This window comes from Haematobia irritans, chromosome 1, assembly GCF_050003625.1.
Source record: "Haematobia irritans isolate KBUSLIRL chromosome 1, ASM5000362v1, whole genome shotgun sequence".
NCBI classification, from domain to species: Eukaryota; Metazoa; Arthropoda; class Insecta; order Diptera; family Muscidae; genus Haematobia; species Haematobia irritans.
Genome location: NC_134397.1, coordinates 82,411,891 through 82,556,069, shown reverse-complemented (window position 1 = coordinate 82,556,069; position 144,179 = coordinate 82,411,891). Strand labels below are relative to the sequence as shown.

At 34.3% G+C, this 144,179-nt stretch overlaps 1 protein-coding gene across 1 annotated transcript; it reads left to right on the top strand.

The window, feature by feature from the left end:
* Positions 1-28,382: 28,382 nt before the first annotated feature.
* Positions 28,383-93,703, top strand: LOC142226967 (uncharacterized). The gene is made up of 11 exons (XM_075297249.1): positions 28,383-28,452; positions 28,888-29,016; positions 37,691-37,983; positions 56,503-56,722; positions 69,031-69,180; positions 71,312-71,455; positions 87,308-87,616; positions 88,030-88,188; positions 88,237-88,343; positions 88,612-88,888; positions 93,154-93,703. The coding sequence occupies exons 1-11, from the start codon at positions 28,383-28,385 to the stop codon at positions 93,564-93,566; spliced, it is 2,271 nt and encodes a 756-aa protein (XP_075153364.1). The 3' UTR covers positions 93,567-93,703.
* Positions 93,704-144,179: the final 50,476 nt, after the last annotated feature.

Sequence of the window (144,179 nt, the reverse complement as noted above, 5' to 3'; positions counted from 1 at the left end):
ACGTTAAGAGGTGATGCAAATTCAGTGCAGCCGCTGTTGAAATGGTACACATCCTTCTTATGACAAGTCCATGTTAAACTTGTCGCTTTTATGCCAACTTTCGAGCACTTCCAGATACCAAAAAAAAAAAAAAAACATTGTCACAACATCTTTGACAACGCTTTTTTGCTGGGACTACAATTTTTTGTAAATTTTTTTGTAGTTCCTGCTTTGGCTCAGAGTAGCGCTACTTATATATGAGATCGGGGATTTTCCCCTCGTTTTGGACATCGATCACTGAAGTCAGCAAAATTGATTGGAAGAACTGGAACTGCAAATATTTCTAATAAATAGACCATGGGACATTATATTCATTTTATTCAAGTTTTTTTTTTCATTATTATTATGTTTAAATATTGTTGTGAATTTTTTTTTAATCGTATGCCTGTTAGTGACATGTTAACAAATCTCAAGGGATTTTAATCAAAAACCATTGTGACTCTCAACATTTTATGAAACAAAGAGCTCATTTTTTCTATCCTAATTGGAAACGCACATAAACACCACCAGTTTGATTTTTTCCAATTGATTTATATGTAGAATACATCAAAATAGTTCAACAAAATAATAATAAAAAAAAAACTTTAATTGTCTCTACAAAATATACAAAGTCATAGTCATACACAATGGTATCACTGATTGCTAATGGGAAAGACATAATAGTCAATCAATAGAGACTGGTTCAATACGAAATAATATTATCAAATAGGGATGCCATTCTTTATAGATAAAAGAACCTGAATTTAAATCAGAGGTTATTTTCAAATTTCTTGGAAAAGCAAAATTAGTTCTTTATTCTTTTCATTTAACAAATGCTAAATTTTTGTATGTACATCTTCAGGGAACGAGAGCTGCAATTCCCATTCGATTTTTCCGAAATTGGAAATCCAGAGGTATTTTAGGTACATATATATACAACTTTTAATACGTCCATAATGAATGTCGATCGTTTGGTGGCGTTAATTACGATATTTTTTCCGAAAGTTGCAATAAACCGAACGCCATCCGAAAATACATAAATTGTGTGCGTTATTACAATTTTGATTATAGAATTTTTCATCGAGGGGTAATTCAAAATAAAAGAAATACTTGGAGCCAGCAACGCGGATTGGGCCCAGCTAGTGAAATAAATAACTTTGAGTTTTCAAAATTGTGACAGATACTTAAAAAAAAAAAAATGTTTTCTTAACTTCACAAAAAAAAAAAAAAACAAGTATATACGGCCGTAAGTTCGGCCCGGCCGAAGCTTATGTACCCTCCGCCATGGATTGCGCAGAAACTTCTACTGAAGCCGATGGCAAGGTATCTTAAATCTACCTAACACCGTAATATATACCACATAGTCCATACGTGGTACATATTAAACTAAAAAAGGCCGATTAAATACGTATATAATTAAGTTTAAGGTTTCTATAGAAATAAAATTTTGACAAAATAAAATTTTGACAACATTTAATATAGAAGTAAAATTTTGACAAAATTTTCTATAGAAATAAAATGTTGACAAAATTTTCTATAGAATTAAATTTTGACAAAATTTTCTATAGAAATAAAATTTTGAAAAATTTTCTATAGAAATAAACTTTTGACAAAATTTTCTATAGAAATAAAATTTTGACAAATTTTCTATAGAAATAAAATTTTGACAAAATTTTGTATAGAAATAACAAATTGGCAATGTTTTCTATAAAAATTGAATTTTGGTAGATTATTTTTGGCTTGAGTGGCAACCATGATTATGAACCGATATGGACCAATTTTTGTGTGATTGGGGATCGGCTATATATAACTATAGACCGATATGGATCAATTTTGGCATGGTTATTAGCGGCCTTATACTAACACCACGTTGCAAATTTCAACCGGATCCGATGAATTTTGCTCCTGCAAGAGGCTCCGGAGACCAAATCTGGGTAACGGTTTATATGGGGGCTATATATAATTATGGACCGATATGGACCAATTCTTGCGTGTTTGTTAGAGACCACATTCTTAGACCATGTTCCAAATTTCAACCGGATCGGATGAATTTTGCTCCTGCAAGAGGCTCCGGAGGTCAAATCTGGGGATCGATTTATATGGGGACTATATATATATATAATTATGGACCGATATGGAGAAATCCTTGCATGGTTGTTAGAGACCATATACTAACACGACGTACCAAATTTCAATCGGATCGGATGAATTTTGCTCCTCTAAGAGGCTCCGGAGGTCAAATCTGGGGATCGGTAATTATGGGCCGATGTGGACCAATTTTTGCATGGTCATTAGAGAACATATACTAACACCATGTACCAAATTTCAGCCGGATCGGATGAAATTTGCTTCTTTTAGAGGCTCCGCAAGCCAACTCGGGGGATCGGTTTATATGGGGGCTATATGTATTTATGGACCGATATGGACCAATTTCTGCATGGTTGTTAGAGACCATATATTAACACTATGTACCAAATTTCAGCCGGATCGGATGAAATTTGCTTCTCTTAGAGCAATCGCATGCCAAATTTGGGGGTCCGTTTATATGGGGGCTATACGTAAAAGTGGACCGATATGGACCGATAAAACTCAACTACAAACAATTATGTTTGCAATAACAAAGTTTATTTTAGCATTAGTTTAATATGGACTTTTTTCAATACAGGCACAGAAACATGTCACAATTCACTCATGTGTTAGCAATAGAAAAATTGCTTTAAACGATTGTTCCTGAAGAACCTAATAATTTATATTATTTGCTATTGTTAATTCTCAACAATGAAATACAGCTACGAAGTCGAAACTCCTGGACAACAGTTATTCATTCAATTTCCCCAGCATGTTCAATTTATGTTACAAATATATTAAGCAAATATTGTTCGCCGGAATTTAGCACAAATTGTATTGCCAATAAATAAAATAAATCCGAAAAATTGTTCAACCTTATCGGACTTTGCACCCATTTTTATTATTTTTCTATTTTGTTTTTTTTTTTTTTTTTTTTTTGTTGCTCTGGACAAGCCAATCCAATTTCACTCAGTTTATTAGATTTTCATTTCGAAATAAATTAGATTACACTCTCTGACCATATATGGCCCATTCGTTGGTTGCCTAGGATACGTGCGTATCCACATACGCCATTGGCAATACAAATTAAACAAAAAAATCATCATCACCATCCATTGAAATATAAAACTAATAAATTGTTATTATCACTTGGACAAAGTGGAATGGGTGTCATCGAGGGCCCTCCACTATACGCTTCAATATCAGTTTATCATTATCATCATTAAAAGTTTGCTCATTAAGGACGAACAACAAATTGCTATGAAAAGGATAACGAACATTGCTTTGTTTATTGTTTTGCACTGCTGATGTTTGGGCAATCAGTATAAAGCCATTGGCTAAGAAAAAAAATGACAGATTCTCATGACACTGGTTATAGTATAAAGTTGCTGCAATAAAAAAATGATTGGGACCACCCTGCGGGTGCTCCAATCACAATCGGAAGCATATATCTAATGGTTTTATTACTATTACCACTTTACCATTACCATTCTTTCAAGTTGTTATGGAGAACATAAGCGGATGGAAAATGGAACATTGTACTCATGTAGTTTTGTACGATAAAATATAATATTAAATTGAGGACATCATTTTAACAACGCCAGAGAGGCTAACGAAAATGTTCCGAAATTGATATTGGAAATTTAATTCGTTATAAAATACATTTATTTTGCTAAACTAGATAAATAGAGTATAACGGCACAACCATATGACTGCCGCCATGGGGCAGATAGGAAGCCGGATCTTTCCCTAACCGTACCTATAAAATACGTTTATATTGATATAAGACTGTAATTAGCAATGACGTCAAGCATAGCAAAGGATATGCGACTGTAAATCAACTAATCAGAAATAATAGCATTTGGGAGAAATAATTTGTATCTGTGACGATAAAACTGCTATTTTTATATATACACTGAACAAATATTCACTTAATACGAAAGACAATGCTATCCAATTTTGAGGAGGATTTAAATTACTTACTCTAAAGTCGTTTTTCATTTCATTTCGTTTCCTTTTTAAATTAGGGGCCTTTCTCGTTGTGAAATATCTCTAAAAATCGACCTAATAAAATAGTTTTTTTTTTGATTTATTTGATTTTCATTAAATTTAAATTCAAAAATGTAATTAAAGGAGGCTGTCTGTTTGCCATTTTTTTTGTGATCAAATGATAGGCAATATATCGAAAAAAAAGAAAAGTAAGTGAGTAAATTTTACTTAAATTGTGTCTGGTAGTACTTCATATAGCGTTAAAAACATTTTAACATTTTAACAATTTTTAATTGCAATTGTTTTTTTTCCAAAATATGAATGTTTAATAAACAACAGAAAAAAGTTTATTATTTAAACTTAATAAAAATTATTAACTTATGTGAATCATGTTGCAATTATTAAAATATTTTATCTATAAATTTCTGATACATTTTCTTTCATTCGTTGCCTTTTTCTGGGTGTAAGAACTCCTTCTTGTAGTTGATTACATAACCACTGCTGTAACAATTTTTCAATCGTAAATGAAGGACACGCTTAATGTCGGGCCTGTAGAAAAAATGTATATTGAAGACCAATCTAAATTATGGTTATTTCACAAGAAGAATTTTGTGTTGATTTGATAAAAAAAAAAACAAAAACAAGTAATGAAAGTCTAAAGTCGGGCGGGGCCGACTATATTATACCCTGCACCACTTTGTAGATCTAAATTTTCGATACCATATCACATCCGTCAAAAGTGTTGGGTGCTATATATAAAGGTTTGTCCCAAATACATACATTTAAATATCACTCGATTTGGACAGAATTTTATAGAAGTTTAGGAAAATTAGAGTCATTTTTACAACTTTTCGACTAAGCAGTGGCGATTTAACAAGGAAAATGTTGGTATTTTGACCATTTTTTTCGAAATCAGAAATACATATATATGGGAGCTATATCTAAATCTGCACCGATGTCATCCAAATTTGGCACGCATAGCTACAATGCTAATTCTACTCCCTATGCAAAATTTCAATTAAATCGGAGTTAAAAATTGGCCTCTGTGGTCATATGAGTGTAAATCGGCCGAAAGCTATATATGGGAGATATATCCAAATCTGAACCGATTTCAACCAAATTTGGCACGCATAGTTACAATGCTAATTCTACTCCCTATGCAAAATTTCAATTAAATCGGAGTTAAAAATTGGCCTCTGTGGTCATATGAGTGTAAATCGGGCGAAAGCTATATATGGGAGCTATATCTAAATCTGAACCGATTTGGCTGATATTTTGCAAGTTTGTCGAAACTCATAAAATATTCGGATGTATTTGAGGAAGATCGGTTGATATATACGCTAATTATGACCAGATTGGTGAAAAATATATATGGCAGCTATATCTAAATCTGAACCGATTTTTTCCAAAATCAATAGGGATCGTCTTTGAGCCGAAACAGGACCATATACCAAATTTTAGGACAATCGGACTAAAACTGCGAGCTGTACTTTGCACACAAAAATACACCAACATACAGACAGACGGACAGACAGACGGACATCGCTAAATCGACTCAGAATTTAATTCTAAGCCGATCCGTATACTAAAAGGTTGGTCTATGATTACTCCTTCTTGGCGTTACATACAAATGCACAAACTTATTATACCCTGTACCACAGTTGTGGTGAATGGTATAACAAGTGGGTAAAGTTGAAAATCGGGCGGGGCCGACTATATAATACCCTAAACCACTCCTACTGAATAATAAACATTGTTTGGGGTATCATTGGTATAGGTTTGGGGAAAAACATCGCAATCTGAATAGAAATTTCTGATATTAGGAGCCATTGTTTAGTTTGAACACGCAGAGAAGGAATATGATCTCCCCAACCATGTTTCAAGAGCACAATGAAACTCTTTCACTGAAAACATGTAACATGTTTGTCGAAACCATGTTATTTTCTCGGAAATAATATATCTGAAAGCATGTTATGTGTGACGAGAAAAAGCATGTTATGTGCAGAGATGGTCTGTATCAAACATTTTTAGGTTTTGCGACTGTCGCAAAGTTGTAAACGTCGTAAATGTAGAAAAAGTAACAAAAGTCGCAAAATATTTTAGTCGCGTCAGCTAGGCAGCGAATTCGATGATATCCAAGACGATGGTATGTGCGAAGAAGTTTCAATTCTTAGGAATGTTCACAATTTTCGGTTTTAGTACCCACATTTTCCCTATTGCCTTTTGCACGAGTACAGGGTAACCGTGGATTTTCTCGTCCTTTCTTAGCTTTAAGTTCAGTCTCCTGTCCAATATAACCCCAAGGTATTTTGCACACTCACCAACGGGAATTTCGATACCACCTAGACTTGACCATGGGAAAACTTTCACAATTTTCTGCAGAAACTCACTGCAAATGCTGTCAAACTAAATTAAAACAAGTATATACAGCAGTAAGTTCGGCCGGGCCGAATCTTAAATACCCACCACCATGAACCAAATATTAGGATTTCCTTTGAAATTTGAGGAGGGCTTGAGGACTTCAGGACACTTCCCGAAGATACATTTAAAGATTTCACCTATGAGGACTATATCAGATTCTGGATTTATAAGAACCATTTTTGTTTGAGTTTTATAGGAATCATTAAAGTCTCTTGTAAGTGTGCAAGAAAATTATAAAATAACGTCTTGATTTGAAATTTTAAATCTGTAGATTTTCACCCGAAAAATAAAATCTGGAAATTTTACATTGAGTTTCAAGCAATTTTCATGATCAGTGCGCCTTCCATACTCACAAGAAGTGAAATTGGTCTATATGGAGGCATTACCAAATGGACCGATAAAAACTTAATCCGATACACGTTTTTGTGAGCCTTAAATACGAGAATATTTACAATTTCAGGCAAATCGGATAAAAACTACGGTTTCTAGAAACCTAAGGAGTTAAATCGGGAAATCGTTCTTATGGGGGCTATACTAAAATACCGACCGATACTAACCGTTTTCGGCACACCTCTTTATGGCCCAAAAATACCTCTAGATTTCCAATTTCAGGCAAATTGGATCAAAACTACGGTTTCTATAAGCCCAAGAAGTAAAATCGGGAGGTCGGTTTATATGGGGGCTATACCAAAACATGGACCGACACTCACCATTTTTGGCACACCTCTTCAAGGTCCCAAAATACCTCTAGATTTTCAATTTCGCGCAAATTGGATGAAAACTACGGTTTCTATAAGCGAAAGACCCCAAATCGGGAGGTCGGTTTGTATGGGGGCTATACCAAAACATGGACCGACACTCACCATTTTTAGCACACCTCTTCAAGGTCCCAAAATATCTCTAGATTTTCAATTTCGCGCAAATTGGATGAAAACTACGGTTTCTATAAGCGAAAGACCCCAAATCGGGAGGTCGGTTTATATGGGGGCTATACCAAAACATGGCCCGATATAGCCCATCTTCGAACTTGACCTGCGCGCAGACAAAAGACGATTCTGTGCCAAATTTCAGGACGATAGCTCCATTATTGAATGCTGTAGCGTGATTACAACAGACAGCCAGACAGACAGACAGACTGACAGACGGACATGCTTATATCTTAGAATTTCTCCCTGATCAAGAATATATATACTTTATATAGTCGGAAATCGATATTTCGATGCGTTACAATTGGAATGACAAACTTATTATACCCCGTCACCATTCTATGGTGGTGGGTATAACAAGTAAGTAAAGTAGAAAGTCGGGCGGGGCCGACTATATCATACCCTAAACCACCCTTACTGAATTAGTAATCATAAGCATTTGTGGGGTAACATTGGTATAGGTCTGGGAGATAAACCGCAGTTGCATATTTAAGAAAATTAAGGGGTACATGTCTATGGGTGCTTTGTGTCAATCTGACTATAGCTCATAGTCAATGTTGCCAGGGAAAATGTTCGGTTTACCCTAAAAGGACAAAAAAAGTTCCCTACTTTCCCATACATTCCCAAACAATTTTCCCTACTATATTTTAATAATTTAAAATTATTATAATTTAATTAATTATAATTTAAAAAATTTTACAAAACAAAAATGGTTCTAAGTACTTTATTATCTTAAAACATGAATTTGCAACGTATATAACTTAGAATATAAATTTGTATTACCACCACGGTTGCCACAGTTGGTAGAACTCTACCCAAATTAGTAATCTTTTTTGTTAAATCTCTATAAAAATAAAATTTTGGAAAAAGTTTCTATAAACAAATTTTTGTGAGAAATTTTTCTATAGAAATAAAATTTTGTCAATAAATTCACAATGTAAAACTTATTACACATTGTGTTGAGTGAAAATGTCCTACATTGTGGCTCTACGTCCCTAAGACGCTAAATGTTAGAAAAACCCTACATATAGGGAATTTCCCCTACTTCTAGCAACACTGGCAGTATTGATATTGCACCTACGGAGTTAGTATGCCACTAATATTGAGCCCATTATTAAATAAAAAGAGAAAATCGTTAAATTAGTGTGGGTAATAAATACAAATTTGTAAAAATCGAGCAATATTCTTATGTAAGAGCTACAAGTACGTATAAGTACGATCGGCTAGTACATCAAAATTTGAAATTTGAGTAACATTGGTTAATAAATAAGAGTACCATGACCAACTTTTGGGAAAATGGAGCGATACATATATATGGAAGCTATATCTAAATCTGAACCAATTGGCATAATATTTTGCGGGTTTGATTAATACCACAAAAGGTTACCTTGTGCAAGATTTGAGTAAGATCGTTTAAGAAATGAGGCCTGTATGGTCAAACATAAGGTTATTAGGGGCGAATTTTTCAAAATCGGGTGATACATATATGGGAGCTATATCTACATCTGAACCGATTTCGATGAAATTTTGCACATATAGTTAGTACTGTAGAGGACTGGATCAAGCCAACTTTTAGTAAGATCGGTTAATAAATAAGGGTTCTATGGCCAAATTTGGGATAATCAGGCTATACATATATGTATGTATATATATATATATAAATATATATATATATATATATATATATATATATATATATATATATATATATATATATATATATATATATATATATATATATATATATATATATATATATATATATATATATATATATATATATATATATATATATATATATATATATATATATATATATATATATATATATATATATATATATATATATATATATATATATATATATATAATATATATATATATATATATATATATATATATATATATATATATATATATATATATATATATATATAGATAGATATATATATATATATATATATATATATATATATATATATATATATATATATATATATATATATATATGTATATATATATATATATATATATATATATATTATATATATATATATATATATATATATATATATATATATATATATATATATATATATATATATATATATATATATATATATATATATATATATATATATATATATATATATATATATATATATATATATATTATATATATATATATATATATATATATATATATATATATATATATATATATATATATATATATATATATATATATATATATATATATATATATATATATATATATATATATATATATATATATATATATATATATATATATATATATATATATATATATATATATATATATATATATATATATATATATATATATATATATATATATATATATATATATATATATATATATATATATGGGAGCTATATCTAAATCTGAACCGTTTTCGATGATTTTTTGCACATATAGTTAGTGCTATAGAAGACTACATTTAGCCAAATTTGGGTAAGATCGGTTGATAAATAAGGGTTTTATGGCCACATTTAGAAAAATAGGGCGGTACATATATATGGGAGCTATAGCTAAATCGGAACCGATTTCAATGATTTTTTGCAGACTTGAAGGGCGATGGAAAAGATTACCTTTTGCCAAATTTGGTGACGATGCGTTTGAAAAAACGCGCAACGTGACCCCATTTGTCGAAATCGGGCGATACATATATATGGGAGCTATATCTAAATTTGATCCGATTTCTTTCAAATTCAACATCGTTCGTCCTTGTGCCCAAAAAACTCCCTGTACCAAATTTCATCAAAATCGGTTAATAATTGCGACCGGAATCCTGTGAACAACAAATACATGGACAGACGGACGGACGGACACTAAGCGCTAGATCGACTCAGGAGGTGATTCTGAGTCGATCGGTATATATTTTATGGGGTCTAAAATCAATATTTCTGGTAGGCACATTTTTTGGCCGATCAAACTTATTATACCCTGACCACTATGTGGTTTAGGGTATAAAAATACAATTTTAAATAAAACAAGTATATACGGCCGCAAGTTCGGCCAGGCCGAATCTTATGTACCCACCACCATGGATTGCGTAGAAACTTCTACAAAAGACTGTCATCCACAATCGAATTACTTGGGTTGTGGTATCTTAAAACTTCTTAACATCGTTTTCTAAATTGTGATTTAGTCCATACATGGTATATATTAGACAAAAAAGTTATGTATAGTTAAGTCTACAAATAATTACGAATCGATATGGACTTTTTGTACGCAGAGAGCCAGAATTGAAATATGGGGGTCGTTTATATGGGGGCTATATACAATTATGAACTTGATATGGACCAATTTTTGTGTGATTGGGGATCGATTTATCTGAGGGCCATATATAACTATAGACCGATATGGACCTAGTTAGGCATGGTTGTTAACGACCATATACTAGCACAATGTACCAAATTTCAACTCACTCGGATGAAATTTGCTCCTCCAAAAGGTTCCAAAACCAAATCTCGGGATCGGTTTATACGGGGCTATGTACGATTATGGAGTGATATGGTCCACTTTTGGCATGGTTGTTAAATATCATATACTACCACCACGTACCAAATTTCAAGCAGATCGGATGAATTTTGCTTCTCCAAAAGGCACCGCAGGTCAAATCTGGGGATCGGTTTATATGGAAGCTACATATAATTATGGACTGATAGGAACCAATTCCTGCATGGTTGTTGGATACCATATACTAACATCACGTATCAAATTTCAACCGAATGGGAAGAATTTTGCTCTTCCAAGGGGCTCTGGAGGTCAAATCTTGGGATCGGTTTATATGGGGCCTATATATAATTATGGACCGATATCGACCAATTTTTGCATGGGAGTTTGAGGCCATATATTAACACCACGTACCAAATTTCAACTGAATCAGATGAATTTTGGTCTTCCAAGAGGTTCCGGAGGTCAAATATGGTGATCGGTTTATATGGGGGCTATATATAATTATGAACCGATGTGGACCAATTTTTGCATGGTTGTTAGAGACTATATACTAACACCATGTACCAAATTTCAACCGGATCGGATGAAATTTGCTTCTCTTAGAGGCCTCTCAAGCCAAATCGGGGGATCGGTTTATATGGGGGCTATATATAATTATGGACCGATATGGACCAATTTTTGCATGGTTGTTAGAGACCACATACTGACACCATGTACCAAATTTCAGCCGGATCGGATGAAATTTGCTTCTCTTAGGGGCCTCGCAAGCCGAATCGGGGGATCGGTTTATATAGGGGCTATATATAATTATGGACCGATGTGGACCAATTTTTGCATGGTTGTTAGAGACCATATACTAACACCATGTACCAAATTTCAACCGGATCGGATGAAATTTGCTTCTCTTAGAGGCCTCTCAAGCCAAATCGGGGGATCGGTTTATATGGGGGCTATATATAATTATGGACCGATATGGACCAATTTTTGCATGGTTGTTAGAGACCACATACTGACACCATGTACCAAATTTCAGCCGGATCGGATGAAATTTGCTTCTCTTAGGGGCCTCGCAAGCCAAATCGGGGGATCGGTTTATATGGGGTCTATATATAATTATGGACCGATGTGGACCAGTTTTTGCATGGTTGTTAGAGACCATATACTAACACCATGTACCAAATTTCAGCCGGATCGGATGAAATTTGCTTCTCTTAGAGGCCTCGCAAGCCAAATTTGGGGGTCCGTTTATATGGGGGCTATACGTAAAAGTGGACCGATATGGCCCATTTGCAATACCATCCGACCTACATCAATAACAACTACTTGTGCCAAGTTTCAAGCCGATAGCTTGTTTCGTTCGGAAGTTAGCGTGATTTCAACAGACGGACGGACGGACGGACGGACGGACGGACGGACATGCTCAGATCGACTCAGAATTTCACCACGACCCAGAATATATATACTTTATGGGGTCTTAGAGCAATATTTCGATGTGTTACAAACGGAATGACAAAGTTAATATACCCCCCATCCTATGGTGGTGGGTATAATAAAGTTTATAATCTTTGCTTCAACAATTTTTTTCGTTTAGGACACAAATTTTGTAAATTTGCGTCCCTCCGTTAAAGTCGCATGTCTTTGAACTAAGGCTAATTTTTCTTAAATTAAAGAAACATATTTTTGTTTTAAAGAAATTGTCCTTAAATGAACTGAAATATTGATATTTTAGATTTAAGATAAAAACGCTTTAAATATATAGTCAGCTGTTTTACTTCAACTGTTTTACTTGAATACAAATTTTGAATTGAAATTGTATTGAATTGTTGAGTTATGTTAAATGCGAAAAACGTGGAAAACCCGTTAGGGTTGTGTTTATGATAGTAGCTAAGGAAGAGGCGCGTGAACGTAGCAATGTCCAAACGATAGAAAGAAGAAGGCACGCGATGCCATTAACCCACTTGAGTTGCCTGAATCTTTGTAACTACATACTTGTACATGAAGCGATTTTTACTTAGTTAATGGGATACGTTTTTAAGGTTTCACAAATATTATATACGCCCACATCCCATTGCAACGCAATTCATTTGGATTACAGCCCACTAGAAGGTGGCTACTCAAAAGAGCACACACACAAAAATTTTTTTTCTGATTCAATCACGAAATTAATTGATCCAATTAATTTTTAATTGAAATGTCTTCAATCACAGAAATGATAGTGTCAATTAAAAAATTAATTGAAGGTCAATTAAAAAGTTAATTGATCCAATTAAAAAATTAATTGATACTATTATTTTTGTGATTGATTTTTGTTTCAATTAAAAAATTTGTTGAAGCATTTAAATTTTAAATTGAATAGTTTTTAAAACTCAATCAAAATTTTAATTGGAAAAATTTTCGTGAATTTTTTTTTGTGTGCAGGAAAAGATCGAGACGTATCTGTTGCCCTGTGTAACCTGAGAAAAGTTTTTAAAGAAATCGTAAACATATTTGAAGAATATCTCCAAGTGTCCAACGCGCATATATTTCATCAAAACGGATGATGACGAACATTACCCTTTCATTTTGACAACGTCCGTTTATGATTGTGAAACGCAATTTTTTTTATATTAGTGTACAGATCTGTGACCATGAGGTGAGGACTCGGTAGTTGAATGCATCCAATCCTGATGCATCCACTACTCTTTTATTTTGTTTGCTTTTTATTTGTTGATTTTAACCTGAAATTACAGAGATATGATGAATTTTGGTTACAACTCCCTTGTTTGGGGGAATTATTCCCAAAAAATGTCATCGTTCCCTTTTTATTGTCATTTGTGTTACCAATTTTCCCCAAGGAAAAAAATTCCCTATTTCGAAGTTGGTTTAGACTAAGGGTAAAGGGAAAAGAGAAAAACTTCCCGGGGAGATTTTGTTTAGAATAGGGGAACAGGGAATAGGGATAAAATCCCTGGGAGTTGTTATTCAGAATTGGGACATGAGTTCCCATACTACACAACTTGTGTAGAGATATTTGAGTATTCTGTTATAGAGGTCTAAGTTCTCCATCGTTTTTAACCAAAAACTCAAATTTGGTCAATTAAGGGCAAGCTAAGGCAATACGCTCTTCAATTTTTTCTCTGCCTCAATCTGTCAACCTTTCCAATTTCTCTGGCCTTTTGCCATCGTCATTATTTCTTTTTCAACATCGAAAGAAAATATTCGTTTAATTCTTTATCATGAATTAAATAAGGGAACTCATGAATAAAAACCAAAAAACCACGATAAAATCTGTGTCACTTCGACTTCAGATGAAAAGATTTTTTCTTTTCTTTTTTCTTTTCAGCAATCATAAAAGTTAAATAATTCGAATGATAAAAAAAACATGAATTCCAACTGAAATACTTGCGCGTACGTGTACACTACACTACACATATACAAATACAAATGTTCAATTGTGTGTGTGTGTAAGTATGACCCATTGACAGAATCAGTGTTTTATTTATTTTTCAAATCCCTTTCCATCACTAGAATAAGGAAATTTGGATTCAATGGAAAACTCAGGCAGACATAGAAACACATAACTAAGCTCACACACATACACACACATCCATACAGCTATCATTCTCCGAGAGAAATTTCATTGCGACGACTGCTGTCCTGAGTTTTTATTTTCGATTCTATTTCAAACACTGAGATGCTTCGATACACAGAGGCATGGGATGCTATAACAATTCAGATGTACATAAATTATATTGTATCATTATGGCGCTTATTTATAATTGACAGTAAAAAAACAAAATCATAAAATATGAATGGTCACTAAGCCTGGAAATAAAAAAAAAATTCAATGGTAAATGGGTACAATTGGGAAAAATGAAAATAGACATTTGTGCGATTTGTATATCCACACATTCGATTTGTGTTATTTTTTTGGGGGGGTTTCCATTCAAGCTGTCATTTTCACAAGCATTGCTTTGATGCCATGAGAATTCCTTTTGGAAGTTAAGCTAAAACAAGCTTTCAAACGGGATATTTAAAATCTAATGTTTACACATGAATTTTTTACGTCGCAGAAATCGTAAAACAACCATAAAAATGAAATAAAAATCCATTGGATATAAGCTTTGTATCCGGACGTAAAGGAAATATTTGACGGTAAAACATTTTAGAAAGATTCTGTGGTCAGAGACTTAAATTATAAATATAAAGATTATATTAACATTATTGTTTCCTTACAGAAATTTAATAGTTTGTTAAAAACCCTGTTGTTACTGTTGCCTGTGTTATGTTAGTCGTAGATCCTGCAATATTTATGGACTAACAATAATTGACTGAGCCGGTCTAATCCTACTATATGGTCATAAAAATGTGTCCATCAGAAATATTGGTTGTACACTGAAAAAAGTGAACCCTTCATGAAGTGAAATATAGGTTAATTAAAAAAAAAAAATAAAATGTAGGTTAATTTTTAAAAAATTTTAACCATTGTTGTTGTTTTTTGATTTCAGCCTAAAACCATGCATTGACTAAACTACAAGTGTAGCTTAACCAACAGAGGAAAAGAATGTGTGTCACATTGATTTGGGCAAAGCCCTATAGACTGCAAGATGGTTGGATAGACGCACGTTTCGGAATTACCACATTCCTCATCAGCATCATCTACTTGCAGCAAAACTATCAACCAATTATCAGAATAAATTCAGGCAGTTCATTAAACACAACAATGAACCACACTTGAACCTTCCGAAAAAAGGTTTTGAATGATAGCCGGCTTATGCCGAAATAAATTCGCACAAACATATCTCTTTTCCTTTGCCACCGTCAAATAATCGATATGAGTACTGTTGGCTGGGTTTATTTTGAGCGTGCTTCCTCTTTTTTCATTCGTTTTGTTTTATTGTTTTATTTGTTTTGTAGCTCCTCTGTTGGTAAACGAAAAAATTTTTACTTAATAATTTAAGAACAGACTGCAAAATCATTTTTCTGTGATGACATAAGTTAATATATTATATTTACGTATGTATACAATTAATTTGACTCACCAAATATATACATGTTTTGAGGGAATTAGATTAATATTTAATTTTAATTTTATATGTTTACTACTAATATTAATATTTTTGTTAAAAATTCTTATTATTTCAACTATTGTTATTTTTAATATTTTCATTATTGTGACACATTTTATTTTTAACTAACTTTTGTATACAGTACTATTTATAAGTTCATACTTTTTGTACTGATATGGATCAATAAAGAAAGAAAGAAAGAAAGTATAAGTAAATATTTTTCGAAAAATTTAAGATAATTTATTAGACATAATTAATTTTTGACTTCTTATTTTCGCACATGATAATTTTGCTTAGAATAGAAGACACATTTCTCTGAAGTAAAGTTTTTTTTCTTTGCCAAAAGTCGATCAACTTTTTAATGAAGTCGTTTAGTCCTTATAGTTAAGCGATTTTACTTAAAAATGGGTATCTTAACATGAAAAAATATTCCATTGACTAAGGTCAACATAGCTTTAATAATTCTGAAAAATTCTTTAAAATTAATGAAATAGTCTAAGCTGACTTTTTGCATCTTCACTACAAAGCAAAAAAGCGTTCAAAATGTACTTTATTTTAGAGACGTTTTTACTTGAAACATAGTATTATTCCTAATTGAAGTCGAGTCTGAATTTGACAATTCACATCGTCGTGATCACGTTTTTAGAGAACTTTCATAGCACATGAGGAAACAAGTAGAAAAAACGGATATATTAAAATTTTCTTCCTAGAATCAAGTGTGCAAATCTTAAATGTAAAAGAAAATTGCGTCTTAAATAGATCCTTGCTTCAATTCTCTGCTTCTTTGGCTTGGAATCAATACCAAAATCATTAGTGTAAAGACAAAATCTTTGAAACCGGGCATGCTTTTTTATCAGTGTAGATCGAGGGAAAAATATTGGAATTCAAAATTGCAAGACTGCCTTTAGCGCCATACGAAGTTGAAGATAAACACATTTGTGCTCAAATGTACAAACTATTTTGTGGGAAATATGAATTTAGCAAATCTTTATGTTGCACACTGAAAAAAATAGTGTCCTGAGGCCAAAGATTTCATGTCTTTAAAATAAGAATCCGAATCTTGCTTAGTATAGAAGAAGCATATGCATGTGCAAAAGTCGATACACTTATCAATGAAGTCGTTTTATTCTTACACCCTCAAAAAAAATCGCTTCTTTAACATATGTTCCAAACATATTTTGCAGGAAGCACATATATTATTGGATACTGCCGAAACATTAATACGTTTGGTTTATGTGAACATATTATATGTTTGGGAGCATTTTGAGCCCAAAAATATTATATGCTTGGAAGAATTTTTCCCAAAGACGATTGTGCTCATTCCCTAACATACTCGTAATTTTTACTTCCACGAAATATATTTGTTCTTGGCACCTTTTTCTGTAATACAAATAATGTTGAAGAAATTATTCACTTTTATAAATTTTTTAAATTTTACCTTTCGCCTGCACGGAGAATCGAACCGAGGTCCATACAGTTTGTAAGCCAACACACTATCCACTGGGCTACGTAGCTGTTATAGTCACCATTAGATAATTATCGTTATAAGTTACATTTATATAGCATAGATTGTAGCGCCCACGAGCCCATGCAAACATAACATTATTTAACAGAAACATACATTTGTTTGCCACGTGGAGCAGTGGTTAGCATGTCTGCCTTGCATGCAAAGGGTCGTGGGTTCAATCCCTGCTCCGACCGAACACTATTTTTGTTTTTTTTTTTATTTACACATGTATATTTATACTATATTAAATTTGTATAATGAAACTTCGAAATGTGGGTTATTAAAGATTTATAGTCTGTAACAGTGCTTGATGTAAACGAATTTGACTGATTTTGGATAAAATATTATTTTTTATTGCAATAATTACAATTTTGTAACAAAAAACTGGTTTTGGTTCAAAAATTTAAAATTTGGAAGGAATTCAAAAGCTCTAACAAAAGAAGAACGTGGAGTCGAGTATAAACATACATAAATAATTTTATAATATAAACATAAATTTATTTAGGCGTAAACAGTTTTTTACTAGCATTTAACACCATCGCTCTAAAATGCCTTTTATTTTTTTTTTAATAATTCATTTTAGAGAAAATAAACTTTTTAAATTGTTTTATCTGCAAAACTCGAAACATATGCTCTTTGTTTTTCAAATGCTGTTTTTTTTTCAAATGTCTATTCTCTTTACTCCGAATACTCATTCTAATATTCAAATTAAATAATATTTAGACCTTAGCATATCAAATTTTTGACGTTATCATAAAACAGTTTTCCGAAACAACATACAAGCGGTTTCACAGAAATTGTTCTCTTTTGATGTGTTATGTTTATATCTTTCGTCAACTCTCCCGGTTTCCATCTCTATTTCTTTCTCTATACTCTCTCTGTCGCTTTGACTAAAATATCACAACATATGAATGTTTAGTCGAAATTTGTAAATTTATATATGTTTGCATTCACACATATGATTTTTATGAAACATTCATGCCGCAAACATATTATATTCTAACATATTAACATAGATGTCCCAAACATTTAGTGTTAGTTTAGGAACATTACATGTTTGCACTTAAATATATTGTGTTTTAAAATTGTGCCCAAAACACATTTTGTTTATATCGGAACATATGAAAAACATATTTTTCTAAGAGTGTATAGTTAAGTGATTCGACCAAAAATTGCGTATCCTATAATGAAAGAAAATTTTGTTTGACTAACCCCCATTTTCATGAAGCTCCGTTATTGTTCCGTTAACTAACGAACTTTTAAACCGTATTATGTAAATAACTCTCATCTTGCCTATATATTCCATATGCCAGTTAAGAACTCAACTGCCGAAGATTTTTCAGTTACAGTTAATCGGAGAGAAGATATTTAGAATTTACTTCCTATTAACGCCTAACGGAGCTACATGAAAATGGTGGTAAGAACCAAGTTGTTCTAATAATTCTGAAAAATTCTTCAAAATTAATTAAATTTGTTGACTTTTTGCATATTGACAACAAAGCAAAAATGCTTTTAAAAAAAGGAGATTTTTTTCAACACCTTATTTTAAAGACTTTTTTACTTGAAACACAGCATAACTTATACTTGTAGCCGAATCCGAATTTGAAATTTTAAGTTGTCGTTTACATGATTTTTAAGGACTCTAATAACACATGAAGAAAAAAAAGCTGAAAAAACGAACAAATTAACGAACGAATTAAGTACGCAAAACTCAAACTTAAAAGAGAACTGTGTCTAAAATTTGTCCTTACTTCAATTCTCTGCTTCTTTGGCTCGGAATAAGTACCAAACAAACCTCTGCAACGTATACACAAGCGAATACTTCAAGCACACGCCACACAATTCGAGTAGTAACTTCAGTGTCCATTTCTCAAACGAGTGAAATAGAAACCTTGCACATTGTGAACCAAAACAAATAGAACCCAGTAAAGCAAGCACCCAACAATGTTTTGAAGTATTCGAATGTAATCGGAATTCCAAATCCATTCCTTTTATAATTTCCATTTCTGTGTAGATGAAGTTATATCGTTTTCTCAACTATAAGAGTATGCTACACACATACACACCATCCCTATTTTGTTTATTGTTGGCACATACAATAAAAAGCACAGACCCGCTCACAGCCTGCATTCATTGACTTCTGCCAATCAACTGATCGACGATTGTGTTTGTCTCTTGTTTTATAGTTACTTCGTGTCTCATACGAAGTTTCGTTGTTGCTAAAGCAAAGTATTCTATCTTCACTAAAAATGTTTTGATTTACTCGTATCGTGACGATTACTTCAAAACCAAAATATTGAAAAGAATTGTAAAACGATTCCTTTTGAATGTGATGGCTCTGCAATGCTTGAAACCGTAATCGCTTTACAGTGGTTTTGTTTTATTCATTAATCGAAGTATTCGTGGAGTGTATTGCCTTCACTAGAACATCGATTACTTCGAATAGGCTTGTGCAGGCCTTTGGTACCAAAATCATTAGTGTAAAGACAAAATCGTTGTAACCAGACATGTTTTCTTTTTTAGTGCAATTTTGCATAATTTTCTTAAAATGATTTGGAAGTTCTTACAAAGGCACAACTTTAAAAGCACTTCCAGAAGATGCACTCCCAATGATGTTCTTTATTTTAACTTCCCAGGAAGTTCTTTTAATTCAATTTTTTATAACATGTTTTTTTCATACTATTAATGGGTAATTTTAACTTTTTTTTATTGAAATGGAGGACTTCCATCATATGATAAGCCCATGTTAAATTCATCGCTTCTGCGCCAATTATGCACCACTTCCGGATCGAAAAAGAATATTTTCATTACTTTTTTGGCGACGCTTTTTTGCTGGGTTACTATAGAAATAAAATCTTGACAAAATTTTGTATAGTAATAAAATTTTGACAAAATTTTCTATAGTAATGACATTTTGGCAAAATTTTCTGTAGTAATAAAAATTTGACAAAATTTTCTATTGAAATAAAATTTTGGTACATTATTTTTGGGGATCGGCAATATGTAACTACAGACCGATATGGACCGATTTTGGCATGGTTGTTAGCGGCCATATACTAGCGCAATGTACCAATTTTCACCACGTACCAAATTTCAACCGGATCAGGTGAATTTTGCTCTTCCAAGGGGCTCCGGAGTTCAAATCTGGTGATCGGTTTATATGGGGGCTACATATAATTATGGACCGATATGGACCAATTCCTGCACGGTTGTTAGAGACCAAATACTAACACCACGTACCAGATTTCAAACGAATCGGATGAATTTTGCTCATCCACGAGGATCCGGAGGTCTATTCTGGGGAACGGTTTATATGGGGGATCTATATAATTATGGGCCGATATCAGCCAATTTTTGCATGGTTGTTCGCGACCATATACTAACACCATGCACCAAATTTCAACCGGAGCGGATGAATTTTGCTCCTCTTAGAGGCTCCGCATATATGGGGGCTATACGTAAAAGTAGTCCGCCCATCCTATGGTGGAGGGTATAAAAATGTAAAATACTTAGCAATTATAAGCGACTTTTTTGTGACACTTTTTTAAGAATTCGACTTCTTTGCGACTTTTTCAAAATAAATAATATAAATAAGTTTATTTTAGTTCACGGAAATTATGGTTTATTTTTCTTTTTATTTACTTTTCAGAAAAATAAAACGTGCGAATGAAGCATACCATTTTACAAAATTCGAACTACGCACATAGCTGTTCACGATTTCCTATTTTTTGTTTTAATAAAATATTTAATTTAACAAGAAAAAAATTTGTACAATTACACTAGATTTTCATTCCGAATGAATTCACTTAGGTTAGGTTAGGTGGCAGCCCGATGCGTCAGGCTCACTTAGACTGTTCGGTCCATTGTGATACCACACTGGTGAACTTCTCTCTGAGTTCACTTGTTTGAGTATTGCTCCATGATTTTGTTCAAATTTGTAACTAGAGTAGACTCTGTAAACCAAACACAATAATTTTTTCCTCCTATATAAGGATAATTTGCAATTTTCGATTCGATGTTTAAAAGTTTGCTTGGAGAAAAAATATAGGATTTTTACGATTTTACAACCACTTTCTGTACTGATTTTGGGTTTTAATCCGTTTAAAATGTTAATTGTGTCAATACATTTTTAGCTATTTTGTCCGTCCACGTGTCCATTAAATTTCTAAACCAATTCAACAATGTTAACTAAATAATATTATGTGAGAGCACAAAACAACCCCAATGGCTGGGGATATATCAATCTAAATGAGACAGGGAAACCTATGGTATATCTTTTTTTCCATCTAACAAAACCTTACTTCCATATCCCTATTTCGACACCACACCATTCTAAAATCAAAAAGTTAATTCAAGATTGAATGAAATTCTTTTAGAATTCCATTTTCATTGTCAGTATTGTTTTCCAATCTACGGTAGTATGATCGATTGGATTTATTTTCGAGAATTTCTAAGAATATTCATATTTTCCTAAACCTTTGCAAAATGGCTATGCATTCTGTGAAAGTAGGCATAACAAGGTATGTGCCGTATGTATAAACAGATTTCAACTGACGTAACAGTAATAAAAAATAACAACATTTCAAGTTGTGCTATGTTGCAGTAAATAAAGTGAATTTTAATTAAGCTCAACACCTCATTTATTTTTGTGTAACGGGTGGCGAATGAATAATTTTAATAGACGTTAAGTATGCGCCCCATAGGCGTGTTGGAAACAATTTTACAACCATCAAAGTGGAATGTATTGCTATTAGAGTTTTTTGTGGGATATTTTTCACAGTATTTTGTATAAAATATTACCACAAAAATTTGTTTTTAATACGTTTAGGTTGATTTTGTCGTAACAGGGAGGAATATAAAAAATAATTTAATATCATTATATTCAACATTTAGTAATGGGCCATATTCTAACGGGAACTCAACTTGTCTAAAGAAAGGTCTATTGTCGTGAGTTATGATCGTGATATTTTTATCGCGATCATAACTAACTTATTCTTTGCAACAGTAGGTCATTTTACCTTTAAGAAACTACGTAGGAATAATTGCCTAATTTCAAAATATATTGGTAACTGTCGCAAGGAAGTTTTCATGTAGCATATGTAATTTAATTAAATATTATTTAAATTTAAATATAGATGATTGCGCAGATCTTCACATAATATTGACAGAAGACGTATACTTTTATTACCATTTCTCCGGTTTTCAAGTTTGTATCCGAAATAGGAATTTTTAATTTTAATTGGTTAATTGTACATTAGATAGGGTCACGGCCTAAAGGAAAAAAAGTTGATGCGGTCACCCCCCCAGTTTTGTGGCATATTCGAAGACAATTTCAGAACACCAAAACTTTTTTTCCGTGCACCCTACGACCCCCCGAAATACAATTTATTGTGCTGTGTCGTCATTTGAAGTCCGATAGAAAAGAAACGCATATCGTTGTTCGTGATTGATCAGGGGCTATATTTCGTGCATTGGTCATTTTTGACTCCGACGTCAAATTTGATTTTTAATTTTTTTATTTCGCTTCGTATACCCCTACGATGCCCATTTCTGATAACCATTATAAAGATCTTAACAAAATATGAAACTTTTGCTTTTGAAGTATTTACTTGTATTCATAAACAAAAAAGTTACAGAGATTTTAAAAAGTCAACAGGTCACCCTACACACCACCAAATAGTTTTTGCTGTGTTGTCATGAAATTAATTTATAAGGCATTTAGAACACAAAACATGTTTATCTGTAAATTTCTAACGGTACCTTTGTATACATACTCGTTGTTTGCACTACGGTATTTTCTGCGTTATGCAAAGTGCATGTGTTTTTGCTAGAACAATTTGAGAGCCTACTGTTTTAAAATTCTAACAATCACTTTCGCTACATGATTTTTTAAGTCTGCATTGGTCATTTTTGACTCCGACGTCAAATTTGATTTTTAATTTTTTTATTTCGCTTCGTATACCCCTATGATGCCCATTTCTACTAGGGATAATCACTTTTTGAAATCTCTGTAACTTTTTTGTTTATGAATATAAGTAAATACTTCAAAAGCAAAAGTTTCATATTTTGTTAAGATCTTTATAATGGTTATCAAAAATGGAAGCGAAATAAAAAAAAATAAAAATCAAATTTGACGTCGGTGTCAAAAATGACCAATACACGAAATATAGCCCCTGATCAATCACGAATAACGATATGCGTTTCTTTTCGATCGGACTTCAAACGACGACACAGCACAATAAATTGTATTTCGGGGGGTCGTAGGGTCCACGGAAAAAAAGAGTTTTGGTGTTCTGAAATTGTCTTCGAATATGCTACAAAACTGGGGGGTGACCGCATCAACTTTTTTTCGTGACCCTATCTATTGTACATACATTGGATATCCAATGTACTCGTAAGCACAGTGTTCTTTTGATATACATGATCATTCTATACTAGATAGTTTGCCCTATCCACCCTTCTACACAACAAACAAACATTACGAGGGGGGTTCGGAAACTTTTTAGCCTATCAATGAAAGAGAATAGTTAGTTTTTCAAAATTATTTTTATTTTTCAATATAATCTCCTGAAACTTCAATACACGTAGTCCAACGCTTTTCTAGCAATTCTATCCCTTGATTAAAATAGTTTTCCTCAAGGTCTTCAAAATAGTGGGTTACAACTGTAATTGCATCTTCATTTGAGGTAAAACGATTGTCAGCAAGGAATTTTATTATATTTTGGAACAAGTAAAGTCACTGGGAGCTAAATCAGGAGAATATGGTGGGTGGGTAAGCAACTCGTACTTTAATTCGTTAATTTTAGCCATTGTTAAAACACACTTGTGCGCTGGTGCCTTATCTTGATGAAAAATAATTTTTTTTTAGCTATAATAAATTTTCCAATAAAAATATGAAAAAAGCGTGTTATAAAGAAATTGATTCAAATGAACTTCCTGTGCAGTTAAAATAAAGAACATCTTTGGGAGAGCATTTTTGGATGTTATTTTAAAGTTGTGCCTTGAGGAGAACTTCCAAATTTTTTTGCTGGGTAAGAAATTAGACCGTTTTAAGAGAAGATTTAAATTTTTGACATTTAATTTCGCAAAAAGAATAGGAAATCAATAAGAAAGCAAAAAAGAAAAAAATCATCCCCGCTGGGATTTGATCCTGTGCCGTTTGACTTTTTCACTTCCATGGAAGTTCTTTTGAGAAGGTTTTTTTACGAAAATTTTTATTTTTTTTTCTGATTTTTAATAAAAAAAAAAATAAAATAAAATAAAAATGATGTATAACATAAAAAAATAATTTGTTTGGAAAAATATTTATAAAAAATTGCCGCAGGTGAAATTTGAACCCGCATTCTTTATTTTTCCATTCGTAACAATAAAGAACATCTCAGGAAGTAGTAAGAATGTCATGCCGTGATGCCATATTAGGTTCATAAAACAAACATTTGAATAGACGTTTTGATGCATGGTATTCAATGGCGTTGGCAGCTGAGTGTGTAACAGAACGCCATACTGTTATGGTGCCAACAGACTCAGGTTCAACCCCCGGTGGAAGCGAAGAAGTTTTTCAACTTGTAAAAATAACTGATCAAAATAAAAAGTAAAATTGAAAAAAAAAAAAATATTTTTTTTTAATTCCTTCATCCAATTAAAATTCCAAAGCATAACTTCTAATGCAATGCAAAGGATCTAACCTATGATAAGCCCATATAAAATTCATTGGAGATGATCCAAGTTTGCACTACTGCCGGATCACAAATTGGCGATCCAAACTACTTTTTTGGAAGCTCTTCTTGCTGTTTTTTTTTATAAAATGGGAAGAAGGGTATTGAAGCCGCTCATGAAATTCGCATTCGTTACCGTGAAGATGCTGTATCAGTTCTGAAAATTGATAAAAGTATACCTCATTGTGTTTAACGATATGTCGAAATAGTCAGTGAGTTTATGGAGAAGATGGGTGAGAACTATCATAAAGGCAGCATTGCCAAGAGACTAAGCCTGTATCGTAAAACGGGTTTAAGCCGTTTGAGAAAGACTGGTTACAAAATGAAATTCGATATTTGGGTATTATATGAATTGTCTACGAAAAATGTTATGGACCCAATTAACATTGGAGATTCGTTCCTGAATGACATCGAACTTTTTCTGAAGTGATTGGATGAGTGTTTGGTGGGTTTGCAAGGGACTCATTCTTTATGACCTGCTCCAGTCCTAAAAAAAACGGCCATAACGGATAAACAGAAACGATTTCGTTTCAATCGGACGCAGCGTCGATAACACAGTGAAAACTGATAGAGCTTCGCGGAGAAGACTGATGTATCCATCATATAGCCCTGATCTTGCATCGTATGAATACCATTTCGGTCAATGCAGAACTAACTCCCTTATTGGAAACAAGTATATACGCACGTAAGTTTGGCCAGGCCGAATTATGTACCCTCCACCATTGATTGCATAGAAACTTGTACTAAACACTGTCATCCACAATCGAATTACTTGGGTTGCGGTAACGATTGCCGATGGCAAGGTATCTAAAAACTTCTTAACACCGTCTTCTCAATTGTAAGTAAGTCCATACGGGATATATAGTAAACAATAAAAAGCCGATTAAATACGTATATAATTCAGTTCGACAAAAATTTTCTATAGAAATAAAATTTTGACAAAATTTTCTATAGAAATAAAATTTTGACAAAATTTTCTATAGCAATAAAATTTTGACAAAATTTTCTATAGTAATAAAATTTTGACAACATTTTCTATAGTAATAAAATTTTGACAAACTTTTCTATAGAAATAAAAATTTGGTAGATTATTTTTGGGGATCGACTATATAAAACTATAGACCGATATGGACCAATTTTGGCATGGTTGTTAGAGGCCATATACTAGCGCAATGTACCAAATTGATCGGGTGAATTGTGCTCTTCCAAGAGCTCCGGAGGTCAAATCTGGGGATCGGTTTAAATGGGGTTTATATATAATTAAGATGGGTCGGACCAAGTTTTGAATGGTTGTTGTGGACCATATACTAACACCACGTAACAAATTTCAATCGGATCGGGGGAATTTTGCTCTTCCAAGGGGCTCCGGAGTTCATATCTAAGGATCGGTTTATATGGGGGCTACATATAATTATGGACCGATATGGACCAATTCCTGCATGGTTGTCAACCGAATCGGATGAATTTTGCTCATTCACGAGGCCCCGCAGGTCAAATCTTGGGATCGGTTTATATGGGGCTACATATATTTATGGACCGATGTGGACTAATTTTTCCATGGTTTTTAGAGACCATATACTAACACCATGTACCAAATTTCAGGCGGATCGGATGAAATTTGCTTCTCTTAGAGGCTCCGCAAGCCAAATCGGGGGATCGGTCTATATGGGGGCTATATATATTTATGGACCGATGTAGACCAATTTTTCCGTGGTTGTTGGAGTCCATATACTAACACCATGTACCAAATTTAGGGCGGATCAGATGAAATTTGCTTCTCTTAGAGGCTCCGCAAGCCAAATCGGGTGATCGGTTTATATGGGGGCTATATATAGTTATGGACCGATATGGACCAATTTTTGCATGGTTGCTAGAGACCATATACTTACAGTATGTACCAAATTTCAGCTAGATCGGATGCTACTCTTAGAGGCCCCGCAAGCCAAATCTGGAGGTCCGTTTATATGGGGGCTATATGTAAAAGTGGTCCGATATGGACCATTTGCAATACCATCCGACCTACATCAATAGCAACTAATTATGTCAGATTTCAAGTCGATAGCTTGTTTCGTTGGGAAGTTAGCGTGATTTCAACAGACGGACGGACGGATATGCTTAGATCGACTCAGAACATACTTTATCGGGTCTTAGAGCAATATTTCGATGTGTTACAAACGGAATGACAAAGTTAATATACCCCCCATCCAATGGTGGAGGGTATAAAAAAGGTAGGTTTCAAGAGATGCCTTTGAAATGTCTCTAGTGACAAAAGGTGATCGACCAAAATGAAATGAAATTGAATTATAATTACGAAAAGACTTTAGCGACTACCCAATGTAATCTTGAATTCTTATGTACACACTGTCAATTTTGATAATTTACTAACGAAAATGTTATTTTACAGAATTATCTCACTTATCCCAGTTTATCTTTCAAGCCATTTTTCAAACCAAATAAAATAAATGTTTAGTCAAAATAAAAACTTTGTAGAATTTTTCATTCAACGCGTACATGCTAGCATGTACATCCGAAAATTTACTTTATCCATTTTTCTTCACCACCAGCATAATGGACTTCAATTATAAGAATATTGCCAACAGGAAGCTTCTAAGAAGCTTCAAATAATGATATAAATGAACTAATTTTTTGTTTCTTTCGCTCTCCCTCTTTTTCTATCTTTTCATGTGACTTTGGTGGTTATTGCTGCACTTTCAATTCATGGATGTATGCGTTTGGGTGATGAAATGTGGCCATCCCTCACTAATTACATCATTTGTCACTCCAAATGCATTGACGTTGATGCTTACTTCCGTGTGCCTCTAAAACTTGGTGATGATAATGATGATGACGACGATGACGCTGACGCTGCCATTACGAAAAACTCAAACACCCTCTGTCTTTGGGTGGCATGCATGGGTGCTGTAATGATGCATGCAATGAAATAATCTGAAAATTGCGTTTCCCTGCGTTTCAACGCCTTTGGAACGATGCAATGCCAAAACAAATGGCTTTTATCCTGCTGCCTCTGCCACATTAACATGCTCGCTGACAACACTACTGATGCTGATTGGATCCTGATGTTGGCTTGCCAACAACTTAATAATGCTGCTGGCCTGGTAATGCTGCTACCCCCTGTCGCCTATGTGGATGATGGTGATTACACCAAATGGGTGTCATAAACAAACAATGCATTTTTCCATCGTTCCATCACCGTCACCGTCACCACCATCACCAACCCCAAACTATCAACACACACGTAAATCATATATTCGGTATGTTTATTGGCTGTGGGTGTTGAACGTTGAATAAATAATGTCAACGTTACTGCACCTGGGATATGGGGCTTTTACAAACTCTTCTCTCATTTGTATTCACCGACTTTGACCTGATTTGTGTACGTTTTTTTGTTGCCTGTGGCAATATTATTCCCTCAATGATGATAATGATGGAAAATATTGGCCAACCTTGTTGATTTTACACCACCCTGCGGCCCCACTTGGATGACACGCACACACACACACCTGTAACCAACACCGTATCTACTCATCACACATTGACATTGCACACAAACTAACATCATCCTTAACGGACAACATGACATGGATTCATCCGAAATTCACGGCCGACGCAAACGTCGTAAACACATCGCCTCAACCGGATGTAACGTGACGTGACGCACGTCAAACAACAGCCCTGCTGTCAGCCACACTGCGCACATATCAGAAGGCAGCCTGTGACACAGATCAAGTAGTAATTGCATGTCCACGCGGCACAAGCATATCGATTGAGTTTGCACAGTATAATAAATTTATAGCCAAAGGTAAGTCACAGTGTCAGCAGATGTAAGGTAGGCTCTACGTATGTAATGTCCATATTGATACTTATAATGGCTAAAGTGTATTAAGTCGCAACATCAATATTTTTGCACTACAAATGAGATAATCGGTGAATATTTGGGAAATTTCTTTACCAGCCCAACAATTTTGCCACTAGCTTTAATATCTGCAAATGTGAATATTTATTTTTAGTCGTAGTAGCATTTAAGGCTTTTAGTAATTTTTAAATGACTGACCTTAAACTGTCTTAGCCCACTGTGGAATTAAGGCATCAACAATGTCTGTCATTCACACATCCTATTAAACACATATGTCCAAGTAATATATCCTTGTAATAATGTAAATAATCCAATTTCCTTTCGGTAATCGAAGATCCTTTTTCCCACACACACACAGACACTCGAATGTGTCACGTCCAATATAAATAATGCGGGGGGAAAACAACAAAGATTTCTTGCCCTTAAAATACTAATGCAATATTTGCTTAGCATGGAAGACGCATTTCCCTGCTTTAAAGTTTTTCTTGTCCGCAAGTCTATACACTTTTCAATAAATTCTTTATAGTTGATTAGGGAATGGGTATTTTTACATAAAAGAAAATTCTATTGAAGTGATGTCAACTTGCCCTTAAAAAATCTGGAACACATCTCCAATTTTATTGAAATCGGTCTGAAATGCCGATGACTATAACGCTAAAAAGTATTAAAGACATTTTTAACTTGAAACAAACTTTTTATCAAACATAAAATTACTTTGTCAGACTTTGCACTATATTGCACGCATGCCCATTGTGCATTACCAGCTCTTCATTTCTGGCTTCGAAAGAAATCTATACATACAGAAAAAATATCACCAACATTTTTAAAATCAAATTTTAATTGAATTAAAAAAAATATATATATTTAATTAAAAATTTAAAAACAAATAATTTAGTTTAAACCACAATCAATCACAAAAATTAATTGTATTAGTTAATATTTTAATTGGATCAATTAATTTTTTTGTTGACTTTGGTCATTTATACTATCATTTCTGTGATTAAGGAAATTTCAATTAAAAATTAATTGGATCAATTAATTTCGTGAGTAAGGACAAACAATTTTTTTTCTGTGTAAGCGCCAGTGATTTTTATTGACGAAACTATCCAAAAATTACGATTTTTCTGTAGTTTTAAATTTAGTTGCTGCAATTTTATAACAAAATCAATTCGCCCATTGTGCAATAGCCAGTCTTCGAAAGCATCTTAGAAATACCGATTTTATCAAAAATTACTTTATCACAACTTAAAATACAGCGAACTCAGGCCCACAGTACAATACCTGCTTTACATGTTTTGGTAAAGAATAAAGGTTTATATTTGGATATTAGTATTGGGGAATACTGCACTGAAAAAAATGCTGTCATGAATGCAACTTTTGCTTAGCATAAAAGACGCATTTCGCTGATATAAAGTTTTTTTCCTCGTCCAAATGTCGATAACATTTTCAATGAAGTCGTTTTGTGCTTATAGCTTAGTGCTTCGATTAAAAATGGGTGTCTACTTGTAGTCGAGTCTGAATTTCGAAATTTAAATAGGTTTTAAAATAACTTTGAAAAAAAGCAGAATAACGAATAAATTCAATTTTGTTTCCTAGCACGCAAAACTCAAATTTAAGAAGTATATACGGCCGTAAGTTCGGCCAGGACGAATCTTATGTACCCTCCACCATGGATTGCGTAGAAACTTCTGCGAAAGACTGTCATCCACAATCGAATTACTTGGGTTGCGGTATCTAAAAACTTCTTAACATCGTTTTCTAAATTGTGAGTTAGTCCATATGATTATGGACTGATATGGACCACTTTTGGCATGGTTCTTGTGGTAATACTTACCGATGGCAAGGTATCTTAACACTTCTTAACATCGCTTTCTAAATTGTGAGTTAGTCCATACGTGGTATAACATATATTCGACAAAAAACTTATGTATAAGTAAGTCTAAAAATAATTACGAATCGATATGGACTTTTGCGCGGTACGTGGAGAGCCAAAATTGAAATATGGGGGTCGCTTATATGGGGGCTACAATTATGAACGTGAATTGGACCAAATTTTGTGTGATTGGGATCGATTTATCTGAGGGCTATATATAACTATAGACCAATATGGACCTAGTTAGGCAAGGTTGTTAACGGCCATATACTAGCACAATGTACCAAATTTCAACTGACTCGAATGAAATTTGCTCCTCCAAGAGGCTCCAAAACCAAATATCGGAATCGGTTTATATGGGTGCTATATGTAATTATGAACTGATATGGACCAATACCTGCATGGTTATTAGAGATCATATACTAACACCACGTACTAAATTTCAGTCAGATCAGATGAATTTTGCTTTTTGCCACCGGAGGTCAAATCTGGGGATGGGTTTATATTGGGGCTATATATAATTATGGACTGATATGAACCAATTCCTGCATGGTTGTTGGAAACCATATACTAACATCACGTACCAAATTTCAACCCAATCGGATGAATTTTGCTCTTCCAAGGGGCTCCGGAGGTCAAATCTAGGGATGGGTTTATATGGGGGCTATATATAATTATGGACCGACGTGGACCAATTTTTGCATAGTTATTAGAGACCATATACTAACACCATGTACCAAATTTCAGGCTGATCGGATGACATTTGCTTCTCTTAAAGGCTCCGCAAGCCAAATCGGGAGATCGGTTTATATGGGGGCTATAAATAATTATTGACCGATGTGGACCAATTATCGCATAGATGTTAGAGACCATATTCTAACACCACGTACCAAATTTCAGCCGGATTTGATGAAATTTTTTTCTCTTAGAGGCTCCGCAAGCCAAATATGGGGATCGGTTTATATGGGGGCTATATATAATTATGGACCGATGTGGACCAATTTTCGCATGGTTGTTAAAGACCATATACTAACAGCATGTACCAAATTTCAGGCTGATCGGATGACATTTGCTTCTCTTAAAGGCTCCGCAAGCCAAATCGGGGGATCGGTTTATATGGGGGCTATATATAATTATGGGCCAATGTCGACCAATTTCTTCGTGGTTGTTTGAGACCATATACAAACACCATCCACCAAATTTCAGCCGCATCGGATGAAATTTGATTCTCTTAGAGGGTCTGCAAGCCAAATTTGGGGGTCCGTTTATATGGGGGCTATACGTTAAAGTGGACCGATATGGCCCATTTGCAAGACCATCCGACCTACATCAACAACAACTATTTGTGCCAAGTTTCAAGTCTATAGCTTGTTTCGTTCGGAAGTTAGTGTGATTTCAACAGGCGGACGGACGGACGGACATGCTCAGATCGACTCAGAACTTCACCACGACCCAGAATATATATACTTTATTGGGTCTTAGAACAATATTTCGATGTGTTACAAACGGAGTGACAAAGTTAATATACCCCCATCCTATGGTGGAGGGTATAAAAAGGAGTTGTGTCTTAAAAGTATCCTTCAAGTCTCCGATTTTTTAGCTCGGAGTCAATACAAAAATCGTTAGTGTAAAGACAAAATATTTAGAATCGGAAAAGCTTTTTTCAGTGTGCATGTACTCAGTTTTCGTTTTCGAAGGCATCATAGAAATTTACATTTTTCTTAATTATTGAAATTTAGTTGCCGCAATTTGTAATACCGTTCAAATGCGCCCACTGTTCAATACCAGATCTACATTATCTATCATTTGGTGAAAATCTCTGATCTATTACTTTATTTTTCCATATTTGGTCCGGGAGATGACCTCCCCATTGCCCGACTTTTTTAAAGTACAGTGAAATCTCTGAAATTCTCTGATTTATTTAACATTTACAGAGAACATGCGGTGAGGTTATGAAATTAATATGGGGTACCTGATTTTTTTTAATATTTGGACGGGGAGAGGGACCACGCCTTGGCCGACGTATTGAAAACAGGACCAAAATTATCTGATTTGCTTGAAATTTTCAAGAAAGGTTGACAAAGATCCGTTACTTTATTTTTCGATATTTGGTCGGGAAAGGGAACGTCCCCTTTGCCCGACTTTTTACAATAAGAAACTAAAATTCTCCGACTTACGGGAAATTTACGGAGAACCTGGGGGAGGTTATGAAATTTATAAGGTGTACCTGGTAGTTTAATATTTGGTCGGGGAAAAATAAAAGGGTGCAGGGAGCCCTACTTTTTCCTTAAGAACATGCAGTGAAACAATTAAACTTTTCCAATTTATTGATTACCTGATTTTGTGATATATGGGGCTCTGCTTTGGGAAAATTGGGCTAATGATTTGTGTGAAATTTTCAGATTTACTTGAAATATTCAGGGGAGGTGAAGGGTGCTATCCACTTCTGTATTTTGTGATGATTAATCGGGGAAAGTGACGTCCCCGTAAAAAGTAGAGAAAATCTAACCTTCTCCGATTTATTTGAAACATACAGGGAACGTGGGAGAATATGATTAAATTAACACATGGTGTATGATTTTTCGATATTTGGTTGGATAAGGTGAATAATGGATAATATGAACTTCGTCAATTTACTTGGAATTTGTACGGGTCGTTAGGTAGCTTGTGAAATAAATATAGCGTATGTGATTTTCCGATATCTGGTCGGGGAGGAGCGAATTTACCCTTTTGTCCGTGAAAATTTGTGAAAATTTAAATTAACAGTCAACGTGAGAGATGCTTCATTTTCCGGTATATGTTTGGGAAAGGCATGTACTCCGTGACCAACATTTTTAAGTACTTTTACTTTTTCTGGTTTAATGGTGCGTAATTTTTCGGTATGTTGCAGAGAAGAATACCTACCCTTAACAAAACCCTCTTGAAATACATAGGACATGTAGAGGATGGTCGAGTGACTTGAATCCAGTACATTTTTTTAAATGGTGAAAGGGAACGACATCTCCTCAATTTGTGGGCCTGACTTCTCCTGCCCCTTCTCATTAAAAGAGTTCAAATATTTTCGAATTTGTTTTCAGCTCAAAGGATATTATTGGCTAGGTTATCCCAAAATGTCCCTAAATATATGCTTTGGAAAGTGTAGCGAACCGGGCGGGTTACGCTAGTACACCGAAAGAATTATCTTCGTAAAAAGAACGAAAATTTTAATAAAAGTACGACGTTTGTCATTGTTTTGCAATCAAAGAAACTTTTCATTAAAAGTACGAAATATTTCGTACAATTTTGCTATTTTTATAAAAATGTTTCGTAATTTTTATGAAAAGCTTTCTTACTTTTTTTAAATGTTCGAACTTTTAGAAAAAAAAATATAGTTCAAATGCATTTGTTTGTAGTAACAAGTTTGAAAAATGTCATCACTACTTTACATCTTACGTTTTTGAATAATTTTTAGTTTTATTGCTTCACTTTTATTCATAGCATGCTATCACCCAAATGAGTAGTAGCATAGACATGCACTAAAAAGTGAATAAAGGAATACACACAAGCACATTATCAAAGACAATTTAATGTCGCGAACGGAAATTTTACAACTTCAATGAAACTTCTTCGTTATTTTAAAAATGTGTTTCGTACTTTTATGAAAAAACTTTACGGCGGAATGTTTCGTAATATATTCATAAATTCGTAAAAACATCTTTACAAAAATCATGAAATTTGAAGAAAGTTTCGTTAAAAGTACGAACGTTTTACGAATAAAAGTTAATGTAGAACTTTTCGAAGACGTATTTATATTCGTAAAATGTTCTTCGTAAAATTTACGAAAATGAATGAAAATTTCGTTGTTAATGTTAATGAAGAAAATAAACGAAGAAAATTCTTTCGGTGTATATAATAAAAATTCAAGATAAAGTGTACAAAATGTTTGTTTAACAAGCGTATACTTACACCATGTACCAAATTTCAGCCGGATCGGATGAAATTTTCTTCTCTTAGAGGCTCCGTAAGCGAAATCGGGGTATCGGTTTATATGGGGGCTATATATAATTATGAACCGATGTGGACCAACCGATGTGGACATGGTTGTTAGAGATCATATGCTGACACCATGTACCAAATTTCAGCAGGATCGGATGAAGTTAGCGTGATTTCAACATACGGACGGGCGGACATGCTCAGATCGACTCTGAATTTCACCACGACCCAGAATTTATATTCTTTATGCGGTCTTAGAGCAATTTTTCGATGTGTTACAAACAGAATGACAAAGGTAATATACCCCCATCCTATGGTGGAGGGTATAAAAAAACATAATCCAATTTAATGAAATCGTACATATAAAGACCAAACTATCATGTATTTTAAAACAAATTCTAATGTACACATTATTATGACGCATATGCCTAATTTGGGCAAAACAATATATCATTCCAGATCTTATTGAAATTTCCCTCTCTCTCCTGTCCCGATTTTGATTCATATCGGTTCAGATTTAAATATAGTTATCATATGTAAGATACTCCAAAAATGTTGCCATAGAATCCAAGAAAAAAATTTAAATTTTTGAATCATGTTACGGATATTTTTATACCCTCCATCATAGGATGGAGGTATATTAACTTTGCCATTCCGTTTGTAACACATCGAAATATTGCTCTAAGACCCCATAAAGTATATATATTCTGGGTCGTGGTGAAATTCTGACTCGATCTAAGCATGTCCGTCCGTCCGTCTGTTGAAATCACGCTAACTTCCGAACGAAACAAGCTATCGGCTTGAAACTAGGCACATGTAGTTGTTATCGATGTAGGTCGGATGGTATTGAAAATGGGCCATATCGGTCCACTTTTACGTATAGCCCCCATATAAAAGGACCCTCAGATTTGGCTTGTGGAGCCTCTAACAGAAGCATATTTCATCCGATCCAGCTGAAATTTGGTACATGGTGTTGGTATATGGTCTCTAACAGCTATGCAAAAATTGGTCCACATCGGTACATAATTATATATAGCCCCCATATACACCGATCCCCAGATTTGGCTTGCGGAGCCTAAAAGAGAAGCAAATTTCATCCGATCCGGCTGAAATTTGGTACATGGTGTTAGTACATGGTCTCTAACAACCATGCAAAAATTGGTCCACATCGGTCTATAATTATATATAGCCCCCATATAAACCGATCCACAGATTTGGCTTGAGGAGCCTCTAAGAGAAGCATATTTCATCCGATCCGGCTGAAATTTGGTACATGGTGTTGGTATATGGTCTCTAACAATCATTCAAAAATTGGTCCACATCGGTCCATAATTATATAGCCCCCATATAAACCGATCCCCAGATTTGGTTTGCGGAGCCTCAAAGAGAAGCAAATTTCATCCGATCCGGCTGAAATTCGGTACATGATGTTGGTATATGGTCTCGAACAGCCATGCAAAAATTGGTCCACATCGGTATATAATTATATAGCCCCCCATATAAACCGATCCCCAGATTTGGCTTGCGAAGTCTCCAAGAGAAGCAAATTTCATCCAATCCGGTTGTAATTTGGAACATGGTGTTAGTATATGATCTTTAACAAGCGTGCCAGAATTGGTCCATATCGGTCCATAATTATATATAGCCCCCATATAAAACGTTCTCCAGATTTGACCTCCGGAGCCTCTTGGAGGAGCAAAATTCATCCGATCCGGTGCAAATTAGGAATGTGGTGTTAGTATATGGTCGCTTACAACCATACCAAAATTGGTCCAATCACACAAAAATTGGTCCATATCGGTTCATAATCATGGTTGCCACTAGAGCCAAAAATAGTCTACCAAAATTTTATTTCTATTGAAAATTTTGTCAAAATTTTATTTCTATAGAAAATTTTGTCAAAATTTTATTTCTAGAGAAAATTTTGTTAAAATTTTATTCGGTTCATAATTATCGTTGCCACTCGAGCCAAAAATAATCTACCAAGATTTTATTTCTATAGAAAATTTTTTCAAAAGTTTATTTCTATAGAAAATTTTGTTAAAATTTTATTTCTGTAGAAATTTTTGTCAAAATTTTCTTTCTATAGAAAATTTTGTCAAAATTTTTATTTCTATAGAAAACTTTGTGAAAATTTTATTTCTATAGAAAATTTTGTTAAAATTTTATTTCTGTAGAAAATTTTGTCAAAATTTTATGTCTACTTTGTCAAACCGAATTATATACGTATTGGATCGATCTTTTTTGATTTAATATATACCACGTATGGACTTACATACAATTTAGAAGATGATGTTAGGAGGTTTTAAGATACCTTGCCATCGGCAAGCGTTACCGCAACTTAAGTAATTCGATTGTGGATGGCAGTGTTTAGAAGAAGTTTCTACGCAGTCCATGATGGAGGGTACATAAGCTTCGGCCTGGCCGAACTTACGGCCGTATATATTAGTTTATGTTTATTTTGATTTATATTGAGTATACCAATATATTAATATTTCAATTTAATCTTATTATATTTGGTTTAATTTTATTTAAATAAAATAAAAAAAAAACTTAAAAAGTGAATGATTATATATAATTTAGTTTAGTGCAGGATATATATTTGTATTATACTAAAATCTCAATTGCAGACCATTCTTATAAACGAACATTCTATCAATCAGACCCCAAACACAATGATATTTCGATTTAGAAAATAAAGAAATATTTATCTATGTATGAATTTCATATTTTCTAATAATTCTATCCCGTTTCTATTTTTCGGAATTTCAATAGATGGAATTAGCATAGAAGAATTATGTCCTTCAAATTCTGAAGGAACAACAGAGAACCGTGCCAAAGCCAAGCATTTACTACGAGGTTCAACATTTGGTTCTCCCACACAAAAGGTGCCCGCAAATCGTTATGTAAATGGTGCCCATTTATCTGAGTTGGCCAGTACGAGTGGTTCCACAGCCTCCATTGGCTATTCCACAACTGCGGACGAGGATGCGACAGCAGGCACAACAACCACTGCTGACAATGATGACAATATACCGGAGAACTGTATGTGGCCGAATGCATTGCAGGTAAGTGATGTACCCCAGTTATGGACATGTGTACAACATGCTCCAGTTATAAGGACTCCCATTCATTCATTCATTCGCACATTAACAAGACAAACGTGTACGACCACATCAACGCACATGGGACTAGCTGACGCCATGACATTTACATTCATCGCCGAACAACATCGTCGCTGTCTCCCATCAATAAACAATCAGAAAACATTTTGAGTCCTGCGCCTGTCATTCGAAATTATCGTAACACAATTTAAATCCTTTTCATTTCTGTTCAATATGTAAATCGAATTGTTCAGCAACACAATGTACGACAAAGCCATGCGGTGTGGAGTGGGTGGCAATGTGTGGCAGTAGGGTTGACATGTGAGACAGACAGGTATTATAAATTCCGATGTTTACAAAATCTCATACAAAACCAATATATTTCCGATTGGATGGAATTTAATACAATGTACGACCCTCAACAGAAGCTGTCATTAACACAAAAAAGCTTCCATGCAGTTAAATGGGTAGTTGTTTGGGGGGGAGAAAATGCCAAGTTCGAGTAAATGATTAGATGACTGACTAAATCCCAGAACGATTTGTTCGTAGCATTTAATTGATTAGGGATTGAGAACAGTCGACATCGACATGGTTTTTGAACAGGAATTTTAATGTTTGTTGTGCCATATTAGAAATAAGGAAAGTTTATATTGACTTAGTTTCGGCATTTGAAAACAACAAAAAGCCATTCGGGAAATAAGCTGCCCCGCTGAACGAATACGTTTATTTGTTCGAAGAACTTTGGTATTAGTTAAAAGGTTTGCGTGGACGGTCAAACACACTAATCCATCAAACATTAAAAACTTTATCCAGTTTGGTTTGCATCCTCTTAGTAATAGTGACGAAATGGCGAGGATAGTGTAGAATGACACTCGGACTCGTGACCAATAATTTTTTTCTAACCAATAATTTTTTTCATATTTATTAATGCCTTCCACACGGACGAAAAAGACTGTTTGGATGTAAAAATTATATGTTTAGAACTCAAATTTTGTAACACAATATTTTTAAGTGCAAGCATATAATGTTCAAAAACTAACATAACATGTTTGGCACATATAAGTTAATATGTTAGAACATATTATGTTTGTAAATATAATATGCTTAGATGCAAACATATATTAATTTAGGAATAGCCTATAAGCTTATATGTGTTTAGAAAGAGAGACCTAGAGAGTATGTTGCAAGTAAAATCATTAAAATTTTTTCTACCAGTGTATGCCGTAAGGTGAAACATTATATGTTTGAACAATACAAACAATATTTTGTTTGGGCTAATCCTGAAAATATATATGCTTGAAGCAAAATGTGTTTGGGGTATATGTTACAGAAGCGATTATTTTTGAGGTTGTATCTAAATTCGATATTTACATTATTCTTATTGTTAGTTTTTTTTTTTACTTGACCAATAATACGTTCATCCTGAACTTCATATGGTGCTACAAGTAATTTATGTAAAAATGGGTTTTCTTGAATTTGTCGAAAAATGTGTACTTATTTTTGTGACGTACGCTTTTTTTTAAACAGTTTAGTTAATTTTTTTAAAAGTAACCAAAGTTTTCTAAAATTAATTAAAATGTCCCTTCCTGAGGGTTTCAATATTGATTGTTGTGAAATGAGAGGATCTCAAGCCCGTTAAAACTCTGGTGGAGCTTTATCATATATTAAAATCACTGTATACTCATACGAGGTGACCGATATGTAATGCACTAATTTAAAGACCTATATTTTTTCATTTTTGTTTTTATTTTTTATTGTTCAAAAACAAAATAACATTCAATTTTACAAACAGTTTAGATTTGTTCGAATTTGCTACTATTGGCACGTATTATGACTTTCAAATGCTCGACATAGCCATCATATGCTGCATGAAAGTGACTCTGCGTAGTTTTATGAAATTTCAGGCAAAACGCCGTCTTAAAGTGTCGTCACTCTGTTATGTTTTTGTACCAACCTTACTCTCCAAAACTCGCAGGCGTAAGAGTCCAACGGACTAAGATTTTGATATTTCGGTCACCTTTGTGCGGTACAAATGAAGATAGGAACTTCCTCTTTAAGTAATTCTTGGCTGATGAGTGCTGAGTGCAATGGTGATAAATTCTGTTCGAATGTCCATGCTCTACGACCGAAATGTGTTTCTGTCCAGGGCATAAATATTGTCGTTAGAACATTTTCCCAATAATACTCCGCCTTTATTTTTACCCTACGATCGATGAAACGAGCGAAGCTTGAATTCTACAGCCTAATCGAAGGAGTACATTTTCAGCTGAAATTTTTATACCTTCCACCATAGGATGGGGGTATATTAACCTTGTCATTCCGTTTGTAACACATCGAAATATTGCTCTAAGACCCCATAAAGTATATATATTCTTGGTCGTGGTGAAATTCTGAGTCGATCTAAGCATAGTCGATCCCCATATAAAAGCACCCTCTGATTTGGCTAGCGGAGCCTCTAAGATCTGGCTGAAATTTGGTACATGCTGTAAGTATATGGTCTCTAACAAACATGCCAAAATTGATCCATATCGGCCCATAATTATATATAGCCCCCATATAAACCGATCCCCAGGTTTGGCTTGCGGAGCCTCTAAGAGAAGCAAATTTCATCCATCCGGTTGAAATTTGGTACATGGTGTAAGTATGTTATATGGTCTCGAACAGCCATGCATTAATTGATCCATATCGGTCCATAATTATATATAGGCCCCATATAAATCGATCCCAAAATTTGACCTCCCGAGCCTCTTGGATGAGAAAATTCATCCGATCCGGTTGAGCCATATCGGTTTACTTTTACATATAGCCCCCATATAAACCGATCCCCATATTTGACCTCCTCCAAGAGGCGCAAAATTCATACGATCCGGTTGAAATTTGGTAGATTGCGCTAGTATATGGCCAATAACAACCATGCCAAAATTGGTCCATATCGATCTATAGTTATATATAGCTCCAGATAAACTGATCCCCAATCACAGCAAAATCATGATTGACATTCGAGCCAAAAAGAATCTACCAACATTTTATTGCCAAAGAAAATTTTGTCAAAATTTCATAGAAAATTTTGTCAAAATTTCATTTCTATGGAAAATTTTGTCAAAAATTTATTCCTGTAGAAAATTTTGTCAAAATTTTAGTTCTATAGAAAATTTCGTCAAAATTTTATTTCTATAGAAAATTTTGTCAGAATTTTATTTCTGACATCGTGTTCATAATTGTATATAGCCCCCATATAAAGCGACCCCTATGTTTCAATTCCGGCTCTATAATTACCGCACAAAAGTTCATATCAGTTCGTAATTATTTCTTCCCTATATATACCGGTCAAGAACTGATATATAAATTCTTTTGTTTGTAATATATATCCCGCATGGTCTAACTTACAATTTAGAAGATGATATTAAGAAGTTTTCATATGCCTTGCGCCGGCCGCAACCCAAGTAATTCAATTGTGGTTGACCGTCTTTAGTAGAAGTTTCTACGCAATCCATGGTGGAGGGTACATAAGATTCGGCCTGGGCGAACTTACGGCCGTATATACTTGTTATCAATTCAAACCCATTAAGTGAAACCTCTCAAAAAAGTTGACACCCGCGGTCGTCTAAACCTTGTTCAGTTCCTAGTTTTTATCCAATTTGCCTGAAATTTTAAAACTAGAGTATTTTATGACCATAAAGAGGTGTACCAAAAATGGTGAGTATCGGTCCATGTTTTTGGTATAGCCCCCATATAGAGCGATCTCCCGTAGTTTTTATCCAATTTGCCTGCAATTGAAAATCTAGAGGTACTTGAGGACCATCAAAAGGTGTGCCGAAAATGGTCCGTATCGTTCCATGTTTTGGTATAGCCCTCATATTGACCGATCTCCCGATTTTACATCTTGGGTTTATAGAATCCGTAGTTTATATACAATTTGCCTGAAATTGGAAATTTATAGGTATTTTATTACCATAAAGAGGTGTGCCACAAATGGTGAGTATCGGTCCATGTTTTAGTATAGCCCCCATATAGACCGGAATCCCGAGCTTCGGGCTTCTAGAATCCGAAGTTTTTATGCAATTTGCCTGAAATTGGAAATCTAGTGGTATTTTCGGGCCATAAAGAGGTGTGCCGAAAACGGTAAGTATCGGTCCATATTTTAGTATAGCCCCCAAAAGAACGATCTCCCGATTTAACTCCTTGGGTTTCTAGAAACCGTAGTTTTTATCCGATTTGCCTGAAATTGTAAATATTCTGGTATTTTAGGCTCACAAAAACGTGTATCGGATTACGTTTTTATCGGTCCATCGGTCCCCTCCATATAGACCGACTTCACTTCTTGAGGGTATAGAAGGCGCACTGATCATGAAAATTGCTTGAAACTCAATGTAAAATTTCCAGATTTTACTTCTCGAGTGAAAATCTACAGATTTAAGATTTCAAATCAAGACGTTATTTTATAATTTTCTTCCACACTTACAAGAGATGTTAATGATTCCTCTAAAACTCAAACAAAAATGGTTCTTATAAATCCAGAATCTGATATAGTCCTCATAGGTGAAATCTTTAAATTTATCTTCGGGAAGTGTCCTCAAGTCCTCAAGCCCTCCTGAAATTTCAAAGGAAACCCTAATATTTGGTTCATGGTGGTGGGTATTTAAGATTCGGCCCGGCCGAACTTACTGCTATATACTTGTTAAAACTCTATTTTGGTTCAATTTCAACAATAAGTAATCATTCCATATCTACTTCGTACCCATCAAATGTACCAATGCAGACATCATGTAACTGCAAATAAAAATAAATTATACCATATATCAAAATACAGAACAAAAAACAGGTACATTTTTTCAATTACACTTTCCTTTTTTGAGTTCACATAAAACCACGTGTCACTTCTGAATAAATAAATAAACACAAAACACAGAATTCCCTATTCTCCGTCCATTCCAAGACACAATTGACACACGATTGACGCGAAAATTGTGTGTACCTGTTCAATGTTTTTTATAAAATTCTTTTCGCTGCAAAAAAATTAAATGGTCACGAAAACAATGTACATGGTCTTTATGGCAATGTAATGGTTCTAGACATGTCTATACGTAAGCTATAAAAATAATTTTTTCCCTGCAAAAAAGTAAAAAATTGAATGGTCAGGTACATGATTTTCCCGACCATGTAATGGTCTCAGAATCTATCATTTAAATAATAGAACATGTTTGCGGCATTTGAGAACCATTTAACTGCTTATTGTCAGCATACATTTTTCTCCGCTCGAAAATTTACAGCGACAAACTCCATGGTTTTCACGACAATACTGGTTTTCGTGATAAATACTGTAGATAAGCATTAAGTGGATGCGGCAACCATGTTCAAACATGTTTCTCTGTGCGTGTAGATATTTACATTTGGCCAGATTTTTTCCATTTTTAATGGGGGCTGTTTTTGCGTACGCGAGAACTCGTTTACGCTAATCTTAGTCGATATCTATAATGTTGTCCCGGGGAGCCACCGTGGTGCACTGGTTAGCATGCCCGCCTTGCATATACAAGGTCGTGGGTTCGATTCCTCCTTCGACCGAACACCAAAAAGTTTTTCAGCGGTGGATTATCCCACCTCAGTAATGCTGGTGACATTTCTGAGGGTTTCAAAGCTTCTCTAAGTGGTTTCATTGCAATGTGGAACTGAGGGTTTCAAAGCTTCTCTAAGTGATTTCACTGCAATGTGGAACGCTGTTCGGACTCGGCTATAAAAAGGAGGTCCTTTGTCATTGAGCTTAACGTAGAATCGGGCAGCACTCAGTGATAAGAGAGAAGTTCACCGATGTGGTATCACAATGGACTGAATAGTCTTAGTGAGCCTGATACATCGGGCTGCCACCTAACCTAACCTAACATAACCTATACTGTTGTCCCGATTTACATTTAAGTGGAATCTATCTTCCTGAGGCAATATGAGGATTTTCGGGGAAACCATCATATTCGATTCATGGTGGTGGGACATTAAAGATTCTGCCAGGCGGAACATACGGATGTACGAGTATATATTGTGAAACCTCTCAAACTTCGACACTCTGAAAAGCGGACACCTCTCAAAAGTGAACAACTTCCGTGAGACGTTTGCTATGTTACCACATTAAAATTAACCTAATAATTGGACACCATCCAAATGGACGAAATTTAGGCGACCGTGGGTATTAAAAAATTAAATTTTTTATATTTATTTTAATTCATATTATTTATATAAATTAATTATTTTATATAATAATTTGAGTCAAGTCAAACAATTTACAACAACAAAGTAGTTGGGTGAATTTATTCCATGGATTATATTGTATTTGCTATTGTGCCTCATAGCGGCGGAAATTATTGTTAATGATATATAAAACCTCAGTCTTGGCCATGTTTCAATTTAAAATGACTAAAAACTCCAAAAAGGAAAGGAAAAAACAGAAAAAAAAACTATGCGAAATGCATTTTTGGTTTTGCTAAACTATTTCCAAAAAGGCAAATTGACAACGCTAGGAAGACTATTTTATGTTAATAGACGCTTTAGTTACCTCATTCCACTTCTGGGTTTATTTTGATGAACACAATGTCACTCTAAATAAGGTTTCGGAGAAACCTTATCCTTATGGAACATATTCCATTTGCACTATGACCATGATTGACAGTTCGTTGATAAACAAACTAATCAAATTCGAAATTGGCATCTCTAGACCAGTAATATAACTCCTTCATCTTATACTTTGCAAATTGGTATTCGTCACATTCCTGCACCGTAACGAATATAATTCAATTTATGACATTCACAGAGATAAATCAATTTTGTACAATGCGTGGAAACTTGAGAATATTTTTCGATTTTTCTAGGATCCGCCGCCAGCAATATTAAATCCTATTTGCTTACGAGTAATGCATATGGATATATACTGAATTACGTAAAATGTATGATATATTTGCTGCTACAAATACAAAAGCACGAAATCTCTGCTCTACTTACACCCTTCCTACGTATTTCGACAAAAGCATCGACGTTGTGACTCGGCACACCGATAAATCAATTTCATTTTTTGTTGTGTATGCATGGGTGATTGTAAGCACATTTTCCCAAAATGGTAATACAAATAAATTTACATATACTTTTTTGCGTATAGGATTCTTAAATGCCATTGGCAAAATTTTTTGACTAATCTCAATGGTTGCAAGTTCTATGTTCTTTGATTATTTTGCGGGGAAAGCAAAAACCACTTTGTACAAGGGAAACTGGCCACGCACACGCAAACTAATGATCGGAGCCTGTGTCATGAAAACTCTCCTCACTCACTAAAATTCTCATTATTCAAGAAATTATCAATTATCAACGACGAAATGGAAATTAAATATGGATTTATTACATATGATTGATTTTTTATACTCTACGAAATTTTACCTGATTGTTATATCTACACAGAAAGAAGAGTTTTATTTTCTGAGGAACGAAATTTTAGACAAGAAAAGTTTTCTTTTGACGCTAAAAAATAAAAATAAAAAAAAATATCAGAGGTAATCGTTGAGTGGCATTTTGCTCACTTTCTTAGATTGTTCGTACAGTTAAGATTTGTTGCGTTTCATAGATGTATCATATTTAGGGCACAAAGTCATTCGTTCTTCAGTAAAGGACGGTACTTAATATAAAATCCATCGGCTCTGGTGCTAGAATAATTTTTTACGGCAAAATTAAATTTCAAAACTTTTTGTGATTGAAGTTTTAATCTTTCGAAGCAATGCACCAAACTGCAATAAAACAACAATTTTTATCCGTTTTCCAAACATTTTAATTCCTTCCGTGTGCAGCCTAAAATTTTATAAATTAATCTAATAAACTATCGAATGCGTACATTAATTAGCCCAATTAAAATTTTAATTGAGACATTTCTTTTTTAATTGGCAACGGAAAATAATAGGTACCATCCTCTCCGCAATAGAAGTAATTTTAAGAAAAAGTTTATTAGGTTCAATTAAGTTCATGATTGGAAAAATGTATTTTTTTTGTAGAAAGAGATTTAACCCTTGTGTATGTGATAACACTGGTAGCGATACCAACGTGGTGAGGTCCCGTGGGACCTACAATAAAAAAAGGATGGTAGAGAGGTTATCCCTACGATATTTTTCGATCATTTACTGTAGGTGGACTCTTCTATAATGCACAAATTGCATATATAAATATTTGGTTGTAAATATAGAGTTTTATTTAATTTTTAATAGGATACAGATAATGTTAAAATTTTTGATTAGTATACTAGTGGCCCTGATGTTTGACGCAGGCGTGGTACCTATAAGTATCCTTATACGTACCAAGCAACAATATATTGTTTTTGTAGTTGAATGTTCTTAACAAACTGGATTTTTGAAGGAAAAACAATACGATTTTTTTTGTGGCGTTCGTTTTGCTCGCAGTATTATGTGCACAGTGGTTGTTTCAAACTTGGTCCAAATTGAGGCACATCTTGCCAAATTCCAGGAGCCGATAGGTCTGGAAAATGTATAGAAATATAAAAACTTATTTCGACCACGATTTCCATGAAGTTCAAATAACTTTTTTTGCACTTTTACTCTCACTATATTGGATATATCAACGGAAGACATAAAATTATGTACTACCAAGCAACGAAACCAATGGAAACTTCAAAAATGGCAAATTCTTCCAAATAACGGTATTTTCTGAAAGGATGTTAGTGTTATTAATTGTTCCAAATACGAAAATCGCAATATCTTTACACTGCTTTTTAAACTGTGCTAAAACCACTAATGTAATTAGTAATAGGTCCCATTGGACCTCATCACGCAGAATCGCACTAAACTTTTTCAAATACCCATAAAAACCGATTTAATGATTCAATCACATAAGTTTTCAACTTAAAACACTTCAGTACAAGAAGTCATAAACCATCAAGTTGAAATTCATATAAAAGATAAAGTTATGTATGAATAAAAATCAAAAAGGTCCAGCGGGACCTCATCACGCACAGAAGGGTTAATTCTTTTCGATTTTTTATGGGGTTTGTTTTTGTGTACCCGAAAACTCGTTTACGTTAATCTTAGTCGATATCTATAGAATATATAGAAACGAAATTTTATACAAGAAACGTTTTCTTTTGACGCTAAAAACTAAAAAAGTATCAGAGGTGATCGTTGAATCGCTTATCACAAATTCGGGTTTATTAGCTCCAAACGAACATACATTATAAAAAGGGGGAATTTCGTCTGTCTAAAATTTCGATCCGGAGGAAAGTATTTTTTCTTTGTGTGTAGGGATCTATAAATCGAGTAGTCGATTATTCGACTTTTTGCATGAAAATCTCGAAAAGTTGGAATCGGTTATTGATATAGGTTAGGTTAGGTTATGTGGCAGCCCTATGTGTCTGGCTCACTTAGACTATTCAGTCCATTGTGATACCACATTGATGAACTTCTCTCTTATCACTGAGTGATGCCCGATTCCATGTTAAGCTCAATGACAAGGGACCTCCTTTTTATAGCCGAGTCCAAACGGCGTCCCACATTGCAGTTAAACCACTTAGAGAAGCTTTGAAACCCTCAGAAATGTCACCAGCATTACTGAGGTGGGATAATCCACTGCTGAAAAACTTTTTGGTGTTCGGTCGAAGCAGGAATCGCACCCACGACCTTGTGTATGCAAGGCGGGCATGCTGACCATTGCACCACAGTGGCCCCTATATACAAATAATAGCAAATCAATAGTTCCAAAAAAACTTAAGTTTTTATATTTACACGAATATATAACTAGAATTCTTCCGTCCCAAAAAGACAACTGTACTTCCATGGCACCTAGTCTGGCTTACCACCAATATTTGCAAAACAAAAAAAAAAAAGACGACCGGACATATCACCCAACGGACATATTGCCCAATATGATTCTTGGCATTTTGACTTCCCTTGGGCCGGTCAAATCGCCCAATTTTAGTTTGGCTTTATCGCGGTCATATGCCCCAAACAATAGGCGGACAAAACGCCCAATATTTTAAGGGAAAATTAATGTAGGAATACAAATCAAAAACTGCCTAAATGAAGTAATTTTGATCTCCAGTTTTGGTTAACAAAATACGTACGGTATATAATTTAAAAAGCCGTAACTAGAAAGACATTTTCGGCACACCGATACTCACCGTTTTCGGCGCACCTCTTTATGGTTCCAAAAAACCTGAAGACAGATCTCGTAGTCTATATATTGAAATTGTAAATTATACTAGTATTTTAGACTCACAAAAACGTATATCGGATTAAGTTTTTATCGGTCCATTTGGTAAGGCCTCCATATAGACCGATTTCACTGCTTGAGTGTATAGAAGGCGCACTGATCATGAAAACTACTTGAAACTGAATGTAAAATTTTCAGATTTTAGTTCTCATATTCATTTCAAAAATGGGAGTGAAAATCTGCAGATCTTAGATTTCAAACCAAGGCGTTATTTCATAATTTTCTTGTACACTTACAAGAGATGTTAATGATTCCTCTAAAACTCAAACAAAAATGGTTCTTATAAATCCAGAATCTGATATAGTCTTCATAGGAAAAATCTTTAAATTTATCTTAGGGAAGTGTACTAGTCAATTCAAACAGTAGTTTTCCCGAAGAATATCTGTCATCAAACCCCCCAGAAAATTCAAAGGAAACTATAATATTTGATTCATGGATGTGGGTATTTAAGACTCGACCGGGCCGGTCGAACTTACTGCTGTATATACTTGTTTTTACTAACATTGTGTTCCACCACAGAGCATTAGCCGACTTAAATTTAAAGTATATACATTTTGTAGAACTCTAAAAAATTTTGTCCAGATCGAGTCAAATTTAAATGTATGTATTTGGGACAAAAAGCATTATATATAGACCCAACACATTTGACAGATTTGACATAGTATCGAATATGAGGATCTACAACGTGGTGCAGGGTATAGTATAGTCGGCCTCGCTCGACTTTAGGCTTTCCTTACTTGTTTTTCAGTGTTTAAATATATTTTTAATATAGGCTTCAATGATTTCATTAACACATTTATTATGTTTGTTTATTTTGCTCACTTAACTCATTCGTAAGTGGATTTTGAATGAGATTTTCTGGAAGTCAACTCCTCGAATCAATGTAGATTTCAGCCGAAACCCACTTTGAGTAGATTTAGTGAACCGGTAAAGCTTCTAGCCGTATGTTGTTTTAAACGTTTTTCAGTTCGTTTTTCCACTGACCTGAAACAATATTTCATGGGATGTAATTAAAAAGCAATTAAATTCAACAAAAGTATTGGATTTAATGGCGTGTTTTTGTAATTGAAGTAGCTTAGTTTATCAGGTGAGCCAATTGCAATTTTTCCTCTGTATGCTTATGTGACAAGTGGCTTTTAATGAAGCTCATTATGATAAAATAATTGCATCTGCATAAATGTGCTTCTGTATCTGCTTAATCATTTTAGCACACATATGTTATGATGCATATAGTTATATATTCCCCTATTTATATATATACCCATTTATTGATATTAAATGAAAAAGTCCGCATATATCTCATAATCCTTAAAAATTAATCAACCATTATTTAAATGCAGTTACTGATATTAGTTTATTTATAATCGCATTGACAAAATCATGTGTCTAAGTTTTCATTCCATTTTCGGGCAAAAATGATTTAATCCACTTTGGATAATTTGCAGCGAGTGTTCGCCTGGAAACTATAAGGTTATGAGTCGTAAGGGATTATAGTATGAATTTGATAAAAAAAAAAAACTATTTTTCGGCATACAATTTGATATAGAATATTAGAGAGAAGGTCTTCTCGTGTAGCATTAGAAGATGATTATAATCGTGATAGGGGAATCAAGAAAATGATGAAGGATCATTGCTTGAGAGCAATGAAGTTAATTTTGAAGTACATCTGCCACTGCATGACCATCCACTTTACGAAAGATAAGCAATAAATAGTGAAAAACTCATATATCTTCTTTTAACCGCAATATCAAATTCAAATGCAAACTTGACATTAATATAACGAGATGTTTCTGGTAGGTGCATGTTTAAGGACGATTTTAATAATATTGAAGAAATGTGTCAAAATAATTAAAGCCAAGTTTTCTGTCACGTAGAACTAAAGTCGAATTATTCCATTCTAAGAAAAACAAGTATATACGGCCGTAAGTTCGGCCAGGCCGAATCTTATGTACCCTCCACCATGGATTGCGTCTAAATTGTGAGTTAGTCCATACGTGGTAGAGAGCCAGAATTGAAATATGGTGGTCGCTTATATAGGGGCTATATACAATTATGAACTTGATATGGACCAATTTTGTGTGATTGGGGATCGATTTATCTGAGGGCTATATATAACTATAGGCCGATATGGACCTAGTTAGACATGGTTGTTAACGGCCATATACTAGCACATTGTACCAAATTTCAACTGACTCGGATGAAATTTGCTCCTCCAAGAGGCTCCCAAACTAAATTTCGGGATCGGTTTATATGGGGCTATATATGATTATGGACTGATATGGACCACTTTTGGCATGACTGTTAAATATCATATACTACCATCACGTACCAAATTTCAACCAGATCGGATGAATTTTGCTTCTCCAAAAGGCACCGGAGGTCAAATGTGGGGCTCGGTTTATATGGGGTCTATATATAATTATGGACTGATATGAACCAATTCCTGCATGGTTGTTGGATACCATATACTGACATCACGTACCAAATTTCAACCGAATCGAATGAATTTTGCTCTTCCAAGGGGCTCCGGAGGTCAAATCTAGGGATCGGCTTATATATATAATTATGAACCGATTTCGACCAATTTTTGCATGGGTGTTGAGGCCATATATTAACACCACGTACCAAATTTCAACTGAATCAGATGAATTTTGGTCTTCCAAGAGGCTTCTGTAGGTCAAATCTGGTGATCGGTTTATATGGGGGCTATATATAGTTATGGACCGATGTGGACCATTTTTTGCATGGTCATTCGAGATCATATACTAACACCATGTACCAAATTTCAGCCCGATCGGATGAAATTTCCTTCTCTTAGAGGCTCCGCAAGCCAAATCGGGGGATCGGTTTATATGGGGGCTATATATAATTGTTAACCGATGTAGACCAATTTTTGCATAGTTGTTAGAGACCACATACTTATACCATGTACCAAATTTCAGCCGGATCGGATGAAATTTGCTTCTTTTAGAGGCTCCGAACGCCAAATCGGGGGATCGGTTTATATGGGGGCTATATATAATTATGGACCGATGTGGACCAATTTTTGCATGGTTGTTAGAGATCATATGCTGACACCATGAAATTTGCTTCTCTTAGAGTCCCCGCAAGCCAAATTTGGGGATTCGTTTATATGGGGGCTATACGTAAAAGTGGACCGATATGGCCCATTTGCAATACCATCCGACCTACATCAATACCATCCGACACAATTCCTTACTGCAATTCTCCGATTCTTTGGCTCGGAATCAATACCAAAATCATAAGTGTGAAGACAAAATCTTTGGAACTGAACATGCTTGTTTTCAGTGCATTTAGGTTAGGTTAGGTTAAAGTGGCAGCCCGATTACGATTCAGGCTCACTTAGACTATTCAGTCCATTTTGATACCACATTAACTAAAAGTACCTATTACATATGGGCACTTCTAGTTTTAACCGCTGCCGCCTATCAGGCAGCGACCCCTTATAGCAGATATCAGGGGTGATATCCGACGTCTCGAGAACACTAGCATATCTAGTGTGCGGTTTAAGTTTAAATGTGGCCATATTTGGTTGTCGTTACAGCCCTTGCAATTCTCCCATCGAACATTTGCCATCATAACAGTATTCTCGCGCAGCATGAGCTTGCAGATAGCCAGGGGCATACCAACAGATTCTAGTTCCCCTGGAATACGTAAGGTAGTTCCTAGCCTTGCCAACTCATCCACTTCGCACTTCCCCGGTATATTCCTATATCCAGTCAGTGCATTTACTTTCTTAATTTGCTGTGAAAGCTATAAAGAATAAAAGAATTCCACGATGATAAAAATTATCCAAATCCTTCAAATACGAAAACTCTTTTTACTTGGCAAATAATTTTCGATCAACTTTTCGCTGAAAGGATCAGTTTACCACTGAGATATTGAATCTTTGGACTAAATTAAAAAAGCTTCATATAGGCTAAGATTTCACTTATTTTATTTATAAAAACTACACGCAAAAAATAATTCTTTCCTCCCAAACGAAATTTTAGACAAACAAAGTTCGTTTCTCATTTGCTTTTCGCTGTAAGGAAGTGTATTTGGAAGAAAAGTATATACTTTTTGTGATAAACGTTTATTCTTTTCCAGGATGTAAAAACAATTTCATAAAGACTAGCTCAAAAAAAAACATTATTTTCTTGCTAATTGCATTGTCCCACACATCTTTCTCACATCCACGAGGATTTTTAGTTCTTAACACCTTTTCCTGTAATACCAACAATGTAGAAGAAATTATACAATTTTATAAATTTTTAAAATTTTTTTTACCTTTCGCCTGGACGGAGAATCGAACCGCGGACCATGCACATTGTAAGCCAACACACTAACCACTGAGCTATGTACCTGTTATGGTCATCAATAGATAAATATCCATATAAGTTATATTTATATAGCATAGCTTGCGGCGCCCACGAACCGAATAAACAAAGTTTATTTAACAGAAACAAACATTTAGTTTGGCACCGTGGAGCAGTGGTAGCTACGTCCGACTCTCATGCCAAGGGTCGTGGGTTCGATCCCTGCTTCGGCCAAAGTTTTTTTTTTGCTTTTGTTTTTTTTTACATATATTTCAGATATATTCGGAAGATTCCGAAAAAATGTTCAACATTACATTGTACTATATTAAATTTTGAACTGTAAAATGTGTCTTATTAAAGACCTAAAGTCAGAAAAGAACAGTGTTTGATATAAACGAAATGGACTGTGTTGTTATTTCAAAAATAACTTTTTTTATTGAAAAAATAAAAATTTTGTAACAAACGAATTTTTTTGGTGATAAAAGTTTAAAATTTTCGAAGCAATTCAAAAAACTCTAACAAAAGAAAAACGTTTTCGGTACACGTTTTCCAAACGTTTTTTTTCTTTGCGTGTAAGTGCTCATAAAAATCATTGGATTAATGATAAAAAGCTACATAGACTAACATTTATTTCTAGGATTTTGAATCCGTAAAGTTTTTATAAAATCCTTAAGGGAAGGTCAATGTGTTTGAATTAAAAGAAACTTGTTGTTGAGTCTACCTAAATCTAAATTTGGAAGTGAATTGCTTCTAAAATGTATCCTTAGAGTAATTCTTCACATTTTTTTAACTAGGAATCATTGAAGTAAAAACAAACAAAAAATTGAAGTAAAAAAACGAGGTAAGCTTTTTTTTAACATGTATATGTTTTGTAAAATAATTCGTGTAAAAATTACTGGTATGTGTAATTGGTATTATCGTTCTCTCTGAAACACTCTCCATTAAGATTCCATACAAAGATTTTATGCATGACTTGTCATTTAAACACAAATGACATTTTGCTTTAATAGCTACTCAACTATCGCTGTCATTTGGTTTATTTATCGATGGAAGCGTTATTATATAGAGAATCTGAAGAAATTTAATCTCTTCATATAACCACAGTTGTCATTCGTGCCTTATCATTGCGCGTTAATGAGATAAATGCTTTCATATAAAGCAAAGTAAACATGGCCTTTGCCAGTTCTCAGAGAGGCAGATTTAATTATCTGGGTAGAAAAGCATGGGAAATTAAAATCTGCATGGACAAAAGAATGTCAGTATGAATAACCTTGACGCTTCCCAAATGAAAGAGAATTATCCATCTTTCATTAATAGTGGTCAAAGAATGAGCGTACACGCAAAAAAATAATTCTTTGCTCCCAAACGAAATTTTAGACAAACAAAGTTCGTTTCTCATTTCCTTTTCGTTGAAAGGAAGTGTATTTGGAAGAAAAGTATATACTTTATGTGATAAACGTTTATTCTTTTCCAAGAAGTAAAAACAATTTCATAAAGAATAACTCAAAAAAAAATTGTTCTTTCTAATTGCATTTTCCCCTCACATCTTTCTCACTTCCACGAAGTTTTTAGTTCTTAGCACCTTTTTCTGTAATACAAACAATGTAGAAGAAATTATACGATTTTATAAATTATTAAATTTGTTTACCTTTCGCCTGGACGGAGAATCGAACCGCGGACCATGCAATTTGTAAGCCAACACACTATCCACTGAGCTATTTAGCCGTTATTGTCATCAATTGACAATTACCTATATAAGTTATATTTAAATGGCATAGCTTGCGGCGCCCACGAGCCGATTAAACAAAGTTTATTTCACAGAAAAATTCATTTAGTTGGACACCATGGAGCAGTGGTTTTTACATATATTCCAGATATGTTAGGAAGATTCATTTGATATAAACGAAATGGACTGTGTTGTTGGTTCAAAAATAACTTTTTTTTATTAAAAAAATTAACACTTTGTAACAAACGAAGTTTTTTGGTGATAAAAGTGTATACTTTTCGAAGCAATTCAAAAACCTCTAACAAAAGAAAAACGTTTTCGGTACACGTTTTCCAAACGTTTTTTTTCTTTGCGTGTATAGGTAAAATCACACAGTGAAAAATCGTGTAAATTTACACATTTAAAGAAATAATGAAATATTATATGAGAAGCACGAATTAAGTAAATCGTTATTCTTTATTTGTGTAAAATTTTTTCCCGATTTTTAGTTCATTTAACGTACGCAAAAAAAAATATTAAAGTAAAGGAAACTTTCTCCAAACATAATAATTCCATGAACAAAATAGAGATAGAAATAGAGGGTTCACTTTTTTTGAGTGTAAGAATTCTATAAAAATGCAGTTCGTGCCGACTCTTAAATAAAGCCTCGTAATGGATATTGATATATGTAGAAAATGGTGCAAGCTCGCTTAATATCAGGTCTGTATTAAATGTTAGATATTAATGGACTGTATTATCAACAGTAGAGGTCACATATTGAATATTAGAATTCCAAGTAAATTTCAATCACAAAGTGAAATCGGGAGATCTGTCTATATAGGGACTATTTAAAAACATAGTCCGATATACACCAAACTAAGCATAAGTTATTATTAACAACACAAATATAATTTCCTTCACACTAACAGAATATTGAGCCTCTTAGGCGGAGTTTTGATGAGATACTCATTCGAAGATCCCTTACCCGTTGGTTTTATGGGCTGGCATAGAACGGCGCATGTTAGCCACTGGAGGACAAAATATCGACATGGCTTCCAAAAACAACTAAATTTATATTAAAAATCGTATCATCATTTAGCTTCCGTTTTCGAAACCAGTATGAACCTCAATTGAGAAAATGATCCGAAATATAAAACCCACATGAAAAGTATACTGAAAAAGTTATTTCGAGCGTTTAGTACACACAAAAATTTTTTTTATGATTGAATCACGAACATAATTGATCCAATTAGTTTTTTAATTGAAATATTTTCAATCACGAGTATGATAGTATCAATTAAAACATTAATTGACAGTCAATTAAAAATTAATTGATACTATTAATTTGTCTGATTGATTTTTGTTTCAATTAAAAAATTTGTTGAATCAATAAAATTTTTAATTTAATATTTTTTAAAACTCAATTAAGATTTTAATTCCATTCCAGTTGAAAAGGTCGTTATCGAAACGAAGTGAAAGAAGAAAAACTCCCAGATGAAGAGCATCTTATAGTTGCTACTATTCATCTTAGACGTGCTCTCAATCAGAAAAAAAATCAGAAAAAGGTTTTTAAACGAAATATCATTTATCTAACGCCATCTAGTGGAACTCAAGCGAATGAATTGAATGAATGAATTTCTTTTTATCATGAACAATCCTTTGCCACTATGATCCAGGCAACAGCCCCATGATCTTGTATGAAGGGTATATAAAATTCGGCTTCGTCGAAATTTCGGTCGTATTTACTTGGTTTTCCTTCGCTCTGTGTACGAAAACATACATTTATAATCAACAAATACAATTGATGGTGATAGTATTAAACTTGGTGTAAAAAAGAAATGCTGTCAACCCAACATTGGCACACATATGTATGTGAACATCTCTATTCGGATGTGCACACACAAGCACACAGTCAGACTTACATGCATAAATGGCATACTGCATGTTGTACACACATAAATAAAAAGACAGATATACATATGAATGTTTATTCAAGCATTACTAGCGCCATGAATATGTAATGTGGGAGCACAAATGTTCACATTCAATGTGGGACAAAGATAGGGAGAATGGGATTGTCACGACTGACTGCCTAACAGGATGACTGTATGACTGCAAAGAGAATACAAGAGACCATGGCTCTTAACATTAATTGTTGTTCTTTTAATTTTTATCGTTTCATGACATACACACTCACACACTCTGCGACACAATCAGTATTCGTTGTTGCAAACAGTTGTTGAAGCATGCCAGAAGAAGAAGCATTGCAAATTCAATGCTCGCCCACAATTTTATGGACTGGGAGCCAGTGGCGTCGGCGACAGCAGCGGCTCCTCCACCACCTATCACAGTACAACTGTCAGCACAAACATCATCAGCATGGATCCCTGTCCGAAGAGAAGGAAAATTGTTGAAATTGCATACAAGTGCCGTCCATGTAAGTACCAACCAACAATCGCAATCACATATAAACCAGGAATAAATATTTTCAGAGGTGTAAAGCACATACATACATTTTTTTAGAAGGCCCTTTTTGTAGCATTCTAAATAAATGTGCATAATTTTATAGATATATTATTAGAATTCGAAAATATGAATTTTGTGACGATTCACCATATTGTATCAATGGCTCTTTCTATTATCATATATTATATTATATTATATTTTATATATGTATATTTATTTTTTTTTTCAAGACGAACGCATGTTGATATTGAACATTGAGTCTTTGCCACATTTAGCCACGTCCCATGACCGTGTAAGTTGCGGCTTTCACAATATTCTTATGAAGGTATACAAAAGCGATCAGCCAAAGGATTCTAAAATGGACACGCCTCTATTAGAGTCCGAACAAATCGACTTTCAAAATTAAAAACAAACAAGTATATACGGCCGTCAGTTCGGCCAGGCCGAATCTTATCCACCATGGATTGTATAGAAACTTCTACGAAAGACTGTCATTCACAATCGAATTACTTGGGTTGTGGTATCTTAAACCTTCTTGACATCGTTTTCTAAATTGTGAGTTATTCCATACGTGGTACATATATATTAGGCAAAAAGTTATGTATAGTTAAGTCTACAAATAATTACGAATCGATATGGACCTTTTGCACGTAAAGAGCCAGAACTGAAATATGGGGGTCGCTTATATGGGGGCTATATACAGTTATGAACTTGATATGAACCAATTTGTGTGTGATTGGGGATCGATTTATCTGAGGGCTATATATAACTATAGACCGATATGAACCTAGTTAGGCATGGTTGTTAATGGCCATATACTAGCACAATGTACCAAATTTCAACTCATTCGGTTGAAATTTGCTCCTCCAAGAGGCTCTAAAACCAAATCTCGGGATCGGTCTATATGGGGGCTATATATGATTATGGACTGATAGGGAGCACTTTTGGCATGGTTGTTAAATATCTACCACCACGTACCAAATTTCAACCAGATTGGATGAATTTTGCTTCTCCAAAAGACACCGGAGGTCAAATTTGGGGATCGGTTTATAGAGGAGCTATATATAATGATGGACTGATAGGAACCAATTCCTGGATGGTTGTTGGATACCATATACTAACATCACGTACCAAATTTCAACCGAATGGGAAGAATTTTGCTCTTCCAAGGGGCTCCGGAGGTCAAATCTGGTGATCGGTTTATATGGGGCCTATATAATTATGGACCGATGTGGACCAATTTTTGTATGGTTTTTAGAGACCATTTACTAACACCATGTACCAAATTTCAGCCGGATCGGATGAAAGTTGCTTCTCATAGAGGCTCCGCAAGCCAAATCGGGGAATCGGTTTATATGGGGGCTATACGTAAAAGTGGACCTATATGACCCATTTGCAATACCATCCGACCTACATCAATAACAACTACTTGTGCCAAGTTTCAAGTCGATAGCTTGTTTCGTTCGGAAGTTAGCGTGATTTCAACAGACGGACGGACGGACGGACATGCTCAGATCGACTCAGAATTTCACCACGACCCAGAATATATATACTTTATGGGGTCTTAGACAATATTTCGATGTGTTACAAACGGAACGACAAAATTAATATACCCCCCATCCTATGGTGGAGGGTATAAAAATATTGAAATATTTGATTCAGCAATTGGCGTATTCGTATTTTTATTACCAAATCGCCTTTTATTGATTTATCATATTAAAAATATTTGACAATGAGTTTATTATTTCACTCTAATTTACATTAGTGAATGAATTTTATTATAATCAACTGGTACTGCCGTCTACTTCATGAAAATAGTCTCATTCCTTTTGTCCTTGGAATAAGCAACTTAAATTTGCGCTCAGCTGAAAATATTTTCTCTTTTTTCACAGGTAAATACAATTGTAAGGTCAGGTAAATGGTTCAACAATGATACCAGCTGAGCATATACATATATTATGTAGATGGTTCATATAATATATGGGGTTTTCATCCAATTAATCGCAGAACTTGGCATTGGCTTTAATGTTGGTATAAATAAGTCATTCGGTGCCAAAGCAGTACTATACCGGTGATGACGTATCCAATCGATAAAGTGCTCAAAAATGCAGTTATTTGAGCCGATGTGTGTGCTAGCATTGTCATGGTGAAGAGTGATCCGTCTTCGGTGCTTGGTTTTCCTGATGTCCTGGAAGACAACTGGTCAATTGACTGTTCTGCGTTTTTCAATTGATACGATTGCGTCATGTCCAGTTTTTCCGATAAAAGAGGCGATAATTTGCTTAAAAGTGCTTCATACACGAACGACTTTTGTACAGCCATACAGTCAACTTTTGTTTACTTTGGGCTAATATGCGTAAACCCACCATTCATCACTTGTCACGATGGCATAGCCGTGTTTCGAAGCACCGCGATCGTATATTTGGAATATTTCTTTCAACCAATCGAGCCTTTTATTAAGCTATTGACAAATTGTGTGGGATCCAAGGCGAACATTTTTTACGGGCATTGCTCATAAGTTAGGTTAGATTATAGAGAATGACAATTCCTGTCCAGTTATACCACTATAGGTCGATTGAGATTCCTCGAGTTAATTTTTTTCAACTTTTTCTTCCTGAGGTGGTCTCCTTTCAAGTCGCTCAAGAACCTCCATTTTCCCACCTTCCTTAAAGTTGCTTAAATCATCCAGCCAGAGTCCCTGATGAAGGCGAGTATGTTCCTTAAGCTACACTTCCGCTAATCAGTGACAGTCTGAAAGAAAAATGTGCCCAGTATCTTGTTTTCCGGGTCCAGGTACAATTTGCAAATGTTATCATCTTTAAGGCCTATTCTTATCATATGCTTCCCAAGTGTGTTATGTCCAGTTATAATGCCAACTAAAGGCCTCAATTCCTGTCTGTTCACCGCTATCAGATTTTCGTAATTCCTACGGTTCTTTTCGTCTCATATCAACTTGGTTTGTTCAAAACTTTCGGAAGACACCTAACGTCTAAGCCATGGTTCATCATTTTTTACATGAAGAATACCGTTCTCAAGGACATTACTCGCTCCACGATCGCCCTCTTTATCCAGCACATGTGCTTCTCCATGTCCCAATTTTACAGTTTGTTCAGGTATCAAGCACAAAGTTACATTTTTCTGTTCAGTGAGAACCCTAAGCTAGCGCTCGGAAGACAAGATCGAATTCGAAAGATGATGTATTCCAGAATAAATGTTTGTTTATATTTCCCTAAAAATATTAAACTTTTCAAAATCAAATCAAGACCGCGATTGAGCGAGAACGGAAAATAGGACGAATTTTAACATCTCAAAAAATAAATATATTTTATACCCTCCACCATAGGATTAATTTTGTCATTCCATTTGCAACACATCGAAGTTTTGCTCTAAGATCCCATAAAGAATATATATTCTGGGTCATGGTGAAATTCTGAGTCGATCTAAGCCTGTTGAAATCACGCTAACTTCCGAACGAAAAAAAGCTATCGACTTAAAACTTGGCACAAGTTGTTGTTATCGATGTAGGTCCGATGGTAGTGCAAATGGGCCATATCGGTCGACTTTTACGTATAGCCCCCATATAAACGGACCTCTAGATTTGGTTTGCGTTGCCTCTAAGAGTAGCATATTTCATACTATCCGGCTGAAATTTGGTACATGGTGTTAGTATATGGTCTCTAACAACCGTGCAAACCGATCCTTAGATTTGAACTCCGTAGCCTCTAGGAGGGACAAAATTCATCCGATCCGGTTGAAACTTGGTATGTGGTGTTAGTATATGGTCTCTAACAACCATGCAAAAATTGGTACATATCGGTCCATAATTATATAGCGCCCACATAAACCGATCCCAAGATTTGATTTTGGAGCCTCTTGGAGGAGCAAATTTCATCCGATTGAGTTAATAACCATACCTAACTAGGTCCATATCGGTTTATAGTTATATATAGCCCTCAGATAAACCGATCACCAATCACGCAAAGATTGGTCCATATCGGTTCATAATTGTATATAGCTCCCATATAAAGCGACTCCCATATTTCAATTCTGACTCTCTAATTACCGCGCAAAAGTTCATATCCATTCGTAATTAATTGTAGACTTACCTATAATTATCCTTTTTGTCTAATATATACCATGTGAATGCGTAGCACCGAAAAATAAAATAAATAAAAATATAAGGTCTTTCTTTTCAATATTCTTTCAATAAAACGTAATTTTATTGAATTTTGGGAGATTAATATTTACCTTTTTCACAAAATCGTTGTTACAAGGACGTAATACAATAACGAATAATAACAAAAGCTTAGACGCCGAAACACGGTAATCGCGCGACTCGTTAGTAAAATGTAACGAATTGTGCTGAAAGCACAGGGCTGCATTCAGAGCTTATTTTCTAACGAGGGGGATATTGTCATTTTACAATATGTATTATAAGTCCCCATCTAACGAATAAATTTTTACCATACGAATTTGAACTTAAACACCATGTATGGACTAACTTACAATTTAGAAGGCTATGTCAAGAAGAATTAAGATAGCTCTCCATCGGTAAGTAATTCGACAGTCTTTAGTAGAAGTTTCTACGCAATCCACGGTAGAGGGTACATAAGATTCGGCCTGGCCGAACTTACGGTATATACTTGTTTTCAATATTTTTTAAATATTTGTTTTTATTTCTGTTTGCGTTCAAAATAATTTAGTGTTCGCGATAAACATAGAATTTTAAAATCAGTTTAGATTTGTTCGAATTTGCTATCGTTGACACGAATTATGACTTTAAACGGTCTACGAAGCCATAAAACACTGCACAAAGGTGGTCCTGCGATATTGTGACGTATTCCCATTGAAGCGCCCCAAGCTTAAATGATCAGTGGATTGAGATACGGAAATGTTGGTCAATGGCGCTGAGTGCTGCTGGAATGTCTATAGTCTGTTTGTCTTTACGATATCTTCCCGATAATAATCGGCATTTAGTTTAACTGCACGGTCGATCTATACGAGCGGGGAGTGATCACCGGCCATTCTGGCGAACTACACAGTTACCATGGGCAGCGCTTGAGTTCTGCTGGCCATTTGAAAGTGTATATTTTCAGCTGACCTCTTTAGCAAGTAAACTATATTTAACTTATTTTTATTGCAAAAAATTAGTTGTTTGTGGTCCAATGAAATTTTCGTTTTTTTAAGTATGTCTCAAAAATTTTATGAACTAAACGTGGGTAAAAAGTTCAATGACCGTACACATAAGTTCAATATCAACTAACGCAAAAGAAAATTATCGTACGATTCCCAAAAAAAGTAAGAATGAACTACTGTATGATTAAAATGGTCATGATTTGGCGCCAATTATTTTCTTCTTGTGTAATTTTTTGGCGTAATTTTGTGCACTGCAGTTAAAAAGTACAACAAGGCAGTAAAATTTTCTGATTTTAACAACACTTTGTGGAAATCTCAAACTGTGCAGTACAATTTAGTTCAATTTTCGTACGAGTTAGTTAATTCTTCCTATTAAACAGTTCACTTTTTTTCGGTGTATGAGAAACCATTGATTTGTACACATTTAAATGCTGGACGGTTATAACTAAAGCCACTTGGATTTTCCAACCAAATATAAAACAATCACGAGTGAATTCCATCACGAATAAATTTATGTCTGAATGCAATAGATCAAATTATTTTTTTTAAGCTCGTAATCTCAAAGCTTGTCGGCTAACCTAACATACAGATTGATCTTTAATGCCATGACTTCAGCTGCCACACGTCATACGTTGCATTGACTTAGAAATGCAAATTAGGTATCAAGCTATCCCAATATGTAAATAAGGCATAGCATCCATCGCCCTCCAACTCCTTATTTTCCCTCAATGGAAGAGGAACAAAGACACAAATGTCACAATAACAATATTATAACAATTTCAAAGTGCCACCGAGAAGCAGAATTCATAAAAAGTTTTACTAAACAAAATATCAACTTAATTTTATACTCAACTAGTGTTACCCCTAAACAAACACACATCACACACGCTCTCATTCAATCCAGCCAACACATATATTGACACACAGTCTCAGGGGCACACGGCAACACAACAATAGCATTAACTCTGCTATCTTAGTTGCACCAATAACAAGAGCGATATCACAGAGTGCTGCTCTACTATAAAATTTCCTTTTGCGAAACTAGTCGAGCACAAAGCAGTAGTGAGCAAACATCTATTAAAGGCAGCTTTCATTAATTCCCACATCACCTACCGAGAGGAGTGGGTTATTTGAGGGGAGTACCTAAAAAGTTAACATGAATATGAATCTAACACTCGCACTCACGCACACCCACAGACATAACATATGTATTGCATATGGCTTCGTAATGTGTGTACATAGGCAAAACGCACCTAAGTATACGAGTGGACTAAATAGGACCTCTTACATTTTGTTGGGAAAACATAATAAAAATTAACTAGAATCTCTACATAAGAAGAATTCTCTTTTTGCCCATGTGCAATATAAAGCCAACTTTTTTTTGGCCATTAGATATAAACTGAGCCCATATAAATCCATCTAAAATAGGGATGAAATATAAACATGTGAAAAAGTCAAGAATAAAGCTTAAACAGTGTACGACCACAGCAGCTGGCTTAACTTTTATGAACCGAAATGAACATTAAAGTTATTGTGTTGAACAAGCAAAAACGATGTCAAATTTGCCCGGATAGAATTATTGACCTAATTCTTATATTCGCAAAAAAACGTTTTGAATCCCTGTAAGAGGTTGAGTTTTCTTATTAAGCAATTTTGTGACTTCTCCTTGTAATTTCATAGCTTTGCTTCACTTTGATAAACAATAAAATGTTTAATTAGATATTTTATAAAAAAAAAAAAACTTTACAGGAAACATATATGTATTGCAGAAACATTATAATGCTTGTTTTATGTGCATATCGATGTCTACATTCGAAAGTGCGCTAAGTCTAAAAAGTGAATTTTATAGGAAACAAGAAACAAGTTTTGTTTTTTGAAATTTCTCATGTTTCTTCTCTGCGTGTATGGGGGCTTTGTCTAATTCTGAGCAGATTTTGATAAAATTTGGCACACATTTGCCAAAATTTTACTTGCACTCTCAGTACAAAACTTCAAAATTTTCGAAATGAAACTTTGGCATCCGTGGTCATATAAATATAATTTGGACGGAAGATACACTGAACGGAAAAACTTCATCAATATGATGATTTTCAGCATTAATTTGATGAAATGTTTCTTCGATTTTGAGCTTACAACGCATTTCGTCATCGTAATGAAGAATTTTACATCAATTTTTCATCAAATATATTCATCAATTTAATGAAATAATTTCATCATCTTGAAGAAAAAGTGTCATTTAATTGATGTATTTTTTGCTTCCTTTCGATGAAGAACGGTATTCAAATTTATGTCCGATAGTCTCTATACAATGAATATTCTCCATCATTCCAATGAAAGGTATTCGTCAAAAGTACGTAATTTATTCATTACAATTACATTACTTCAATGACTACATTGCATCAAACTAATGTATATTTTATATTTAACCAATGAAACACTGACATCGAACTGAACTTTGGTTTCCGCCTTAGAAACTAGTTCTAAATTTTACAATATCCAATATAATTACAAATATTTTAAGTTAATTAGGAAATATTATTTTTACTCGATTATTAAAGGATTATAAATTTCAATATTAACTTAGAATTGTGAATGGAAAAATTATACATATGATATTAATCAAAAATTTACATAAATATAAGACGTTTTCAGTGTTTCAATATAATATTAACATAAATATACTAATAGATGAGAAATCTTTTTATTGGCCCTATTGGAATATAAGCCATTATTATTCGCTTAAAATGATTAGTATTTTCGAAAAGTGTTTTGTGTTAGCTGATTTAATATTATAAAAGTACTTTTGGTTTAGATAAACATAATACTTATAGTCACTATTTTCTAAATTGATATCTCAAATAACAGCAATAAAAGGTTTCATATTCTAATTTGTCTTTTTAAAAAATGTAAGTGGTTGTCTACCTCTTGGATACTTTCTGCTAGAAATATTGACGATTCTTGGGAGTATTATTCTCCATACGTATTTTCCATTTTTATCATTTCGGACGTATTTTGATGTTGGAAATTTGTAGTCATATAGACACCAAGTCAAACGCATCATAAATGATGAGGCTATAAAGGCAGGTTTAAATATTAGTTATTTAATGATATGCATAATTGTACTAACTATTTTCTTTTTTTGCATGACAAACCTGTGTTTGGCACATCAATTTTATCAAAAACCTGTCTAATGCCAGCATTTTTAACATAGTGTTCTTTCTCAATTAAATTGTACCAATATACTATATCAGTTTGGTTACAGTACAGCAGTATTTATGCAGTACTCCGCAGTCCATGTTAATCTAAACGAAATAACAACATATACATGTAGTACGAATATTAAATTAAGGTTAACGTTTAAATTTAGTTACTTACCAACTGTGCTCCTCGAAATTCTTTATACTGTGGCCAGGCCCTAAATATATCAGTATGGTTATCGTGTTCGTCAAATATTTGAAGTATTCAGTACGTCAATATCCCATCTTCAGATCTGTCGATGCTGTAGGCATTCAGTTTCTCATTCAGAAAAGGTTTTCTATGGCGGGTACTTCACCTAATTTTCCAGGGTGAGAAGTGTCTTCACAGTGCCTCTCGATGCTTACTTCTTGCGGTATATACTTCTTCTTTACTATATTTTTTTCCAAATCGCTAAACTCGCAGGCCGTTGGAGTTGCTCTTGGAGCCGCAATGTATTTCCATAAATATATGAACGTTTGCAAGATGCCTTTTACAGGAAATTTTTGTGTGAATGCTCTGTTACATATCGTACACCTCAATGTATCACTATTTTGGAAACATTTAAAATGTTTGTAAACACCACAAATATTTTTATATATTACTAAAATTTCTCAAACTATATAGCACTCCGTTTAAACTTACAACACTTAAAATATCTCCAATTCGCAATAGTATTAAAAGCTATTTCATCAACGTGCGATCTCAATAAATGTCACTTCACAAATGAATTTATTTACTCTTCAACAAATTTCACACGCAGCAGACATAACGGATTGGCATTGCTTTGCAACGCAACAAGTATGTCCCATTTGAAGATTTTTTTAGTTTTACTTTCTATTTTTCCAAATTTTAATTAAACCATCACTTGAAAAAGTTTATAATAATTAAAATATGTGGAAATAATGTAATTGTTAGAGTTTGTCATATATGGGGGCGGAAAAATATAAATGAATAACATGTGATGAAAATTTTCTTCAGTTTGATTACTGATTTCATTCAATGAATGAAAGATTTTCATCAAAATGATGACCAAAAATTGATGTAAGTTTCTTCATTGAGTTGATGACAGTGATGATTTTGTTTCATTAATTTGATGATGTACTTTTCTTTCAGTGTATGGGAGTTATATCTAAATTATGACGATTATGACCAAATTTGGCATACCTAGCAAGAATGTTCCAACCAACTCTCTGTGCAAAACTTCAAGCAAATTGGAATGAAATTTTGACCTCTGGGGCCATATAAGTGCGTATCGGACGAAAGATATATATGGCAGCTATATCTAAATCTGAACCAATTTCAACTAAATTTGGCATGCATAGTAAAAATGTTAATTCCAATAATAAATAATTCCAAATAATTCCATTTGCACAATTTTAAGTGAATCGGAGTGAAATTTTGACGGGGGTCATATGACTATAAATCGGACGACAGATATATTTGGGCGCTATATCTACATCCGAACCGATTTCAACCAAATTTAGTATGCATATTTATAATAATAGTTTTACTCCCTGTGCAATTCGGGGCAAAACTTTGGCCTCTGGGTCATAAGAGTGTAAATCGGGCGAATGCTATATAAAGGAGCTATATCTGATCCGATTTAACTGATATTTTGCATATTTTACGGGAGCTCCAAAACATTTATCTGTCGGAAATTTTAAGAAAACACGTTGATATATATCTCGATATGGAGGATGTACCAAACCATGGACCAATACACTCCATATTCGGTACATGTATTTGTGGTTCAACAATACCTTTAGATTTCCAATTGTAGGCAAATAGGATAAAAACTACGATTTCTATAAGCCCAAGAAGTAAGATCTGGACATCGGTCTATATGGGGGCAATATCCAAACATTGACCGATACTCACAATTGTCGGCACACCTTTTTATGGTCCTAAAATACCTCCCGATTTTCAATTTCAGGCAAATTGGACGAAATCTACGGTTTCTATAATCTCAAGAAGTAGAATCAGGAGATCGGTCCATATGGGGGCTATACCAAAACATTGACCGATTCTCACAATTTTTGGCACACCTCTTTATGGTGATAAAATACCTCTAGATTTCCAATTTCAGGCGAATTGGATAAAAACTACGCATTCTATAAGCCCAAGACCCCAAATCGGGAGGTCGGTTTATATGGGGACTATACCAAAACCTGGACCGATATAGCCCATCTTCGAACTTAATCTGCCTGCAGACAAAAGACGAGTTTGTGCAAAATTTCTGTACGATTGCTCCATTACTGAAGACTGTAGCGTGATTACAACAGACGGACAGACAGAAAGCCAGACAGACGGACATGGTTATATCGTCTTAGAATTTCTCCCAGATCAAGAATATATATATATATATATATATATATATATATATATATATATATATATATATATATATATATATATATATATATATATATATATATATATATATATATTGTAAAACATCGAAATATCGAGTTCCGACTATATAAAGTATATATAAAGTATATATATATATATATACATATATATATATATACATATATATATATATATATATATATATATATATATATATATATATATATATATATATATATATATATATATATATATATATATATATATATATATATATATATATATATATATATATATATATATATATATATATATATATATATATATATATATATATATATATATATATATATATATATATATATATATATATATATATATATATATATATATATATATATATATATATATATATATATATATATACATATATATATATATATATATATATACTTTATATAGTCGGAACTCGATATTTCGATGTTTTACAAACGGAATGAGAAACTTGTTCTACCACCGTCACCATTCTATGGTGGTGGGTATAAAAATATGGGAAATATAAAGCTAGAGTAATATACTCGTATATATGGGAGCTATATTTAACATAAATCTCAACCGATTTCTACCAAATTACTATTAATGGTACTCCTTGTACAAAATTTGAAGCAAATCAATGCAAAACTGTGGGTATTGAGACCATATAAGTGCAAATCAGACGAAATGTATATATGGGAGCTATATCGAAATCTGAACCGATTTGGCTGCTATTTTGCACATTTTACGAGATTTACGAGATCGGTGATAAATATATATGGCAGCTATATCTAAATATAAACCGATTTATAAAAAAAATCAAAAATCTTTGAACCAAAGCAGAACCCTCTGCCAAAATTGCGGACGATCGGACTTAAACTGCGAATTGTACTTTGCACACAAATACAGAAAGGTAGACGGACGGGCATCGCTAAATCGACTCACAATTTAATTCTAAGACGATCGATATACTACACGATGGGTCTCAGACTTTTTTCTTGGCGTTACATAAAAATGCACAAACTTATTATACCCTATACACAGTAGTGGTGAAGGTTATAATTAAATAGGTGAATTTCAAGGTCATGAATCACAAGTTGGGTATCCAAACCACTCTCATTGTTTTCGGCACATTGCCAGCCTAGAACATTAATCGAACCATATTCAATATAGTGATGACTTTTTAGTAGTAGCTTACGAGACACTTCAGAGCCAAAAAGATGCAAACTGCAATATATTTTATTTACTATTAATGACATATCGTTCCTCATTGGTACAAGTTTCTTCTTTCTGTATTGTTTTTTTATATGAGCCTGTTGCAATGTATTCTTTTAAAAGGAGTTCTTTGTTGAATCTCAAAGCGACCATGAACAATACAGCATACAATGTGAAAACTTGAAGCCACAATATGATCTTCGTTCCCTTTCAAAACAAATATATAGTGGATAGTCAACTATATAACAAAAAATCAGATTCGTATAAAAGAAAACTTTAAATCATAATTTTTTCCCTTATTTTCAGACGAATTTCGTAGCAAGGTGGCATGTCACAATGATGTAGCCCAATTGGAGTGCAATCCTTATTCTCGCATCGCTGTGTATAGTGCAAGTTTTGGACGAACTGAATACGAGAGTATTCAATGCCCTCAACCACAAGGTGTGCGTGAGGAAAGTAAGTACATTTTCAAATTGTATAAAGAATAATTTCCCACAAATTCAATAGAAATACAAATTTTCATAACAATATTTGGTTTCCCGTCATCCTTGCGATAAAATGAAAAAATGCTATTTATATTTTGGGTTCTAGTCGTTTTTGGGATGTATAAAATGGTTTTCTTATTTTGAGTTATTTTTTTTAGAGAAAGCAAAAAATAATTAAAATAGAATAAAGAAACTGAGAAAATTTGAACTATAAGCTTTTTTTCATGAAATAAAATGAAGTTTTCGGTGACTATTTTGATTGAAACCATTTTAATTGAAATGGTTTCAATCAATAAATTGATAGTATCACTTAATTAGACATAAAATATGTAAAAAACGGCGGCATGAAAATGGGACCCAAAAATGAGCCTCAAAACCCAAATGAAACAGTGCCCCAAATGTGGGGTTACACTTTATAATGAATATGACCCCCTAACAAAATATAATTGAAGCATGCAAAGCGACCTAAATTGCGGCGGTTTTTCAATTTTGACCCAGTGAAAACGAACATTAAATGATGGAGAATATATGAAATTTTAAGAAATCACCCAGCAAGAACAATTGGAAGTTGTTCCATAAACATTTCTTTTTAAAAGCATCCCGGGATCCTACATCAATTGTTTTCTAACTCCAATGAAATTATTTTGAACCAGTCTTAGAAAATGAGCTATTTGGCCGTTTAATGTTAACATTTAAAATTTTGACAATTAAATTTCAAAAAAAAAAGAATAGAATGTCATTACAAAAGTAAACAGAACAATGAAAACAAAATTAAAAACAATTATGATTGAAAATCAAAAATAATTTTTTATTTCTTCACTCAAATTAAATTTCAAAGCACAACCTTTAAAGCCTTTGACAACCCATGTAAAATTCATTGGAGATGATCCAAATTTGCAGCACATGTTGGGGATCCAAAATACTTTTTTTGGAAGCTCTTTTTTGCTGGGAAATTAAATATGTGTTACTGAGTACAAATCTCTTGGGAACCCCTTTAGCCTAATGTGGACATAGGAGAAATTCTCAAACCACAGGTAAAGGCCGGCTGTCCTCCTGATGATTTTAGCCCTCTTTGAATCTATCTATAGGAGAAATTCTCTAAGCTCGTTATCCGTATCACTTTGCGCTTGCGATAGCCGACTACGGACTCTGTCGATAGGAGAATGTCTGAAATCCAGGCTGAAAGTCATGAAAAGAATCTATTGCAATATAAACGGGTGTATAGTGGCCACCATTGTCAATTCCAAGAAATTAGGGGTAATTTTCACTTGAAATATTGAGGGTTTTTTACATAATGCAATCAGGCCCTAAAATAAAAATAAGTTACTCCCCGAATAGATAAAAATTTGGTGTTAGCAGCTCCAACATATAAAAACCCATTGCTGCAAATCAAAATAAATTGTTTTACAATAAAGGTTTTCCTCAGATTAAAAATATAAGTCTCTAATTTATTTCTTAATAGATATCAGCAGAATATTTGATGTCTGGGATTCCTATCGTGGTTTTGTGTTTATAGCTTTCTCAAAATAAACTTGTTGAAATGAAACCAAGGCTTTGATTCCGATTGAATACAAAAAACTGTAAAAAATCTTTGGATTCACGTCTATTAGTTTAGACTCTTATGAAGATAAATCGAGAAATTTCATATGTAAAATAGACTTTATTTCGCATGTACTTTTGCATGTCTAAGAGAAATAACAGCCTTTAGAAAGATATTTATTGCTGGACCCGTTATATAAATAGCATCCCCGTAATATTTCCTCATACTACTTTGTATATTGTATTATTGTCATGTTATTGTAAATGTATGAAAGGATGATTGTTGTTCTGTACTTCGGTCGACACCAACTAGCAGTGAGTGAGTATGACGCGATACCATTCAATCACTCTTCACATCATAGAAGCAGTGTCCGCCACCATGACCACCAATAACCATGGATCAATTTAATTATTCAAATTTCTCCTTTTGTTTTACATAGTTCCCTTTTAACTAACTTGATTTTTCTTCTTCTTCTTCTTCTTCCTATTTATACTGGGTTTTGCTCTCTTCCACATGCTGCAATTCGGGTATCGTCAACCACTGGAACCATTGGACTATTCAGCATGCTTGGCGTCTTATGCTACCGAAACAGTTATGCAAATTTGCCATGGACGTCGTCGATGCAATCTGGCCGCAGATGCCAATACGTTCGGTTCGCCATGTCAACCCAATTCGCGAATGTATTTGAAAGTTGTTTACACTTGCGGTAAGTAAATCGTGACTTGTGCTCTAGGACATCAGTTGGTCTCATGTGTCAGTATTGGGTCGCCGCCTCCTTGATTTGATATCTGTACATATTGCTCACAACCTTTATGGTGTACAAACACTCATATGCATAACAACATACAGTCAGATGAAACCATTCTATACACAAGGGTGTAATGATATAAAAATGTTAAGAAAATAAACATTTAAAGTGAACGGCAATTTACAAGCATTACAGTTGGGGAAAAATAATGAAGTCGTATTTCATGATACGTAAATAGTAATTTTCAGTTCGAGGATTTTATCTTTGCAGACTTGCAAACTATAGAACGTTCACAAAAAAATCAAAATCTCTCTACAACAAATCTCAAGTTATCATAGTGGAAAAATATAGAGTTTGTAAGTTTTTTTTTTTTTTGTTTGCAAGTAACTATTGAATGAGCCACCGTGGTGCAATGGTTAAGTGGTTTCACTGCAATGTGGAACGCCGTTCGGACTCGGCTATAAAAAGGAGGTCCCTTGTCATTGAGCTTAACATGGAATCGGGACTCAGTGATAAGAGAGAAGTTCACCAATGTGGTATCACAATGGACTGAATAGTCTAAGTGAGCCTGATACATCGGGCTGCCACCTAACCTAACTATTGAATGAGAATATTAACAAAATCTCACTGCTGAAATCAATGTACCTTGAGGAGATTTCAGGCATGGTGTGAACCTAGTATAACTGAGAGTTATTCCGATTTGGGCTCCCAGAAAACGTAGTTGTTATTCGATTTACTTTAAATTGTGAATTTATAGGTATTTTAGGATCCCAAAAGGCTGTGCCGAATATGACATGTATCGGTTCATGTTTTGCAATACCCCGATTTGCATGATATTGGAAATCTAGAGGTATTTTAGGATCATAAATAGCCGAATATCGTTTGTAGTGGTCCATGTTTTGGATTGGCTCCATATAGACCGAATATGGTATGTATCGTAAAACAAGGTATTACTTCAATATCTCTAGAACGAAATTATTTCCATGAGCTAAGGATGGGGGTCTAATAAATTTTCCATTCCTTTTTTAACACACCGAAATGTCGATTTTGAACTATATAAAGCATATATATTTTCGAACACGGTTAAATTCTAATAGGCAAATATTAGTCTAAAGTGTAAAACTTTCTTCCAGGAGAATTTTCGATATACGTATTTGTATAGCATTGATGTAATATATGCACTAAGAGATGAAAATGTTTGCTTTTTTGACTGAAAGGGGCGAATTCTTTTTTGATTTCCATCAAATAGTTGACCACTGCGACTGTACCATTAGATGATATACACTGAAAGAAGAGTTTTCTTTTCTGAGAAACGAAGTTTGAGGGCAATTTCCATACGATTTTTATATCCTAAACCACATAGTGGTCAGGGTATAATAACTTTGGTCTGTCAAAAAATTTGCCTGCCAGAAATATTGATTTTAGACCCAATAAAATATATACCGATCGACTCAGAATCACCTTCTGAGTCGATCTAGCGCTTGGTGTCCGTCCATGTATTTGTTGTTCGCAGGATTCCGGTCGCAATTATTAACCGATTTTGATGAAATTTGGTATATGGCGGTTTTTTGGTACAGAGACAAACGCTATTGAATTTGGAAGAAATCGGATCAAATTTAAATATAGCTCCCATATATATGTATCGCCCGATTTCGACAAATGGGGGTCAGATTTCGTTCATTTACTGATCGATCGGCGTCAAAATTGCCACAAAGTAATCCAATTGACCACCCTTTAAGTGTGGCAAATTTCATCGAAATCGGTTCAGATTTAGATATAGATCCCATTCATATGTATCGCCCGATTTTCCCAAATTTGGCCATAAGTCCCCTTTTTCTCAACCAATCTGACTCAAAGTTGGCCAAATTTTATTTTCTAAAGCGCTTACTACATGTGCACAAAATCATCGAAATCGGTTCAGATTTGGCTATAGCTTCCATATATATGTATAGCCCGATTTTCACAAATTTGGCCATAAAAGCCTTATTTATCAACCGATCTCACTCAAATTTGATTTACTCTAATGTTCTATAGTACACCCAGAAAAAAGTGACCCCTTCTTTAAGTTAAAATGAACTCATTGTGAAGAAAGTTGAACTTCGTATAGCGCCAAAGACATTTTTATTTGTTTGAACGATGTGATTTTCGTAGAAATTAGGAATAATGCATTCCATATATATTAGTTAACATTTTCCTATATTTATATACCACTATACAACAGAATGAAAAAATTTAACTAATTTGAATTCATATATGGAATGATTTTATTGAAATTTTTTCATTCATTTCGACAAATCTTACACATTTGTGGTAAAACTTTTACTTCATAATTAGAACTGCTTACCTTCGTTTTTAAATACAATTTTATTTATTTCTATAAGCAATTTGATCTTCAATAAAAGACATGTTTTATTAATATATTGAATATATTTATTAAGAATCAACAGCATCGAATCTCTTTGAAATATTAGTTTATTATTCCACTATTTCCAATTTCCGTGTGATATTATCAACTGTAAAACGCACTTTTTCTTCTTCTTGTACTTTTCACTTTTAATAAGTTGCTGCCTAACGATTTTGTCCTCCTTTTACAATTTCAATACCTACAAATATAAAAAATCATAAAACATTTTTGTTGCAAAAGGTTAGCGTCACTGAATATTACCTGATAATTGAAGATTCCAAATGAAGACAAATGAAAGGGTTGTTATTCTGCTGGTGTTTTCTTTCTTTATACACTATCACGAATATTGATAGATTTATTTAAAAAAAAATTTTTCTCACTAATTTAAAATAACAAATATTTTATATATTTTATTTGTTATTTATTATATTATTTTACCATATTATTTTTTAACAATCTCTCCGTATACCAAAACAACGCGATTCCAACTAAAAAAACAACCGACGCGCAAATATATCGATTACAATGACAGGTATCGATTACAGGTAGACAATAGAAATTTAGGAAAATTTCCTATATTCTAACAAGTGTGTTTCCTTAAGTTTTGAAAGGATTGCATACTTCTTAGTACGAATGAACTAAAATATTTTTCTATGCCAAGTGTTGTTCGTATGTATGAAAAACTGTCTATTATAAAGGAAGTCGCAATTATCATTTTATAAGAAATTTTACTAATTTTGAGGAAACTTGGTTTTAGTTCGGTTTTTGTTTATTTTTACGAATGCTTTGTTATCGGTGAATAAAATTTTCTTTTTCAGTAGTAAATTCTTATATCCAGCGAAGAAAATAGTATGAGTAAAATTCCACGCCTTATTGTAATTAATGAACTATTCCTAACTGCTTACAGTTTAGGATTTTTTTACTGAAACGAGTAAATTTTATTATTTTTCACAAAAATTTACCTTAATGGAAATAAAATGGATAAACTATATTGATGAAAATTTTTTCCTTTAGTTTCGAAGGCACTTTTTTCTGGGTGTACTGACTATATGTGCAAAACATCATCTAAATCGGTTCAGATGTAGATATAGCTCCCATATATATGTAGCGGCCGATTTTGAAAAATTTGCCTGTTATAACCTTATTTTTGACCATAGTGGTCTCATTTATTAATCAGTTCAGATTAAGATATAGCTTCCATATATATGCATTGCCCATTTTCGAAAAAATGTACTCCTTATAACTTTATTTCTGACCATTTGACCTTATTTAGTACCCAAGCTTACTCTAATTTAGCACAAGGTAACCCTCTGTGGTATCAACCAAATCTGGAAAATATCATCAAAATCGGTTCATATATATATATGCATCGCCCGTTTTTGAAAAAAATTACTCCTTATAACTTTATTTCTGACCATTTGACCTTATTTAGTACCCGATCGTACTGTAATTTAGCACAAGGTAATCTTCTGTGGTATCAACCAAATCTGGAAAATATCATCAAAATCGGTTCAGATTTAGATATAGCTCCCATATACGAGTATATGCATCGATCGATTTTCTCAAATTTGGCCATAATACTCTTATTTTTTAACCAATGTTTCTCAAATTTCAAATGTACATGTATTAGCTGATATATTCAGACGTAGCTCTTACATAAATCTAATGCCCTATTTTCGGAAATTTGGATTTATTACCACACTAATTGAGCGATTTCATCTTTTTTAACTTACTAACTCTGTAGGTTCAGAATCAACTATAGCTCCTAATATCAGACATTTCTGTTCAGATTGTGATAAAACTCCCATATACCCATCAATGTTCTTAAATATGGAAATGCGGGTTTTCCCCAAACCTGTACCATTGATACCCCACCCCTAATTCAGTAGGGGTGGTTTAGGGTATGGTATAGTCGGCCCCGCCCGAATTTCTACTTTACTCATTGTTTTTTTTTTTTTTTTTTTAAATTTGTAATACAGTGTTATTTTGGGCCTACAAATAGGTTGCAAGTATAATGTGTATTGGTCTTTTTATATGGTCTTTTTTATGAGGGTATAGACGGCTCACTTTTCATCCTTGTCGTCTGAAGACCTATGCTATGCTGTTAAAAAAATACATAAAAGAAAATCGTGTTAAACTGAGGACAACTTGGCTTTAATAAATCTGAAACAATTTATTAAGATCCACCAAAAAGTCCTTCCATGGTCATTACTTTTTACGTACATTTAAGAATACTATTTTAGAGATGCGCTTAGTTTTCAATTGGCAAGAAGTTCTTTTAAGGTTATACGGGAAAAACATTTGGCTTACGCTATTTAAGCAATACACATTTAAATGTTCTAAATATTGTTTATAAATAAACATTAAAAAAAGATTTTATTTCGAAAAAGTATTCTCACGTCTTTACTTAGAAACAATGTTGTATTTGTAGTCTGTGTAAAATTCATTATTTTAATTGATACGACTTTGAATAGCTGGATTGAGAAAGAAAATTTGTCATTGCTTTTTTAGCGACGCTTTTTTTGGTGAGTACAATACTGAAATTCTTGCTGCAAAATGCCGAAAAAGTGAATATACTGATTCGTTTTCCTGTATTAAATTTAGAGTGGAATTGCGTCTTGAACGAATGCTTAGTGTAATTCCTTGATTTATATGGGCTCCATGAGAATCCATTTTAAAGGCATTAAGTAAAGACAAAATTGGAAACGGGTAAGCTTTTCTCATAGTATATACACACAGAAAACAAATTTGTTGTGTCAACCAATACGAGTATTTTTGCCAACCGAATTATTTGGTCTCATCTACTATCAGAATATAACCGACAACATTTGTTGAAGCATCCAACTATTGTTTGGAACAACTGTTTATGTACAGTTGTTTGGACTACTAAATTTTGGTCACATTAACAGCCTAATTGGCAATAACAACCAATAAGATTTCATTCGTTTGTTAAACCAACAAAATATTTGGACAACCAAAGCTTGTGCAGTTAAAGAAAATGTCCGTTGAATTCATTTCAGTTTCTATTTTATTTTATAATAGATAAATAATTTTTGTATTAATTTTTAAGCAAAAACAATCGTGCTCTGTAGATGAAAGAAACTCAACACAAAAGAATATTTGTTATTGTCTGACTTTTATATCTGATTTGAGAAAGCCTGGTTGGGCCTCGAAATCAGCAGTTGTGGTACGTTTTCTAAATTGTTTTATTGGTGCACAGCTATTGAATTTTCAGCAGTACTCACACATGAGAAATGAAATATTTCTTTTGTCCCGGCACAATCTCGGGAATCGTCACATTTGTTAAGATATCTCTAAAAATTTTATGAAAATTAGGAGAAATCTTAATGAGTGAGTAGTATTAATGTCAATTAATTTTTAGCATACTTACCAATTAAAAATGCAGATACCGCATTTAAAAAATTACATATTACTCACACTCAGTAATTTTCAATGGCGGAATATTTGATAAAAAATTTGTATTTAATGGTTTTATATAATTAATGAAACAAAAAACAAATTATTTGTTGTCATATATTGATGTATCCATTCCAAAGTACGCTAAGTCTAAAAAGCGAATTTTACAGGAAACAAGTTCAAAGTTTTTTTTTTGGAATTTCTCAAAAACCGTATAAGATATAAATTCACTTTGTTCAGTCTTAAAATCATCTTTGTTGTAGATTTTTTTCTAGTATATACGAATTCAAAATAGTGATAATGTAACATGGCTTCAAATGACTTAGACCACTTTAGACCGAATAAAGCTTTTTGCCCTTTTTGGATAGGAAATCTTTAAAACTTTCGTCACAGGCTACATACAATATTAACCATAACTAAATTCGAACTTTTGACAGGATGCAATTCACATCAATCCGAATAAAAAACAATGAACTCCAACAAAACATATTAAGTCGACTTAGTCTACTCTGGAATGAGGACATCGATATATGCAGTCCTTTCCCTTTCCATTCCCTTTCTACCTATCAAATCTGTTAACACAACCAACATGTTTGTTAGACAGACTTTCAGTTGGGCTTGGTGACACATTTGCATAACAAATCCGTTACCACAACAGGGAGCCACCGTGGTGCAATGGTTAGCATGCCCGCCTTGCATATACAAGGTCGTGGGTTAGATTCCTGATTCGACCGAACACCAAAAAGTTTTTCAGCGGTGGATTATCCCTCCTCAGTAATGCTGGTCACATTTCTGAGGGTATCAAAGCTTCTCTAAGTGGTTTCACAACGCCGTTCGGACTCGGCTATAAAAAGGAGATCCCTTGTCATTGAGTTTAACATGGAATCGGGCAGCACACAGTGATAAGAGAGAAGTTCACCAATGTGGTATCACAATGGACTGAATAGTCTAAGTGAGCCTGATACATCGGGCTGCCATCTAACCTAACCTAACCTAACCTACCACAACAGGATGGAATAAATTGGAATAGTTGCTTACTTCAAGGTATAAATTAGACCCAAAATTTGGTCGCACTGCTATTGTATTGGTTATATTGGTTTGATGGTTTCAAACAAGAGAAATAACTAACAATTAATCCACACAATTCAAAATTGTGATTTTCCACTATCAATTTGTTGTCGTACTCGAATTCCAACCAATCATTTCTCTGGGTGTAGCAATACATTGCCAATCACAGTCACTTGTATATCGTTTACAGTAATAGAAAAAAAAACATCAAAATGAAGCTGAAACGTTCACAAAAAAAAAACGGAATGGTCACGATTTTGTGCGCGGCCGTTCACGATTTCATGAACGGCATTTGTTCGTTTTTTTCATTTGAACTGTCTTAAAATAATTGTTAAACGTTGCTATGGTAGCTCCGCTGGTGGTGTAATGTGTTAAGGCGACTGGGAATGCGTATGGTGCAGACAACACAGGTTCGAGTGACGGTAGCGGAAATCTTTTTATACCCTCCACCATAGGATGGCGGAGCCTCTAGGAGCAGCAAAATTTATCCGATCCGGTTGAAATTTGGTACATGGTGTTAGTACACATCGGTCCGTAATTACATATAGCCCCCATATAAAGCGATCCCCAGATTTGACCTCCGGAGCCCCTTGGAAGAGCAAAATTCACCCGATCCAGTTGAAATTTGGCACGTGGTTTTATTATATGGTCTCTAACAACCACGCAAGAATTGGTCTACACCCGTCTTAATTATATATAACCCCCATTTAAACCGATCCCCAGATTTGACCTCAGGAGCTATTGGAGGAGCAAAATTCATCCCACCCGGTTGAAATTTGGTACATGGTGCGCTATTATATGGCCGCTAACAACCGTGCCAAAATTGGTCCGTATCGGTCCATAGTTATATATAACCGATCCCCAAAAAATATTGTATCAAAATTTTATTTCTATAGACAATTTTGTCAAAATTTTATTACTATAGAAAATTTTGTCAAAATTTTATCACTATACCTAACAAAACTTATGATTACTGGTGGTACCTTCAACTTTTGTGGAAGTGGAAAATCGTACTCAGACTTCACATCGTTGTTGTTGCCATCAATCCCTGTAGTTGCTTTCTTCGCCGTTTTGTGGGTTGTTGAAACTTCGTTTGGCCTAATTTAAAACTGCTGCAATGTTGTTGTTGGGTGTAATTGGAATTCGGTTGTTGCTATTCTTTTGGGTACAAAAACTAATAGCTTAGCTCATATTTAAGTGAGAAGAATTCTTCAGTACCTCATTGGATTTTATTTCTATAGAAAATTTTGTAAAAATTTTGTTGCTATAGAAAATGTTGTCAAAATTTTATTTCTGTAGAAATTTTTGTCAAAATTTTGTTTTTATAGAAGATATAAAAACAAAAATTTGAATTATTTACGTATTTAATCGGCCTTTTTTGTTTAATATATATCCCGTATGGACTACACTCAAAAAAAAGTGAACTCTCTATTTCACTAAAGCCAATTTAACTTTATTTTAGTTCATGGAATTATTATGTTTGGAGAAAGTTTCCTTTACTCTAATAATGTTTTGTTTACTTTCGTTAAATTAACTAAAACCGAGGAAAAAAATATACTCAAATGAAGCATAAAGATTAACTAAATTCGTGTTTTCCACAAAATAGTTCAGAATTTCTTTAAATTTGTAAATTTTACCAAAAATGCGTCCATCATGAACTTCGTATGTCACTAAAGACATTCTTGCAATTTTGAACTCTAAGATTTTCCTTCAAACTAAAAAATTTTCTTTAACAAGTGAAAAAACTTAGTGATGTCTAATAAATTTTCTCAAATTTGTCGAAAAATATTTACTTATTTTTATGACATCGGCGTGATGCCAACGTTTGTAATACTGTTTGGTTAACATTTTCTACAAATATTCAAAATTTTCTAAAATTAACCGAAAGTTTTCTTCCTGTTGGGTTCACTGTTTTTTCAGTGTAACTTACAATTGAGAAAACGGTGTTAAGAAGTTTTAAGATACCTTGCCATCGGCAAGTGTTACCGCAACCCAAGTAATTCGATTGTGGATGATAGTCTTTAGGACAAGTTTCTATGCAATCCATGGTGGAGGGTACATAATATTCGGCCTGCCCGAACTGACGGCCGTATGTACTTGTTTTTTTTTTTTTTTTTTTTTTTAATTTTGTTTATAAATTCATAACCATTACGTTTACAGATCATGACGCTGGTTGTTGTCAGTTTGACCCCGTCTGTTCGCAGTTTCACAACACATGTGTGTTGATTCAATTTAGTGAACGGATCTTTTTGAAATGACCACGTGGTTCATGATTTTTTATATGAGTGTAGAGGTTTTGGAAACAAAAATATTTGAAAAGTTCACAAATAGCTTTAAATGCTTTATCCAATATGGAGATAATTCCATATTGCCCATCTTCGAATTTGATCTGGATTCAAACAAAAAACCAATCTTCTCTGAAATTCAACACGTTTGAAACATAATTAGTGATAAAAAACAGATAACGGCAGATCGTTATAAAAGTTTATCATAATCATAAGTATATATATATAGTTTGTATGATTGGAATTCGACATTTCTATCATTCAGTAAAAATTTATTTGGAAACACTCGAAAGCGAAGTCGTAACCAACCCGCCGTATAGCCCAGACATTGCTCCTTCTGACTACCACTCGTTCCAACCGATGACACATGACCTGGCTGATCAGGTTTTGTGTTCTTCTGAGAAAGCCCAAATTTGGGTCAATTTGCATATTGAGCAATAGAGGAGTACCCTCTTCGTCGTGGTATGAACATTTTTTAATATTAAATTATACTTTTAATTGGCCAAATTTGGGTGATATTTGTTCTGCACACCATAGAAGTTGGTAGTTATAACACTCAAAAACTTTGCAGTCGCTTTTGGAAGTTGGAAAATGTTTATATTTGATACGAAATAGAGTATCTGAAACCACATATTGATATTGCATCAGTTGGCAATTTATACCACATGTCATGTTCCTTGAAAATATTAAAAGTATAAGCAAGTGTTAGAAATTGCTTTATCGATTATAATATGAATTTTACAGCCCTCCCCACCTTAATATACGAACAACCCATGTTTTCTAGTGATACTCCAATACACGGACTTAAATAACGTACGTATGCATACACCTAGGAAAATCCCATGTTCCTTTCAATAAATGTTTTAATCCATTTAGAGTGGATACATTGTGCGTTCTATATGACCAAGAAGCTTTCAACTCAAGCGCAATTTGCGGTATTCCGACGTGAATAAATCTCATGAGCCCAAAAACCATACAAAGCAATTACGAACACCCTTGAAAGGTCATTGCGGCGTTTCCAGTGAACACGGTTGATGCGATTTATGAATATGGCCAGGAATATGGCAAACGAAGAAATGCTCACTTTGGCCAAAACTGCTTTGAATTTTAAATAAGGGTCTGGCCATTAGGGTGATTTGCTCTTTCTGTGTGTGTGTGTGTGTGTGTAGAAGCTGTTTTTGCTATTAAACTTGGGTATAAAAGAAATCAAAGTGCCACTTCGAACAAAGAAATCTTAGTGTTTTAGCATAGCAAAACAATAAGAATTTTTCTTTAGCAATCAAAAATGCCAAGTTACAAAATATTTATTTTACAATCGCTTTAACCTCGTCTATGCTCCCATTACTCCTCTATGCATAATGCTCTGGATAAATTAGGACAATATGCAGCCTTGGAAATCGAGCACATCAAAATTTTCTACAACCATATTTCGCAAATATTTTAACTGAGGTTCCTTCGAGTATTTGGCTTGGTTTAATTGAAAAATGAGTTTAATGAAACATAATTAAATTACGGAAAAATAAAACAGATGTTTACAACGACCACTTTTAAAATTGAAATAGAAAAGGTGGATAAGCTAAGAACAGAATACCGTTTAAAATCAAAGACTGATTATATTAAACATTGATGAAAGAGACAATTTTAATAACAACAAAAATATATCACCATAAATTCGGCCGTACCAAATCTCAATTAGCCACCAAAATGGACCACCATCATTTAAATTATTTACTTTGAAATAAATCTTATCATAATGGATTATATAAATATCTATGTATACCCAGCAAAAACTAGGTAACCACATCTCATTACAATAGGCATTACCAGGAGTAAAGCTGTCATTACACGTTGCATAACATTGCGGTGAGTTATAATGACTAATAATGACAAAAATAAATACTTCTCGGTAATTTTCGAATTGTTATTCTCCAATTTTTAGGCAGTTGGCTGTTAATGACTTAATAAAACAGAATAAATGTCGGTACCATTAAGTATAATTATTCACATAATTGAGCATTAAAAAATCAACAAGTATATATGGCAGTAAGTTCGGCCAGGCCGAATCTTATGTACCCTCCACCATGGATTGCGTAGAAACTTCTACGAAAGTCTGTCATCCACAATCGAATTACTTGGGTTGTGGGAATACTTAAAAATTCTTAACATCGTCTTCTAAATTGTAAGTTAGTCCATACACAGAAAAAAATTTCACGAAAATTTTTCCAATTAAAATCTTAATTGAGTTTTAAAAAATATTCAATTAAAAATTTAATTGATTCAACAAATTTTTTAATTGAAATAAAAATCAATCACACAAATTAATAGTATCAATTAAATATTTAATTGGATCAATTAATTTTTTAATTGACTGTCAATTAATTTTTTAATTGATACTATCAATTCTGTGATTGAAGACATTTCAATTAAAAAATTAATTGGATCAATTAATTTCGTGATTGAATCAGAAAAAAAATTTTTTGTGTGTACGTGGTATATATTAGACAAAAACGGTATGTATAGGTAAGTCTACAAATAATTACACAGAAAGAAAAGTCTATTGTAAAATTGAGGCTAAAATGAACTAATATTTATTGCAAACATTATATTTTGTTTTAGATCGTTTTTAAAATTTTGTAAGAAATTTTCCCAGTCCAATGATTTTTTCTTTATTCCAAGTATGTCTCAAAAATTTTACGAACTAAATGGCAGTAAAATTTTAATCGCATACAAACAGAAGAAGTTTTTCGTACACTTCTCAAAAATAGTAAGAATGAACTACAGTGTGGTTAAAATGGGAATCATCTGGCGCTTACGATTTTTTCTTTATTTTTAGTTCATTTTTCTTTTCGAGGAAGATGAATTTCGTAAATGGTAATTAAAAATCCAAAAATATCGGAAAATTTTTGTTAGTTTAATGAATCTCAAAATTTGGAATACAATTTAGGTCAATTTTCGCATAGTTCGAGATAGATAGTTCATTTTTCCCATAATGTAGTTTACTTTTTTTTCTGTGTACGAATCGATATGGACTTTTGCACGGTACTTAGAGAGCCAACATTGAAATATGGGGTTCGCTTATATGGGGGCTATATACAATTATGAACTTGATATGGACCAATTTTTGTGTGATTGGAAATCGATTTATCTGTGGGCTGTATATAACTATAGACCGATATGGACCTAGTTAGACATGGTTGTTAACGGCCATATACTAGCACAATGTACCAAATTTCAACTGACTCGGATGAAATTTGCTCCTCCACGAGGCTCCAAAACCAAATCTCGGGATCGGTTTATATAGGGGATATATATAATTATGGACTGATATGGACCAATACCTGCATGGTTGTTAGAGACCATATACTAACACCACGTACCAAATTTTAATCAGATCGGATGAATTTTGCTTTTCCAAGAGGCTCCGGAGGTCCAATTTGGGGATCGGTTTATATGCCTTTGAAGCCATATATTAACACCATGTACCAAATTTCAACTGAATCAGATGAATTTTGCTCTTCCACGAGGCTCCGGAGGATAAATCTGGGGATCGGTTCATATGGTGGCTACATATAATTATGGACCGATGTGGACCAATTCCTGCATGGTAGTTAGAGACAATATACATACACCACGTACCAAATTTCAACCGACTCGGATGAATTTTGCTCTTCCACGAGGCTCCGGAGGTCAAATCTGGGCATCGGTTTATATGGGGGCTATATATAATTATGAACCGATATGGACCAATTTTTGCACAGTTGTTAGAGACCATATACTTACACCATGTACTAAATTTCAGCCGGATAGGATGAAATTTGCTTATTTTAGAGGTTCCGCAAGCCAAATCTGGGGATCGGTTTATATGGGGGCTATATATAATTATGGATCGATGTGGACGGTTGTTAGAGACCATATACTAATACCATGTACCAAATTTCAGCCGGATCGGCTGAAATTTGCTTCTTCCGCAAGCCAAATCTGGGGATCGGTTTATGTGGCGGCTATACGTAAAAGTGGACCGATATGGCCCATTTGCAATACCATCCGACCTACATCAATAAAAACTACTTGTGCCAAGTTTCAAGCCGATAGCTTGTTTCGTTCGGAAGTTAGCGTGATTTCAACAGACAGACGGACGGACGGACATGCTTAGATCGACTCAGAATTTCACCACGAACCAGGATATTTATACTTTATGGGGTCTTAGAGCAATATTTCGATGTGTTACAAACGGAATGACAAAGTAAATATACCCCCATCCTATGGTGGAGGGTAAAAAATGAGAAAGTGCCAATTTTGTTATTTTATATCTAGATCTAACTTTGTGCTAGAAAGTTTGAAAATTGTAATTAGCTGGAAATCTGGCCAGATTTGACTTTAATTCTGCTATGTTTGCTATATATTAGCTTGATATTAGTATAAATTAATTATCATTTCAATTTTTATACGATCTAATTGGACATGAAGATTGGAATTTGTGTTATTATGTTATTGAAAAGAAATTTCCAGATACCGATCCACATAAGTCTGACTATACATATGTGCCAACGACGGCTAACTCGAAATTCCATAGCTTCAGTATAGATCTGGCGGAGGGAGACGATTTATTTTCAGTCTTCATCTTATAGAGAAAATTATTCTTTTCAAATTGAACTATTTTTCCCCAATACTTTGAATCATTTTCCCATATACATATATACAATCCCTTATGTCCTGTTTCTGTATACCCTGAAAAAAAAAGCATGTCCGGTTCCAAAGATTTTGTCTTTACTTTAAAAATTTTGGTATTGATTCCTAGCCAAAGAAGCGGAGAATACAAGTGAGGATACTTTTAAGAAACAATTCTCTTTTGAATTTGTGTTTTTGCTTCTAGGAAGCAATTTTTAATTTTACGCTTTTTCACTTTTTTTCCTCATATGCTATCAAAGTCCTTTAAAAACGAATTAAAGATAACTTAATTTTCCAAATTAAGACTCGACTTCCAATAGAAATTATGCGATTTTTCAAGTCAAAAACGTCTTTAAAATAAAGTATTGAAAAACATGTCCTATATTTGAACGATTTTTTGCTTTGTAGTCAAGATGGAAAAAGACAACAAATTTAAAGACAATTTGAATAAATTTAAAGAATTTTCCTGAATTATTAAAGTCAAGTTGACCTTAGCCCAAAAATTTGTTCTTTCATATTATGATAGCCATTTTTAAGTCAAATCACTTAATTATGAGGACAATACGAGTTCATTGAAAAGTTTATAGACTTTTGGACAAGGAAAAAAACTTTATATTATAGAAATGCGTCTCCTATGCTATGCAAAATTTGCATTCGTATTATAAAGACCTGAAATCTTTGACCTCACGACAATATTTTTTCAGTGTATCGAACGAAAACCCATTCGAAAGAAAGGCAGTCACTCGAATGCGAATGAATTTGGGTTTCACTATTTTTGACAGTTCGATTCGTTTATATGAGAATACATTCATTATCAAAAATGAGCATTTTCAAATTTTTGACCTAAGAATTCATTAAAATGTTAACAATTTATCAATCATTTATCACTCGTCAACAAAATATGAAATGACCTGCTTTTCGACATAGAGGAACCAACATTTTCTTTCGTTTGGAATACGAAAAAAAGCTTTCGTTCGACATACAGGAACAGGATATTAATTCGTCCTATGAACATCTCTGTCTTCGTTTGCCTATGTCAGTTACGGCCATTTTCATGTAGCTCCGTTAGGCTTTAACTGCCAGTTAACAGAAAGAAAAATGGAAATATCTTTTCTCCGGTTAACTTTATCTGAAAAATTTTCAGCAGTTAAGTTTCTAACTGGCATATGGAATATATACGCAAGATGACAGATATGTAGATATCACGGTTTAAAAGTTCGTTAGCTGACGTAGCACTAACGGAGCTTCACGAAAATGGGGGTTAGAAACTTAATTTCTGAAAAATTTTCAGTTAATGTTATTCGGAGAGATGAGAAGAATTGCAATACACATTCTGTTAACTGGTAGTTATGAATTCGTAACCACAACATTTTTATGAAAGCTGGATCGTTTTGAAACGTGAACGCATTTCAAAGTGTATACGAAACCGGTTATTTTCAACCAATCAATAATTGTGGATAGTTAAACTTCACGAAAATCTTTTTTAACGTTACACTAAATTTCTAATCATAGGCCATGTCCCTTATTTTTGTTAGTTTCCTTTTTGATCTACTACTTCTACGAGTATTGTTTTATGGTTGTTTAGGCCAATGGCTAAATTTTCTCATCCAGCTGTCTGCAATAAATCCTTTATTTTGCTAACTTAAGCGAGGCATATGCCAAGGAAAATATTCTGTGGTTTGAGAAATAATGTTCGAATTTTCGGAACAAATACACATACCAGTCGCATTTATCAAAATATTTCCAAATCGAACATTCGTCATTGAACAAAAACAGAAAACTTTGTACAATTTCCAGTATTTGCACAAATCCCATGTATATTTGTCGAGCAAGTTTTCACTTGCATCGTAAATCTTTCCGGAGGGGATAAACACAACCACCCATAATACGCACAATTGACAAAAGGAACGTTTTGAAAAACTATTTTGGTTTTCTTCTCCATTTTTGTTTTGCTCTCTACCATTTTAGTTCCGAAACAAGTGCTTATGGATCGCTACGAAACGGAAGTTGAAGCTGATGAACCAGAAGACTTTGAGGGTGATGTTAATGATTTGTACGATGATGAATTGTTCTACAAAGAGTCAGAGGCAATTCCGAAATTGTACAGCAACACAACAGTGCCGGCGGCACGCAACAATGGCAGCATCTCGCTTAATGGGACCTACAATGCAGCGACAAGTGTTAATAGAGCCAATAACGCCACTTTGGGTATGTACGAGGGTGATGTGGGTGGTGTTAATCCTGTAATGACGCACAGTGCCGACATGAGTCTGGAAGGTAATTAAACACGACTTCCATTCCATTGGAAATGGGGAGCTTGGTATGAGTGTGTATGTGTGTGTGTGTGTGTGTGTGTGGTAGAAATTGCAAACCAAAGAGCCCGAGTGCAGTGGCAAGCTGCCACCAGTCATGACTGAATTTAACAAATGGCATTGCAATTAAGTAAAGGATTTATTGCTCTGTCCTTCCATGCTTAGGAAAGAGTAGCGTGCTATAGAGTCCGAACTCTTTGGTTTGCTCTACAAAAAACGATTTCGACCAAACTCCCCAAAAAAACAAGAACATGAACCAAACAGAAAAGTTTGTGGTCATATTTCTTACCATATTTTTTGTGTTCTCTTTTTCTTTTATGCTCCAATTTTCTTTTTGTTGCGTTCTTGCTTGGAAATGTTTTCTCGGCCCATATGCAGACGACCAGGAACGGTTGTTTGTTTATCTGCTGACCGCTGGTTCGTTGGGTGTCATACTCTGCATAGTGGCTATTGCGGTTAGATTGGTGGTCCTCAAACGCCATGATAGTGCAACTGACACTCATTCAAACTCGTCCGGCAAAGGAGGCGCCGCTCCTGGTGGCGGTGGTGGTGCCTGTTCGGGAGGGATAGCGGGTGTCGAAGGAGTCGCTGAGACTACAATACCCAACGGTTTCAACGACACCATTTCCGAAGTAGATGCTGACATCGATTTGCAAACACCAATTCCGGTGCCAAGTGTGTCAAAGAACGAGGTAAGCAAGTGGCCAAAAGCCAGCCAACCCACAAGTCCCACTGCTAGCAACATCTTTGCGCTGGCCTACTCAATTTCATTTCCAACGTTCGTCCGTACGGGTGTTTTATTTATTTGAATGTTGTTATTTTTTGTTTTCCATCCATGCCCGTACGTTTATGAGTTTGTTGGGCATAAATTTGTCCGATTCGATGTGAGTTTCGTTGACTCTGCGGTTGCCATAAATTTCATGAATTTCTTTCTCTATTTTCTTTGTTGTTCTTGCCCAGAATTATATAAGCTATACGCCTGCCACAAATCTCTATGGAACATTAGGTCCCGGCAATACCATGATGTCACATAGCAGTACAACGGGCTCCATGCTGCCCGGAATGATAAGCAATACCACCATTATGTGCGGACCCAGACAGTCTCCCGATATTCTCGGTATATCGCCACAATCGTATGCACCAACAAGTTGTACGAATACCGGGACGACAACCCTTGGAGGTATCCTGACACCTGCTATTGTTATTGGAGCTGGTGGAGCATCTGTTGTGAGTTCGGGCAATAATGTCATAGGTAAGTTGTCATGGGATGAAGGATTTGAAAATGCCACACCCACTAGTTAAGGTCATCAATAATTGCGATATGTGAGTAAAACTGCAAATAATACAATTCAAAGTCAAGACCTAGACAATGGGAACTAGGTTATGGACTATCATCCATAACCATCGCCCGCAAATGAAAATTTCTATTACATATAAATATTTTCAGTCACCACAATTTAGCATAATATGTTAATTACAACCATCTTTTGAATGAATCAAATAAATAAAAACGTAAAGAAGAAAATGTAACAGCTTAAAACTCAGTTGAACCAATAATCGATTGTCACCACACATTGACTAGAAATCCCAATTGATCTAAAAACCTTACCGTTTGGGCTAAGTTGACTGAGATTAGGTTTCTATTTGGCATATATGTATGTATATAAGTTATATGTATGTATATAAGAAAGTTATTTCGGTGTCTCCACATATGCGCACTGTCCCGTCCTTTCACCCATCTTCGATCCATCGGTGTAGCAGTTATCTCCCTCATCTGTTCTGGGGTCCTGTTCTCACAGGCCCATCTCACGTATACGATCATGCATTGTTGCGACATCTGCCGTCTACCTTATTATTTTTTGATTAGTCGCGATTCGCGTTTCCATACATTCTCCCAACATATTCAATCTCATCGCAGCCATGGCTAAGAGTTTAATTTGAATCCCAGTCCGGTATTGCCTCCAGATGACGTGGTCTTCATTACCCCAGTTATGCCAAGTCAACATGTCCGTTGTAAAATTTATATGTTGCACTTCCTCTCCTGTGATGTCCATCAGACTACCGACGCGTATGTACTTATTACGCTCTCATATATCTAGTGCGTCACCTTTGGATTCAGCCTCCGTTTAGACATGGTTTTCATTGCCCCAGTTAAGGTCAAGTCAACATGAACGTTGGACCCGTTGTAAAATTTGTATTTTGCACTTCCTCTCCTGTGATGTCGTCCAGACTTCTGACGTGTATGGCTTTATTACGCTCTCATATATTCAGTGCGTCACCTTTGGATTCAGGCTCCGTTTAGAGCCCACCGCTCTGCTACACAGTGCCTAACATAAGTAAGCTTTCTCAGTCCTCTCTTTGATGTGGTTTTTACAATTCAATTTCCTGTCTAAGGTTACTCCTAAGTACATTATTTTTATCAGCTTCTGGTATGGTCTAATCAAAAAACTAGGTTCGATATTTTGGGCAATTAAGTCCTTCTAGTGAATAGGGATAATTCTGTCTTCTTCGGGTTAATATTCCGGGCCCTGTGTCTAGTCCAGACTACAGAATCTGTTAGGATCCGCCGCAGCAGAATTATTATAACATCATCTGAATAACAGAACAATTCAAATCCCTCCTTAGCTACAATCTTGAGTAGATCGTGTATAGTTGTTACCCACAATAGTGGCGATAGTATACCAAGTGGAGTTCCTCGCCCTACATTGGCCGTTATGATCACCTAGTTTTTTTTTTATTTATTTATTGATCATTAATATAAGCTTGTGTACAATAGTATACTAGGATATATACATATTTAAAGAGATTAGTCTTAGCGACTTTGCAACTTGAATATTTACAAAAAATTTTGATATTATAATCAACAGTTTATAAATGAATAAACGATCGAAGGAAAAAGCGCAAAAAACCTTACAAACATCACCCAGTTTGCGCTCTATTCCTTAGCATATGTGGTATCACAATGGACTGAATAGTCTAAGTGAGCCTGATACATCGGGCTGCCACCTAACCTAACTTAGCATATGGGCTATTCAATCTTTGGAAGATCTGGTCACTTGTCACTACTATTAGTTCGCTAATTTTGCAGCAGAATTAAAAATATATTTTTTGTTTCTCTTTGAACGAATGATTTATCTCATTCATTACATAAAATAATTGCAGATTCGCAGATATACAAAATACTACTTTAGAAACTTTTTCTAGCTAGTTCAAATTACTTGTCGTGTGCGATATCACTACTTCCCCTTCTTCCGATTCTTGCTCTGTATTTCACTTATTACCAAAAATTAGTAGAAATCCATTCTGGTGTTGTGGCTGAAAATGAACATTAAATAGTTGACGTCTCATAACTAAACATTTTAAGAATTATAGTTTTAATAGGATTGTCATCTGGTGTGTTTGTAAATTTTTTCATTTGTCCGCTTTTTTTATACCCTAAACCATATAGTGGTCTGGGTATAATAAGTTTGATCGGCCAAAAAATGTGCCTACCAGAAATATTGATTTTAGACCCCATAAAATATATACCGATCGACTCAGAATCACCTCCTGAGTCGATCTAGCGCTTGGTGTCCGTCCGTCCGTCTGTCCATGCATTTGTTGTTCACAGGATTCGGGTCGCAATTATTAACCGATTTGGATGAAATTTGGTACAGAGTGTTTTTTGGGCACAAGGAGCCATATTTATGCATCGCTCGATTTTGTCATATTTGGCCATTATACTCTTATTTATTAACCTAACATATGTTATTCAAATTTCAAATTTTGATGTACTAGCTGGTCGTATTTAGACTTACATGTAGCTCCTACATAAATCTATTGCCCTATTTGCAGAAATTTGGATTTATTACCCACAACTAATTTACCGATTTCCTCTTTTTTAATAATGAACTCAATATTAGTGGCATACTAACTCTTTTGCTGCAAAATAAACTATAGCTCCTAATATTAGACATTTCTGCTCAGATTGTGACAAGACACCCATAAACATGTACACCCCTTTATGTTCTCCAAAACCTATACCAATGATACCCCACAAATGCTTATGTTTACTAATTCAGTAGGGGTGGTTTAGGGTATGATATAGTCGGCCCCGCCCGACTTTCTACTTTACTCACTTGTTTTTTTTTTTTTGTAAACGAATTTAAACGAAACCGTTTCCTTATATGTACCGTTTCCTTTAGCTACTGTAGTAGCAGTTCACCCGTAAATAGGTCTAAAGCCATTAAAGTCGTAAAAAGTACAAGAGCTTATCGTTGCACAAAAAAGATTGGACTCCAAATAGGCAATAATGGGTCCAATCCCAGTTTCGTCTCAACACCAATCTCCTCCCGGTAATGCATATATTTCTGACTCAGCTTTCACACGTGCGGTGACACTTCGTTAAGCTCAGCATACAAACAAAGAAAAACTACCTTCCTCTGCAACGAAATTTTTAGACAAACGAAATTCCTCCTTCATATAAAGTATTTTCTGTCAATTAAATCCGAACTTTTGACAAGAGGGAGGCCCCATGGAGGGAGGCACAAGGTCGTGGGTTATATTCCTGCTTCGATCGAACACCAAAAAGTTTTTCAGCGGTGGATTATCCCCCCTCAGTAATTCTGGTGAGATTTCTGAGGGTTTCAAAGCTTCTCTAAGTGGTTTCACTGCAATGTGGAATGCCGTTCAAAACATCAAAAGAAACATCATTTATCTACAATTTCGTTTCTCACAAAAGAAAATTCTTATTCCAATGTAGGAACGGGCACTCATTGTTAACAAAGACATTCACCATCACCTCGTTACGCTCAATGTGTCCTCAACAACAGACAGCCGATGTACTCCATCTAACTTTAACCACACCGTGTAAATTTCTCATTAACTTTGTGTTATTCCAGGATATCCCCTAATCACCGTCTCGATAGAAGCCACATTAATTTAATTTGATATTGAGGTTTAATTCCATTATTCAAGTTGTTTTATTGATAACCATTTTATTGATAGGAAATGTGGACATTACTTTCAAACTGCTAATGATTAATCAATTAAAATTACACCCTCTCCTAAATAGGATCCTGTTTGTGTGTTTTTTATTGGATGCTTTTATGCGAATTCATCAATCACCCCCAAGACTAACGCCAATGAAGTTCCCAGTCTACCCAATTAGTTTGGAATTGTAAAATAAAAAGAAATTAAAGGCTGCCATGTTAGGAGCACACTCATACAAATCCTTCCGGGGGCAAATGGTAAATCCATTTACTAACAATTTTCCATTGAATCGCATTGCGGTTATGGATCATAATCGCTCTTATTGGGGCTCTTATTCACTTTTGATTTCGAAACAATCAAGTTAATAACTTCCATTTAACTTCTTGTGGTATTCGAGGATGCCAGAGGGTAATATTGCGGAATGCCTGAACTTCCTGACAGAGCCCTTAGCTTTTATTTATAGCCAGCAATGTTTTTGTGAAATCAACACATTTGCCTTTAATTATTGCTTTCTTTTGTTTCTCTCAATAGGTACCGTGGTTCCCATAACATCTCTGGCACAATATACCACAGCACCAACATTCCGTTCCGGCTACATCCTCAACAGTGACAGTGTGATACAGAGACCCGGTAACATAGGCACACCACCAACTTCAATGGCAGGTGCAGAAGCCGCTTACCTGGGACACCAGTACCAGCAACAGCAACTACAACAACCGAATCCATTGTCAATGCAAACAACTGGCGGCAGTGTGCTATCACCAGCGACAGCAACTCTGAGGCGAATGAAGCAATCAGCCTCAACAGCAGCATCAGCCACAGCTTCACCACCGCATGTCCTGCAACAATCCATTGTACCCGGATCGATATCAACGTACGATGGCATAGCCCCACGCACCCTATCCACCGGTGTAGCAGTGAATTCGCAATTCTATTATGAATGACAGACCGTCTTGGAAAATCCTAACAAAGAGCACAGCAGTCCCGCATATACCATCGCCGCCACTACCTCCGATGGGATAAAGAACTCCCCTACCGGATTTGCGGAACCAGGAGGTGGTGGTAGAAGTAAAACTACAACATCAGATCCATTGTAAATCCGAGGGCCATGGACAGCCATTGCACCGTAACCATAAAATATCGATTGAATTGATAATAAAGTGGTGCTGACTGGGACACACACACACCATCTCTATTCTGTCAATTTCTACGAATTGGGATTGTTGTTTTACCTAATGGAACAATGGAATGGGCAAACAATATCACAAGTACACAACAACCGAGAACAAACACACGCACACGAGAACAATACTTTCCAACTACAGAGCAAAGAACAAGTGAGCCAATTGAAATCGTACCAAATAAGACCCACTTCCGCTGTCTTCCATACGAGCCCCTGTCGTGAGCAAGTAAACCACGACAATCGCAGCTCTCACAATGCCAATTGAGATACATCTTCGACTAGAGTTGGATACCACCACCATTGTCGTGTTAACAACTTTAGAGTGAACGTATATTTTTTCTAATATGGACGAGCTTCCGGTAATGTAAATAGGTATAAAATCAACTATGTATAAGTAAATAATAACAATAAGGAATAATAGTGACACACACACATAAGTATCCAGTTTATATGAAATAATTCAATGGTTACATACGAAGCCATCTGTATAATACATACTCATACATACATACATACTTTTACATTTCTTCCGTATGCCAATGGTCATATTTCTAAGGATTATGTAGTGCACTGAGAAAAAATAATATGTTTTTCGTGATAAACAAAGAGTCCATCACTCGCTGTTGTAAGATAAGTCTTCAAAGAAATAAATCAACTTCAGTTTTTTGGATCCCGACATTTATCCAAATTAAACCCACATTTTACGGTTGCTATAGGAACAAATCTATTCTCTTTCTTTTGGGAGAAAAATTTGAAAATAATTTTACTTATTTTGTAACTAAATTGCAGGACTCATCGCAAGACATAAATAATTTTCAAAAGATTTGATTTTAATAATTTTACTTATTTTTAGAACTTTTTTTAGAAACCTTAATTTTTTTTAAATTACAAAATATGTTGTAGTATATATGAATTTCGTTAATGGCACTAAAAAACCAAAAAAAAATTCGTAATTAAAACTTTTTCAGAGTACCCTACTTTAAGTAAAAATCTAAGAACACTAAAAACCTATTGTCGTGAGACCAAAGATTTCTCGTCCTTAAAACACGAATACGAAGTTTACTTGTTTTGTTCTTATAGTTAAGTGATTAGACTTAAAACGTAAGTACGGCCAGGCCGTATTTTATGTACCCTCTACACTAATAAAGGGTGATACGGTTTGGTCAAGGGGAAACGCGTGTAAATCGGTGAAATCGTTTATTTAAAAAATCAAATTAAATTTATTTTTCAATTTCAATTAGTATAAAATTCAGGAAAAATATTCAGTTAGGCTTTCGCTTTTCCAAATCCGAATTGCCGGGCCTCACGCTTGACACCTGCCATCAGATTTTGTACAGCCGCCTTGTCCTCCTTCTTCGCCGTAGAAAGCCAGTTTGCCTTGAACTGCTGCTCGTCCTTAGCAGTTTTGTGGTCTTCTTTAGGTTCCGCTTGACAATAGCCCAGTATTTCTCAATTGGGCGGAGCTCTGGCGTGTTGGGAGGGTTCTTGTCCTTGTGAACCACCTGCACTTTGTTGGCGGCGTACCACACCATGGCCTTTTTACCGTAATGGCAAGATGCCAAATCCGGCCAAAACAGTACGGAACAACCGTGTTTCTTCAGGAAAGGCAGCAGACGTTTATTCAAACACTCTTTCACGTAAATTTCTTGGTTGACAGTCCCGGAATGTATGAAAATGCTGCTTTTCAAGCCACAGGTACAGATGGCTTGCCAAACCAGATATTTCTTTGCGAACTTTGACAGTTTTATGTGCTTGAAAATATCTGCTACCTTTCCCCTTCCTTTTGCCGTATAAAACTCCTGTCCCGGAAGCTGCTTGTAGTCGGCTTTGACGTAGGTTTCGTCGTCCATTACCACGCAGTCAAACTTCGTCAGCATCGTCGTGTACAGCCTCCGGGATCGCGCTTTGGCCGTCGTATTTTGTTTATCATCGCGATTTGGAGTCACTACCTTCTTGTAAGTCGATAGTCCGGCTCGTTTTTTTTTGGCTCGATGCACGGTTGTAGACGATACACCCAGCTTATTTGCGGCATCTCGGAGAGAGAGGTTAGGGTTTCGCTTGAAACTACCGGCAACTCTCTTTGTCGTCTCAGCGGCTTCCGGTTTTCGATTTCCCCCCGGTCCAGACTTCCTGGCTGTCGACAAACGTTTCCCAAACACTTTAATTACATTTGTAACAGTTGATTTGGCAACTTTTAGCGATTTTGCCAGCTTTGTTTTTTAAATGCAAAATTGCAGGTTTTTTAAATGCAAAATTGAAAGAAATACGTCACGTTTTTATTGACCAAATTTTGACCGTATCACCCTTTAGTAGAAGAAGTTGCGTTATATTTACGAAATGTGTCGTTAAAAGTCAGACAATGAAATAAATTGGTCAACACAATTCGTTAATATAAACTTTTCAATGAAGTCGTATTGTCCTTATAATTAAGTGATTTGATTCAAAATGGGTATCTTAACATGAAAGAAAAAATGTATAGGCTAAGGTCAACTTGACTTTAATAATTCAGAAAAATTCTTTAAATTTAATGAAATTGACTTTAAATTTGTTGTCTTTTTGCATCTTGACTACAAAGCAAAAAATCGTTCAAATATAGGACATGTTTTTCAAAACTTTATTTTAAAGAAGTTTTTACTTCAAACATAGCATAATTTCTACTGGAAGTCGAGTCTTAATTTGGCAAATAAAGTTGCCGTTAACTCGTTTTTAAATGACTTTGATAGCATATGAAGAAAAAAAGCTGAGAAAGCGAAAAATTAAAGTTTGCTTCCTAGAAGCAAGTACACAAAACCCAAATTTAAAAGAGAATTGTGTCTTAAAAGTATTCTTACGTGTATTCTCCGCTTCTTTGGCTCGGAATCAATACCAAATTTTTTAAAGTAAAGACAAAATCTTTGGAACCGAGTATGCTTTTTTTCAGTGTATGAACCGAATAAAATTTGAACAAAATTTTCTATAGAAATAAAATTTTGACAAAATTTTCTATAGAAATAAAATTTTGACAAAATTTTCTATAGAAATAAAATTTTGAAAATGATGACAATTTTATTATGAACCGAATAAAATTTTAACAAAATTTTCTATAGAAATAAAATTTTGGTAGATTATTTTTGGCTCTAGTGGCAACCATGATTATGAACCGATATGGACCAATTTTTGTGTGATTGGACCAATTTTGGTATGGTTGTTAGTGACCATATACTAACACCACGTTCCTAATTTGAACCGGATCGGATGAATTTTGCTCCTCCAAGAGGCTCCGGAGGTCAAATCTGGAGAACGTTTTATATGGGGGCTATATATAATTATGGACCGATATGGACCAATTCTGGCACGGTTGTTAAAGATCATATACTAACACCATGTTCCAAATAACAACCGGCTTGGATGAAATTTGCTTCTCTTGGAGACTTCGCAAGCCAAATCTGGGGATCGGTTTATATGGGGGCTATATATAATTATGAACCGATGTGGACCAATTTTTGCATGGTTGTTAGACACCATATACCAACATCATGTACCAAATTTCAGCCGGATCGGATGAAATTTGCTTCTCTTTGAGGCTCCGCAAGCCAAATCTGGGGATCGGTTTATATGGGGGTTATATATAATTATGGACCGATGTGGACCAACTTTTGCATGATTGTTAGAGACCATATACCAACACCATGTACCAAATTTCAGCCGGATCGGATGAAATTTGCTTCTCTTTTAGGCTCTGCAAGCCAAATCTGGGGATCGGTTTATATGGGGGCTATATATAATTATGGACCGATGTGGTCCAATTTTTGCATGGTTGTTAGAGACCATATACCAACACCATATACAAAATTTCAGCCGGATCGGATGAAATTTGCTTCTGTTTTAGGCTCCGCAAGCCAAATCTGGGGATCGGTTTATATGGGGGCTATATATAATTATGGACCGATGTGGACCAATTTTTGCACCATATACCAAATTTCAGCCGGATCGGATGAAATATGCTTCTATTAGAGGCTCCACAAGCCAAATCTGAGGGTCCCTTTATATGGGGGCTATACGTAAAATTGGTCCGATATGGCCCATTTTCAATACCATCCGACCTACATCGATAACAACTACTTGTGCCAAGTTTCAAGTCGATAGCTTGTTTCGTTCGGAAGTTAGCGTGATTTCAATAGACGGACGGACGGACATGCTTAGATCGACTCAGAATTTCACCACGACCCAGAATATATATATTCTATTCTTTATGGGGTCTTAGAGCAATATTTCGATGTGTTACAAACGGAATGACAAAGTTAATATATCCCCATCCTATGATGGAGGGTATAATAAATAAAGAAAAAATTCATTGGCGCCAAATCATGACCATTTTAACCATACAGTAGTTCATTCTTACTATTTTTGGGAATCGTACGAAAATTTTCTTGTTTCAGTTCATAGTGAGCTTATGTGTACGGTCACTGATTTTTATACCAACGTTTAGTTCATAAAATGTTTGAGACATATTTGAAAATGCGAAAATTTCGCATAAAATAATATTTAACTATCAACAAATAATATTTTTCCAATAGAAATAAGTTAAAACTAGCGTTCGCTTACCTACGGATTTTTTTTTCGGATTTAGAATAACTTCCAAATTTTTATGTTGTTATATTAAAAGCCTATTAACTACAAATTTAAATTCCAAATTCATATTTGACTTCAAATACAAACTTTCCCATGTTTCAAGTACAAGATAAATGCTTTAAGATAAATGCTTGAAAGCATCTCTTATTTTTGAATACAGTTTAGGTTATAGTCAACACGAACAAAATAATCGAAATATAGGATGATGTGAATAATATTTAAAATGTATTTAAAATTTTTAGGGACACATTACTCTCAATTCCGTATTTTTTATATAAAGATTACAAATTTTTATATAAAGAATAAAAAATCGAATCTCCTCACTCTAAGGACAAAATGGCTTCACTTTTGTCGACTTTTTTTTGAAGAAGAGGTCGTTGTATTCTCGCATTCGTATTTTAAGGGCACACTGAACTAAATTGTATTAAAATTTTTGAGATTAATTAAATTAACGAAAATTTTCCGACATTTTTGGATTTTTAATTAACTTTTACGATATGCATTTTTCTCGAAAAGAAAAAAAATAAACTAAAAATAAAGAAAAGATCTTAGGCGCCATATCATTCCCATTTTAACAACGCTGTAGTTCATTCTTAATATTTTTGGGAATCGTACGAAAAACTTCTTCTGTTTTAGTTAGAATTGAACTAATTTGTATGCCATTAAAATTTACTTGGAATAAAGAAAAAATCGTTGGGCTGGTGAAAATTTCCTGCGAAATTTGAAAAATAAACTAAAACAAAATAAATTTTTTGCAATAAATATTAGTTCATTTTAGCATCATTTTTAAAACAGAGTTGTTTTCTGTGCAAGAAACCTGTGTACTCAAGAAAATATTTTTTCCAGCGAATGAGATGTTATGAATAGAACACTAATGCATGGACTATCCTGAACTGCTCATGCAAATGTTGCATCCAATTGTAAAAACTAAACATGTTTAATATTACATATTATATTTTATTTGGTTATTTTCTTTAGAAATATATTTTCATGCTGTGTCACACTCAACCCCCAAATCACTCCGGTTACCAAATTTTTATTGATATGTGAAATGAAACATAAAAACCTACACAGTCGGAATTTTGTTGTTAGGACCTTACCTATAACATTTATATACAATATTTTATTATGGTTTTAAAATTTTGAAATAAATAAATGAAAAATGAATGGAGAGTGAGAGAGATATATCTAATTTGGGTAATTGCCATTTCAAAGTGTGGGACATGTATATTTTTAGCTATATCGGTTTAAAATTATATACATCTCTCATATATGGTATATACATGTCATCCAATTTTAATTAGTATCGAAAAATCGAATTTTCGACTTTCACACAAACTCAACTTTCCAATTTTGTCATGATCCAAGATTTGATTTATTCAAAAAAACGACATTAATTTTAAACCTTTGCCTTATGGAAATATTAAACTTTTGGGATTATAGATCATAAATACCAAATTCCAACTGATTTTAAATTGCGTCTTCCATATGAAGTGGTCACTATGGCGATGTGGTTCATAAGAGAGGGAATATAGTTAGAGACGGTGAATAAAATTCCAGTCTGATTAAAAATTATAAAAAATCAAAATTGCAATCCTTTGTTTTTAAAATTTTCCTAGAATTGCCATTTTCATTCAAACTCTCACGTATCGGTTGTGTTTTTTTCTTAAACATTTTCTATAAAAATCATTTGAAATAGCAATTCTTGTAAATGAAATTATGTTTACCATTATATCGATAACGATGGAATTGTATAATTACTTATTTTTGTTTTTTTTTTTCATTTTCTATTCAAAACTTGTATTTTGCTTAACCTGAGGCCATTCTATGAAAATACAAAAGAGCAAGAATATGAACATACTTTGAAAATATGTGTTTGCAATTAATGATGTATAAACTAAATAAAAAAATTTTATTAAATTTTTGTTTACAAACGTCAAAATGTTTAATATATGAAGTCAGAAAAGAACTGTGCATAAGGTAAATGAAAGGAATAGTGATTTTGGAACAAACAGGTATATACGGCCGTAAGTTCGGCCAGGCCGAATCTTATGTACCCTCCAACATGGATTGCGTAGAAACTTCTGCGAAAGACTGTCATCCACAATCGAATTACTTGCCGATGGCAAGGTATCTTAAAACTTCTTAACATCGTTTTCTAAATTGTGAGTTAAATAGTCCGTACATAGTATATATTAGACAAAAAAGTTATATATAGGTAAGTCTACAATAATTACGATACGGACTTTTGCACGGTACGTGGAGAGCCAGAATTGAAATATGGGGGTCGCTTATATGGGGGCTACAATTATGAACTTGATATGGACCAATTTTTGTGTGATTGGAGATCGCTTTATCTGAGGGCTATATATAACTATAGACCGATAGGGACCTAGTTAGGCATGGTTGTTAACGGCCATATATTAGCACAATGTACCAATTTCAGCCTGATCGGATAAAATTTGCTTCTCTTAGAGGCTCCGCAAGCCAAATCTGGGGATCGGTTTATATGGGGGCTATACGTAAAAGTGGAGCGATATGGCCCATTTGCAATACCATCCGACCTACATCAATAACAACTACTCGTGCCAAGTTTCAAGTCGATAGCTTGTTTCCTTCGGAAGTTAGCGTGATTTCAACAGACGGACGGACGGACGGACATGCTTAGATCGACTCAGAATTTCACCACGACCCAGAATATATACACTTTATGGGGTCTTAGAGCAATATTTCGATGTGTTACAAATATTCACCACCATGAACCAAATATTAGAGTTTCCTTTGAAATTTCAGGGCTTGCGGACTTGAGGACACTTCCCGAAGATAAATTTAAAGATTTCATCTATGAGGACAATATCAGATTCTATATTTATAAGAACCATTTTTGTTTGAGTTTTAGAGGAATCATTAACATCTCTTGTAAGTGTGCAAGAAAATTTTAAAATAACGTCTTGATTTGATATCTTAAATCTGTAGAAGTAAAATCTGGAAATTTTACATTGAGTTTCAAGCAATTTTCATGATCAGTGTACCTTCTACATCCTCAACAAATGAAGTCGGTCTATATGGAGGCATTACCAAATGGACCGATAAAAACTTAATCCGATACACGTTTTTGTGAGCCTAAAATACCAGAATATTTACAATTTCAGGCATATCAGATAAAAACTACGGTTTCTAGAAACCCAAGGAGTTAAATCGGGAGATCGTTCTTATGGGGGCTATACTAAAATATGGACCGATACTCACCATTTTCGGCACACCTCTTTGTGACCCGAAAATACGTCTAGATTTCCAATTTCAGGCAAATAGGATAAAAACTTCGGATTCTAGAAGACCAAGAAGTAAAATTGGGAAATCGGTCTATATGGGAGCTATACCAAAATATGGATCGATACTCACCATTTTCGGCACACCTCTTTATGGTCCTAAAATACCTCTAGATTTCGAATTTCAGACAAATTGGATAAAAACTACGGTTTCTATAAGCCCAAGACCCCAAATCGGGAGATCGGTCTATATGGGGGCTATCCCAAAATATGGACCGATACTCACAATTTTTGGCACACGTATTTGTGGTCCTACAATACCTCTAGATTTCCAATTTCAGGTAAATTGAATAAAAACTGCGGTTTCTATAAGCCCAAGAAGTAAAATCGGGAGATCGGTCTATATGGGGGCTATACCAAAATACGGACCGATACTCACAATTTTTGGCACACATATTTGTGGTCCTACAATACTTCTAGATTTCCAATTTCAGATAAATTGAATAAAAACTGCGGTTTCTATAAACCCAAGAAGTAAAATCGGGAGATCGGTCTATATGGGGGCTATACCAAAATATGGACCGATACTCACAATTTTTGGCACACGTATTTGTGGTCCTACAATACCTCTAGATTTCCAATTTCAGGTAAATTGAATAAAAACTGCGTTTTCTATAAGCCCAAGAAGTAAAATCGGGAGATCGGTCTATATGGGGGCTGTACCAAAATATGGACCGATACTCACAATTTTTGGCACACGTATTTGTGGTCCTACAATACCTCTAGATTTCAAATTTCAGGTAAATTGAATAAAAACTGCGGTTTCTATAAGCCCAAGAAGTAAAATCGGGAAATCGGTCTATATGGGGGCTATACCAAAACGTGGACCGATACTCACCATTTTTGGCACATCTCTTTATCGTCATAAAATACCTCCAGATTTCAAATTTCAGGCAAATTGGATAAAAACTACGACTTCTATAAGCCCAAGACCCCAAATCGGGAGGTCGGTTTATATGGGGACTATATCAAAACCTGGACCGATATAGCCCATCTGCAGACAAAAGACGAGCTTGTGCAAGATTTCAGCACGATTGCTTCATTATTGAAGTCTGTAGCGTGATTACAACAGACAGACAGACAGACAGACAGACAGACAGACGGACAGACGGACATCGTTATATCGTCTTAGAATTTCTCCCTGATCAAGAATATATATACTTTATATAATCGGAAATCGATATTTCGATGTGTTACAAACGGAATGACAAACTTATTATACCCCCGTCACCATTCTATGGTGGTGGGTATAAAAATATCATAAATGTATCCATTTCATCCGACTGTACAAATTTTAAAATTCCTAATTATTTATTACATTTTCTTAACATAGTCCCCAATGTTTTCCATTAAAATGTGTATCTTCAATTATGTAAAACCTAATTGATTATAAACGTTCATGTAGTAATAGGCAAATTTATGGAATGTCGAAGGAACACATTGCAAATGTCGGTGCTAAATATGTGTACACAACATCAACTATGATTAACGTTTATGTAAATAACTGAAAGTCCTTAAGTGTACAAGACGTGCAAATGTTTATCCATCCTTAAATCAACATTATCGTTGACTTGAAACATTCTAGCCCCAAGGAACTTCCCTTTTACCACAAATTACCAAGAATGAAAAGTAAAATAGCCTAAAAGCTAAAAGACACAACTTCAAGGATGTAGAAATTTTGGATTGACTTGATAACATTTCGTTTACTTTTGATTTATCTCCAAAGTAACCAGAATTAGCGTGGTGTTAATTGAATGAAAAATTTATTTTGTCTTTGTCTGTTAAGCTATATGGCAGTGAAGGTGAATTTCGGCAAATATGTTTAATATTGATGTAAGAGACTATAAAATTATGAAACATCACACATTTGTTCCATTATTTCACAAATATGTTTGAGTTGACACTATTGAGATAATTTTGTATTTAAAGAAGTAAGGATATCTTCAAGGAGAAGATATTGAGTATTGTAACATACACTGGTGATTACATGAATAACACATCTGCCTAATTTCGTTATTTGAGGTATATACCCAACTTGCGTCATAATAGTGATCTTAGGCCTAGAGAAAAGGAGTGGTGGTTAGAAAAAAAGGAATAATTTTTAAATATATTTTATATAAAAAATCATACTAAAACACTAGAATGAATTTAAGTACGTTGGAGGCTCGGTAAGTACACAGTCTTCAAAGGATCATGATTTCAATAGCACACACAGAGGGAGAAACATGATTGGCGCAATTATATTCGAAGAGCAAAATAATATGGTTAGTGCTTTTTGGTGGCGATCATGTTAACATAGTTCTAAAACAAGGTTGAGAAGAAGTATACTAACATAATGAGGACCCATAATATTGTAAATCTTGTCATACAAATGTATTATGCATTATTTAATTCTGCACCTAACAATAAAAAACTAATTAATTGGAATGCCATTGCCAAAAAAAATATGTATTTTGGATAGTCAGGTATAATCTTTTAATTAAAGAGTTGAACTAAATTAACAATTTTCCATTGCTGAAACGGAAAACTTTTTTAATAGTAGTAGTAAGTAATATAGTGCGCAAAACCGATACCGGGTAATCGGTTAACCCTTTCGATCCTAAATATGCCTGTGGACAACTTTTTGTGTGTTTGAGACTCACTGTCAGCGTTGTTTTTGTTCATAAAACTGTAACGGTATCGAAAGCTACAAGTGTTTTCGTCAAGTTGAATAAAAAAGAGTTAATTCGGTTGTAAATTAGCAAAAATTTTTCATGCCTCAAGAAAAAAATATTTGCGAATTTTGAAAAAGGTTTTTATATATGTGATTTTTTTCAAAAATTACAACAAAAATGTTGAAAGTTTTTATGAAAACTGTTGAAGTACATGTCAAATAAATATTTGTGCAAGTCAAATCTTAGAATTGCAAAAAAGCAGCAGGTGAGAAATTTTAAGGGTTTAAAGTTGCCTGTGGACAACTTTGCGCAATTGTGCCCAGCAAAAAAAGCGTCGCCAATAAAATAATGAAAATGTTCTTTTTGGATCTGGAAGTGGTTCAAAATTGACGCAGAAGCGATGAATTTAACATGGGCTTGTCATAGAACGGAAGTCCTCCATTTCAACAGCCGTTGCACTGAATTTGCATCACTTCTTTAGGTGTGATCCGAATTCAATGTTTTGGATGTAAATGAAAAAAATCTCTGTGATATTTTTTCAAATAAATAATTTTTATAATTTTTTATGGATTATAATGCTTGTCGGAAACGTTTGACATCAAATATATTCAAAAATTCACAATTTTTTCAGATAGGATTTAGCATTTTTTTCGTCGAAATTTAAATGATTTGTAACATTTTATGAATTCTTACTCTGTTTTTAACGTATTTGAAACAAAAAAAAAGTTAAAATTACCCATTAAAAATATGAAAAACCAAGTTATAAAAAACTGAATTACAAGAACTTCCTGGGTAGTTGAAAAAAAGAACATCATTGGGAGTACATCTTCTGGAAGTGCATTTAAAGTTAAGCCTTTGGAAGAACTTCCATTTTTTTTTTTTTTTTTTTTTTGCTGGGTGGTAGTATAATTACATATTTTTGGACATGACATCTAGAAAAAAAGGTTTGGGAAACAATAATATTAAACAAATTTTGAACTTCGATTGGGATGTTCCACTGACGAGAAATGCGACGATTATGTGGAAGACATATCCACAGTGCTGGGGAGGAATTTGGAAGGAATCGTAAAAAGGGCATAATCCATTGATATCTGCCTTCTTGGCAACATACTGGCTGACAAGCACGAATATTGGAGCTTTAATATACTTTGGTTTTTTATACCGCCAGTTAAAATGGTATGGGTTCAAACACAAAACAAAAACATTTTCGTGACTCACGCGAAGCCGTGCATAAAATTTAAACTAAATCTCATGAATGTGCGTGAACGGGACTAAACAAAAACGTGTCGTGAAAAATGAAATTGTGTTCGTGATTGTGAGTGAGTAAAAAAAAAAATAAAAATCACTCTCACAATTCAACGCACGCTCACGATAGAATTCATGTTCGCGACAAAATACACGTTCACGATGAAATGCACATTCACGGTAAAACAGAGACACAAAAAATCACACTCACGAACAAATTCACGATTAAATTCAAGCTCACTGATTTTAATCACCTTCACGTATTTTTATCACGTTTAATATTTCAATAGCGCCCATTGTTTGATTGTGCAACATATTTTAATTAATTACTCATCAGCAATTGCAGCGAGTTATGAGATTTGTCGTGAATTACAAGAATTTTCGTAAATTTTTTTCGTAATTGTTGTGTCACGAACATTTTCGTGAATCAAGAATATTGTCGAGAGCCACGAGAAATTTCAGGAAGTAAGAGAATTTTGAGCCACGAAAATTATCGTGTTCCGAAAATATTGGTGAATCACGAAATTTATCGTGAATTAGGAAAATTTTTGTGAATCATGGGGGAGCGTGAGACATAAACGTTGTTCGTGTGTGAGCATGCGCGAGTATGACTTTTCATTTCGTGAATTTGCGTGAGCGTGAATTCCTACCAACATGGCGTGCGTGAGTACAAATATTTCTTTCTTAAAAAATCCAATAAAATGTAATACGTCTATCATTATAAAATAAACTATTTTATAGCCACAATTGCCCAAAAAGTTGCCCACAGGCAACAATCTCTACCACCTAAAATAATGGGCGTGGCGACCCAAAATTTTGGCTAGACGCTTCTTAAATGACTTCAACATGATCAAAAGTAAAAAAAAATAGCGATACTTGTAAAAATTCAGGGTCTAAAGGTTTAGCGTGATGTGGATAAGCAGTAGGGTAGGGACTCAATTACACAAATTGAATCCGAATAGTCAAAAAAATGAATTTTAATTTGATCGCAATAGCCGGTTTTAGACCATCGCTTACTGGGTTTTCTATATTTCAATGAAATTTCTATCTTCTTTGTCGTACGTTTCTTACAAAATTCAAACTTTTTGTAGTTATACTGAAGATGAGAAACAACTGACTACACACAAAGAAAAAACTGTTTTTGATACAGATTTTTGAATATGTATTTCCGAAAAGGTGATAAAGTTATATTATCAATAAAAAATTTTTGTTACAAAATTTTTATTTTTGCAATAAAAAATACCTTTTATTCCAAAATCACAGTCTATTTCGTTTATCTCCACCACTGATATTTTCTTACTTTATAATATAGTTTAATTCAATGCGGAACATCCTTTCGAAAGTTTGAAAGGGTTTGTTTCTTTTAAATAAAATTTTTTAACATCGACTTGTGGGCGCCCAAATCATTCGTGCGCCTTTATAAATAGAACTGCTATATAAATAGCGATATTTGAGTGTTGATGACAATAACAGCTACATCTCCCGGTGGTTAAACGAGCTGAGTAGTAAATAAACAACGAGGAAGGGAGAAATATATATGTGAAGGTTCAATTAGCCATAGGATTCCAAAAAAATTTTTTTTTTTGGACTTTCTTAAATAGTTTTTACATCCTGTAAATAAGTGCTAACTTTTTTATTACAAAAAGTCTATACTTTTCTTACAAACATACTAATTTACAGCGAAATTTCGGAGGAAAGAATTATTTTTATTCGGCATTGTTACAAAATCCTTTCATTGAGAGAAAATAAACCCGAATTTATTGGAAGCGTTGTGATAATTGTCTCAAATCGACATCTTTCACGATTAGTGGGCTATTTTAATCGTCAAGCTTCAAATGGTGATTTTGAATAAAACACAAACTATTTAGAAATTATTGTAATTTTATTTTAGTATGATATATTGGTATTACTCAATTATGTATGGAACAAAATATCGGCCAAATAGGCGCTGCGACCTCGGTGGCACACCTTCATCCGATGGTCCAAATTTTTGATGACGCTGAGGCATAATGGAGGTTCTATGCCGTTAATGTGCCAAATTATGTCATCCTTTAGCTCTTGAATTGTTGCTGGCTTATAGACGTACACATTTTCTTTCAAATAACCCCAAAGAAAAAAGTCCAATGGTGTCAAATCACATGATCTTGGCGGCCAATTGACATCGCCATTACGTGAGATAACACAGCCATTGAATTTGTTGCGCAAAAGAGCCATATCTTCCAATTCGGGCCATAAAAACTTCGTTATCATATCACGATAGCGAACACTATTCACAGTAACTGCCTGACCGGCCTCATTTTGGAAAAAATACCGCCCGATGATGCCGCCAGCCCATAAACCGCACCAAACGTCACTCTTTGTGGGTGCATTGGTTTTTCGACAATCACTCTTGGATTCTCATTCGCCCAAATGCGGCAATTCTGTTTATTGACGAATCCACTGAGGTGAAAATGTGCCTCATCACTGAAGATGATTTTCTTCGAAATTTGATCATTCACTGTTGCCATTTCTTGGAACCATTCTGCCCATTCACGACGTCCATGGTTCAAATTGAATAAGTCTTAAATAGAGAAATGTCAAACAAAATTCGGAAAAAAACTTGGCGTTTAGGTGTGGTTCATATTCAACATCGGTCCTTATAATTTAACCACCGGGACACTTCCTGAATTTCGTCTCCAGGAAGTGTCCCGCATCTTTCACAAAATTTGCCAAAAGTCCCGGAATTTCAATTAGTCAAGGCATATGCTTTATTTTTTTCCATTTCTTAGAAAAGAAAACGATTAGAAATCGCTACTTTTTGTTTGGATTTTCATACATTTTAAATGTACATTTGTCGTGTCAAATTTTGTACCATTTTATTCAATCACATCACTATTAGAAACAAATCGTCAGCTGTTACTTGAGAAGTAAATGTAAAAAATACACATATATATGCATTTTTACAAGTTATAAGTCAAGTCTATACTGACTGCCAACATTTCAAAGTTCGATTTTTTCCCTATCACTACCATACCTTTTCAGAGGCCCCAAGATATTTAGGAATTTCAAAGTTTGTTGACAATAACGACTACGCCGTGGCGTTTATGCAAATTTACCAAGTGATAAAATATGGGCTGTTTTCGAAAAATTGGACTGTTTTCGTTGTCCCGATAAATCCCGGAATGTACGACGCAATGTCCCGGATTTCGGCAACCATCATCTGGCAACCCTATATTCAGATGACTAGCAGTATAGCTTGGTCATTTTATTTATGAATATATTTGGTTATGTACATATATGTACATGCGTTTAAGATAACACTCATTACACAATGAATTGTTAAGTAAATCCAGGTTAAGCATAGGAAATAATTAAGATTGAAGTATTTTATATTCCACCCAAGAATCAAATTACAATGCTATTTTATATTTAATAAAACTTTTATTTTTCCTTGTCTTAACTAAAAGTACTATACACACCTTGCATTGATACATTCAGAAGATTACAGAACCTCTTTCGAATACATGAAAAATGAAACTTTTTCCAAATTGTATTGCATATTGTAATATTTGTTTGCTTTGTAATTATAAAATTTGTTTATGGACAATTCGAATACAAAATTACGAAATTTTACTACCACTGTCAATAAATTCAATTAACATCCTTAAAAATATTGGGTGCGTAAATTAGTAATGCGAAATTGACAACAGATGGCTTAGATGAATATACTGACACTATATTCATTATTCAATACTGACACTATATTCATGCCATAACCTCATTCGATATATTTCATATGTAGTATGTTATAGCATTATTTGACCGGAGTGTAAACAACATTTTTTTTTTTTTGGTCTCCATATGTCAAGTTTTGTACTGTGCGGAAACCTTATGAACAGGAAAGATGTATTTTGCATCGCATCATTACTGGTCATTAAAAGGCGATGCATTTTGACAATTCCATGGCTCAACATCGACGGAAAAGCCGTATATCCATTGACACCTTTAGATATACCATAAGAAGATATAAGATATCATGAGATAGAATTAGATGTAATTCCGAAACGGCTGTCCATCCAACCATATCGCAGTCTATAGGGCCTTGCCCGAATAAATTTTGGCAAATAAATTTTTTCTCTGTTTATTACGCTACACTTGAAGTTTAGTCAACGCATGGTTTTAAGCTGAAATCAAAAACAACTAAACTGTTTTTCTTAAAAAAAATCGTTGCAATAAATCGTTAAAATTATCATAAATTCGAGCTTATTTGCTCTAACATAAAATACATTATAATAAAGGGGAGGGAAGTTTTTTTTTGGGTTGAAGTAAATATTGCCCCTGCTCAGCCATCAAAGAAAAGCTTGAATGATATTAATTCAAAATTAAATAAAATTTTAAACAAAATTAATTATTGTAAAATCATTTTTTGTTAAAGAATTGTTTGGAAAAAACCCTATAACAAAGAATAATATGCCATAATTTTAATTAGCAGCCATTTTCAAAGTGTTATTTGCCTTGGGCAAAATGATTATTGAACATTTAAAATTTTAGCGAATAACAAATGACGTCAATGCGCCAATATTTGAGAATTTAATGAATGTTTGCATACTCATCTAATCAAATCTTACTTAAATATTCTATGGTTTGTACATTTGATATTGTAAACAGACATACATACATACATAAACATTAGGGTTAAATATTTTCAAGCAGAAAAGGATTTGTACGAATGGAATCAGTATAGTGAGAACTGAGACGATTGAAGAAGTGCCTCTTAATCGTAGGTAAGAGAAAACTTTACCATCTCCGACTTGTTAGTCAAAGTGTCTCCGTGGTAACAGACAGCCAACACACACACAATGGAAAAAACAATGGATTATTTAAATATTTTTACAAGATGCTCTAAAATGTTTCTGTGGCATTAAACCATTAGTTTTTCAGAAAAATTACAACATTTTATATAAAGAAAATCGAGTGAAGTTTTGAAATAATAGGGTCCTTAATTTAACCCTCGGACAGACACATGAGTCTGGCCAGACCTTTTTCGATTCTAATTGTAAATAAAATACATTTATAAAATAGCTAGAGACTTGAAACTTCAGGTACCCTCCTAAAATTTTATTACCTATCGATGTGTGAAAATCATGGACGGAAAATACGGCAGTAATAATATCAACAAAATAGCATATAAATACATTAAAATACATAGTGAGTCTGGCCAGGCCTCATTTGTTACGAATGTGACTATCAAAACATGTGCATGATGGAGGGTTAACAAAAAGATCAATGTTTGCAATGTCCGCTAAATAAACGTTTTATGTTTTAATCTTAATTAGTCTTCAGTAATTGATTATTTTTTCATAAAAGTCTGTTGTGACCGAAATAACAAAACTCGAATTAAAATTAAAGGCACACATCGATATTTTCTATAGAAAATAATTATTCAAAATCAAGAATATACGGCCGTAAGTTCGGCCAGGCCGAATCCTTTGTACCCTAAACATGGATTGCGTAGAAACTTCTACTAAAGACGGTCATCCACAATTCAATTACTTACATTTTCCATGCGGAATATATATTAGACAAAAGAAAGATCGATTAAATACGTATATATTCAGTTCTTGACCGGTATATGTAGGGAGGAAATAATTACGAACCAATATGAAATTTGTGCGGTAAATATAGAGCCAGAATTGAAATGTGGTGGTCGCTTTATATGGGGGCTATATATGTTACAATTATGAACACGAATCTATCAAAAATGGCACATTTTTTACTATTATTCCTCTCCATCTAAGAGGTGCTTCGTAAATTTTCTATGGAAATAACATTTGGGAGCCACCGTGGTGCAATGGTTAGCATGCCCGCCTTGCATACACACGGTCGCGGGTTCGATTCCTGCTTCGACCGAACACCAAAAAGTTTTTCAGCGGTGGACTATCCCACCTCAGTAATGGTGGTGACATTTCTGAGGCTTTCAAAGCTTCTATAAGTGGTTTCACTGCAATGTGGAACGCCGTTGGGACTCGGCTATAAAAAGGAGGTCCCTTGTCATTGAGCTTAACATGGAATCGGGCAGCACTCAGTGATAAGAGATAAGTTCACCAATGTGGTATCACAATGGACTGCACTGAAAGAAGAATCTTCTTTTCTGAGGAACGAAATTTCAGACAAGCAAAGTTTTCTTTTGACGCTAAAAAATTTTCTTTAGAGACAAATAAAATAGATTACAGACAATCGTTGAATCATTTATTAAAAATTCGAGTTTATCTGCCCTACAAGAAAATACTTTATAAGAAAGCGGAATTTAGTTTGTCTAAATTTTCGTTCCTGAGGAAAGTATTTTTTCTTTGGGTGTGAATAGTCTAAGCGAGCCTGATACATCGGGCTGCCACCTAACCTAACATTTTGACAAAATTTACTACAGAAATATAAAATTTTGAAAAAATAAAATCGTGATTTTTCTGTGATTGGGGATCGGTTTATATGGGGGCTATATACAATTATGAACCGATATAGACCAATTTTTGCATGGTTTTTAAAGATCATATACTAACACCACGTACCACATTTCAAACGGATCGAATGAATTTTGCTCTTCCAAGAGGCTCCGGAGGTTAAATCTGAGGATCGGTTTATATGGGGGCTATTTAATTATAAAATTATAATTATAGGCCGATATGGACCAATTTTTTCTCAGTTGTTGGAGACCATATACTAACACAATGTACAAAATTTCAGCCAGATCGGATGAAATTTGCTTTTCTTAGAGGATCCGCAAGTCAAATCTGGGGATCGGTATATATGGGGGCTATATATAATTATGCGCCAATAAGGACCAATTTTCGCATGTTTGTTAGATACCATATTCTAGCACCATGTTCTAAATTTTTGCCAGATCGGATAAACTATGTTTCTCTGAGAGGCTCTTCAAGTCAAATCTGGGGGTCCGTTTATATGGGGGCTATACGTAAAAGTGAACCGAGATAGCCCATTTGCAATACCATCCGACCTACATCAATAACAACTACTTGTGCCAAGTTTCAAGTCGATAGCTTGTTTCGTTCGGAAGTTAGCGTGATTTTAACAGACGGACGGACTCAGAATTTCACCACGACTCAGAATGGGGTCTTAGAGCAATATTTCGATGTGTTGCCTCCTATGGTGGAGGGTATAATGAAATGTGAAAATCTAAGTAAAAGTTACCGTACACTCAAAAAAAAGTCTACTTGGATCCAAAGATTTTGAGCTTCCTTTAAGGATTTTGGTATTGATTCCGAGCCAAAGATGCGGCTTCTTTAAAATAAAGATATTTTTTAGGGATCTCCCTGGCTTTAAATCTAGGATCGATAAAATTAAAATTGAATACAGATCTCATTCATCGAATTTTTATTCTCTGTTTGCGATATATTAATAAAGGTATTCATGTACAAACAAATTCCAGTTTCAAAATCCAAATTATGCCAAGTCTTTCGAAGTAAAAACTGTTTTCTTAATGCTAAAAAAAAACTTAAACCAAAGATGCAAATCCTTAAAATAAGTCTTAGCCTTTATTTGAAGCATTTTTATCTAAAATTTAAAAATTCATTATGTCAGTCAGACGATTTATTTAAATTAAAAATGTTTTTCTTTATTTGAATGAACATTTGCCTTACTTCAAAGATCTACAACTTCAACAGAGGGACGCAAAATTTCAAGATTTGTGTCCTAAATTTAATGAAAAAATTTTTTGATACAAGTATTATTAACTCTCTTTTAATTGAAATGTCATTATTTTAAATAATTTTGTACTTAGCATTGCGTAAATTTCGAGCCCTAACATTTAAGTTGCATAATCTTCCATATTAGGTCAATATTTTTTTCAGTGTATATAGCAAAGAAAAAAGATAAATAAAAATTACAATTTAAATAGGTTGCTATATCATTTTGGATAAAAGATTACTACGTTACTTAAAATAAAAATACAATAATTCTCCCACACTATGAATAAATGACAAACTGGTTAAATTCCATCAATAATTAAACGAAATCTTTTAAATAACCAGGACGCTTATGAATCCTTTTCGTAACTTTCCACCTTTATCAAGCTGCCAAGTTGGCTGAGGTAAACTTGGCTTTAATAAATCTGAAAAATTCTTAAAAAATTATGAAATTGTCTAAATTTTTTGTCATTTGTCATTTTGCATTTTGACTATAGGGCAAAAACGCGTTCAATTTTACTTAAAACATAGAACAATTTGTTCTTGAATACGAGTCTGAGTGTGGAACTTTGAGTTTTCGTTAAGAAGTTTTTCAAAGTCTTTGATAGCGCATGAAGATAAATTCAGAAAAAACAATTCAATTCAAATTTGTTTCCTTGAAACATACATTTAATAGAGAATTGTGTCTTAATATATCCTTACTTCAATTTTCCGCCTCTTTGCCTCGGAATCATTACCGAAATCATTAGTGTAAAGACAAAATCTTTGGAACCGGGCAAGCTTTTGTTTTCGAGTAAGTAACCACCAGGATTATGTCTTTAGAATAATTGTGGCTGGTTTTAACTCATGGTCCCAAATATCACCCTTTCTAAAAATCTGATAATCCCTCCAAATTATCACCATAACAACGTTAGATGTCAATAGAATTTATTGCCATAACCCTAATATCAATATATGAGGTGGTGTGTATGTAAATACTGCTGAATCTGCATTTAGTGATGGTTATTTATGTATGTAGAGCAGATCCAAATAAACACTTCCGCATGCATAATGTACACCACACCAAATTGAATGTATTGAATGAACTATACGAGCAGGTGTAAAAATAAATTCATCTGTATATTAGGGATGCTCGGTTTCTCTTTGGATATAGCTTGAAATAAAGCTTTCTTAATAAAGGATATTGAAGTTGAGATATAGCCACAACTACATAATAAATGATGCTATTTCCCAATAAGGGGTTTTAAGAGGAAACGCCAACAATTTTAAAGTCCCATTACATTTTTATATTTACGGGACAGACTTCATAGGGATCGTATTAAAGGAAACCAAAAAAGATTTACTAAATTTGTTTTAATCTATTTGCGAGGCGCACAATTCTTAAATAATATTATTAACAGTTTCGCACGAAAAAATTTATTTTTATAATTTACCTTGGATTTATTTGTTAATAATCTCAACTATTTGTTTGGTTTTAATTTCAGCTTAAAACCATGCATTGACTAAATTAAAATGGTAGCTTAACCAACAGAGAAAAAGTATGCTTTTCAAATTTATTTGGGCAAAGCCCTTAAACTGCAAGATGGTTGGATGGACAGCTGTTTCGGAATTACCACATTCCTCATCAGCATCCTCTACTTGCAGCGAAACTATCAACCAATTATCAAAATAAATTCATGTAATTCACTAAACCCAAAATGAACTACACTTGAACCTCCCGAACAAAGTTTTTGATAGTCGGCTATTGTCTAAACAAATTTGCAAGCATATCTCTTTTCCTTTGCCAAAGTCAAATCATCGATTGCAGTTGGTTGGGTTTGTGTTTGAGCGTGCTTTTTTTTATAAGTATACCTTCCAATCCTCGGATATGTTTTAGAGGATATCTTGTGGACATGGATAATGACCAGTTTTTCGAAAATTCAACAAAGTTCGTTCTTGTGACAAGAACTTCGTGAAAATGTGACAAGGGTTAAGATAAACAACAGAGAGCCAAAAGAGCTTGATTTTAAACATATACTTGATTTTAAACATATATTTTTAGAAAATTTTAACTAAACAGTATTACAAACGCTTGCATCATGCGGATATCATAAAAATAAATACATATTTTTCGACAAATTGAAGAAAAATTATTAGACATAAATAATTTTTTTCACTTATGGAGTTCAAAATTACAAGAATGTCTTTTGTGACATACAAGTTCTAGTTCATGATGGACGCATTTTTATTAAAATTTACAGATTTAAAGAAATAATGAACTATCCTGTGAGAAATACGAATTTAGTAAATCTTTATGCTTAATTAGTGTATAATTTTTTCCCGTGTTTTATTTCATTTAACTAAATACAGTTAAATTGGCTTTAGTGAAATAGAGAGTTCACTTTTTTTTTTTTGAGTGTACCTCTAAATATCATTCTATGGGGTAACATTTAAAACAATTTTGCTCGGCTTTTGCTTTTTGACATTTTTTTTATTGTCAAAGTTTGTTTTTCGATTCCCCCTATTGTCTATTGTTGAATCAATTATATTATTAAACATTCCACGCCACGTAAAATCAATTTCCTAAATTTTAAACAAACACCACAACATGGTTTTTTATTTAATTTTCCACTTTTCCATGATATAGTGTCAATTAAATATTAATTAAATTTAAATGTTGGGATTTCAATTAAAGCATTTAAAAAAGCAGCAAAAACCAAAACATGGTTTTTGTATTAAACCGCATCGCTCAACAAATTAGATGATTGCAATAATATAGGTTTATCTGTCAAATAGAAATAAAATATTTGACAACCAAACCATGCTGGAGGTCATTTTAAGCAATTATGAGGGATATTCGTCTTGTATTGAAAAGGTAAAGGGGTCAATCCAACGACAACGGCAACTAAAATTTCCAAGTCGACCCTGAATTCAAGTAGAAATTATGCTATGTTTCATGTAAAAAAAAAAAAAATGACTAAAATAAAGTGTTCTCCTAATTTTGAACGCTTTTTGCTACAAATATAAAAAACGCAGCAAAAAAAAAATTAGAAGTTGTTCTAAAGGCACAACTACACAGGAAGTTCTTTTCATTAAAATTTTTATTACTCGCTTTTTTTTTGTAATAGATAATTTGCACTTTTTTGTTTCAACTAAGAGAAAACAGAGTAAGAATTAATAAAATTATACAAATTATTCAAATTTTGTGGAAAAAAATATAGTTGTAAATTTATTCTAGAACAAGTATATACGGCCGTAAGTTCGGCCAGGCCGAAGCTTATGTACCCTCCATCATGGATTGCGTAGAAACTTCTTCTAAACACTGCCATCCACAATCGAATTACTTAAGTTGCGGTAACGCTTGCCGATGGCAAGGTATCTTAAAACCTCCAACACCATCTTCTAAATTGTATCTCCATACGTGGTATATATTAAATCAAAAAAGATCGATCCAATACGTATATAATTCAGTTTGACAAAGTAGACATAAAATTTTTACAAAATTTTCTACAGAAAGAAAATATTAAAAAATTTTCTATGGAAATAAAATTTTCAATAAAATTTTTCTATAGAAAGAAAATTTTGACAAAAATTTCTACAGAAATAAAATTTTTACAAAATTTTCTATAGAAATAAACTTTTGACAAAATTTTCTATAGAAACAAAATCTTGGTAGATTATTTTTGGCTCGAGTGGCAACTATGATTATGAACCGAATAAAATTTGAACAAAATTTTCAACCGGATTGGATGAAATTTGCTTCTCTTTGAGGCTCCGCAAGCCAAAATCTGTGGATCGGTTTATATGGGGGCTATATATAATTATGGACCAATGTGGACCAATTTTTGCATGATTGTTAGAGACCATATACCAACACCATGTACCAAATTTCAGCCGGATCGGATGAAATATGCTTCTCTTAGAGGCTCCACTAGTCAAATCTGGGGATCGGTTTATATGGGGGCTATATATAATTAAGGACCGATATGGACCAATTTTTGCATGGTTGGTAGAGACCATATACCAACATCATGCACCAAATTTCAGCCGGATCGGATGAAATTTTCTTCTCTTTGAGGCTCCGCAAGCCAAATCTGGGGACCGGTTTATATGGGAGCTATATATAATTATGGACCGATGGGAACCAATTTTTTCATGGTTGTTAGAGACCATATACCAACACCATGTACCAAATTTCAGCCGGATCGGATGAAATGTGCTTCTCTTTTAGGCTCCGCAAGCCAAATCTGGGGATCGGTTTATATGGGGGCTATATATAATTATGGACCAATGTGAACCAATTTTTGCATGGTTGTTAGAGACCATATACCAACACCATATACCAAATTTCAGCCGGATCGGATGAAATATGCTTCTTTTAGAGGCTCCACAAGCCAAATCTGAGGGTCCCTTTATATGGGGGCTATACGTAAAAGTGGACCGATATGGCCCATTTTCAATACCATCCGACCTACATCGATAACAACTACTTGTGCCAAAATAGTGAATTTTTGAAAATATTTAAGGTCAAACGTTTCAGACAAGCGTTGGAATGCATTAAAAATCATAAAACATTATAAAAAGTGTTTATTTAGCAAATTTTTTAATTCATATTCACAACAATGAAATTGGATCACACCTTAAGAAGTGATGCAAATTCAGCGCAACGACCGTGGAAATGGTGGACATCCGTTCTATGACAAGCCCATGTTATATTATCACCTCTGCGCCAATTTCGCACCACTTCCGGATCCAAAAAGAACATTTTTTGCGACGCTTTTTTTGTTGGGAAATTTACAGACGATTTCATTAATTTTGATGAATTTTTCTAAATTACTAAATCCACATTGATATTCTAACAAATTTTTCTTTCATGTTAACATACCCATTTTAAGTCAAATCACCTAGGAGAATGTTACGTTTTCACGGGGAACATGCCAAATTCTTCCTCCTTACTGCGTTTAATTGGTCCGAGGGAATCTCTCTCATCTCTCTACAATAACACCAATTTTAATTTGGATTGTCGGTCTGCGAGTTTTTCGTCTCAGAATCATTGGTTCTTTGTCTGAGTTCCCAACTTTCTTCGCCGCATTGGAACTTATGTTCACTCCAATAATCAAGCACTGATGTTTTTTGAGCATAACTTCATAGCTGTTTAAAAACATTTTGGTGTTTTAATGAACCTTAGTTCATCCCTAACTAATACCGAGATAGGTGTATTCCTCATACTTCACAGTAATCACGTTTTCTTGATTAAAACAAATAAATAAAAACTAATCCAAATCCAAAAAAGCTAATATTGAGCCTAGTTTTTAAAATTCTTAAACTATAAAGCTTTGGAGTTAAATTAATTATTTTTTTATTTCCTTACATTAAGGTTAATTTGCCTATTATTATGTCATTTTTATAGGTGTAGCAACTTTAATTTTTGTCCGGTGAGAAAACCTGCCCTCTACAACAAATACTGCTCACTCTATATAATGTAATGAGTTCATATTTATTTATAGTACAGCAAATATGGACCTCATTACGTTGCCATCCATGAAGCAGGGCACTAGAATCCAGCTCTTTTTAATGTATCTAACCCATCTGCAGATACTAAAATGTTGAATATTTTCTTGTATGTTTGGTATTGGTATATTGACTCTGGTCATTCAATGTGTGTTAAATTACCATTAATGACATATAAATTGTACTTCTAAGGCAATCTCATAAATAAGTGTGAATACAACAATAAATGCATATAGGCTAAACCATATTAGAATGGGTTCATACGGTTGTAAAAATTCATTTATGTATTCTCATGAATTTTTAGGTTTATACTTATAGTTGGATTTGTATTTAGATGTGAGTCAAAAATTGATTATAGTATGAAACTAATTATTTCAATTTTTATTTATTTCTCTAAATGTTAATTACGATTATCGTAAATATTTTAATTACACGCAAAAAAATAATTCTTTCCTCCCAAACGAAATTTTATACAAACAAAGTTCGTTTCTAATTTGCTTTTCGCTGTAAGGAAGTTTATTTGGAAGAAAAGTAGATACTATTTGTGATAAACGTTTACTCTTTTCCAGGATGTAAAAACAATTTCATAAAGACTAACTCAAAAAACAATCTTTTCTGGCTAATTGCATTTTCTCTCAAATCTTTCTCACTTCCACAATGTCGTTTAGTTCTTAGCGCCTTTTTCTGTAATACAAACAATGTAGAAGAAATTATGCGATTTTATAAATTTCTAAAATTTTACCTTTCGCCTGGACGGAGAATCGAACCGCGGACCATGCAATTTGTAAGCCAGCACACAATCCACTGAGCTACGTAGTTGTTATTGTCATCAATTGCTAACTATCCATATAAGTTATATTAATATAGCATAGCTTGCGGCGCCCACGAGCCGATTAAACAAACTTTATTTAACAGAAACAAATATTTAGTTGGGCACCGTCGTGGTTTCGAGCCCTGCTTCGACCGAACTCCAAAAAGCTTTTTGTTTTGTTTTTACATATATTCCAAATATGTTCGAAAGATTCCGAAAAGATGTTCAACATTACATACTACTATATTAAATTTTTACTATGAACTGTAAAATGTGTCTTATTAAAGACTTAAAGTCAGAAAAGAACAGTGCTTGATATAAACGAAATGGACTGTGTTGTTGATTCAAAAATATTCAAAAATTTTGTAACAAACGAATATTTTTGGTGATAAAAGTTTAAAATGTTCGAAGAAATTCAAAAAACTCTAACAAAAGAAAAACGTTTTCGGTATACGTTTTCCAAACGTTTTTTTTTTCTTTGCGTGTAAAAATTTTAAAAATCAATCCCAGCAAAAAATGGAGCACTATTTCAACAGGATTGTATGGGAGAGAGGCAGTACCAACTGTTTACAAAACAACCGAATCAGCGCTGATTTTTGTGGGCGATGTCCCGATTTAGAGCACACCCAGAGAAGAAATATGATCACCTCAAACATGTTTTAAGAGCAAAACGTTATTTTTGGGTGGTGACCATGGTTTTCGCAACCATGTTATATTCTCGGAAATCATGTATCTGATTTCGGCAAGCAGGTTATATTTGACGAGAAAATAACATTTTAGTGACAAACATGTTACATGGTCACCATACAAAAATAACATTTTTCTCTTGAAACATGTTTGAGGTGATCATACTCCTTCTCTGCGTGCAGCTTCTATATAGCGCTAATATAATTGCTCATTTCAATAGCATTATTGTTCAGAAGTGATATATAATCATGAGTTTCCTATTTTATAGCATTGTTGATATGAAGGAAAACAGCACTACCTTTCATGCATCTATACTGCCTGAGTTGGTTGCAATAACGTAAACGAATGACCATAAAAAAAGGCGATGTCGATCTTTTCTAATATTCAAATCGTCTTATGAATTTTTCAAATCGACTCTAACAAATATTGCTAGGATAACCGTGAGAGTACGTGAAGTCGCTATCATTTATTTTAAAAATTGTTTTAAAATGTAAACAAATGTACAAATATATTTAAAAAAATATATCCGGTTGAACCGAAGCTCAAAAATGTTTAAAGACTTTTCCCATATTTTGAAAGCCTTTTTAACTTTATTCTTCATTCATATTACACTTCTTAAATTTATTTTAACTAGATTTCAACTGACATTTGCCCTATAAAAAATGGATTTCATATCTACTTTTAGTAGATTTCAAGCGTAATGTGAAAGAGCTATTACAAAAAGATTGAAAATCCATCTCGTGATTCTGACTACCATCCCTATATTTGGATATGTTTATTAATTGGTCTAATGGTTTTAAGAAACAAATTGAAACATTCTCTACACTGGAGGGTACAAAGCTTTGTCGCATGCTCACATCATCGTTTCCTTTATTTGATAGACTACCAATTCCAATTACAATTTTACCACAACACCTTAAAAATTCCTAGAATTTCATTATACAACACAACAAATATAGTCTCTCTTTAACTTGATACAAACTTTTTTATCCTGCAAAATGTGTTTTCTCAAGGTCTGCAAAATGGTTATAGAAGTCCGAGAAAATCCAGCGAGTGTTTCTGCAAAAGGAGAAAGAGGCTGCAGTTCATAGCCCAATACGATCCTATGTTACTTTTTTCATCGTTGGCAGCTTTTTCACGCTCAAAAATTCGTGCAGTGTCCTTTGAAATATCAAACGACTAATACACGCAAAGAAAAAAAAAACGTTTGGAAAACGTGTACTGAAAAAGTTTTTCTTTTGTTAGAGTTTTTTGAATTGTTTCGAAAATTTTAAACTTTTATCACCCAAAAAATTCGTTTGTTACAAAAATTTTTATTTTTTCAATAAAAAAAGTTATTTTTGAAACAACATTTCCATTCCATGTCCATTTCGTTTATATCAAACACTATTCTTTTCTGACTTTAGGTCTTTAACAAGAAACGTTTTACACTTCAAAATTTAATATAGTACAATGTAATGTTGAACATTTTTTCGGAATCTTCCGAACATATCTGGAATATATGTAAAAAAAAAACAAACAAAAAATTTGGTCGAAGCAGGGATCGAACCCACGACCCTTGGCATGCAAGTCGGACGTAGCAACCACTGCTCCACGGTGCCAAACTAAATGTTTGTTTCTGTTAAATAAACCTTGTTTATTCGGTTCGTGGGCGCCGCAAGCTATGCTGTATAAATATAACTTATATGGATATTTATCTATTGATTAGCATAACAGGTGGTTAGTGTGTTGGCTAACAAAGTGCATGGTCCGCGGTTCAATTCTCCGTCCAGGCGAAAGGTAAAAAAAATTTTAAAAATTTATAAAATCGTATAATTTCTTCTACATTGTCGGTATTACAGGAAAAGGTGTTAAGAACTAAAAAACCTCGTGCCACAGAAAAAAATTTCACGAAAATTTTTCCAATTAAAATTTTAATTGAATTTTAAAAATATTCAATTAAAAATTTAATTGATTCAACAAATTTTTTAATTGAAACAAAAATCAATCACAAAAATTAATAGTATCAATTAATTTTTTAATTGGATCAATTAATTTTTTAATTGGCCTTCAATTAATTTTTTAATTGATACTATCATTTCTGTGATTGAAGACACAAATTAATTGGATCAATTAATTTCGTGATTGAACCAGAAAAAAAAATTTTTTTGTGTTGATGTGAGAAAGATGTGAGGGAAAATGCAATTAGCAAGAAAATAATGTTTTTTTTTTTTTTTTTTTTGAGTTTGTCTTTATGAAATTGTTTTTACATCCTGGAAAAGAATAAATGTTTATCACAAAAAGTATATACTTTTCTTCCAAATACACTTCCTTACAGCGGAAAGCAAATGAGAAACGATTGTTTCGGAACATTACTTACCTAGCAAAACTATTAACCAATAATCAGAATAAATTCGTTGAATTCACTAAATCCTCGCTCGACTTGTACTCGAAGCTCGCGAAAAAAGTGGATTTTGCCAACATCAATTCACACAAATATTATACTTGTGCATTATACTTGTGTGAGTAGTTTTTAAAATGTTGGTTTAAGTAACTTATAAGGCCTTTGTAAGGCTTAGTTACATATGAAAATAAAATTAAATAAATTAAACGGCAAGGCTAAGTCCCACCAAACAAAAACATCGCCAAAAAAGTAGTGAAAATGTTCCTTTTGGATCCGGAAGTGGTGCAAAATTGGCGCAGAAGCGTTGAATTTATCATGGGCTTGTCATAGGACGGACCCTTCTAACTTTGTGATTCGAATTCAGTGTTTTGGATGTGAATGAAAAAATATTGTCATATTTTGCCAAATAAATAAGTTTTCTAATGTTTTATGATTTTTAATGCATTCCAACGCTTGTCTGAAACTTTTGAATTAAAATATTTTGAAAAATTCGCAATATTTCTGGAATAGATTTAGATTTTTTTTCGGCAAAATTTCAATAATTTGTACCATTTTATTAATGTTTTCTCGGTATTTAACCTTTTTGAAACCAAAAAAATTAAATTTATCCATTAAAAATGAGAAAAAAGCGAGTTATAAATAAATGAATTAAAAAGGAAGTTCCTGTGTAGTTTAAATAAATATCCTATTTGAGAGTAAATCTTTGGGAAGTGCTTTTAAAGTTGTGCCTTTGGAAGAACTTCCAAACATTTTTGCTGGGGTGCTTATTGAACCTCCTCTTAATGTTGTCGTATTTCATCATATAAACTTTTCTAAGCAAACCTTACACCCACGCTAATGTACAGTATAGATGTATGTATGTGTGTGCACGCCGTCCAATAAGGGCTATTGATATGGAAAATATAGAAGAAAAATCTATGTAACTAAGATTATAAATTGGTACAACTGTATGTATGTATGTATGTATGTATGAATATATCTGTATTATGGTTCTATATATAGCAACAACAACAAAACAAAAACATATATTACTACATATAGGCAGGCATACAACACCTAGATACGTTCTAACTTGTGTATATTCTTAGCTCCATAAAATTTAGGATATTAGAAGGAATTTTATTTAAGGATACAATAGGATCAAATTTTACTTAACGTGTAAATACATTCATACATAGACAAATACATCTAAACTTACAAATATATATATAGAGAATAATCACATACTGGAATATAAATATTAAGTAACAAACACACACACAGAGAGATGGGGACACACATTGGAGGCAAACATAATATCATGTTATCCTAAAGGCATGTATGTACATAGTTATATATATATTAATACATAGATATTTAACACTTTACCTCCTTGTGTAACCTCTCCAGGATGTACGGTGCTTAGTGTCAGTGTATGTTGTCTACAGGAGTTCATAACCAATGATGCTTTGGGCCAGCAGCACAAAAAAAAATAAACAAAAAAGAGCTCACATCTACACACACACACACACACAAGCACACGAACACTGTGTCCTTCACATTACACTCAATTGTACATATGTAGCTAACAACTATAGATATTGATTTAGATTTAAGCCAAATGAATATGTATTGTAGTGTTACAATAAACGAATACTTCTAAACAAATGTTTTTATCCGATTGGTTGATAAATTGATAGATTAAAATGAAATTGATGAAATAAAGCAACTAAATTAAATTATAAAAAAACAACAGAACTCACACATACTACAAATACACATATAGATGCGTAGGTATGGAAGATATGATAATAAGGAATTCGATGAGCTATTAACTCATCACACTGTATGTATTAGTTTCCGAGTTTGCATTTTGAAAATAATGTACCTTTTGTAAATTTAAATTCTTTAGTAAATGATAAATAAATAAAATAATATGAGCAAAGAAAAAAAAAAACAACAAAAACGAAAACAATTAATAAAATTGATAATAATATTTCATGGATTTTACAAAGCTCGTTTTTTCATTTACAAAAGAGAATAGCCTTTCCCCAGAGCGGAATGAAGATGCGTAAGTATTCCCTTGGTAATTACTTTGAAATACTCTGCATTATCCGTATCTTTGCGAGAACATCAATATTTGTAGGTCGCCACTGGTACTCAAGCGAAATCATCCAACCCATCTTTGTAGTCGGCAATGGAGAAATTGTTGAAATAGCTTGAAATAAAAAAAAAAATATATATACAAAGGAATTTTCAAACGAAGCAGTAATCTCTGGTGTTTTTGTTTTCTTTGTTTTTGTTGACGTTGTTGAAAAGAGCGAATGGCAAGAGCTTATCTCCAGGTATGCAAAGTACTGAAGGTATTATGGCTGATTGTCTCAATGGCTTTAATGCGAAACACAGTGGATTGGTCTAAAAACTGAGCATTCTCCATTAAAGAACGGCTATAATTTCTTTCGTTTTCTTTACAATGACATAACCCAATATCGAAGTTTTTATGTCCAGAGGAAATAGGACATATGAAAGAAAGAAATTGTACACCCTTTGTTAAAGGACGGTTAAGAATATATTTCGTTTTCTCTAAATTGCCATAACTCAATATTGAACCTTATCATGGCCTGCGGAAATGGGCCATTGGAAACAACTGTAATTCAATTGACTTTGTGGAAAATTGTGTCAAATTCTAATCATTTGTAAAAAAACTAACATATCACCTCGAGTAAGGATATGTAAGCATTTTGAGATATATTTGGGGGTCACAAACAGACTCGAAAACACAAACACACTTGCTCCAGAGATTTCGTGCAAACCAACTTTAATAAAATTGAAATAAAAATCAAATTTTGTAGAATTTTTCTTCTGCCTCTTGGGATATATAAAAAAATGTTTCCACGAATAAATAAATGTTTGTTCAAGAATTTAAACGACAAAAGACACTTTCCATTACGAGGAATTTTCCGGAAAAATAAAACAATAACATATGGGAGGTTTCCTTTGATACATAAAGAAAAGGCTTAAAATCGTGAATAGAGGCAATTGCTGAATCGGAGAGAGAATTTCACTAGTCTAGAATTTTGTTCCCGAGGAGAGTATTTTTATTTTTATGTTAGCCTGATATCAAACAGGTCGGGTTTTCGTCCAAATTAATAACTTTACATATTATTATAAGTTTGATACAAGCCTATTGGTTATGAAAATAGGTTTCTTTGCTGACTAATGCAAGTCTTTAGTGTAGATCTGGCGGGATAAGATAATTCAATTTGGATGTTATGTGTTAATTTCCTGTGGAAACTACATACGAGAAGTATCCTCCCAAATTGAATCATCTTCCACCACCACTGCACTATGGGCGGAAATCGGAAAATAGCGGCAAAAAGTCAAATTTTCAAAATGAAAAATTATTGGATGTTCCAATTGAAATTACTATAGAACATCTTGGAGAGTAAAAATCTAAAGTTAATTTAAAACTTGGAAACCCTGTTCAGGAGAAAAAGGCTGCCAATATTTACCAAAATTTATGCAAGTTGCGCGTAATCAAGGAGAGCAAAAATTGCAAAATTTCGTGCTTAATTTTTTTCGCAATAAAAGTGAATAAAGAAAACTTTTAAATGTAGATTCTAAGAGGAGGTTTAGTAGTTCAAAATGTTGTAAACACGTTAAAAAATATTTTTATTTTTCAACTTGAATTTGTGGATTCAAAAGTGCTGTTTATATGTGAAAATTTTAGTACATACGTATATTTGCGAGGTATAGAACTAGAAATGTTAACGATTGTTAATGAATATTTTTGCTTATAATTGTTCGTCAGAAAGTATACTTTTACGTACTGTAAAGTTTGTCTGCCCAAATTTGCCCATACTAAAATAAATGTAAGGGTTTATAGTCAAATTTGGGAAAATCGGGCGATACATATATATAGGAGCTATATCTAAATCTGAACCGAATTTGATGAAATTTTGCACACTTTAAGGGTACTATAAAAATTACTTTGTGTTCAATTTGAAGACAATCGGGTAGTAAATAAGCGCAGTATTGTCTCATTTGTCGAAATCGGGCGATACATGTATATGGGGGCTATATCTGACTTAGATCCATTTTTTTCCAAATTCAACAGTGTTTGTCCTTTGACCAAGATAACACGTTGTACCAAATTTTATCAAAATCGCTTAATAATTGCGACCGGAATCCTGCGAACAACAAACACAGATGGACGGAATTAGAGTTAGATACCGAAGAAAGTGATTTTGATGGTTAAAATTTGTTTAATCTTAATAAAATTAATTTAATACAATGACAACTGGTTTATACTATTTACATCAAGTTCTGAGGATAATGCGCTTTCTTAATAAGGAAAATAAGCAAGTATATATTAAACTCCATCTAAGAGTATATTCTATAGTACTCCAAGTGGAATTACAATTTCGACCCCTCTATAGTAACGCGCCTGGAATAAGGGGGATTGACTCCCTTTTGGTTGGTAACATTTGATTTTGATAAGATATATCATGTTTGGCGATACTACATTAATTGTAAATAATTTTTGCCGCAAATTTTCAATTTCCGCCCATAGTGCACTGTGCATCATCTACTCACCTTACTACAATTCCTTAATCTTATTTTTTGATTCCGCTATAAAAAAAGAGTTCCCTTGCCACTGGACAAGCACCTGTGGTGCCACAGTGGACTGATTTAGAGATGTACGCGTGACACGAAATTGTCGTGACACGCGTGATTCACACATGAATCACGTAAATCGTGAACGAAATCTGAAGCAACACTCGTGAATGTGCGTGAATGGGACTGAAACAAATGTGTCATGCATGAGCGTGCGTGAGAAATAAAATCGTTTCCTGAATGTGCGTGAATAAAATTTCTGCAAAATCACGAAAAAAAAACAATTTAATTCTTTAACTGAAATTAATTTAGCTGTCTAACTATATTATAGTCATGAATATTGTTACCTTTGCTCATTCTCGGTTGGAAAATATTGTGAGTCTCGTGAATTGTCGTGAATCGTGCGTGAGCCATTAAAAGTAGTTTGTGCATGAGCGTGCGTGAATACTGGTTTCCATTTCGTTAATGTGAGTGAGGGTGAGTGGCTACCACACGTATCGTGCGAGAGCGTGGGTGAATAAACATTTTGCTTCGTGAATGTGCGTGAGTGGAATTTCACTCACGCGCACACCTCTAGACTGAATACTGAAATGAGCCTAAATAACCGGCCGCCACTATACCTGTAATGACCTGACCATGTAGTTAATGGTACCAAATTTGATGATATGTGCGAAGAAGTTTCAATTTTAAGGAATGTTTATAAAATTATTAACGAATTTTAAAACCAAAAAAAAACTTGAGAATAGACTTATTTCATTAGGAGACTCCAACCAAAATTACTTTGAACTGCTCGATAGTGCAGCAAACATGACATGCTCATAATGAACCTTTCACAAATTTCTGCAGAAACTGGAAGCAGTTTAGAGAGAATTTTATAAAATGCATCCCTTTATCGAGGAGCCAAACTAAATAAAATTAAAACAAGTATATACGGTCGTAAGTTCGGTCAGGCCGAATCTTATGTACCCTCCACGATGTTCCTATTCAACCGTCGAACGGAACGGACGTGTTTTTTCAATAGCGGATAAACTCATAGTAATAGGTACCTACTACGAATTTCAAGTGTGGTGGGATATTAAGCCACCATGCAGCGAAATTCCAAGTCATCCACTGGGTTGCTAACTTCAGGGCCCAGTGGACGGGTATCGACTGGAGTTATAAATCTGGGCAATGACCAAGAGTTAGGCCCAATTAGTCGACCTGTAGACGGGTCGACAGGTGGCGACACACTGACAAGTCGAACTTTTTCTAAGGTAACGACATCAAAAGGAGGTAATCCCTCACGAAAGAGATTCAAGGAACGCAGAAATGCTTTGTTTATCCTAAAGAAGTTAGGATCAGTCGACCCAAGCACGTTGTCGGCTAAACAAAGCGATTCCTTAAAATGGGCTCAAGGAATTCTTGAGACTGGAAAAAGGGAACGATCGCCGGATGAGCTGCCATCCTCCAAAAGGGATCAAAGATCGTTTGCCTCAGTTGCTAAAGATAGCCTTGTGATGGCTATCATTAATAAAGGAGCATTGGACGGTATGGTTCCAAAGCAAAAATGGGGGGAAATTGAGAATGCTCTATCTGTCGTCTACTCACAGGTACTGGAAAAGTTTCCCGGCCCAGATCCTCGACACCAAGAGGCTGGTTGGTATCAAGGACGATTTAAGCTAGTCGCATTTGAGGACCAGAGGTCTATAGAATGTTTTAAAGCTGCTCTGATACTAATTGGTGAAGTTTGGGAAGGAGCTGCTCTAGAGTTAGTCGAGAAGAAAGACATACCGGCTAGACCTAGAGCACATGCCTGGATACCTGCAAACCCTTCTGACCCTGAATCTATTTTAAATAGACTGAAACGATGCAATCCAGATCTTCCAACAGCTGATTGGAAGGTTGGCCGTTTGGATGAAGTGGATGGACCAAGACGGCATGCAGTGTTTATATTGAACACTCAGTCTTTGCCACATCTGGCAAAGTCCCAGGGCCGTGTATGTTATGGCTTTCATTATATCCAAATGAAGGTGTATAAAAACGATCAGCTAAAGGATTCAGAAATGGACAAGCCTCTGCCTGAATCAGAAGTAAGCGGATCCTCTTGCGAAGTCGAGGGAGATACCAAAGTTGAAGACATGGATAGATACCGTATGCGTGAGGAGGCTTCTATTGCCTCAGAACTCACCAAAGTCGAACCTATGGTTATTGCGAGAGTCACCGATATCTCTGAAGAGGACATTCTTGATGACTCGATCGAAGCGGCTGATGTGACGGTTGTTGAAAATCTCGATGGTCCTACGGATCCTCCAGATAAATCTTCATCATTGTAAGGCTGCATGTGCTGCCTTAAAAGTTCTCCTGATGAAAGGGGACATAGATATAGTTCTTATTCAAGAACCATATGTTTACAAAAACAAAATATGTGAATTAAGTACTCCGGGGTACAAACTATTGCAGTATACTGGTAATGATGTAAATCGAGCCTGTATAATTGCTAAAAACGAGCTCAATTTGTTTCTGCTTCCCTCAATGTGCAATACAGACACTGTCGTTGCAAGTTTAGAAATAGCCAAATGCAAATATTGGGTATCTTCGGTCTATATGGGACATGACAGGGAGATGCCTCCATATGCCGTTAAGACCTTAGTGGAGGAGTCACTGAAAACAAAGGCGAAACTCATTATGGGATGCGATGCGAATGCACATCATAGTATATGGGGAAGTAGTGATACTAATGCAAGGGGAGAGTCGCTAATAGAGTTTATTTTGCGTACTAATCTGGTAGTTTGCAACAAGGGAGATGTCCCAACCTTTGTCACTAAAAACAGGCAAGAGGTTTTGGACATCACCTTGGCCTCGCAAGAACTAAATGAAATGATATCTGAGTGGCAGGTTTTAAGTGAACACAGCTTCTCAGATCATCGCTACATCAGTTTCAAATTTGATGTTCATATCACCAAGATCATATTTCCGCCAAATGTTAGGAAAGCTGACTGGAATAGGTATAGGGAATCGTTCAATATGATGATACCGGAAATAACAGAGACAAATATGAGAAATGTGCAAGATATCGAACACGCAGTGGAGCGGATTACTAAGGCCTTCAACATCTCACTGAAAGCTGCATGCCCTAGAGGAAAGCCAAGGGGGAAACATCGACCACCATGGTGGTCTACGGAATTAAGTAATATGAGGAAATCCTGCAGGAAGCTCTTTAACAAGGCAAAGTCCACCAGAGCCCCTGAGGACTGGGACGCTTACAAGAAGAATCTGAGAGGATACAAGCGAGAACTGAGAAAGGCTCAGCATAACTCTTGGAATGCTTACTGCAGCAGTATTGAGAATACGTCCGAAGCTTCCAGACTACGGAAGGTTCTAGCATCCACCAACTCCGCTCCAGGTTTCATTAAAACATCGGAGGGCAATTGGACAACGTCCAGTAAGGAGACGCTGGAGGTACTATTGGACACACATTTTCCTGGAAATCAGACGGTTGAACCATGTACTGGCGGTGCCACAGTTGCTCAGCGGTCGTTTCCTGTCGAGGAAATTGTATCGGAAACTAGAATAAGATGGGCGCTAAATAGCTTTGGACCATTCAAATCCCCTGGACCTGATGGAATTACTCCGGCGGAGTTACAAGCTGTAACTGACAAAATTATCCCCTGGTTGTCGGTGATATATAAAGGATGTATCAACTTATCATATATCCCAGGAAAGTGGAGGGAAACAAAAGTCGTTTTCATACCTAAAGCGGGAAAAGCCTCTCACTCGAGGGCGAAGGATTTCCGACCAATCAGCTTATCCTCATTCCTACTTAAGACTCTGGAGAGGATGATAGATATTTATCTTAGAACTAGCATCGATTCAAGTTTGTTCTCGAAACGACAGCATGCATACTCGAAGGGCAGGTCTACTGAGACCGCACTACATGAACTAGTCAGCTTTATTGAAAGCTCACTATCTGTCAAAGAATACACAATCGTGGCGTTTCTAGACATCGAAGGGGCGTTCAATAATGTCCATCCGAGCTCGATATTAAATGGACTGACAACTCTGAATGTTGATCCATGTATACTCAGGCTGTTAGACGAACTGCTAATGAAGAGACGTATTTCAGCCACACTAGGACAAGCAAACATACAAAGGTATGTGAACAGAGGCACTCCCCAAGGAGGAGTTCTATCACCTCTTCTTTGGAATGTTGCTATAAATAGCCTTCTGGTTACTCTAGAAAAAGAAAGGATAAAAGTGGTGGCATACGCAGATGATGTGGCTCTGGCAGTCAGGGGAAAATTCCCATCCACAATCAGAGATATTATTCAGAGGGCCCTCCGGATGACTGAGAAATGGGCGAAAGACAATGGTCTTGGGGTAAATCCTGCAAAGACAGAATTAGTCATGTACTGCAACGATGGCAAAACTCCCACGGTTAGGCCTATTTCCTTAGGGGGTATTGAAATTCCCTTTGGTGAATGTGCAAAATACCTTGGCGTTATTTTGGACAGGAAGCTGAACTTTAAGCTTAATATTGAAGAAAGGGCGAGAAAGGCAACTGTAGCTTTGTACTCGTGCAAAAAGGCAATAGGAAAAAAGTGGGGACTGAAACCAAAAATTGTGCATTGGCTATACACGGCAGTGGTTAGACCTATAATGCTATATGGTGTTGTAGTCTGGTGGCCGGCACTTCAGAAACCGACTTGTTTCGATAAAGTTCAGCGTATGGCGTGTTTGTGTATTTCAGGCGCATTCAGCAAGACAGGAACAAATTCCCTTAATGTCGTGCTGCATCTATTGCCTTTAGACATTTTGGCCAAACAGTCAGCTGCAACAACGGCTGTGCGGTTGCGCGAACTATCGCTGTGGTCGGAAAAAGGTTACGGTCACAGTTCTGTCCTCAAAACAATGCCAGATGTGCCTAACGTAGTGGATTACACTTTGGCGAGTCCACTTTTCGACAAAAAGTTTGAGACTCTAATCCCCAACAGTGAGGCGTGGTGCACACAGACCCCGGGGAATAAAGAATATATAGATTTCTACACTGATGGCTCCAAATTGGATGGACAAGTGGGGTTCGGAGTATATTCTAATGATCTGGAACTTCGAATAGCGAAAAGATTACCTAATCACTGTAGTGTTTTTCAGGCTGAAATATTAGCAATAAGAGAGGTGGCGAATTGGCTGAGAAGTAATGTTCCAAAAAATGTGGGCATTAATATATACTCAGACAGTCAACCTGCAATAAAATCCTTGGACTCTGTGTTCCTCAACTCGAAAACGGCCATCGACTGCCGCAAATCTCTCAATGAGATGGCTGAGCAGTACAATATTCACCTAATATGGGTGCCTGGCCATAGGAACATACCGGGGAACTGCGAAGCGGATGAGTTGGCAAGGCTAGGGACTACCTTACATATTCCAGGGGAACTAGAATTTGTTGGTATGCCCCTAGCTACCTGCAAGCTCATGCTGCGTGAGAAGGCTGTTATGATGGCAAATGTTCGATGGGAGAATTGCAAGGGTTGTAACGACACCAAGCAAATATGGCCCCATTTCAACTTAAACCGCACACTAGATATGCTAATGTTCTCGAGACGTCAGATATCACTCCTGATATCTGCTATAACGGGTCGCTGCCTGATAGGCGATTTTGCAAAAACTATTGGCGCGAAGTATAATGACTATTGTATGAGCTGTCATGATGCGGAGGAAAAAGAATCAATTAAACACCTCTTGTGTGAGTGTCCTGCATTTTGTGTAAAGCGCAAGCAACTTTTAGGAGCATATAGCTTCAGATTACTGGCGGATCTGGAAAACGTTAACTTAAGCAGTCTGCTACTGTTTTTGGAACAATCTGGTTGGTTCAACAAAGAAAAATAATCAAGAAGGTTCAGCGGTTAAAACTAGAAGTGCCCATATGTAATAGGTACTTTTAGTTAATGTGGTATCACAATGGACTGAATAGTCTAAGTGAGCCTGAATCTTAATCGGGCTGCCACTTTAACCTAACCTAACCATGTACCCTCCACCATTGCGTAGAAACTTATACTAAAGACGGTCATCCACAATTAAATTACATGGGTTGCGGCCGATGGCAAGCTATCTTAAGACTTCTTAACATCATCTTCTAAATTGTAAGTTAGTCCATGCAGGATATATAGTAGACAAAAGAAAGGTCGATTAAATATGTATACATTCAGTTCTTAACCGATATATATAGGGAAGAAATAATTACGAACCGATATGAACTTTTGTGTTGTAATTATAGACCCAGGTTTGAAATATGCACTGTTAGAAAAATATGTTTTTCATATATTCCGATATAAACAAAACGTGTTTCGGACACATTTTTTAAACAAAATATATTTAAGTACAAACATGTAATGTTCCTAAACTAACACTGAATGTTTGGGACACACATGTTAATATGTTAGAATATATTATGTTTGGGGCATGAATGTTTCATAAAAATAATATGTGTGAATGTAAACATATATAAATTTACAAATTTCGAGTAAACATATACATGATGTGATATTTTATTCAGAGAGCGACAGAGAGAGAATAAATAGAAAGAAATAGAGATTGAAACCGGGACGGTTGACGAAAGATATCAACATAACACAGCGAGAGAATGAAAAGAGAGCAATTTCTGTGAAAACGCTTGTATGTTGTTTCGGAAAACTGTTTTATGATAAGGCCAAAAATTTGATATGGTTAAGTCTAAATATTATTTAATTTGAATATTAGAATGAGTATTCGGAGTAAAGAGAATAGACATCCGGAACCAAAAGAATAGACATTTGAAAAAAAAAACAATATGTTGTTTTTCAAAATGCTGCGTCTTGAAAGCAGCATTTTATGTATGTGTGGACATGTGGTTTGTTTATCATTTTGGCATTGTGGGCACAATATTTTTCTTGGTTCGTTAAAAGAAATCGGAACGTACGAGGAGTAAGTCAAAATATACAGGCAAAGGAAAGTTAAAACAAGTAAGGAAAGTCCAAAGTCGGGCGGGCCGACTATATTATACCCTGCACCACTTTGTAGATCTAAATTTTCGATACCATATCACATCTGTCAAATGTGTTGGGTGCTATATATAAAGGTTTGTCCCAAATACATACATTTAAATATCACTCGATCTGGACAGAATTTGATAGACTTCTACAAAATCTATAGACTCAAAATTTTAGTCGGCTAATGGACTAGGGTGGAACACAATGTTAGTAAAAAACAAGTATATACGGCCGTAAGTTCGGCCAGGCCGAATCTTATGTACCCTCCACCATGGATTGCGTAGGAACTTCTACTAAAGGCTGTCATCCACAATCGAATTACTTGCGTTGCGATAACACTTGCCGATGGCAAGGTATCGTAAAACTTTTTAACACTGTCTTCTAAATTGTAAGTTAAAAAAGGCCGATTAAATACGTATATAATTCAGTTTGACAAAATTTTCTATAGAAATAAAATTTTGACAAAATTTTCTATAGAAATAAAAACTTGACAAAATTTTCTATAGAAATAAAATGTTGACAAATTTTTCTATGGAAGTAAAATGTTGACAAAATTTTCTATAGCAATAAAATTTTGACAAAATTTTCTATAGAAATAAAATGTTGACAAAGTTTTCTATAGAAATAAAATGTTGACAAAATGTTCTATAGAAATAAAATGTTGACAAAATTGTCTATAGAAATAAAATGTTGACAAAAATTTCTACAGAAATAAATTTTTTACAAAATTTTCTATAGAAATAAAATTTTGACAAAATTTTCTATGGAAATAAAATGTTGACAAACATTGCTATAGAAATAAACTTTTTACAAAACTTTCTATAGAAATGAAATTTTGACAAAACTTTCTATAGTAATAAAATTTGACAATTTTTACATGGCTGTTAGAGGCCATATACTAACGAAATGTACCAAATTTCAACCGCATCGGATGACTTTTGCTCCTCCAAGAGGCTCCGGAGGTCAAATCTGGGGATCGGTTTATATGGGAGCTATATATAATTATGGACCGATATGGACCAATTTTTGCATGGTTGTTAGAGACAATATACTAACACCACGTACTAAATGTCAATTGGATCGGATGAATTTTGCTCATCCAAGAGGCTCCAGAGTTCAAATCTGGGGATCGGTTTATATGGGAGCTATATATAATTATGGACCGATATGGACCAATTTTTGCATGCTTGTTAGAGACCGTATACTAACATCAGGTACCCAATTTCAAACGGATCGGATGAATTTTGCCCCTCCAAGAGGCTCCGGAGGTCAAATCTGGGGATCGGTTTATATGGGAGCTATATATAATTATGGACCGATATGGACCAGTTTTTGCATGGTTGTTAGAGACCATATACTAACACCACGTACCAAATTTCAATCGGGTAGGATGAAGTTTGCTCCTCCAAGAGGCTCCGGAGGTCAAATCTGGGGATCGGTTTATATGGGAGCTATATATATTTATGGACCGATATGGACCAATTTTTGCATGGTTGTTAGAGACCGTATACTAACATCAGGTACCAAATTTCAACCGGATCGGATGAATTTTGCCCCTCCAAGAGGCTCCGGAGGTCAAATCTGGGGATCGGTTTATATGGGGGCTATATATAATTATGGACCGATATGGACCGATTTTTGCATGGTTGTTAGAGACCGTATACTTAGACCACGTACCAAATTTCAACCGGATCGGATGAATTTTGCTGCTCCGGAAGGCTCCGCAAGCCAAATTTGGGGATCGGTTTATATGGGGGCTATACGTAAACGTGGGCCGATATGGCCCATTTTCAATACCATCCGACCTACATCAATAACAACTACTTGTGCCAAGTTTCAAGTCGATAGCTAGTTTCGTTCGGAAGTTAGCGTGATTTCCACAGACGGACGGACAGCCGGACAGACGGACGGACATGCTTAGATCGACTCAGAATTTCACCACGACCCAGAATATATATACTTTATGGGGTCTTATAGCAATATTTCGATGTGTTACAAACGGAATGACAAAGTTAATATACCCCCATCCTATGGTGGAGGGTATAAAAATATGGGAAACATTTAAATCTGAGGCAATTTTAACGAAACTTCGCAAAACTTTATTTATGATTTATCGCTCGATGTATATGTATTAGAAGTTTAAGAAAATTAGAGTAATTTTTCCAACTTTTCGACTAAGCAGTGGCGATTTTACAACGAAAATGTTGGTATTTTGACCATTTTTGTCGAAGTCAGAAAAACATATATATGGAAGCTATATCTAAATCTGAACCGATTTCAACCTAATTTGGCACGCATAGCAACAATGCTAATTCTACTCCCTGTGCAAAATTTCAACTAAATCGGAGCAACAAATTAGCCTCTGTGGTCATATGAGTGTAACTCGGGCGAAAGCTATATATGGGAGCTATATCTAAATCTGAACCGATTTCAACCAAATTTGGCACGCATAGCTACAATGCTCATTCTACTCCCTGTGCAAAATTTCAATTAAATCGGAGTAAAAGATTGGCCTCTGTGGTCATATGAGTGTAAATCGGGCGAAAGCTATATATGGGAGCTATATCTAAATCTGAACCGATTTCCACCAAATTTGACACGCATAGCTATAATGCTAATTCTACTCCGTGTGCAAAATTTCAATTAATCGGAGCAAAAAATTGGCCTCTGTGGACAAAGGAGTGTAAATCGGGCGAAAGCTATATATGGGAGCTATATCTAAATCTGAACCGATGTGGATGATACTAAATATATAAAATACAAGTTTTTCGAGACTTATAAAATATTCGGATGTACGGAATTTGAGCAATATCGGTTGATATACACGACAATTATGACCAGATCGGTGAAAAATATATATGGCAGCTATATCTAAATCTGAACCGATGAAATCAATAGGGATCTTCTTTGAAGCGAAACAGGGCCCTATACCAAATTTTAGGACAATCGGACTAAAACTGCGAGCTGTACTTTGCACACAAAAATACATCAACAGACAGACGGACAGACAGACAGACAGACGGACATCGCTAAATCGATTCAGAATTTAATTCTAAGACGATCGGTATACTAAACGATGGGTCTCAGACTTTTCCTTCTTGGCGTTACATACAAATTCACAAACTTATTATACCCTGTACCACAAGTAGTGGTTCAAATATAAAAGCGCTCATTAAGTTCGAATTTTGCAGCTAAAACAATGAAAAAGTTTATTTTCTTTAAAATGAATTATTAAAGAAAAGTAAAAGGTCATTTTAGAGCGATAATGCCAACTTAATACCGGCCTTAAAGGTAAAAATGAAATTAAGTACAAAACGTAAGATTTAAATGGTGTTAAATACTAGTAAAAACTGTTCACGCCTAAATAAATTCGATTTCGATTCCACGTTCTTTAGAGTTTTTTAATTCCTTCCAAAATATCAAACTTTTATACACAGTTTTTATACCCTTCACCACTACTGTGGTACAGGGTATAATAAGTTTGTGCATTTGTATGTAACGCCAAGAAATAGTGGTCATAGACCCATCTTTTAGTATACCGATCGGCTTAGAATTAAATTCTGAGTCGATTTAGCGATGTCCGTCTGTCTGTCTGTCCGTCTGTCTGTCTGTCCGTCTGTCTGTATATGTAATTTTGTGCACAAAGTACAGCTCGCAATTTAAGTCCGATCGTCCTCAAATTTGGCATAGGGCCGTTTCTTGGGACAGAGACAATCGCTATTGGTTTTGGAAAAAATCGGTTCAGATTTAGATATAGCTGCCATATATATTTATCCCCGATGTGGTCTTAGTTAGCGTGTTTATCAACCGATTTTCTTGAAATACCGTACATCCAAATATTTTATGAATCTCGAAAATCTTGCAAAATATCAGCCAAATCGGTTCAGATTTAGATATAGCTCCCATATATATCTTTCGTCCGATTTAGACTCATATGACCACAGAGGCCAAAGTTTAATACCGATCTTCGTGAAACTTTGCACAGAGGGTAGAATTGGCATTCTACCAATGCTTGGTAAATTTGATTGAAATCGGTTCAAATTTAGATATAGCTCCCATATATATCTTTCGTCCGATTTGAACTTATATGGCCACAAAAGCCAGAGTTTTGCCGTGATTTGCTTCAAATTTTGCACAAGGGGTAAGTTTAATAGTATCGTTAAGTGTGTCAAATTTTGTTAAAATAGGTTCAGATTTAGATATAGCTCACATATATATCTTTCGCCCGATTTGGACTTATATGGTCTCAAAAGCCAGAGTTTTGCCCTGACTTACTTCAAATATTGCACAAGCGGTACTTTTAACGATACTATTGTATGTGCCAAATATGGTCAAAATCGATTCAGATTTAGATAAAGCTCCCATATATATATTTCGTTCGATTTGAACTAATATGGCCTCAAAATCCAGGGTTTTGCCGTGATTTGCTTCAAATTTCGCACAAGGAGTACGTTTAGTAGTATAGGCAATTGTGGCAAATTTGGTTGAGATCGGTTCAGATTTAGATATGGCTCCCACATATATATCTCCCGTCCGATTTGCACTCATATGACCAGGGGGGCAAAAGTTATACTCCCATTTACGTGAAATTTCGCATAGATAGCAGAATTATTATTCTAACTATGCATGTCAAATTTAGTCAAAATTGGTTCAGATTGTCTATAGCTCCCATATATATGTACACCCGAGTTGGGGAAATATGGTAGACTGTTTCATATTTTAGACCCATTTTCAATGGGATTTTCCTCCAATTGACTGGATAGTTTCCTCAGAGAATACAAATATGGCCAAAATTCTCACACTCTACACAAATTTCTGTGATGATTTCCCCATATCATAGCCATATCCTACACACTGCAATGTCAAAATTTCCACAGAACGGATGAGTTTTAAATAAGGCTCCAAGTCGCCCGACTAGACCAAATAATATATCACAACCCACACTTGACCACATATCTTGGCGAGATCTAACCAATATCCTTGTAAAATCGCCAAAGCTGAGTAGCAAATATTGTAAATATTACTCTAAATGTCCTATATCTCGAATACATACGTATCGCCTGAAAAATCATAAATCTCTTTTGTACAATTGCATTAAAATTTCTCTCGCTTCATCTTTCCCATATTTTTTACTAACATTGTGTTTCATCCCAGGCCGTTAGCCGATTTAATTTTAATTCTAGAGTTTTTATAGAAGTACAAAAAATTGTTTCCATTAAAAGTATTTGTATCTGGAAATGCAAACCTTTATAAAGCTCCCAGCAAATTTTAAGTAGTTGAGATGGTAACACAAATGTTTGTCTACATAGTGGTGAAGGGTATAATATAGTCGGCTCCGGCCGACTTTAGACTTTACTTACTTGTTTTGTTACAAAACAGTTTTTGTGTCACAAAATTGCTATTTTTACAATAAAAAAATTATATTTTATCCAAAAGCTCAGTCCGTTTTATATAAATATAAATGTGTAAATTAAAAAAAAAATGGTGTGCGGTCGGAGCAGGGATTGAACCCACGACCCTTTGCATACAAGGCAGACATGCTAACCACTGCTCCACGTGGACAAAAAATGTATGTTTTTGTTAAATAATATTATGTTTGCATGGGATAGTGGGCGCTGCAAACTATGCTATATAAATGTAACTTATACACGCTCACAAAAAATCGCTTCTGTAATAAATACTCCCAAACATATTTTGCTTCAAGCATATACATTTTTGGGTATTGCCCAAACATTTATATGTTTGATCTCTTCCAATATATAATATGTTTGAAAGCATATTGGTCTAAACAATATATGTTTGGGTAGTCTAAGTTCCAAACATTTTGTATTTTTGCATCCAAATTCAATAATGTTGTCTTCCAAAAACAATATGTTATTATGTGAACATATAATATGTTTGGAAGCATTTTGCACCCAAAAATATTATATGCTTAAAAAAAATTCTCCCAAACAATATTGTGCTCAAAATTTTATTTATTTATTTATATATTTACAATCATAATGAATTATGAAAATAAACAGGTAATATAGGTGCTAACAACATAGGTTTTCGACCTGATTGCTCAAAATTTTGTTTCTGCCCAATTGTATATTCCCCCACATCTTTTTCACTTCCACGAGATTTTTTAGTTCTTAGCACCTTTTTCTGTAATACAAACATTGTAGAAGAAATTATCCAATTGTATGATTTTTTTATTTTAATTTTACCTTTTGCCGGACGGGGATTCGAACAGCGGACCACACAGTGTGTAAGGATCATAGAAGTAGCTGATCAATTGCCCAAGGAAAAATAAAATGTTAATTTTGTAATAACAAGCAACAACCACCAACTTAATTCAATATCGCTCCCTGTTAAATAGCGCTCCAAGCTACTAAACACATATATGTTTATAGGCTATTTCTAAATTAATATATGTTTGCATCCAAGCATATTATATTTACAAACATTTTATGTCCCAAACATAATATGTTCTAACATATTAACATATATGTCCCAAACATGTTATGCTAGTTTATGAACATTTTATGCTTGCATTCAAAAATATTGTGTTTAAAAATTTGTGTTCCAAACATATAATGTTTATAGCCAAACATATGAAAAACAGTCTTTTTCATCCGTGTATGGATAATTGTCTACTGGTATAGGATGGGGGGTATATTAACTTTGTCATTCCGTTTGTAACACATCGAAATATTGCTCTAAGACCCCATAAAGTATATATATTCTGGGTCGTGGTGAAATTCTGAGTCGATCTGAGCATGTCCATCCGTCCGACCGTCTGTTGAAATCGTGGTGAAATTCTGAGTCGATCTGAGCATGTCCGTCCGTCCGTCTGTTGAAATCACGCTAACTTCCGAACGAAACAAGCTATCGACTTGAAACTTGGCACAAGTAGTAGTTATTGATGTAGGTCGGATGGTATTGCAAATGGGCCATATCGGTCCACTTTTACGTATAGCCCCCATATAAACGGACCCCCAAATTTGGCTTGCGATTGCTCTAAGAGAAGCAAATTTCATCGGATCCGGCTGAAATTTGGTACATGATGTTAGTATATGGTCTCTAATAACCATGCGGTCCACATCGGTTCATAATTATATGTAGCCCACATATAAACCGATCCCCGGATTTGGCTTGCGGAGCCTCTAAGAAATCCAAATTTCATCCGATCCGGCTGAAATTTGGTATATGGTGTTAGTATATGGTCTCTAACAACCATGCAAAAATTGGTCCACATCGGTCCATAATTATATATAGCCTCCATATAAACCGATCCCCCGATTTGGCATGCGGAGCCTCTAAGAGAAGCAAATTTCATCCGATCCGGCTGAAATTTGGTACATGGTGTTGGTATATGTTGTCTAATGACCATGCAAAATTTGGTCCACATCGGCCCATAATTATATATAGCCCCCATATAAACCGATCCCCAGATTCGAACTCCGGAGCCTCTTAGAGGAGCAAAAGTCATCCGATCCGATTGAAATTTGGTACGTGGTGTTAGTATATTGTCTCTAACAACCATGCCAAAATTAGTCCATATCGGTCCATAATTATATATAGACCCCATATAAGCCGATCCCCACATTTGACCTCCGGAGCCTCTATGTGAAGCAAATTTCATCCGATCCGGTTGAAATTTGGTACATGGTGTCAGCATATGATATCAGTTCATAATCATGGTTGCCACTCGAGCCAAAAATAATCTACCAAAATTTTGTTTTTATAGAAAGCATTGTCAAAATGTCAAAATTTTATTTCTATAGAAAATTTTGTCAAAATTTTATTTCTATAGAAAATTTTGCCAAAGTTTTATTTCTATAGAAAATTTTGCCAACATTTTGTTTCTATAGAAAATTTGTTCCAAATTTTATTTCTTTAGATTTTTTTCCAAATTTTACTTCTATAGAAAATGCTGTCAAAATTTTATTTTTATTTCGGTCTTTTTATGCCCTCCATCATAGGATGGGGGTATATTAACTTTGTCATTCCGTTTGTAACACATCGAAATATTGCTCTAAGACCCCATAAAGTATATATATTCTGGGTCGTGGTGAAATTCTGAGTCGATCTAAGCATGTCCGTCCGTCCGTCCGACCGTCCGTCTGTTGAAATCACGCTAACTTCCGAACGAAACAAGCTATCGACTTGAAACTTGGCACAAGTAGTTGTTATCGATGTAGGTCGTACGGCATTGAAAATGGGCCATATCGGTCCACTTTTACGTATAGCCCCCATATAAAGGGACCCTCTGATTTGGCTTGTGGAGCCTCTAACAGAAGCATATTTCATCCGATCCGGCTGAAATTTGGTACATGGTGTTGGTATATGGTCTCTAGCAACCATGCAAAAATTGGTCCACATCGGTCCATAATTATATATAGCCCCCATATAAACCGATCCCCAGATTTGGCTTGCGGATCCTAAAAGAGAAGCAAATTTCATCCGATCTGGCTGAAATTTGGTACATGGTGTTGGTATATGGTCTCTACCAACCATGCAAAAATTGGTCCACATCGGTCCATAATTATATATAGCCCCCATATAAACCGATCCCCAGATTTGGCTTGCGGAGCCTAAAAGAGAAGCAAATGTCAACCGATCCGGCTGAAATTTGGTACGTGGTGTTGGTATATGGTCTCTAACAACCATGCAAAAATTGGTCCACATCGGTCCATAATTATATATAGCCCCCATATAAACCGATCCCCAGATTTGGCTTGCTTAGCCTCAAAGAGAAGCAAATTTCATCCGATCCGGCTGAAATTTGGTACATGATGTTGGTATATGGTCTCTAACAACCATGCAAAAATTGGTCCACATCGGTTCATAATTATATATAGCCCCCATATAAACCGATCCCCAGATTTGGCTTGCGAAGTCTCCAAGAGAAGCAAATTTCACCCAAGCCGCTTGTAATTTGGAACATGGTGTTAGTATATGATCTTTAACAACCGTGCCAGAATTGGTCTATATCGGTCCATAATTATATATAGCCCCCATATAAAACGTTCTTCAGGTTTGACCTCCGGAGCCTCTTGGAGGAGGAAAATTCATCCGATCCGGTTAAAATTAGGAACGTGGTGTTAGTATATGGTCGCTAATTACCATACCAAAATTGGTCCAATCACACAAAAATTGGTCCATATCGGTTCATAATCATGGTTGCCACTAGAGCCAAAAATAATCTACCAAAATTTTATTTCTATAGAAAATTTTGTCAAAATTTTATTTCTAGAGAAAATTTTGTTAAAATTTTATTCGGTTCATAATAAAATGTTCATCATTTTCAAAATTTTATTTCTATAGAAAATTTTGTCAAAATTTTATTTCTATAGAAAATTTTGTTCAAATTTTATTCGGTGCATAATCATGGTTGCCACTTGAGCCACAAATAATCTACCAAGATTTTATTTCTATAGAAAATTTTGTTAAAAGTTTATTTCTATAGAAAATTTTGTTAAAATTTTATTTCTGTAGAAATTTTTGTCAAAATTTTCTTTCTATAGAATATTTTGTCAAAATTTTTATTTCTATAGAAAATTTTGTGAAAATTTTATTTCTAAAGAAAATTTTTTTCTGTAGAAAATTTTGTCAAAATTTTATGTCTACTTTGTCAAACTGAATTATATACGTATTGGATCGATCTTTTTTGATACCTTGGTTTTAAGATACCTTGCCATCGGCAAGCGTTACCGCAACTTAAGTAATTCGATTGTGGATGGCAGTGTTTAGAAGAAGTAAGCTTCGGCCTGGCCGAACTTACGGCCGTATATACTTGTTTAGTTTAATATATACCACGTATGGACTATGTGGTATATATTACGGTGTTAGGAAGTTTTAAGATACCTGGCCATCGGCAAGTGTTACCGCAATCCAAGTTAT

Coding starts and splice junctions, on each gene's coding strand:
- LOC142226967 (XM_075297249.1), top strand. CDS start 28,383: ATGCATTTTTCCATCGTTCCATCACCGTCACCGTCACCACCATCACCA. Junction 71,456..87,307: donor GAAAGTTGTTTACACTTGCG/GTAAGTAAATCG, acceptor CTACCATTTTAG/TTCCGAAACAAGTGCTTATG. Junction 88,889..93,153: donor AGCATCTGTTGTGAGTTCGG/GCAATAATGTCA, acceptor TTCTCTCAATAG/GTACCGTGGTTCCCATAACA.